General features: G+C 40.9%; 1 protein-coding gene across 3 annotated transcripts; it reads right to left on the reverse strand.

Moving 5' to 3' along the window:
- Positions 1-25,840: 25,840 nt before the first annotated feature.
- mafa (v-maf avian musculoaponeurotic fibrosarcoma oncogene homolog a (paralog a)) lies at positions 25,841-105,241 on the reverse strand. Of its 3 annotated transcripts, XR_007881063.1 has the most exons (4): positions 103,838-105,241; positions 95,740-95,805; positions 74,572-74,673; positions 25,841-35,378 (listed from the first exon to the last, which is right to left on the reverse strand). XR_007881063.1 is itself a non-coding variant. In XM_051380529.1 (3 exons), the coding sequence occupies exons 1-2, from the start codon at positions 104,803-104,805 to the stop codon at positions 95,778-95,780; spliced, it is 996 nt and encodes a 331-aa protein (XP_051236489.1). In that variant the 5' UTR covers positions 104,806-105,241; the 3' UTR covers positions 25,841-35,378; positions 95,740-95,777. The 3 variants fall into 3 exon arrangements, 2 of the variants coding, with proteins under 2 accessions (XP_051236489.1, XP_051236490.1); XM_051380529.1 differs by lacking the exon at positions 74,572-74,673; XM_051380530.1 differs by lacking the exons at positions 25,841-35,378; positions 74,572-74,673 and adding an exon at positions 75,857-75,872.
- Positions 105,242-144,179: the final 38,938 nt, after the last annotated feature.

Below are 144,179 nucleotides of genomic sequence, written 5' to 3' on the forward strand. Positions count from 1 at the left end.
GAAGTCATAAATAGAACAAAACCAAGGAAGAGAGGAGGGAAGAGGAAACAGACTGAAGAGGTGACAGGGACATGCCGAGTGAAAGCGAGAGCGTGAGAGAGTGAGTGAGAACTTTTGACTGATTATTTCAGTCAGTTTTACTGTAGAGAGGTGGCTTTCTCTGCTGCTGTATTCACTGTACTCGCTGTCTGTCTAGCTGCCTTTTTTTCTTTCCTTCCTGTCAGCTGACCTTTGAACTCCTGATGGTGGGTATGCCTCCCTGTGGTTTGTTCTCATAATTGGAGTCAGGATGCAGATGCTGTGGCAGCTTGAGAGCAGTACAGTATACACACCGTCTTTTGGAGATTGAACCAGCGTGGAGGAGGATGAACTGAGAAGTCAGTGTAGGAGGGAAGGTAAAATAAGATATGAAGATTTGAGAGTGGGATCTGCTGTTTTGTTTACACTAGCAGGGATTTTCCCCTCGCGTACATTTTTGAATGCAGTTAGCTTTTCAAGAAATGGTGCTAAAGATCCTTCACCATGACAAAAATATAATAGCCAGTGGCATAAAGACATATTTTGCAAATCAGTTGAGTAAATGTGAGTTGAGATTTTTCATGTGGGTTCAACAGGAAAGAAGTTCACCTTGAACAACCATTTGAAATGGGATAAGCCTGGTAATGATCCCATCTCCAGGCTTACACTTCAGAGAGACAGTTGGCTCCCTAACACCACACTGAAAAGGGGTTTCTCCATCAGATACCCTCTTTATCATAATGATGAAGAGGCTACTGCTCCTATGTGTCCAATAAAGCCATAACTAGGCTACCTATCATCTGTCCCACTCAGGCCCTAATCCAGGGTGGTGTTTAACTGAATAGCTGGTAATCACACACATACACACACAGACTCAATGTATTTGTCCATGTAAGACAGATTTTTGCTGATTTAGGAACTAATGGTTTGTCTAAGTAAACACATGATTCCATGTCGGTGATATATGCAATAATGTACTGCATATCCCATAAAACAGCTGTTATTACCCATTTTGAAACATAGTTTTTCAGCCATGTTTAGATCTGAATAGTTTGTTTTAATATTATGCCATGCAATGCTTCATGTGCAGTATAAAGGAGTATAGCATAGAAAACAAGAAAATGAACACTTCAATTAAAAACACTCTAACCTCTAGCCAAATGCAAAAAAGGTGGAACCCTGCGATTTTCACTATATGCGGAAAAGTTCCCACCACTTTTTTAATGCTGATTTATTTGTGCTTTGAGAGCAGAACCACCTGTGCAAATCAAGACAGAGAGAAACCTCTGGCACACCAACACCTTGCTTATGAATGTGGGAGCCGGTAGGTCACAGTGACCTTTTAATGACCTTTCTGTAATAAACTGCTCTATTCTACACAAGAGGAAACTGCTCTTCCTTTTCTTGTCTTGTTCATTTGCAGATGTTAAGACTGTAGCTTGGATAAAACTGGTGCAGAGACCTGCTCTGGTATTATACAGTGAGCTGAAAGCATGTATGGATTTGTGTGTGCATTGTGCGAATGTCTCTCCAGCATCTTGATTTATTGTTTTTACACTCCAATCAACTGCATTTCCGCCCAAAAACTTTTCAAAGGAGAATACGACTTTAGTAGGCGATAATATTGTCACAGTGATTATTGTAAGATCAAGCTAAATTCATAGACACAAATCTAGTATCCTTTGCAGTATCAAATAGTAGGTAATGTGTTTCATTTATACTGGTAATTATAGGGGGAAGAAGCAGAAAAAGACACTCTTTCTGTAGGTTGTTCTGTGAGCTACTGTTTCTTTGTTGTTTGTGTGTTTCTGTTTTGGTGTGTGTATTTGTGGTGCACAGACAGCCCATACATCACATCCTCTTTACAGTGTTTCCCTGTGAGTCATTTGCATGTCATTACAGCTTTGTTTTATAAGTGAGTGGCTATTAAGGAAGCTGCTCCATAAAACGCCTGTTAAAATGGAGGAAGGCAGCATTACGGATCTTAAAAATCCAAGAGCATTCTCCATTTTCTCACCTTACGTAGTTGATGAAAAGCGTGTGTGTGTGTGTGTGTGTGTGTGTGTGTGTGAGTGTGTGTGTGATAGAGAGAGAGAGAGAGAGAGAGAGAGAGTGAGAAAAAGAGAGAGAAGGCCCAGATGTCTTTCCTTTGGGACTCACACATCTGTTGGCTTTTTTAATGACAGCTAAATTCATGCAATCCCATTTCTCTTCCCAATTTCTCTACCCTCCCTCCTGCTGCAGTCCCTCTGTTCTTCCTCTTTTCACACATCTGGACGTAGCTGTGTGAGCCCTGGTGTGGTCTCCATCTGTGAAGGGCGACACAACTGTTGGAAGGGTTCTTACTAGCTGGGATTGGACAGGGCATTCAGGGAGTCTGTGAAATCCTCCCTAACAATTCTACATTAAGCTGATTGTCCGTCCTTCCTGCACTGAGTATTGCCACAGTTGTTGTGACTGAAACGGTAAAAACCGCAAAAATAAACACACATGCTTGTTGTTGTTTATCTTTATAATTTTTAGAGGTCTTTTTTTTTTCAACAAAAATGCCTTCTTTATGGATGCAAATGTACAGTATAGTATAGTAGAACTTAATCACACAATCACAATGTTGTTGTGCAAGGACTGGATTTTGGATATTGTGTGCAGTGTATAAGAATAGCTTAGATCATTTAAAAATCAAATGCAATAACAGGAGCAAAATCAGTGCTACTACAGATTCATACAGTAACAAAAAAAGAAAAGGATAACAGGACACACAACAATCAATACATAACAATAAATGAAGACAAAAAAACTAAGGAAAACAAAAACAAAGAATGACTACATATTTGCGTGTTTGTTTTCTTGTGAAAGGTGAAACCTGTTTGCTAATGAAACACCACTGACTGGAGTGTGAGACCTGATTCCAATTAAGGGTTAGGTGGTTTGGGGTGTAGTAGGCAGATCTCAACTCGGGATTGGAAGCATGTGGCCCACATCTGGGTCTGGTTACAATGTCAAGGACGGCGCTTTCGTGACAGCCAGGCACGTGGCAACAAAGTAAAACCTTTGCGGAGAAAATGTCCCTGTAACTCACCCGTGAAAGAAATGTTAGTGTGGCAAGCAATTTTGACAAGCTTGGCATTGTATTCAGAACAGACAGAGGAGGAGAGGTTGTGCAAAGTTTAACAACTTTTGGCATGAGGTGGGAGCTCTCAACTGCCAATACAGAGATTTGAGGTGTCATTTTTGATTTCCATAACAGAGTATCTCTCCATCACACCTCCATCCAGCATACTAATTAAAATGATCTTACTCCACAGCTTTGTATATCTTTTGAAATTAATTGCAACAGTGATAGTACATAGTACAAGACTATGGCATGCATGTGCAAATGTTTGCCTGCGGCCCAGTTTATACATTATGTTACGTTATAAACGCACCACTACTGAATCTTGTGAACTATACTTTCTGTTGTTAATACAGTTATTAAGTGTAAATTGGTGTCACTCGAATGTTAGAGTGTTGTTTTTGCTTTAACGAGCCAGTGGACTTTCCTCTTCTTTCTAATTCCTGTCTTGTCAAACAGTTAGTTGGAGAGCTGTGGTCAGAACAACTGGTTCTCATTTGTAACACAAAGCGTGGTCTGTTTGCAAAGGGTGGATTTATAAGATTACATTCCTTTCCATCGTTACATGCATATGGTGTATTAAGAGGTATTTTAAACGGTTAACCCCCCCCCCCACATGCGTTTTTCTCCCTCGATCTTGTGTAGAAACTCTTGTTTTATGTCTGTCAGGCTGATATATAATATTCATATGTCTAGTTTACACTTTGTCCTTTCATGACTGTTCTTCACTAGCACTTTCTCTTTCTCCTTCCTCTCCTTCTAACTCCTCTGTCCTTCTCTCAGTCCACTCTCTCCGAACACTGTTTCTCACAGCTATTTCTCTTCCTCCCCCTCTGCCCCACTCGCTCTCATGGACATGACAGTGCGGGGGGATAAGGGAAGAGTAATTATGGTTCAGTGAGGCTGCCAGGTGTGATAAATGACTAATAAGGGGAGCGGAGCCCTGGGTCCTCTAAGGAGGACTATTACAGTCTTATCAGCACCGGGCTGCAGCTCACAGCCTGGCCTGGGACAGAGGCCCTTGTAGCTGTGCTCGCTCCTCTCCTAACCCCTTCACCTCAGTCATCCTCCGCAGCCAGCATCAGTCCAGCCCACCCCAGAGACAAGCTCCAGCATTAACACCTTAGCTGCTGGTTCTGAAAGTGCACATTCATTCTTTGTCAATGAGTGTTCATTCCATATACATTATAGAACCAGCTGATTTTAAATGAGGAGACACCATCAGTATGGTTTTTGTGCTGATGATCACAATCCAAAGAAAATACAATGATATCTTCTTTTTTTAAAGACAACCTTCAAGCACTTCAAGCTGTGTGTGTGGGAGTGTAGTTACTGTTTTCCAGAAAACCGCAGATAGTACTTCTGATAAATAGTGGGACCACCCTCTGTGGCATAAGCACCTCCAACGAAGCATTGCTAACATTTTTATTGGCCTTTTAAAAGATCACTTTCCTTGCAAATATATAAAGTGGAATCTACAGTACCAAAGACTGTTGCTTATAAGTGACCTAATTTTTCCACTGGGTGGTTATCATGCATCTCTGGCAATTACTGTATGGAATAGCATTCATTTTCCCTCACTTTGGTAAGTTAAATTATATCTCTATTTATAACTGTTGAGAGCTTTGCAACTTCTCGTACCCCTTAAAGGTGATTCATAGGACTATGTTGAATAACAATTCAGTAGACAACATAACCAACTGAGGCAATGGGAAAATATACTTTTCTTACAATACTTACAATGACCTATTCCATGCAGCCAAAGCATGAGATACCTTAACATTCGGCCAAATTGCATAAGCTGATATATTTAAATCACACATTTCCTGTTTATGCCAGTCAAATTGTTATCTCGTTTTATGGTAAATAGCAGAAGAAATTTTATTTTCTCTTGTACCTCTCATATAAGTAAGCCATACAGGTTCACCATGCAAACTGTTCATGAAGGCACTACTGCTCAGAGCACACAATGTGGACATTCTTAGGCAGCTGAATTATATCACGTCTGGTTTAAATTGCCTTCTAGCCAGTTTTATCTGATGGTAGTATGGCTTTCTCTATGCATTACAACAGAAAGATGGTGTTCAAACACGATAAGACCTTGCTAAAAAAAAACTTCAATGCAACCAATTCTGCTGTATACTCATCTATGTCGCCTTCCTGCAATCTGCACAATAGAGAAATTTATATTCTAACCAGGATGTGCTTTTACCACCCGAAAATGGCCTGAGCATTCCTTAATGATGTAATTTCCTCTGTCATCAGCCTTGTGCTACCCCAAAAAATCATGTGTTATTATTGCTTAAGCTGTGGCTCCGCTACAAACAACTACATAAAGCCTGAATTTCTTTGCTTCAAGAAATTCAAACCAAGCAGAGAAGCCCACACATCCTTTCCCTCTACCACATCTTCCAGCTATTGGGAGATCCCAGGGTGAGCTTGAATAATCCCTATCTCCTCTGGGTATGTCCTCAGGTTTACTCCTAGTGGGATGTTCCAAGAATACATCCACAGGGTGTCTTGAAGTCATCCTGATCAGTTATAATCACCTTAACTGTGTCAATTTTGAGTGAAGGAGCAGCATTTTGACTCTGACCTCCTTTGAGTTCCTCCATTTGAGCTTCTGTAGGAGAGAGCCCAGATTTAGAAAACCATTTTTGCCACTTAAGTCTGATTTGCTCTGTCACTATGCAAAGCTTATACTCATGAGCAATACAGAGTCAGCAAGACTACATCAACAGAGACATAAGCATGAGGCCACCAAACTGGACATTCCCTTGCTTAAACCTGACATCCTTATATAGGGCTGGGTACTGAACTTAACTTTTATGGCACTGATTGCTTCGATACTATTGAGTATCAAAAAATGCATTGTCAATTGGTACCACATTTCGTTTCCTAATGAGTAAACCTCATTAGCATCAGTGCTCAAATAGGCACACAGCAGACTGTCTAATGTTACACATTGTAAAGGCATGCAGGAAAAACATTATGTGTACACCCAGAGATGGGTCTCACTGTATATTTATGTAAAGCAACAATGGCCAGCAAGTCAACTGAAAATCTTTGGAAATTGTAAACTACAACCAACTATTTTACTCTCATCTAAGTGTTTATAGATTGATCTGAATCTCAGATTTCATTGCAGCATTAGAAACCCAAAATATTACAACTTCACAACTGGACAATGTCGGTTTGTTGTTTCTCTCTTCCTCATACTTTTCACTGTAAATAAATTACATCATTTTCCTTAGCGTTTGACATTTTCTGCCTAAGTGCCTTGGCCTTGTTTATGTGACAGCTTGACAGCAAACCACTGACAGTTTCAGCTGATTGAGTAGATAAAAACTGACATGAAGCAAATGCACATGATAATATCATTATTTACTTCTGTGGTGTTGAAACATGGATTTTCCCTGCCATGGCAGTGGGCAGTGTTCACAAGTTCACACTTGATCACAAGAGCTAGCTCAAAGTTCAGTTCATACAGATTAAAATCATTATTTCGTCATTTTTCTGTTTTTATAAATGAGCTGCTTTACAAAATGCTGTGAGTTTAACTTTGGTGGAGGAATATTGAGATTATTTCTTGTGATCTTCATTAAGTTAATGAGCCACCGGCTTGTTGTGCTCTCTACAGCAATTCCCCAAACCTACAAAAAAACCTAGGTTCCACCTCGCATTATTTCCTTGTGCTGCTTTTTTTCATGTGTACTCCTTTCTTTTATTTTAGTAGTTTATATTAAGTTGTAACTAGGGATGGGGGTCATTCATTTTTATTGATATTGGTACAATTTTTGAGACTCCTTAACAGAACTGGTATTGCTTTTATTGCTTAATTGCATGGCTGAAGCTATTGGTTAAGTAATAAAGTATCCTATCGATTATTCAATTAATCGAGTAATCGGATAAGAAATACTTTTGCTTTATTAAAGCAGTGGAGGATAGGCTTCTGTTCTACTCCCACTGTACTAGTAGTGGAGTATTTTCAAACTGTGCTACTAGTACTTTTACTTCTGTAAAGGATCGGATCCTTCCTCTACCCACAGCCTAACTGCACTGTGTTGCCAGCCAAGCCTTGCCCTTTAAAAAAGGTAAAGGTACAGGGTTCGATAAACCTGGTGGCGTGACCCAGCCACTATGAGACTGTGTTGAATGTAAACTGTATCAACATTATATCTATCTATAAAAGAGATCTAACACAGATTGAGAAAGGTTTAGGAGCAAGTTTCAAATACTGTTGGTTGTCTGTCCTATCTGATTATCTCCTCTGCCCCAAAAAAGGGTCACCAGTCAGTGCTAATTTTAGCGCAGTTGAACAAGTGGCTGGTGGATTGATGGCTGCTTCATCAACCATCATCCTGTGGACCATGATCCACGGGAGAACAAACTAAATAACCCTAACATTTACCAGAAGAAAGAGTATAATAATCTGTGTAAACTGCGCATGAATGCCCAGGGGAAGTGTAAACTATTTTAGAAAACAGTAAGTGGTGTTTCTGTGCATCTACCCTCAACTATTTCCCTGGTATCAAGTGCCATCAAGTGCCAATGCCTTCTCCTATAACCATAGGCTGGAGAGCATAAAGTTGTTTGTTCATAGCATCCTCTCTAGACTGATGTTTTCAGAAAGAATGAGCGACAAATGAGTTAAACATGCACCCGATCCTTTAACCCCCCATCTAAAACTCACGGCTAATTCATAGCCCCGTTGATTACCCAGGGGAATTCTTTTATCTCCCCCATTTCATTCCTGAAGCGCTCGGCGGACATTTTAATGGCTGCACTTTCATCGTCTGTCAGATATTTAAATGGAGAAGTGTGTGTATGTGTGTGTGTGGTTAGGAGTGAGACAGCGTGGGGGCCTACTCAGATTCTACATGTCAATCTTTAATGCCCAGAGATATGGACGAGCTCTGACCCCTCACTCTGTCATTCTGCCTCTCTCTTGCATAAATTGACCTCCTGATAATCATTTCCTGCTCCTATCTGCTGTAACGAGTGTCCCAGAGTACTTGGCAGTCACATGACCCAAAGAGGGCCATTAGGGTTGAGAGATTGACCCCTCTGCAATGGGTAGGCCATAGAGCATCCCTCTGACATATGGACTACAGTAAGACTGTTATGGCAAGTGAATTTCACTCTGCCTGTTATGACCATGAACATCACAGAATGACATGTACTAGAAGGGGGAACCATTGGTATAATGGAAGTGCATGAGCGAGTCATTCGCCATTATTGCTATCTGTTGGTAGTTAGAGCTAAAGGAATGTGTGGCTGAAGAGACAGAGTGAAAAGGAGTATGAATGGTGTGTGGTTCAAAAGATGTTCTTGAAGTGAAGTTCTTTGTCAAAATTGTGGACATGTTGTTTGTATTGTATTGCTACGGTATTACTCATTGTATTTGCTTGAGTGCCACATGCCTGTTAAGAAATTGTCCTCTGTGCTGCCTTTTGAGCACTGTTGTTTACCTGGTTTAGCATGGGTTTAATGAGGCCCCAGTTTCCCGTGTTTCTCCTTCCCAGGCCACACTTCCACAGCCGTGTGCATATGGCTACACACCTGCTCCACAGCAGTGGCTGTTCACAGATGACCAGACATTTCCAGCAGGGGCCAATAAAGCCAGTATTAGCACTGTATTCATTTTTCATACAACTAATCAAATTATTTAGCTTTTCTCCATAATGTTGTCGGTTTGCATCAACTCATCCACAAGGGTTTCTATATGCTCTGTTTGACGTGTTTGCCTTCCGGCCATGATCCTTTAATTTCATCTGATGTGTCACCTGATGTCATAAGCGTCTTCCTGGCTATTAAGGACCATAATTTAAAAGCGGACAATTTTACTCAGTCTGAATGGTAAGAAAGAAGGATAAAATAAACCTCTCATCTTCTGGATCTCTCCAGTTCTCTAAATGTATACACCCAATTAGCTCCAGATGCAAATTCTGCTTAATTAGTTTACTTAATCCTTTCAAGAGTAATGGCCACACGCCGGTGGTCCTCAAATGAACATTTAATCCTTTTAGGGGCACCTCTAATCTTTTCATATTAAAAGCTAAATAGTCTAATGTGAGTATCGATCTAATTACACATGGATTGCTCTGGAGAGCGCTGAAAATTAAATGTGTTCCGCATGTAGCACCCAGCACATGTTGACATGTCAGGCTTTCAGCAATTGTGTAGTAATGCGTAACACAGAGCCAGACCCCATTGTTAGTAATAATTTAGAATTTGTTTGTGTTATTTGTTTCCTGTTTTAAAAATACTTGCAGCGTAAATTATTACCCAGATTGTTACCCCCTTATTCCCTTACCTGACATCTTGTTCCCTTGTACCTTACTTTGAGATGGTGTTATACACTTATCAACCATAACATTATGACCACTGACAGATGAAGTAAATAACACTGATTATCTGGTTATCATGGCACCTGTCAGTGGTTGGGATATATTAGGCAGCAAGTGAACATTTTGTCCTCAAAGTTAATGTGTTAAAATGTGATCCAAGGAAGGAAAAGTGGTGAATCGGAGACAGGGCCAAGGCTCTTTGATACATGTGGGGAGTGAAGGCTGCATAACATTAGTTATGGCTAATCAGTGTATGTATATATTATACTGAGATATTTGTAAAATGTTGGCCCCCTCATTTTCGTATGTGAGAGATAAGAGCACAATATTAGACATACATAAATAATATTTATTACAAGATTATTAGACTTTATAACAATGTCCAGGGGTTTCTATTTTTTTAGTCAGTTGTTGTAAATTGTGTCATAGAGTCTATACGGCAAAATTTGTGTTTACTGTCTTTGGAACAGTGGCACACTACTGCCAGATGCGCTTATTTTTTGGTGAAATTTGTTCATTTAGTTGAATGCAAACCTCAATTCATATGTCCAAGGACATACAATTGGATCTTTTTTCCCTGAAAAACATTCCGTGCATTGCTAAAGAACACATGTTTTGTGCCCTTGGTAGTAGGCGGTGCACTGGACTGGAATGTAATTGGTTTTGTTTATTTTGTCAGGAAATGCAGTTTTGTGCTTATGTAAGTAAATAATTTTTAGACAAATATGTACCCCAACTTGGCCGGCTCATAGGAATACCACAGCTGTGGTGTTGAAAAATAGATGGTTGATATAATCGCTGAGCAAGAATAATGCGCAGAGGCAAAGCTCAAAATCTTTTTAAACAACTGTGTTTGTTCTGAGCAAGAGGGCCAAGCACATCCATAGATCTAGTAAATGATAGCAGTGTTTTGAAAAACATTTGGTTTTCTAATTCAGTTTCAGATGATGTGATAACTGTTTCCTTTTATGTGACCATGTATAGATATGTGTTCATATGTTTTCTTTTTCTACAATTAATGGTATAGGGGTTTTTTAAAGGTGAAACATAGATTCTGTAGTGTTTATAGTTGTTTTATGAGACAACTACAAATTGTGTGTGTATTATATTTGTTATAAAACTATAATCTTTAACATATAAAAACAGGAAAATCTGGTACAAGGTAAATCATTTGAAACTTTTTTCAAAACAAGCCCAACTGTTTCAAGTCTATATGTCCAGGCACATGCTAATTGGCAGCATTAAAATGACTTTGAATATTGAATTTGCTTTTATGTTTTTACAGGTCATTTTCCAATGTATGATAAAGTTTTAGATTTTTAAATATATTTATCCTTCTGTAGGGATGTCACAAGAACCTATACTTCAATACCAATTTCATGCCATAACTCTGAAAAGTTTTTTCTGAGTTTTTCTACAGTGCCGTAGGTATCTGGGATGCAATTTTTCCAGACCATTGTGCACAGTGCTCTGTCGTAACCTCAGTGAAACACCGTTACGGTTGGTGCTGAGCTCCTGGCGAGACAGAAATGTCACTGGTATTGGTATTGATTACTAAATAGGTGGTATCGTGATATCCCTATCCTTCTGTTCCAGGCATCTATTGGTTTCAATTCAATTCTGTACGGAATAACGATAAATTGGCAAACTCTTGAAACTTGCTTGGGGTTGTGTAATGTATCACAATAATCCTCAAGTCTTAATTTTTCATTGTTACATTTTTGTTGCAAGTTGAAAATACCTCTGACGAAAAAGGAAAGCAATACCTTTTCCTGTGATGCAATACACTAGGGCTGCCCCCGACTAAAGAATTTCGTAGTCGACTAGTAATTGTTAAATAAAGCCAATAGCTGACAAGTTAAAGCATGTTTATGATATTAATTTAATTATTTAAATACATGGATTTTAACTGAATGTGTCAGAGCAACCACCAAGGAGACCCTAAAAAGAATGTTATTAATTTATTTCAACACAGTATAACATCACACAGTCTCATTGTTCAAAACACGGAATAAATAACTTCCAACCTTACAAAAACAAATACTGACGGACTTAATCGATACCATGGAAGATGTATTATGTTATTTAAAATTAACTCACTACACACTCACACCCCCTCTTCCGTTTCATGCCTCTCCTGTCGCTGCCTGAACCCACCATGTCTTCATGCCCAGAATAGTCCTGTTCGGAGTCACTGCAAATCAGCTGGCCTCTGTTGGTCCGCTCCGGTTCTGTCGTACATTCTGGCACCACTCGTTAGCAGCATTCCCTGCTGGGTCCCCCGTTCCTACTAGTAACTCCCCCTGACCTTGGAGCTCCCAGTCTGGGTAGAGTCAGCTAATAGGACCGCTAACTAGCTAGTGGCAGCAGCTAGTACAGTTGGCATATGCAACAGCACACGATAAATGAAAAGTGCGTCGACTAAGACTCTTCTCAGCGACTAACAATTAAATGGACTAATGGGGAGCAGCCCTGCAATACACAACTCGAGAAAGTTTGCAGATGATTTGTCCGTCAGTACAGAAGTGAATGACAACCAATACAGAGGTTTGCAAAATGATTTACTGAGATTTAAGGTATGTGAAATGTAGTAAATGGGCTAAGACATGCAAAAACCACTGGTATGCTCCTTTAAAGAGACCGACCGGGGGATGCTGATGAGGTCTGATAAGAGTTCTTAGAAGTCTGGAGCATTAAACTGTTGATTCCTTCCAGTCTATGAAAGCTCCCAGCCTGTCAGTGTTATCTCCTTCTCCCTGGTGAGAGGAGACATGCTCCCTGGGAAGGGCTATCACCATGGGCTGGTGTGGAATCAGATTCTCCTATCACAGCCCCTGACCTCACTGTTATATGATAGAATGTGAAAGTTAACCTGGATCAGTGCTTGGGGACAGTGTCTGCGTCTGTCGAGGGAATATGATGTTTCACTGTGTTCTAAGACTTCTCTTTCCTCACACTATCGGGCTTGCATGAGCGTGCTCGTACGTACACACGCACACACGCACACACACATATAAAGTCACTGTTTTCCAAAGGTAGAGTAGGTTTCTGAGTCATTGCAGGCCAAATATACTCTTGTTTATATGTTTGATATGAGGGATAAAGAGTAAAGAATAGTAGAGGACAGTGTCTACAGCCACTTGTCTCTATTGACATTTCTTTGCTTACAATAAGGATTCAGCTTTTAAAAGCTTTATAGTGGTTTGCAGACATCTTTTTGAGAAACATATTCTCTCTATAAATTTGTACTGTTTGGCTATTGTTTAGCAGTTGTAGTCTTCACCGAGTGCTGCTTTTTATGTTGTGACAGTAGTGCAAAACATTAAAGCCCTGAATATTATCACAAAGTGGCACCCAAAATGTAGAAAGCAAGAATGTTTATCACCTTAAACTTTTTCACAGTACGGCTGTAACTTTCAGTAAATGCGTGGGAGGACTCACTGCTTATAATCCGCTGGGAGGATCTGTACATGCACTGTTCTGTATAAAGGTTAATGAAATTACGCAGGGGGCTGGTACCACAGCTGCAGGTGTGCTCTTACACACACAGGCACACTTAACAGAGACAGTGGAAAACAGGACAAGCTGAGTTCTTGGGTTGCAAATTATACTCTATACTCTTGCATTTCCAGATTGCAAAATCTGCACATCTAATGGTTTATACTGCACATTTGCCAGACTGAGATACAGAAACTGGTTTTGCTTGTGGACACAATCATGTAAAATCTAGCCTACGACAGCATTGGTCATTGTCTCCTTTTATTTTAGCTTTCCATTCATGTTCCCTTCTTCTGTTCAACTTTTAGATCTTTTCAAGGACAGTGTGTGTGTTCTTGGCTCATCAGTGACATGCCACGTTTCCACTGCTGGAACTTTCCCCAGGGACGAGGAACCTTTGGAGGAACACACTGGGTGCATTTCCACCAAAGGGACCAGAATCTAAATTAAGTACCGGGGACATTATTTTAACCCCACTAAAAGTCCGTACTTAGGGGTAGTACTTCCCGAAAGTACAGTTACTTTTGGGATGGGGCGTGAACATTTCTTATTGGTGGAGTACTCGCAGCATTTTATTTCACCCACCGTTTTTAAAAATTTGCAGCTGCCAACCTGTTTGTTTTTTGTTCATCGTACTTCACACAGTTACAGACAAAAGCATACAACAGACGGATTGTACTAATCTTTGTGGGTTTTTAGACCATGGTGGAAATGTAGAAAACAACGTGCTGGAGAAACCTTGTAGTCACTTGAAAAGTAGTTGCTCAGACTAAAATTTGTGGGTACTTTGAGTGGAAACGCAGCTAAAATACTTGTCGTATAGCCAGTCATACACCAGTCATACGCCCTGTGTATCATTAACAGTTGCACAAATCTGTGGACAGTGTTTGCATTATTTCTGCTTCACACCATATATATATAGGCCATATCCAGGCCATATGTTTCATGGTGTTTTTCTTAATGTCTTGGTTTGCTGCAGCAGGTCAGAGGGCACATAGTGATGCCTACGTCTATGCTCCAGTGGAGAAGAATGAACCAAGGATTATAAGGAGCCAAATACGAAAATGACAGCAGGACAAAGATATTCAGTTTCACTGTCTTCAGTCTGTTCTCTATTCTTAAAGCTGTTTACAACTATGTCTGATCCCAGGGAACAGATGGTAGTCAACCCCCTCTCTGTGTTTTTTTTTTCATATTTATCTTGCTCATGCATGTTCAAACATTCATATGTGTCTGTGTTTTTGTGGTGGTTGTATTGGTAGTCTACCACATATTCACTGTACAGTTTTTTAGCTTTACTTTTCTAGAGATAGAGTTTGCAACAAACTTGTTATAAAAAACGTTTTTTTTTTATATGTATAGTTCATTAGCAGAACAAAGAAAACTATATTTGGCTTCCTTGTAGATTATTTACAATGATTGTCATTTTATCAGGTAGAATTTGGTGGGTAAAAAAATAAAGAGAAATGTTAGATAGCATACAGGTGAGTTGGAAACAAAAACAGGATTCTGACAGCGATGACTTAGCCGGTGATAAAATGACAGACAAAACTGGCATGGCATTTAAAAAGAAAAGAGATTGCAAAAAGCAAAAAATGAATAGACTGAAGGGGAGGACGGTGATACTGGAAACAAATGAGATAGAGTTACATAGAAAGATTGAGTTAGAGACAGGGAGGGCTAGAGGGATACAGGCAGTGTTCTAATGACTTCACACCCCATTAGCCACTTAGTCTGATGCGTCACACCTCATTATGCTGCTGGAGCAGCAGTGCATGAACGCGTGAAACCGTCCACTCAGCCAGACCTGTCCACCCGCTCCAAACGCTCACTCACTTACAGCAATTAGAGTGTATGTGTGTGTGTTTGCGTTTCTGTGTTGCTTGCAAGCGTGCGTAAAGGTAAAGTCCAACTGGCCTGTCTGTTTCTGAAAACAAATGGTTAAAATTGATTGATTAAAGCCCAATGAAGACCTTCTCAACAGAGATGTAGCGGCTCCCACTATGTGGCATTTCAACACAAGTTCACCATGGCTACCCCACAGCTCAAGTGGGAAATGCTGCGAACAGGCCAGAGCAGCGCTTTCTTTGTCAGCCTACATAACGGAGGAGGACCCGGTAGTGTGCTCCAGAGGACTCTCCTTAATCACTGTCCCTTAAAACACGCGAGTGCACATGCATACATTCTTGGACCACAATGAACACACACAGATACGCACACAAACACACACACAAACACACACACAAGGATGAGGAGATGATAGAAAAGAGAGGTCTCCCCATGCCATTCCCCGCACGGGCAGCCCCAGTTGGCAGAGTGTGAAGTGTTCCTCTCCAGGACAAGGCCTGCTAACTCAAATCCCTGGCTAGCAGCCACACTCCTCTCCATTACAAACACTGGGCCCATTTTTCCCAGCATCCCCCCTCTCCAGTCTCACTGCCACCCCAGGGGGAATGCCACATAATGGCTCTGTAGCCACTGTAACTGACATCTCTATGCAGCTAATGTTTATTGTTTTGCTCTGTTTGGTTAGTTGATATTCAACAAAAAATGAACTGCACACAAGAAAAAACAAAATGAGTAGATAATTGTATCGTCGTGCCAAGCTTTGTATAATTCATGGAACCCAGACAAATATTTCATATTTAATCTGAGTACTCTCCTGTCTACAGCCAAGTTAGACTATGTTAATACCCAGAAGATGAAGGAGCCACTCTATTATGCAATTTACCTCTGACTGGCATTACAGTATGAGGTTGAACACTTGGATTATTTTTTTACCTCTGCAGCTGACCTGAAAATGATCTGTTCTTTCCTCTTTTCATTGTCCACCCTGGTATTTTTGCCAAATCTGAGCCATGCTCTCATATGGTTTACTCTTTGGATTTTATTAATGTGCCAATTTGATAATATTTAAGCATTGTTTGCCTGATCCCAGCAGCCTTTGCTTGCTTAGACCGTGCTGGGAACAGGATCCTTCTCTGCAAGGCTCCTCTGAAGGTGACTTTCAGTTGTTTTTGCTAATTCTGTTTTACTCATTCATCCCTTTTTTTTTTTTTTTAAATGGAAGGTTAAGATTTTAGTTGTCCTATGCCTTCATTGTTTCCTAATATTTTTCCTACGTTTTTAAAACAAGACAGTCGTGTAATGTAAAGTAAATTAAAACTCAGAGCACTTTTTAAATAATTTTAATTGAGTCTTTTTGTACCACTGTCTCACAAGGGTTTTGCTTGCTGGCTGGGGGTCTCCCCTGACCTTCAGAAGCACACCAAGAGATAATGTAATCATGGTCAGGGAGTCGCTGCTGTCAAACATGTCTCCTCCCTGTGATGAACGCATGCTGTGTGAGCATGTCAAACATCACACACCTGAACACCTGTCTGTTTCTGTCTCCAACCCCACCTCAGCCCCCATCATACAGGACGAGCAAAAAGAAAGGACAAAACCGGGGGAGGGGTTCTTCACAAATGCAGTGAAAGAGAGGAAATCCTCATGTGCACTTAGAGCCAAGATCTCAGCACACGGTAGATTGCAACTCACAATAATTGCCTTGTTAATTTGCTGAAATGGAGGTTTAATTAAAGAGTCTTTATCAGTGTGTGGTTGACATGGTGGGGTACATATGTAACATAATTTGTCAGTTATCAAACCTGGCTGACTGGCAGCTGTGACAGTGGGCACAGCTTGCACTGTGTTGGCCCCTGCAGTGTCCTGTTACTGGGTCACCGAGGCCTCGCTGTGACGCTGTGCGCTGCAGACAGGGGGTGGCCTTTAGTGTCAGATTCTTCTGTGACCTCCCTTGTACATCCTCCCCTCTCCTCACCATCTTCATCTCTACCTCCCGTCCTTCGGGATAAAACGGGGGTAACCCGTATCAGCCGGAGGAACTGGCATGCCAATCATGTCTCGCATTTCATGCTGGTATAAGAGTTTAGAGTGAGTGGATTGATTGCATAGCGCACACGTGGACGCACGTCTATTGTTGTGCGTGTGTGTGTGTGTTGAATTGTGAGTGTATACAGGGTGAATAAGTGGTATCGCACTCTGTCATCTTCAGAAATCCTCTACACAAGCAGGCTGTGACTTCTCAACCTCTGAACTTAACCCTCGCTGCTGGGAGGAACCAGCATCAACAGACATCTGATGAACATGCCCTTGCCCTGTCCAGATGTACACAGAATAAATATTACACTTGAAGACACAGGTGCGTGGGGGAGGGGTGATAACAGACTATGGTCAAATATTCTCATTATCCCTCTCAGTTCATTATTCCCTCCACTGCCTCATTTCGCCGACCCCAAGCCTGCTCTTTCTCTCTCTCCACCTCTCCTCCTCTCTTCCTCATTCACTCTCTCTTACTCTTTCTCTCTCACACTCCTTCTTCTCTCTTGGACAGAGGTATGGGTGAGATCATAATTATGTTTTGACACATGGTGTTAGCCCCTGGAGTGCTCGAATTTTAACTCAAAGTGGGAGTTGTCAGTGCGACAGCCCTTACTGCTCTTAATTGGAGGGGAGGACCAGGAGGCCCGCCCACAGACCAGGGTGCCAGTTTTAATGAGGTTATGTTTGTACAGGAAGTCAGAGTTGTGACAGGAGGAAACTGTCATTGGCCTGTTAAAGAGAGCGGCTGGCATCTCAAAGCCTACGGTGTTCGTCAGTGAGAGGGGAAAACCTCTCCACTCCTCTCTCTACAGGTGGAAGCAGGCAATTAAAACAGAAATGAGTAACTTAAAAACACCCAGGGCAGCCACACCAACTTGAGTACATCGCCAATAAACACCAATCAGAAGAGGAAAAGCTGCTGATTGAATAATAATTGCTAAATGAAATACTTATTAACCCCCTTGGCCTCACTTCAGCAGGACTCAGTTGAAAAGAGGCAATAATTACCCCAACTAAATGGCAATTAACACAAATCAGCCAGAGAGTTTTGCGTGTTTCTGTTTGTACCTTTATATCCTTTAATATAAAAACTATATTTTTTCCATCTTTGCATACGCATGTTATTATATATCTTTGGGTATATGCAAGCTGTGTGTGAGTGTGCAGTTTAGTGACTTTGCGCTGATGTTTTTCAGCCTGTGCTTCGGTGTCATAAAAGGGGGAGCGAAGGTGTTGAAAGCAAAGCTGCAGACTTCCCTAGCCAGAACACTGGCCTTACTGTTCTCCAGGTGCACCCTGTCGAGAAAGGGTGCTGTTGCCAGAGTTATGTGGCTGTTGGTAGTCTGCCCTAACAAACAGGCAGTGTATAACCTTTGATCTGCACCACCCTCAAAGTGAGAATCCCCCGAGTTCCCACTTCTACGAAAAGTCCATTTACGAAATGTATTTCATTCTCTCTCTTGGTTATAACCAAAGTCAAAATATTGGCCCAACATTTTATTTCAAACAGACATTTATTTGGAATGGGAGCTGTGTTTATTTTCCTAAGTAGTTTTTGAACAGTTTTGAGTTTCACCAATGCTTTTAAGCACGCACACGATGTGTGCCGACATCCAAAAAAAATCATCACAGAGATCGTGGCCATTTCCTCTCGGCGTGTCCCTCCACAGCCCCCTGGATGTTTTAGACATGCCGGTTTGTTTTGAAGACAAGACTAACTTTCCAGGCCAGGAATTTTGTGAGATGTGGAAAAGGGTTTTGACAAAAAAGAAAAGTTTCACACTATTGTTGGTTTGTTTGGTGTAGTTCAATTTGTGAGTGTTTCAAGAAAGAGATAGTTTCCTTCCTGCCTCCCCCCATAGCCATATACGGAGACAGTTGGGATATGTGTGGATAAATTTAAATACATTGTTTATGTTATGTTAATTTATCTGGCACATGTATCTATGGTGCACTCAGGGAGCTGATACCAGCTGGCTTGGTTTTGACACATGCCACAGTCTTTGGTTTGCTTCACCTGCACCTTATATCATGAACCTAATAGACTCTCTTTGTCCACCTTGACAATATGTGGCTTCACACAATTAGAGAGGACCCCTTCCTGCCGTACTATAGATAAGCATCTCCTGCTGGCTGTATAGATTGGAACAGGCCCTCCAAGGTTGTCTGGAGGTCTTTCTGTGTTTAGCTCTGCATTCACACAAACACCACGGAGCTCGCTTCTCTGAGGAGATGGAAAGCAATGTGGGAGGATGTGTCATGACCTTGTGTGGCACGGGTCATGAGGACTAAGATGGGGATGAGGTAGAGAGTGAGGTTCTAGGCAGAAAGGAACAAGGTCACTGTGTTTTTCAATGGGCAGGAGGAGTCTGTTTAGTTAGTTGACAAGGACCACAGTAAATGGGCTTATCGGGAGATGTGGACACCAAGGTGAGAAGGGGCAAAGTCCCATTTAAATCCAATCTGAATTTAATGCTATGGTGAACATGATTCTTTCCCGTGTTGCACATCAAAGCCTTCTGTGAGTGTTTTCTTGTGATCTGATCTGAAAAACAAGAGAGCAAGGTGCCTTTTAATAGCTGCTCCATCAAGACGAAGGATTTCTAAGATCTAACAAATATATTGAGTTGCTGCTACCCTCAGGCATGCAGGCTCCAGTGATATCGTTTTGGTTTCAGCTTGTGACCATTGTTCTGTTTCCCGGCCGAATCTGTGAGAACTGAGAAATGAGGAGATGTGACTTTTGAGGTGAAACTGCAACAGGAGCAAGGAGAGGCGTATGTTACTCGAGCTGGATTGCTTTGGATTGTTAAAATGAATGCATGGCGTGTGTGTGCGTACGTGCGTGTCAAGCTTTGGCTCAGAGCTGAAGTCATCCCACCTACGAGGTATCTGTCAGTGCGCTGTGATCAGGTCTGACTGTAATCTTACCACAACTTGGGCTCACTCTGCTCACATTCACCCCCGGAACATTGTCATGAGTTTCAGTGGAGAACACTATTACCTAACTCTGTGTGAGAGCTGCTAGATCGTGAGAACTGACATGCTAATGCTGTTGCACAGTACTTCCTCCACGTGCTGACGATGGAAACAAATGTGCTAGAAAGATTTACATGCGCGTTTTTCACCAATAATATGCACAGTTCTGAGCACATCATTTATTTAAAAACCTTAATGTCGTGTGACATGATCAGGAAACAGTTTAAAAGGTCATAACTCAGCAGTTGCAGCAGAGACATTAGATTGGACTAAATGTCATGGTTTTGTTTTTGTTTTTTTTCTTATGGTTGAATGATTGCAGATTCATTACGCCGAAGACTTCCATTAAATCCTTCCGTCACACTGTTGTAGAATCATGTTGTACAGTACAGACTTTGTGAGTCTCTGCAGTGATCACATCTGGTTAAACCAAGAATCCGTAATGCTCTAAGGTCCACTTAGCCCGGCTTCACTAACATTAATAATGCAGAACATTTTCCTAATGAAGGAACATATTTTTTCTTTTCCATTTTTCTTTCAACATGTTGGATAACTGTGTTAATCAAGGCTTTACTTTCAGATTTCCTCTCTAATGGCACATCCAGTGGAAGGAAAAGGTCATGGTGGTAATAGACTGATGTGTAGTCCTCAGGGAGATTCTCCCTCTCTCTCTCTCTGCCTCTGTCTCTCTCTTACTCTCTCTCTCTCTCTCTCTCTCTCTCTCTCTCTCTTTTTCTGCTCAATCCCAGACAGACAGTCTCAGCCCCAGACACCCTCATCTGCCTCCCACTGCGATCAGCCCAGCTCGCCAGGATTTCAATCACAGGGCCAAATGAAATTATTAAGAGGTGTTAAACTTATTAATCATTAAATTAGCTAAATGATCCTCCAAGTACAGCCCAGATGAATGACATGCCATTCTCTAATGTAATTTGCCTCTCCAGCAGGTGAAGGTCAGGAGACGGCCCACAGCATGGCAGTTGAAGGCTTCTTTTTCTACATTTTTAAAAAATTCTCAATTCATCTTTCTTTCTTCATGTCCACTCCGAACCTTTCTCTGAGTTATGAAGGAAGACTGAGAATATTTACACCGCACAATATGCTTAGAAAATACAAAATGCAGTACTGAATGTGGCTGCACAAGCAGTGACAGAAACGAGGAATGCAAAAAACAAAATAACTTGATAAAGAAGGAAATACATTTTATGTATACCTGACACTTTCTGTCATCATTTCCCTTTTGATTATAGACATGTACCAAATCAGCTCTCATTTTTCGGTTTCCTTCTTATCTTGATTTGATTGGTGGGAAAGAAGGCAAGCATTATGTGAAACATCCCTCCTACGTAACACCTATGTTCTCTGTGTTGAGTATGCGGTGACCTTCTCTTGATATCATATATATTAACATCCCATGAGAACTAGAATACAGAGACTACTTCAGTAGTTCAGAGTTCATGTCAGCGATCTCCTGATATCTGATTCACTGTTCAGGAGCTCAAAGTGTCAGCATTCACTGATGTAGATTTAAGTGGTTTTAATAGAAATACAAAAAATGTAAATAATTATCATCATGACATGCATTTTTTTTTTTTACCTCTAGTTTGATAGCATCTCCACATTCAGCGCTCTGTTGGTATCGTTTCCTTTAGTCATTTACACAGTGATATTATGAGCGCTTTCTCCTCTCCCCTTTCTGATTTATCTTTAGTGTAACATAGCAGAGCCATACAAAATACGACAAGGCAATCAGTGAAGTTATTACAGAATTTACAGAAGGCTAACAAAGCGTACATCTGGTCCACCAATTACAGCTGCAGTTAAGGTCAGTGCTGTGGATGAGCAGGCTGAGTGGATGGGGGTTGGTTTGAGGAGGGGACGCACAAGGTCAAGTCAGCTAAGTATAAAAGGCTTGGTACTGAGAAGCTCTTCAAAATTGAGAATTTAAATTTCAGCTTCACTTTCACTTCAATGTGTGATTTTTCCCGCTGTTGCTGACATTCAAGACACTGCTATGGACATGTGATCAAAAACCAGGTAGCCCCATAGATGTCCTTGCTTGTTCATACAGGTCACAAAAATGTTTCTGCTTACTTGCATATTATACATCTTCCCACCACCATCCATTCCTATGCAATGTTTGCTGCCATACCTGTATATATGTGTGTGTGTGTGTGTGTGTGTGTGTGTGTGTGTGTGTGTGTGTGTGTGTGTGTGTGTGTGTGTGTGTGAGACATACATGCCAGTAGTGCAGATTACAGTCCCGAGGGATTTAAATATCATTTTAATTAATCTGCTCACCTGAATTTAATGAGACATGTCCAAGGGGCTGTATGCATGTGTGAATATGTGCATGCGTGTGTCCGTATATGAGTACCTCGGAGTGAGAGAAGGTGTGTATGCGCGCATGTGCATCTATATGTTCAAGTGTGCATGCCTGTGACTAATGAAGTTCATTGCTGGACTTTAAATTGCCTCCTTCATTTGGTCTTTGCAAATTTGCATATATTACCTGTACATCAGAAAGACAGCGACAAGATGAAAGTGGGATCAATGACAAGGAGACTGTGTGTGTTTACCTTTGAATGAGAGCTCCTCCACAAGGAAAACTGCACTACTTTATATAACAAATGAGTATCTAAAAATCAATTCCATCTGATATTATTACTATTATAATTATATAATTAGCTGGGGATCAATATGACATTGATTCCAATGCAAACAAGGGATTAGAGCTTTCTCTGTTCTCTGGACAGTTCAGCAGACATGATCTGGACATGTTCGACAGGCTGACCAGCTGGCCTGTACAACCTTGACCAAGTTTACATCAATACGCGATTGAACAGAACACAGAGGTTATGGGAAAATATAGAGTTAGAAGTAACCAAAAGGAAACGTCTTTTAACATCATGTCAATATCACATTCAGACTTTGGCCTAACCGTGTGATTTGTACTGATGGGATGGTTCATGATAGCACAAACTCTGCTGAAAGAGTCATAACAAGTTAAAGAGTAGAAAGTTGCAGTGCGGATCGTGACCTCAGCTAACATGGGATTCTTTATAGTAATTTAAGACTACTGTATTTTTATTGAAAGTTGATTTTATATGCTTTGCAATTTTGAATTTTCTTCAACACTCTTGAAAGATGGATAAACAAGAAAGGAAGGAATGAAGGAAGGGAGAAAAGAAGATGTTTATGAATTGGTAAAATAACAGTGATGATGATTTAAAATATCTATGTAGTATAAAATATGATTATTATTATTTAAAGATATAACTTTTATGCAATTTTGCACCATACAGCTTTATACATATTTATTTATGTATTTTGTTTTCTTATTTCCAAGTCTGCAACATTATAGTCACACATTATAGTGTGTGTGTTTCCGTTTGTGTTGAGTGTGACTGTTGTCAGAAGGTGGTTGTCAGTGTGAAAGACGACAACAAACATGCCTGCACATTGCCAGGCATTACACAATAGGCGTACACAAAACGCTCCCTCCCTCTATCACAATTGCCTGTTTTTCTCTGTTCTGCTTTTGTTTTGTCCAGCCTCATTTGTGATGGTATTTATCTCGGTAAAGGATACAAAAACCTCGCTCTTGTCTGAAAGAAGAGTCATTTACAATCATTTACATTAACAAAAACTGAATTTTACCATTACAATAACGTCAGACAATAGTATATATCCGCCTCGTTCATTTTGAGCAACAAATGAACAGAGGTACACACGCTCCCATTGTTCTGGGTAAAATGTGCCACAGACGTAATCATCTCTCCCTGCACTTTGTGTATTAGATAATGAGAAGATGCTGATAAGTTCCTCAATACAATCTGCTCCCCATTGGCTAATCCACATCATTCAGTATTGTGAGGATCACAATGATGGTTTATTATTGCTCATTCAGAGCTCAACAATGATTTAAACATTTACAATATAGGAACAAACACACTGTCTCAGATCATTCATCCATTTAAGAGGATGCCAGGTCTGCTTAGTGGCAGCTGTGTTGCTTGGAGGGTGTAGATCATTGTTAGTCTCAAAGCTCGACAGTAGGTACCTACCTTTGAAAAGCTGTACCAACTGAATGTTTTGTAAAAAAGAAAATATACCATGGATGCCTGATATATAGTTGGTCTGCCTGTAAAATGAGATACAAGTGAGCTTAATTACATACTTAAACATATATAGGTTTACAGTGAAAACACAGAAAATGAGTCAAGAATGGGACTTCAACATGATGTGGCCGCAGTAAATGTTCCTATTTCCCCAGGATCTTATAAAGAGAGAACATCTTCTGTTTAGCTCATCTATCCATCCTCTGTCGGGCACCTGGGGTATTGAATTTCACTGACACTCAGGCCCTTAATGAGAAGCAGAACGACACCTTCATATTATAGCTTGTGCCCTACCTCTCTCCATTTCTATGACTTGCTTTAATAAATTACTGTCCAATAAGAACTTTTATGATCTTGGCATATGTTGCCTTTTATAGGTGAAAATAATTGCGTTCCCAGATCACCCTGCCCATTCTGAACATGAGAATGAGACTAGCGGAGCCTACAAAATGAGATAGTTTCACAGTGTCTGCACAAGTCCTTCTCATTTGGGTCGTTACGCCTCCCCCTCTTTCTTTCTCAGTGTCCTAGTATACCTTCACAAGCGCCCCCCACCCCCTTTGCCACTCACTCTCAACTCCACTCATGCCTAGAGAGGCCTCTGCTTGCATGCCAACAGGCACTCTTAAACCCACAGCACCATCCCCCAGTCAACTTCTCATGCACACACACACACACACACACACACACACACACACACACACACACACACACACACACACACACACATAGGAAGTCTTGTTTTTGAGTTCCCATTGAAGTGTGACAGAAGCCACTTGACAGGTGACACACACACTTGATGTTATCGGGTCAGGGCCAGAGATTCAGCCTCTTGAGTGATGAGAGACTGTCACTCGCATTGTTTATCTACGCTACAGGAGGGGAGAGAGGGGAATGACAGAGAGAAAGCGAGTGCCTCTTTCTTTCTTTGCCATATATCACTCAAGGGGAAAGGGGAGGGGGCAAAGAAAAAGACAGAACCTTGCTCCCACAAAGGACTGAGTCTGCATGTGCAATATGCGGCCACAATCAGTGACTCAAACAACTTTCGAAAACCGAAGACATAAAAGATTATCATACATGATGATATGGTTCATTATGTGGGTTTCTGATGAAATGCCAGAGCAGACGAGACCTCATGAGGGCCTAGCATAGGAGGGCTCTTCAATCATTTAGAGAAATGTGCTGGAGTCGGCTCACAAATTGATGTGGCTTTGTTATCGGCATTGTCAATTGATTACACCTAGGGCGATAATGAAATAACTAATTGAATGTGTCCTCTTTGTGTTTTTTGTTGAAACCTACAAAACACAAACGGCCACGTCTCGCCTCGCTCTGTGAGTGTGAGTGGATTTTAATTAATTGAAGACTGAGTCTGATAACCTTCACAAAACTATTAGCCGTGCCTTTAGTTGCAGGCAAGGAGTAATCTCGTTGATAAACCACAAAATGCTTCAGCAATATCACAAAAAGTATTGGTATCTGGTAGATAATCTGCAGTGTGCTGTTACATTTGGTGGTTGAACAGCAAAAAGTGAGCTATAAGGCCAAGGTGAAGGGAAACTTAACCTCTCTGCTACATCTTACACAAGTGGGAGCCAGGGGTCGAAGGTCATTGGTTCTGAGACTGAGACTTCTTTGTATTTCATCATGGATATAATGAGTTAAAAGACCCAGCTCTAAAATTCCCATATAGAAGAGAGCACTTTACCAGGACTAATATGCCCCTAAAGCCCTTTTATAACGAAACCCTTTCATTCTCTTCGGTTTCTCTTTGGCCGTCTGTCTTCATTAATTTTATTCTTCACATATGTACAATACCATCATGGGAAAAATGCACCAGTTAAGAGGATAGTTAAGAACATGACACAATATGGTTTCTTGTTACAATAATTATTTATTAAATTTAAAATATCTTTAGCACAGGTTAAAAATTAGACACTTCCATCTACCATGAGCGCCTTGGGGTTTAACATGGTTCTAACATGGTTGAAAATAAACACTCTTAGAAACCAAAAAGATTTCTCCCTACTTCCTCCATCTCTATCTTCATAAAATGTCACATTAGAGTTGCTAGGGCAGAGGCAAATTTGGCATATAGACAATCATTGTTTTCACCGGACATAGTATTAGAAAAAAAACTGTCAAAGTTTTCAAAATCTCTTTCCCTTGCAAATCATGATTTGGAGAATTTGGAATGAGTCAAAATTGCTTGTTATACCAGCTTCATAGGTTGTTTAATGGTTTTGCATTCATTTATCAGACACAAATGTATGCCATTTTAAAATAACAGCACACTTTAAAGCTGGTGATTCGTCTTTTTGGTGTGATAACTCAAATGGCAGCCCAGTTTCTACTGCTTTTAGCAACAGTTTTGCCATGGCATTTTATTGGCTGTGTTAGACACTAAGGATATGTAATTAATTGTTAAGTGTATGCATGTGAACGTGCAGAGGCAATGAAAAAACGACAAAGAGCGTGGTCAGACTGCCATCCTTCCCTTCATGTTATTCTCTAACCCGACTATTCCACAAACCAGGGATTTATGGTCCTTTTTGCCTCAGCCCTACCTTATGAAACATAAAAAAGATAACAAGTAACATGAGCAGAGCACTGTAGTAAATGGCAGGCCAATGCATTAGTTATCAGTAAGAAAACATTAACAGCAAAGACATATATTTTCCAGTTTTGAAGTCGTTTACAAACCATATCCGTGTTCACAATTTGTTATGTTTTTCATGTTTGATTTTTTTTTTGTCATTACATGCCATATGAGAAGTCTGGATTACAAAAGTACCTGAACAAATTGCTTGTATATTAGCATGCATAGCTGTTTGGTATTTACATCATATTTACAGAGTCGAACTAAGAAGAGAAGCATCTACAATACATTTTCTTTCATGTGTTTCATTTACATTTCTAGGATGGAGAACAAAAAGCAGCCTCATACTGATTTGCAGAGTACACAGGACATGCACATAAAATAGAATGTTTGCTTGACTGGACAAAGTGTGTTGTTTTATTCCCTATCGCTGAAAAAGGAATAGCTCAATCCTGTAACAGGCTACGTCTCCGACCGGTGCTACTGCATTGCATAATACAGATCTATTTTTTTTCCCTTTGTCTGTATTTCACACCAGTGTCTGAGCACAGGGGGCCTGGAAAGGTTAATTTACGATGTTAACCGTGCCGTGAAGGGAAAAGCAAATAGGAAAGAGCATGCACAGCACCAGAGAAGGACATTAAGCTGCGGCTACATCTTTCTCTTTCTCACTCCCTCTATCTGTCCAGTGACAACAGTAGGGCCCCCTGATGTGTACAAAGACACAGGGCTATCACCATCCATCATTACAGACATAGTGAAAAGATCTTTCACCAGTGATCAGGCTGTAAGCAGGCACACACTACTGACACCTACGTATTTATTTATTTATTTTGATCTTGGTGTCGCTCATAGCCACAGGAAAATGCCCATATCAACGCAACACATGTGCAAGAGTCCACTAATTGGACAATTTAACAGGACCAATGTAACACAAAGGAGAAAACGGTAATAGTAAAAGTTGTTACCTACAGCTACTAGAATGAATAACTTCAAAATATAATGTTAAAACACATCTATATGCACACTGTACTTCTCTTATGGTTATGGTCATGTCAGTTTTTGTAGAAAGAATGGAAGACATGGATATATTTAGACTGCAGACAATATTTGTAATCCAGGGGCTTGTGACCTACTCATGGGGCGTTGCAGTCGTTAAAGTCAAACGTCAAAATTGCTCATTTAGTGAAAATAACATCAGTATCACATCCCGACTACTGCAGGTCCAGTGTCCACCTCTACCTCATTTACACGCAACCTCTAATATAGGCAATCAGCAGCCCTATACCCTCACTGGGGGTCCATAAACACTTGATTTCACAGAAGTGCCTTTGATAAAGGAGCAGGGTGACTGCAGTAGCATGTTAATGTGCTTTCCCATAAAGCTTATCTCTGACTGGGGTCACAGAGGCCAAGTGGCAAGAGGCTGATCGCCATAGCAATAAGACCCTAGAAGCCGTTACCGAGGCTTACGACCCCTCTGACAATAACAGAGCCAACCAAGGCCTACCTTTGGATAATCAAACCCCTCATCCAGGCCCATGTGGGAAATAATGTGGACATTTACTACAGTACAATTGAAATGAGGGGCGAGCACAAATTAACCTCTGGTAACAGAGAAGGGGCTCATTGTGATAAGAATCATAAATTTTTAATTGCCCACCAGCAGCAGTATTTTAAACGCATGTAAATACAAAATCATGAGCTGACCCACACCACTGGGACATGGCTACTGTTTAAACAAAGTCATTCCAGTAAAAAAAAAAAGTCCCCTCACTTTCAAAGGCAACACATTGCTTAAAACATATTTTTAAGGTATGTAAGTTGAGCTGCATACTTATGTTTCTTCTATTTTTGTCAGGTGTATTTGATGATACTGGATAATTTAGTGGACTAAAGATGGGAGCTTTGAAGAACACTTTGATAGCATATGGTTACCCCCTGCTGTCTCGCACTCTCTGCTCCGTAGGGGGCCCAGAAGGGACGTATTTGTAACTTTCTGGACTCGACAAACTTTTACTTCTCTGAAACTGAAGGATTACACCCTGTTCACAGCAGGGACAACAGCATGTTTCCTAGCATCTCCCTTCGAGCCACTTTAATCTCCCTTCTACACCCTAAAGACAAACCCTAACGCCCCACCCCCTTCCCCCTCAAAACAGACCCAGGCTCAGATGGCAGAATCAGAATAAATCAAATCACCTTCCCCATGTACCTGACCCTAAATGAGTGCGCAGTTTGCATGATCACAATAAGCTTGGGACGGCTACCATATAGTCCATTCTGTGTTTTCTATATACATTAGCTTCATCAATTGTGTTTCAAAGCAGGCAAATTGGAATCTAGTTAAGCTGTTTTTCCTGCCGTTAATTTTCTCTCTTTTCTGGCTCAGGTGCAGGAAACTAAATCAAGCTGTCAGAAACCAGACTGCACAGCTAAACGGTGCAGGCTGAAATGCCACCTGTCCACAGCTTCTGGCGATTTATTATTTCCCTATTTATTTATTTCTATAATGGCAACTGGAGTATTTGTAAAATTCCCTGCTGCTTTGAACAAACTTGTTTGTGTTTTGATACATTCACATACAACCCTTAGGTTGAAGGTTTGGGCTGTTTCGCCACAGCTAATGGTTGCTAAAAGGATGTGTTTTCCTCCATTATCTAATCAGATGCTAAAGATTTGGTTTACAGCATTTATCAATGGTATTACACTGAGGTCAGCCAAGAGCATTTACTCCAATTGAGGCATTTTGGTTAATCTGATTCTCTCCATCTCCCCCCTCCCAAATCTTCTTGGGGGCCCATCTCATCTCAGCAAGGGGCTTGATGGCTAACTGCTCACCCAGAGCACAAGCTTATGCGCGGGCCAGAATGAGGTGGGTGTAGGGGCTTTAAAGGCAATTCATCCCTGTCATTAGCTGTGTGACATAAGGAGGTCTGCTCTGTCTTTTCTTCTGTCTGGCTATTAGAACTACCCTCATCCACTGTATCTCTATAACCAAATCCATGCTGCTTTATAAGCTACATTTCAAGTATTTGAAAGTTCTTTTTCAGTTAAAATAGCCACACAATCCTCACACAGTAATTCTCTGAGTGATGCGACGATGAACACGCAATATGTTGCGCTCATACATGTGAATCATTTTTAAAGAGTCTCGGGTTAGCTTGGAGGTCAGGATTAAAGCAGAGCAGTTGACATGGGTTGCCTCACTGTAATCCTTTCACCTTTGACCCCCCACTCCCACTACCTCAGTGTCTGGCTTTAGGTCACTGTTAATCATGGCACCCTACCAGACACAGGCACACAGAGGAACAGAGTGTGTGTGTATATGTGGGCATGTGTCTGAGTGAGAGAGAGTGGAACAGAGAGCATTGATGTGTGTGCACCCGTACATTTCTACATTATAGAGTTGGTGAGTGGAAGGAGCTGCTTGTTCTGTTGTTTTCTTTTCTGTCTTTTCAAAATTTTCTTTAACAATGTCCTCATATACACACAGGTGTCTGCCGGACGATGTAATACCCCTATGTTAGGTTTTTGCTATGGCTACCAGTTATTACTATAATACATAATATATTATACCATGGTCTGGGTGAATACTCGATTCTGATTGGCTGCTGGGTGTCCATTAATTCCTGATTTAGGACACCTAGTAAGTAGTTTCAGTGAAACTGTCTGTTTACCATTCTAAATGAATGCATTGAATGAAAACAAAATCTGTATGTCTCATAAATATATCACAACATTGAGTGTAGTGATCAAACCCCTACACTGCCCCTCTGAACTTACTGATACTGGGAGGAAGCTATCCTCCCGCATCCCGTCCGCTATTCAGCCCGCTACTTCAGGCCGCAAGTACACATGCCCTATTGTTCGTGAAAGTCTTGATGTTATTTGGGGACAGTGACATGGCTGGATAGCTAGCTGCTTTTGTTGTTGAACATACTGTCAAATTATATTTACCGTTTCTCGACCGTAAGCAGTTTTATTGACTTTGAATGTTGCAAGTATAACGTCTTGTAGCTGTGCCAAAGTGCTCTATGAGCTAGAAATATCTCCTGTTGCCAAATCATATCTATGGTTTGTCATATTTACCGGAGGAGAGAACAACGTTTCCATTGCATTAGAACCTTATGGGATGGTAATAATTTGTACAGGTATTACCTCAGGTGTTACCAGGGAAACAGAAACTTAAAAAAATAAATAATAATAATCTTTTTTTTTTTCTCCTTTGGCAGTGACCATGGTATAAGTTGGATAATGACACACAGGCGGTTGTCTCGACTAATGGACACTAATGGACACCTCGTCGGGCATTATCCCTTACATTATATATTATATTATATTGCTGTTAATCTTTTGGACTGATGATTAAAGCACTACCGTTTCATCTCCATTCAGACATAGAAACACTGAAATTATGGGAGTTTTACCCAGTTCCTTCCTTCCAGTTCCTTCCCTATCCAAAAATGTTTCTCAAAGTCAATCTCAAAGACTGCGTTGTTAAAATTTAATTGCTTGTTCATACAAAAATCTTAAACCACATCTTTATCCAAACGTCCATGAGGCAGAGGGTCTTGGCTATTGCGATCATAATGAAACTGGTCACCTGTGTACCTATTGTTTGTCTTACAGGTTGTTTTTCTCCCCTGTGTTCTGCCTGTGTGTTTACTCTGTCACTTGGCCCCCAGTGTGTATCTGCTTCAGTGGTCCACAGACGAACACAGTGCACACACAAGCTAGCCAGTGATGACACTAATGGAGTGTTTAGTCAGGAGGACATAGACTTATTAACCAGTTGAGAGAATGGGCTAGATGGTAATCAAATAAAGCAGAGATAAGTTAATAAGCTGTATGTGCAATGGAGTAAGCTACACAGGATTTATCTCGACTGGCATGGCACTTGTATTCTGCTACTTGTTGAGACACTCAAGCATGGTGCTTTCAACATGGTTAAGTACAGATAATGGGATGGGTCTGTAGATGTACTGTATAGCTGTTTTATTTATCACATTGTTCATAGAAATATAAACATATGAATATCTCTAAATCGATGCTAAAAAATGCTGTATTTCTGTCCTTGCTCTTTCCACGTTCTTGTTTATGTATTAATCATGGGTGAAGCACCTCAGTGGCCCAATATGATCAGACCCCTCTTTGCTTAATCCTGCTCTCACACTGACCACAGAGATTGATGGACTGCTTTGCCGAAATGGGAAGAGGACGGAGTGAATGAAAAAGGCAGGGGTGAGGTCTTAGAGCGGACAAATGGTAAAGACAGGTAGGAACCTAGTGTCTCTGAAGGGGGAAGGAGCAAGAGTAGAATGAGGAAGGCTGATTAAGTGGGGCCCATACGAGGGAGGTAGAAGAGAGAAAGGCGGCGGACGGGGCCCAATAGGGGGTAAATCTGAATCAGTAGCGCTCTATAGCCTTCGTATCCCTGCCCCCCTCCTCTCTCCCACATATCCATCATGTTAATATACCTACAGCGTGGCCCTCTGGGTAATATATCTTTGACCTGTGATTACGCTAACAGCTTATTGTTTGCACACTGAACAATCCCATTATGTAGACGATCTGTTTACATACAGCCTTGCTGTTTAGATTAGCATGGTGTGTGTGTGCGAGAGAGAGAGAGAGTAAGAGCAAGGATGCGCTTCTATGCATTTTTGTGCACTTTCACACATTCTTTATATGAACATGTGCATCTATGCATGTTTATGTACATGTACTGACCCTGGTCAGGGTCATTGCCAGATAGACTTGCACATGCTGCCTGACTGTCAGGGCAGAACAACACAGTATTTGCATTCAAACGCATAGAAAAACAAATCAGTCTGTCACACATTGCCTGCAGCTGCGCAGAAATGGGGCTTTGTTTGACTTCTAAGAAAGTAGAAAGCGTTGAGGCTCAGAGAAGATCAGCACTTGCTCAATGTCTTGTTTCCTACCACATACAACGTCTCATATTTGAGTGACACCTTCATCCTTCCTGTATTTTAAATCTTCTTTAACTAATCATGGCTAAGTCATAAGTCCTAATTTCTAGTTTGTTTACATGTTGACTGTAAATACCCTCATGTGATTCAGTGTGCTCTGACAGTATTTAAATTAGGAAGATTTCTTCATATAAATTGACTGCACAAATGAAGTCATCTACAGAGCCTGTATTCTAAAATGACAAAATCTTTCTTGGTACAGCATATAGGATTCACTGACAAGAGTTGGATCAGTTTTATTGTTTTCAGTAAAAACACACGAGTTTTAATCTAATTTCTAATTTCTAGTACAGCTGTAGTGGGCAGGCATTGAAGAATCATTGGGATAGAAGGGTTACAAGTATTTAACCACAAAGCTGAACATCTGGTTGAGCTAAGGGCCATGCTCATTAACACAAACTTAACCTCAGACAGGACGTGAGGTCATGACAGCCCAGAGAGCTGTATGACGCTTTAACAGTTTGAAGTTAAGGAGTAATTAAACTCTCCAAGGTGGCTGCTGGACAGAAAATAATATTCTATAGGTGGAAAGACCAGGAGAATACTTAATAAAACGCATAAGCTCAGTACAACCTTAAATTTTTGTCAAAATAGTATTTTTCTCTTTCATACTTTCTCCTGAGCCTCGCTTTCTTTCTTTGCTCTGTTCTCGGACTTCTCTGGCAGTGCGTAGACTCATTGAGATGTGCAAATCCCTTTGACATAGGATGAATGGACAGTTGCTGGCAGGATGCCCCATGCCACTTTGTGCACTGCCACTTAATTGGAGCGCCCCATTTTGCCTTCCCTTCTCTCTTCTCCTATCCGCGCTCACTGTGGCCAGGTTCTGTCTGACATCAAAGGCGAGGTTATGTGTCCCTTCAAAGAGTTTAAAACCTATCAGCACTGCTGTTTGGCCAAAGGGGATCTTTCATAATGGGAACGGGGCGGTAAAACTATTTCTGTCATGTTACGATGCATTTTCTCAAATCAAAGTAAGGAGATGTTAAGCTTGCATTGATTTAGAAAGTCAATCCAGTGACTAGGCCTACCTGCACAACCTCTTCTATGAATAATGATCACGTTCCATCTACAAGTCAAACATGCAAAGTACAGCATCTGAGACTATAAATAGTGGATATACTGTACATATATACAGCAACATATTTGAGTGGTGCTGTGTATGATTGTGCATCTGTATGCATGCGCTTGTATGTGTGAGTTTGTTTGTGTCAAGGTGAACAAGTGTTTGTTTTGTTTTCCCCGTTGCCATGTGCGTCCATCAGTAGCATTCAACGCTGAGTCACACTCTCCTCATGAGGCTCTAGGGACATGCAGCGGACAAGTAGACTGTGGGGACAGTAGAGGGGTCACTGTAAGTCATGATTTTCTGGGTTGCACAACACACACTGAGTATGAGGTAGAGGATGCACGGTGGTGGTGATGAGGTGTTCAACAACCTAGTATTTTCCCTGTTGTCCATGCAAAGGTTTTTCAGTCTTCACCAGTGGATGGGGTAACCTTTGAGGTTGTCTGTTCATTGGCTTGGCATATTATCTGTCAGTCCATTTGGTTATCTTCATAGTCCATAGAAGATGGAGGTCAAAGTTCTCATGTCTACATTGCGATCAGTGAGGTGCTCCCTCATGTGTTGGCTCAGGATCGGAGCGCCGTTTCAAACCATGCAAATAAAAAAAGAGGCCCTCTCAGGCTGACAGCAGCTTTGCTACAGCAGTTACCACCCGCTCATGGGGAGGGAGAGGGCAATTATTGCCATGGGAAAGAATAAATACAGTAGGTAGATATTGGGAGAAAATTGTAAACAATCATATAAAATAAAATATCAAATGCTAAAAATAATATTTATAAGTGCCAAGGTAGGCTCATGGCTTGGGAGTATTGCCTGCTTTTTCTCGGTTTGACCGTTTGTCTCCTGGTTGAACTGATTGATGATATCAAAGAAATTTCTGCCCTCTAATTCTTTTAAGGTAGTCAAATAATAACATTGTCTATAGCTAACGCCTTTATGCATCTATTCAAATACATAGGAAAAGTGTTCAGATACCTGGGACTATGTCTTTAACTACCAGAAAACAAGTTCAAGTATTTTAAACTTTTAAAAAGGTTGTCTGAAATATCCACATATTGAGATTTGTGATCTACTAGGGGAGTGGTAAATATACACTATAGTTGGTTCCATGCTGTTGTCTTCATTCATCATTATTTACATGTACTAATGTGGATATTGGAGAGGAAGACTAGGCCGTTATGTAAAGAGAATAAGAAGAATAGGAAGTACAATTTTTACAGTCCAAGTAACTCCAAAGAGTAGAGAAATGATATTGGAAATGATAATTACATGGTCTCTGAGGAGGTAAGAATACTGAGTCATGGAAAATATTGAACAGTCATGAAGGTTTATGAATTTGGTGAGAGCGACTCGGTATGTTTCCTATATTAGGGATAAGACTAGGGTTGTATGATCTATTTACAGAAGCATGCATCAATGATCTTCCCGCCAAAGAGAAAATAGTCCATCCAGTGTATTTATCTGGCGTTGTCAACCGTCTCATAAGCATGAGTCTGTCTGTTTTGTTTTTTGTTTTTAGTTTTTTTTTTGTTTTTCGTGTTTCGTAGAAAAAAGCTGGAGGTAAAATATCAGGGAGGGAAACAGGAGTAGTAAGAGGCTTTCAAGAATTTCACTGTAGGGATTTTGAGGGATTTCAGCAGGTCTCGTCTGTTCTTCTGTGAAATCATTTTTGAATGTTGTGCTTTGTAGGTGTCTTCGTGCGATTGGTCAGCCGCTCTGACGTCATCACTGCTCAGTCGTTGGGTTATCTGTTAACAGAAAGAGAAAGGTGGGGGGAGAGGAGAGGAGAGGAGAGGAGTGGTTGGACAGGAAAAGAAAAAGAAGTCATTAAAGTGTGACTCAGACCACAATTCACACACATACTTTAGTGTAGTACTTCCATGAATGCACACATACATATAATGTGAGTGAAGTCTACATTGTGACCCTTGTCTTCGCTCTCTCCCCTCATACAGGGTTTATGGTGACACGCAGTGAGTCACAGTCACTGTATTTGGGGGGGTGGGGTGGGCTCTGCTGTCATTGGTGCCAGTGTTAAAACAAAGGCAGAGTGACCACCCTGTGAGTGTACATGGCAAGCCCACTTGGCTGAGATTCAGAGTGACAGTGGCGTCAGCATGGGGGGTGACTCTTTAATCAGCTTCAATTAAGGCCAAGGAGAGATGAGCAAATTCAGTGAGCATGAGGTTACTTCCAACTACATTATTTAATCTCTTCATGTTTTACTCCATTAAAACATAAGAATACTCTTCTTTATGCTGTTTTTGTGTCTTTAAATACAAAAAGTTTGGTGAGACCCCTTAGCAGTTTGTGCTCTGTGTAAGGATGATTCATGTAGCCAGAAGGACCGCTTTGTGGGTGGGCCATTAGACACAGAGACTATAGTGGAATTCAGCTACTATCTACTGGAGATCCAATTACATGACCCTACTGTAAAGGTGCCTAGGCTGCACCCATTATAAATCACCATAAACAAAGCAAGTATTGACACTGCATTGCATACCGTTACAGTTCCACTCACTCCTGTAAAATCTGAAGTTATTATCTCGTACACACCCATTTTTTCCCAAAGATGGTCATAACATGTTTCATTTTTATATTCAACTAATGCGACTTTAGTATTCCCGAAGACACGGATAGAGCCAGAGACAACATGTGCAATGTGTTGATAAAAGATATAGTCAAGACTATCATTTTATTCCCACTGTTATCACAGTAATATGAACAGTTATTTCCCATATTACTGTTATTTTGTGGAATTAACACACACAGATACATAAAGTGGCCCCTCTTCATGTGACATTGTCTCTGTTGGCCTTCCATCGCTGACAGCCCAAATCACTGAAAGCTATACGTCTCTGTTTTGTCCACATTTTACGCAGCAGTGAGCCATGTTCTATGAGCTAATATCCTCACAACTGAGATCACAGCCATTGCCCTGGGGCATGCTACATCCACTCTCGGAGAACAGCAACAGTCAAGAGTCCAGCCCTTCAAAACTGAATGTGGTCCCAGGGTGTGTAATAACAGAGTATGTGATGGGAATGCAGGGCCATTTGGACCTCCAAAGCCAGGTGTTAGCACTTCAGCTCACTGCTTCATCAATAATTGACAGAGACAAACCAATCAGAACAATTTGCTCCCCACAGCGAAGTGCTAGAGCAGCCTAACACCGGTGAATCATTAATGAGGCAATTAGCTGAAATGGTTAGACGGTTAGCCCTCACTGGCAGCGCTCCTGTGACGCTACTGTGACGGGTCTCCCTATACAGGAGCTGCACATGATGGAGTGATGTACAGGCCAACACAAGCTAAGGGGGAGAGAGAGAGTGGAACAACACAACAGTGCTTAGAGCTAGAGCCATGGCTCCTTAAGGTTGGAGTGTAACTTGTGTCAGTGATGCCAGCTCTCCATCTGTTGACCACTGCTCAGAGGGCCAATAATGGGAACAAACCCAATTGGCCATTACCATGGGAGATTGACCTTTATTGGTTGTTGTTACCATTGCACAGACCAACTGAAGCCGTCTCCCGGGTGATTCAAGTGTGGGAGAGCCTTTATGGACATGGATAAAATCGACCTCAGTGACATCACTCAAACATGGAGAAGCAACAACCACAATAACAGCAAAGATGGAGTTTGCCTTTGAAGAACAGGGGTCCTGGATTGTTGTTTGAGAGGAAAATCAAAGCCCCAAGGGAGCTGCTCACAAAGCCTCATCGATTGGCCATATTGGAACCATTTCATAGTTTATCGATGCTCCTCTGCCTGCTCTCTCAGCTCTGGGTCCAGTACAGGCTCAATTAAACCAGCAACTTTGATGTCAGGAATAAACCATGCAAACACTACATGCTGCACGGATTATTCCCAAACACACAACACACTCTCCTGCACACTCCTACCTATAGTAAATATTCTACACACTGTCCATTTTGTTTAGGCCAGATGAGATTAAAATGATATTGCTTACTGTTCCTCATTTATGACTTTTCCATGCAAAAAGGATAGTATTTCCCTTTTAACATTTCAGCTTCCCAATCATCTTAATGCTTTCTCAGTTTCAATATATCTTTGTGATGGAATGATTTGGAATGTGAGTGAAAAGCAAGAGTAATAGGAAGGGAGGGAGCAAGACTGAAAGAGAGGAGGGAGGGAGCAATGCCTACTAAACTCTTCATTGCTGGTTCATTGTTGTAGTATAACCTCATAGCCAGCAGTTGTATGACATGACAGGTCCAAGAGTCTGCAGGTTTTCATTGTATACTATCTTTAGATTTCAGTAAAGTACTGCATATTTTGCATTCAATGCAAGAAATGAAGCAAATCTAATTTTTAATTTCCTATGTATTCCAATAGGACTGCATGGTATGGTAAAAACAAAATATTGCGATTATTTTTACAGATTTTGCAATTAGGATATTATTCGCAATTAGTGTGGGAATATTCATTTTTGCATTACACATTTTATTTTGACTGATCATGAACAGACATGTTTTCTTTAATCAGGAGAACAAGATTTGTAGGCCAGGGCATCTCTGCAGCACTACAGTACTTCTTTCTAATTCTGTTTTGTCACACATTTTACCTTCATCAAAAAATTGCAGCTTCTGCAATTTGCATATTGCACTTTGCTATGTTGCAGCTTCAATAATATGTCAAATAATTGTGCAGCCCTATATTCCAAGCTATGACGTTACACTTCGGTCCACACTAAAAAACAAAGCAATTTTAGTATTCATGCCGGCTTTTTACGTATTTTGTAATTTTTATAGTTTGAACTCACTTCACACTATTACATAATACTACAGTTTGAATTAGTGTACATTAAAGTATGCAATTGGGGAAAAGGGTGATCATGACAGCTTCAAGCAAAGTACAGGAAATCCCTTCATGTGGTTATTTAGTTATTTAACAAAAACTGTTATGAGCTATTTTGGCTTTCTAGGGTGCATGGTTACCTATCCTCTGTTAGAGGTTACATGTAACGCCCCCAAAGACAAACTTTCTCCAGTCACCTATTGTAGCTAATCACTGGATTCAACAGTGTGTCAGTGTATGATCTTTCATTAATACACTGCTGTCAAATTAGTTATGATGACATATTTTAATGCCAGTGGGAGATAAAGCAATTTGCAGAAAGAATAAAATAGCTCCAGTGATCTGCTACATTATTTGGCCCCATTTTAACGCTCTTGGCCTTGATTTCCTGCAAAGTCTGTAACATTCCCTCCGGTGTATTGGTAAGTTACGCTTCACAAAGCAATCAGTTTGGGAAATAATTTAGTGCGGCGATAGCAAGCAGTTCACAAGAGCTATAGAACATAGATAATGGTTATCTAAATTAATGTGATAATCATAAATTTAGATATGTTTTATCCCCCCCCCCAAAAAAAGAAGAGTCCAAGTGCTCTCCTTAGATTGGAGTTTATGAAAGGCAGTCATAACGTTTTCACATAACCTTTGGCCCCCACCGTCTGGAAAGCAATTTAGGCTGCATTAAGACTCCTATTCTTAAACCACCAGTTACAACAAAGAGCATTTGAAAGAGTGAGATGGTCGGGGATTCATATGTAACAGGTCTCCCCATCCTTTGTTGATGAAAATAAGATTGTAGTAGAAATTATATTTATTTCTCTTTGTGTGTGTGAGCCCTGATCATTATTGCTTTTGAAAAAAAAAAAGTAATTGATTTGTCGCTGGGTCAACCTGTATTGCTGATATTGACACTTGTGCAGATATTGTAGACATATAGTCTCTGTTTAATGATTGCCATTCACTTTTATAGCCCTCTCAGGATGCCATCCTCAATAAATATTTGCAAACAGGAAATTTGCACTATGACTTGAGAGAGTCATAACCCTGGCACCTATGTGTTTTGAGATTAACATGTAATTAAAATAGTAAATCAATATTTATTAAGCAGTAGTACAAAACACATGAGCAATGTAATCAGGTAATATAATGAGTCACTGGATGGAGGATGGCCCTTTTAAAGCAGCATTCTGCAATGCAAAAAATTATACCTACAGGCAACTCAGATATCCACAAAATTACTATCCTAATAAAAATCAATAAGACAAACTGTAAATCACTTGGCACACACACACACACACACACACACACACACACACACACACACACACACACTCATACACATACCCATGCACTGCACACACAGAAGCACATTCACACAAAGGCAGGTACAGAAACCTCACCTCACCCTGAGACCCCCTTCCTTTCCAAACCACACTTTTTAAATGTGGAGTCTACACTTTTTCATTTACTCACCACAGCTTTCCCACAGTTATCACTTTAAGACTTTCATGCTTACAGCTATGACTTCCGAAAGAAAACACCTGAAAACACCCCCCACCTCTCACACTGCTGAGCACAAAGAGGGTGAAGCAGGCCCCACGGCCCATACTTTCCCTTTCTACTGGAGTATGAAAAGGAGAAGATGTTAAAAGCTTAATGGACCGCTCCTCTTATTGTTTAAAAATTGCTCGACATATAAATGGCTGAAGAAAACATTGGTTGGCCTCAATTATGCATTGAAAATAAAGTTATGAGCTAGTGGCTGAATTATTGATGCTGGCACCGGGAACAAGAGCATGTTGGCAATGTGTCACTGCTTTTTTGCTGATGCTTCATCTTGTATTGATAATTTTTCATCTAAAAAGCCCATGAAGTCTTGATCTGTGAAAGATGGAAAAACATACCACGAGTATTGGAAATCTAATGCAATATTACAGGAAGAGGAAAACAGATAACATAACATCGAGTAACATAATGGAAAAATAAAAATAATAAAAGGAAATATGTGGCTTTGAGGCGGGACTTAAATACCGCCTGAGCAATAAAATGTTATATTTTCTTCATTTACAGAATTGAGACAATACATCTTCTAACCACCTATGTCCGTATACTATATCTGTGTATATAAAATAGGGCATAAAAGCACAAAGTCTTGGGACTGCCCCGTATGGCTGACACACTTACTGAGATGCAAATGCTTGTGGTTCATCTGCCGATAGCCTCTGTCTATCCTATTTGTCTCTCTAGCTCTGTTTCACTTAACTATGCTCTCTCTCTCACTCACACACACACACACACACACACACACACACACACACACACACACACACACACACACAAAAACACAAGCAGAGCAAGAAAAATAGTGCAAACACTTTTAATATAATATTTTTACCGAGTGAAAGGCCTTAGCTAAAAATTATTGTGAATTTCTTATTTTTGTTTCATAATTTTTGCATACAGCAAATTGCCACTAATATTTTCTATTTTAAAGTGGCTGTGAACACAACCGACAAACAAAATAAAACAAAAATTGTTTTGTATAAAGTCCCATAATTTTTCTGCAAAGTGAACAAAACACTGGTCTCCAGCAAGGTTTGTTGAGTAAATTATGTTTTCACTGAATAAAAGACTGTTGGTGTTGAAGTTCAGTATCTGATGCCAAATAGACGATCAATATTAGTCTGAAGGGATGTATGTTTTTCTTTTTCCATTTTAGATTTCCATTTTTATAAACTGCGGTTTACTGGCGAGCATTTCACACACTCCTCTTCTTGCTCATGGCTTTTGTTTATTCTTTCTTTAGATTACCACTATCCCGGTAATTCACACAGAGATATATACATAAATTCACATACTGTATGTTGTGCTATTAATGTCCTGAACGGACTGAGAGGGGTGGAAAAAGTGTCCTTATTTTGGAGTCAAGTGTGACACTGCAACACTGCATCGAGCAGTGTATTGTAGCTTGCCTGACTGACTCTCTGTTAGTCATCATTCTTTAAGGTCACCATTCTTCCTTTCAGCTCAAAGAGTAGAGCATTGTGGCAGTAACTCTAATCAGACACACCCATACTCGATGCGCACAACCCAAAATTATCACTAATTGTTAGTGAGATAATTGTTACTTATCATGATGGACTTTAGTGGTCCATTTACATAACTGCTGCAGACATTCCCTATTAATATTGGTGCTGTGTCAAGGAGTACTCAGCTCTTATCTCTATGAATATTTTGAGAGTTATTCTGGAGAGCGCTCTCAAATTCATGGGGGTAAATTTACTGTTAAAGAGACCATAGTGGAGACACCGATTACCCAATCAGATCCTGTGTTTATAGACCAAACCACAATGAGAGCGGCACCGCATGCATTAAGTGTTTCACAATCTGCGGCCATTTAACTGTCTCTGCTCAGCCAAACGCTCTGTTAAAGTGAATGTCTTTCAGCAATTGTTGAAGAGCTCAAATGAGGCTAATGTTTTTTTTTTTCCCTCTCTTTGTCCCTTTTTTGGTTGTGCTTTTTTTTTGACTGAGCTGCCATTTCATCATTCTCTACTGATATTTTTATGTAGTACTATAAAAGCTTGTTTAATTAAATTTCACACATATACATACTTCAAACGAGTTATGCAAAAAGGAAATGTAAATGCTTTCAGTCACTTCTTTCTCCTTCTTTCTGGTTCCTTTAAAACATTTTAGCATGATTGTGGAGATGAATATGCTGTTAAAACATTTCAGTTGCATCCAAAGAACATAAAATTACAGTAAGTAGAGTATGTTTTTTCATTTTGTATTGTAAATCATTCTGAATGCTGCCAAAATGGGGATTCGTTAAAATAAACATATCACTCTGTGCTATCTTTCATGAAGATATTTCATTAGAAATAGTTTAAATTTGTTCATGAATTATTTTATAATAGTAATATAATAGTAAAAACTCTAAATGTTAAAGTATTTTCCAAAAACACTTTCTGGAGTTATATGAATACATGGAATACATTTTTTAAATAAAAAAAGTAAAGAGATGTTTCCTTTTTTCAGTACTTTGTATTGATAAAAGTAAAAAGAAAAGAGACAGATGCAACTGTCTGTCGAGCTAGGCAGCTGACATTTTCAGCAGGCATAAAAAAAAAATCTCAATGAATCACCTGTCAACGTTTAAACACAGAAAGGTTGAGAGTGGTTGACAAAGACAGGGAGATCAAAAGAAAAATAAGCGAAACCGAGCTGAAAAACGAGTGCCTGTGATATTTCTCACAAAGCACTATGACTCGCTTCTGCCTGTGGCCGAGTCTAGGACACTGGCAGTGAAACATTCAGAATATCTCCTCGCATGATTCACTGTGCAACTCTCACAGTTAATGCGGGTGCTACAGGGAAAAGTATGTTGTAGTGGATGTTTGAGTCAAACAACCACAGGTCACGTCCACCCCTCACTTCTACATGCCCATACCTCTCCAGCCTACTCATGTATGCCTTTGGATGTGTAGCACAGCCTTAAAAAAACAGCCATGTGGATATATTTTCTGCTCTGTGTCAGTTTCACGCTGCCGTGACTCAACAGCTTCGGTCTTTCATCTCCATAACGGTGACTGCTGAGATACTCTTACTTTTATTTCCGATAAATGACTGATTTTATGTTTAACTGGCAGTCAGAGGCCACTGTTAACCTTTCACGCCTCCGCAATGGTTTTTTACCTCATTTGTGAGGTGTGAGATGTGTATGATGGTAGAGAGCCACCCACTCCCTTCCCTTCCAGGGTCCCATAATGTTAGCCAGTGGGAGAGTCGCCGTGGAGATCAATACCCATCAGACTGCTAAAATAAATACATTTATCACACCCCGATACTCGCCACAGCACACCACTACAGCATGTTACATCTGATTGGAGGCAGAGATACTCAGGCTCACCCACCAGAAACTGTCTGTTTCTGTAAAAAAAAAAAATGGTCACGTAACCCCCCATTTGCCATTTTTAGCAAGAAGATGATAACTTCTATTTTTCTACCGCTCAAAATGAACAATACTTCTGACCGCGTGTTCCGTCTTTTGCCGTGGCTTGAGCAAGCTCTCTGGGTTTTAAAATCTCAACTGAGGAAAATGTTCCTTCTGTCGTCCCTCTGCTGCAGATAAAGAACAGGCGTTTGAGTAATTATGGTGCATTATCGCCAAGGAACGTTTCATTGCTACATTTTAAGCTGTGTAGTGAGCGGTGACAAACGAACGACCATTTTAATTTCTATCAGGAGGAAAAACACATGGCTGGAGCCAATGAAGTCAGCTCTCTCATTCTGCCACTGACTGAGACCATCTGGACCAAATAAAGTTTTTCCCTTTGAATCAACAGCTGTTGGAAATTACACGGGAACACTCCTTCTCTATATATCAGTATTTTGTTTTTGCACTCCCTTTAAAACCAACCATGTTTGTTTTATGGTTTCAGTTTAATGCCGGATTTGATCAGTGCACACAGAACAAAACAAAACGAAGCACGACTTTCTAAATGCACCTGTTTTCCCTAATTTTTCTTCTCTATGCGTGTGTTTCACTCGGCGCCTTTTCTCCCCGCTCTCTCTGTGGTGGTGATCGAAGGGTTGACCATGTCAGTCAATCTGTCAGCCGCTGACAGTTTTACAACACATGCACTACACTGATGGGTACCATCACTCATGTAACGATTGCCCTCCACACTAAAATCAAAAGAGAGTGTGAGAGGTTTGGAGAGGTTTGGAGAGGATTGAAGAAACGGAAGTAAAGGCAGTTGAGTAAAAAAACAACGGTTGGGTGTCTAATGGAGACATACAGTGAGAGGAAAAAAGAGCCAATTTTATCTCAGTTTCATCTATGAAACTGTATAGCCTTTTTTTCAAGATTTTCATAAGGTTTTGAACTCAGAGGTAGATTTTCCCCTCTGTGCTGCAGAGATGGAATCACCGTGGTTTCTTTTTTCCACTGGCCAGAGAAGAATTTGTTCCACTCTGCTGGCAGATACAAATTTTAACACTTTTTGTTCTAGATTATTATCATAAGTCACTAAACATTTTTTGACAATGATTATTTTAAAGTACTGGTTTACTGTGTCACACATGGACAACAAAAGCAAACATGAACTGTGACGCATGACACGATTGTTACCTGCAGCTTTTTGATTTATACTACTGTATGTGCACATATACGCAACTTAATAGTTATTTTGAATGGCATTTTTTCCACCTGCTAGTTGACAGCATTCAGGTCTGACAGGAAACATGAAGAAAAGGTTCCTGTCAGACCTGAATGCTAATAATGTCCTAGACGGCTGGGTCAGCAGGAAGCCACAAGTATGCACATTTGAGCCTGGAGTTTTACTTACATTTCAGCCAAATGATGGGGAAAAGTTTTTTTATTTATTTAATAGAATAAAAAAATGAACATTTAGAGCGCAAACACCATGAAGAGAGACACATAGAAGGTTTGCCGAGTACGACCACTTGCCAACTTATTTAGCAAAACAGGAAAATGGCATGTCTAATATGTAATACAGCTCATGCTTGCTTTATCATATGTGAACACTTTGGCAGTTGACTCATGCAACTTTTTTTCTTGCACTTGGATGCAGGATAAGCTTACATTTTGAGAGAAATGAGTGAACAACTAAGAAGCAAGCATACTGTTCTTTGACTAAACATTTTTTTAATGATTGAAACATTTTGATCAGTGAATGCTTTAATTAAATAAGTTACATTTTGAATCACAGCTACTTTGGTAAATGGGTTTGAGATCTTCTTTCAAGATTGGTTTGACACTTGACAGTGGAATAGATTAATTAAAGAATGCATACTCTAAATTGAAAAGCACAGGCAGTAGTCTCTCCCAAGACCCAGGGGAGGAAAGGCCTAAGTGTTCTCCAGAAAGCAGGAGGCAAAAGCTGCCCAGAGGAGAGAGGCAAACGAGCCAATCTGTTTGTCTGTTTACAGGGGACCGGCAGCAGAAGCATCCTGCCACCCCGCACTGTCATATGGGAGCTAAGCTCCCACAAACACATGCTTAATGACTCGATTTATTCACCCCGTCACCATATCTTCATCTTTGCCTCTCTGTTTTCTCTAATGGTATTGCCCATATGCACTTCCAGTTTTCTGTCCCCATTGCTACATTCAAGGTATGGGCACATGGCCATAACAGCTTAAACGCCTAATTTCTGTGGCGTGTGGGGGGTGTGAATGGTGACATATAATGCACAACTGTGGCCTTTGACAAGTGTGCCACGTCCCACTACAAACTCAGGGCAGGGGTCTCCGGCAGTTCCCAGTGTTGCGGTCACAAAGAGGTTGGTTATGTTTTGAGCATCCGTGTGATGCGTGTCAGTGACATCTGGGCCAACATTGCCAGAGCATCGATCAGACTGTAGCTCTGGAAGGTCTCTCAAAAGCTTTATTCTTAAATCTATGCTGACAGGCGATGACATGATGGAGACGGGGCTGCTGAATTGATTGTGTCCTCTCTCTCCTCTCACTCTCCCACTCACACTCCCTCTTCCCTTGGCCTCTCTCTTCTCCCTCGCCTCTTTTCCCATCATTCTCTGCCTTCTATCCCTCCCTCCCCCCCACCTCCTTTTTTTTTCCTTCTCCCTCCTTCTCTACTCATCGCCTGGATGTGTCGAGCACAAGATGTCAGATTATTTCCCAGCAGACACTGCGCTGTGTGACAGAGGACTGGAGCTGTATATCACTGGATGACACTTCCTCTGCCTCCCCCCTCTCTTCGCAGACAACATCAAATATCGCCGGGCCTTTTTGATCACTTAAAAGGCTTGTATTAGGAGAGGAGCCGGTGCTTAAACAAAAGCAAACAAAGTGTTTCATCTGTCATGTTTGTCAGTGGGCCATATGTGCGGCGTAACAGCTTTTCTATCAGAGAGGTGGTAAACCACACGATATCACACATTATGGGACCCAAAAACAACTCAGCTCAGACACTATGAGATGTCAGCAGAGGCAACATGGCCGTTCAGTAACCTAAATTTCATGTTTCAATCTCCTGTTTTAGTTTTTTTTATATGTTATATGAAGCAGACAAATCTTTTGAAAACTACATTTAAACTTGTAATGATAAAACATATAAAATCCCTTTCAGCGTTCAGATTTTTTTCCTAAAACTGGGCTCTGGTCCATATCTTGTAATTCTAATTGAATGCACTGAGGGCTTTGGCACGGGTGGGGTCGGCCCAGTATCCAGGCCAACCGCTCAGCATATTGTTTCTATGGAACCTGTCCCCCCAGATTAATAACTCCAGGGTCTGTGCTGGCAAAGCATGCATGGATACCAGAAATTACAATACTAATTCAGGACTAGGGATTTATACACCAGCCTCTCTTAGGATTTATGGCAAAGTGAGTAAGAGAGCAGAAGAGAGAGAGAGAGAGAGACCGAGAGAGGGAGGAAGAGAGACTAATAATGCTAAGAAAAGTGATTAGCTCAATGGGAGAAATTGTGCGTTTGTAGTCCTGCGATTATTATTGTGTTTCTCATCACATAATGAGTTTGAACAATGCAGTTAATGGTATTATTGGCGGGCCACCAGAAACGGGGTGTATATAAGCTTGATAGCACTTTTTCATCAATAAATCACTCCAGTGCACATGGCAATATTTAAATCTATGTTATTAAAATTGTTGGAACAACACTATCAGATTTATGTTTTGTTATTTTATTATGGATTGATTATCATCATCACAGGCATATCTGATTTGCGTGGAGGCAGCTGGAGCGTGGTTGGTTTAATCCATTTTGATTGCTCTGCAGAGGAATGCCACTGCTTTGCTTGAATGGACAGCTACTTGCCGTGCACCTTCAATGATTGGCTGAGAGAGAAAATAAACCAAAGTATTTTCTTTCTTTCTTTTGTTCCCCCACATGTGTTACTATTTGTTTCTACCACAAACAGATGTTGACCTGTTGGAAAAATACTTTGAATATCTCCATCGTCTTTCCTAGTATTGTCCCAAAAGAAAATAAATTACAATGAATAACATATCACTGAAAAAAGTACCCTTGCTATTATTACCGCCTCTTTTACAATACTGTAGGTCATTTATCTTGGTAGGGCTTGAGACATAGGGAGTCTTTTTAATCATTATTAGTTTGATGAAAGCATTATGAATAACTTTTAAAATTGTATTCAGTGGAATAAGACAAATAAAAAAGAGCTGTATAAAAGGCACGAATTGTCCAAGTTATTTCAGTTGCATTAAAACAGCAACAGAGGGAAGGAAATGTGTTAAACCAGAGAAACACAAAAACGAAAATGAAAGAGCAGGAGTGTGACCACTATGTAGACACATATTGTGCTCTCTGTTTACAAAGTAGCCTGATGTGAATCTAATTATAATTTGTTTATTCTGTTTGGTGATGAATGTATAAATTTAGATTTAGTCCGGACAATGAGAGAAGAGATCAGTCTCAGCACGGAGAGGCATTCAAGTACATCCGCTCACTGATACGGCAGCAGAATTACCGGCTCTCAGAACTGTGACAGGCCTGAAATTACAATTGAGTTTCACTCTTTCCCGCTTTCACACCTACCTCCTTCTCCCTTCCTTGTTCTCCCAACCCTCTCCAATGCTCTCTTTCTCATTCTCGCTCTCTCTCTCTCTGACGGCTCAATAACAGGTGCCATGCTAAGAGAGCTGTTACAGCCGTCCCTGAGTGGTTGTGTCAGCAGCAATGTTAGGGTTGAGCCTTCCAACCTGCTCACCATGCAGGAAAAAGGAAAGAGAGAAGGAGGAAAAAAAGTCTCTCTGGTCCCCAAATGATGCCCGCTGGGAGCCATCGTGCGCTAAATTTCGCCGGGTGGTTCTCCCCTGTTTTCTGTCTTGTGGCCCCCGGACTCCGATTTACAGACAGAGCCATATTGGGCTTTTCTGCATGGTGGGGCCCAAGCAGCTGTGTTCAGCAGAAAAAAAATGACAACAACAAAATAAAGAAATAAATAAACAAATCAACAAACACATAACAAAAGCTTATTTCTTTGCAAATGCTCGAATAAGGACTTTTTGTGTGCAATCTGCAGAAAATATACCGTATAGTCGGACCTTGATTGGAGTTTGGCCTGACTATTCAAAAAAGCCCTAACTGTTGTGGTAAATCCACTAAAGTGTTGGAAATCCTCCCATCTGCATCAAAACAAATTCATAAAAGTTTTTGTGTGCCTGCTTTGACTTGAAGAGCCAATTTACTGCATGCGACTCAGCTGATAGTCATATTGCCTGCCTTTAACACAAACAAGGCGATCTGTCGTTATGATTGCTCATCTTTAACTCGTCTTTAAGCGCACTCCTTAAGATTTGAGAGGTTCTTGGCAAAATCTATGCAAATGAAGCTGCTTTGTGAAAAGACGCATCACTGTGCATGAAGCCTGAAGCGGGCAATAATCACAGACGGATTGTGTGCAAACAAGAGATGCTAAGCACCTCAAACCTCTGCAAGCGACAGAAACACACAGAGAGAAACACACCACCGGGTGAAAGAGATAAGTCAAACAGTCAGGTGATTGCTTAATTTTTATTTTTTTTTGCTGATGAGTAACAAAGCAACATTCCACATTATGTTAAAGTTTAAAACTTTCCGATTCTGTGCATTTGATTTTGGAAGAAATGTGAACACTTAGACACACTGCGACAAACGTTATGGCATTGGGGACAAAAGAAGAAGACAAAGTCAAATGATCAGGCTTTTGATATTACCTGTCATAAGCACATAAACGTATGGATGCGGCATCTGAGCATAATTCATAAACCTTTTTTTTTTCCTCTCTGAGGGGAGGAGGGGTAGAGATATGTTAGCATATAGGTAATCTAAATTTAGCTTCCATACCATCATGGGGAGTTTCATTTTACGCACACAAAAAAAAATGATAAATTTCAAAGGTGACCTGATGGGTTTCATTACAGCTGATTGATCGGCTTATGTGAGGGTGTCACAAAATGGACAGAGGAGACATAGTACACCTTCAGGATCCTACACAGGACATATAGGCCATCTAACCACAGCACCTATATACAATAAGCTAGTGATGTACATCTGAATTATATGTAAGTTTCTAGATACTTGGTCTTCTGAAATATTTGATATCGAACATTTTACAGTTAGAATTGATTAAATGTAATTGCTTGTACTTAATACCCAAACTTCAAACTAAAAATTAGATCAGAAAAAACTTCATTGTCAATCACAAGCCAGTGGCAATTTGTCCTTGATGTGGCTCACAAGTAAAAACACACAGAGTAAAGACATTTATACCAGAGCTTTTAAAACACACTCAAATGTTAATATGCTTTACTTTCATGACAGCAATTATAATTATTTGAATTTTTTTTCAAAAACAGACATCTGAATTATTTGAACAAAACCATAGTGTACTAGCTTTAGAAATAAGGTTCATGCAGTATGTACCTAAGTAAATGAACTGATATGTTGATTAGGTTTTTATAAATTCAAAAAACGTCAAAATGTTATTTATAGATCTTATATATTAGATAGTTCAATAATTAGAGGTTATTTAGAGCAGATTTAGCATTTCTAACTAACCTTCCAGTTGATGGTATAAATGAGCTCAGAGAAAAACATTTCTTTTACAATTAGGAATGACGTTGAAAGTTCCAGAGCAGTTATTTTTATGGATGTCTCTGCACTCTTTGCGAGTGTTTGGGAACAAAGCAGGGATCTGTGAATCTCTCCTATGAACTAGTAAATAACCCTCGCAATTCATCATAACAACAAGAAGGAAATGTCAAGGGCACAGGAGTCCCTTTTTTTGTCGAGGTCACACACAAAACATAAACAGTAACACGCATGCAAAAACATACTGCTGCATTGTGGCCACACTGCGCTACATAGAAGTTGAGGCATTGACAAATCACTGAGACCTGAAAGTGGGGCCGAGGTGGGACTAATTGAAATGAACTTTAGAAAAGGGGGGACACCTAATTAAACATGAACTTTCTATCCTGTGTTTGTGTTGACATCATGGGGCCTAAATTTAAGCTCATCTTTGTTTGGCCAAACCTGGCGATGCAGGCAAAAGAATACTGCATATGAACACGGAGAAGGAATAAGGTCATCGCTTTTCCTCAGTGAGAACATATTTTTCCTTGTCTCAAGTCACTTGCGACACTTTTCTGGAGTGTGTGAGGGGCCCATTCATTATCTACCGCTTTTCCTCAGAGAGACTGTAGCGCATATGGCATCTTGTGTTGTGTGTGTGTTTTCCTGTTTATCTGTGCCGGTTTGAGACAGCTATCGTGAGCGCCGAGCTTATTGGCATACATACAGCACGTCCTTATGCACCTGTGTACATGTGGGTGTGGGTGGTGGATAGATGAGTGTGTGCGTTTGTTTGTTGCTGTTTATTGCCTGTTCTATTTTCTGTATTACTTAGTCGGGGACACGGCCCAGTGCAGGAGCTGTGAAGTTTCCCAGTAACAGGCTAATTCCTCAGTGGCTGTTTAGAGTGTCTCCAGCAGTGCTAAGTGTTCTCCTCTCTGTGCCTGATCAGAAAACAGGACCACTTTAGTCAGTTTGTTTAAGGTCCCCCGAGAAGGCTCTCATATCCTCCCTCTACTCACCCCTTTCTTTTCCCTGCTCTCTCTCTCTCTCTCTCTCTCTCTCTCACACACACACACACACACACACACACACACACACACACACACACACACACACACAAACACAAAACAATTGCTCCCTAACTTATGTGGCATATTAGATAGGTAGAACTTGACATGTGTTGATGGCTCAATTAAAGTTTCTGTATATTTTATCATTATCCTTTTTTTGGATTAAATTATTATGTTAAAGTTTGATAGATATAAGTATAGTGATGAAGAAGAGTTTTTAATGTTTGCAGTTGTTACTGAAGCTTGGTTTCCTTCCGAAGTAACCATACAGTATATAGGGAGCTATGCAGATGGTGCTGCAGCAACAGAGGAATATTCAGATGTGCAATATGCATCCTCAAAAAGCAACTATTTGGCACTGCATTTGATACAAATCTTTGAGTAAGCACTATGTGTTTATGAATATAAGAAATCTAAGTATGAGGTTATGTTTTGAACAGACTGCAGCTAAAATTTATGCTGAGGATAAATGTTTATGTGGGGTACATTAAACAATACAACAATACATAAAACAATGCATAAACCCTTTTTTACTCAGTAAATTATTCTCAACAGGTGTTTCCTTTCCATAAATTAACAATCAAAACTACTAACTGTGGACAAATTCTGGTAATTTCTTGTCTGTTTTCCTGCTTTTGCTTTGGAGCCCGATCACTGCAGAATTTCATAAAGAAACAATAACATTAAGCTGGAGAATATCTGGCAGGTATGATCCCACAACCTGTGCGTGGACCTGACTCAGGAATGCACAAGGATTATTAATGAAAAACAGTTTGTATCAAGGCATAATGAATTTCATCAAGGTGGGGAAGGAGCTGTTTAAGAAATAGTACTATCGCCACCTTACAATTTAATAAGATGCCACCTGACTCATTGTGTGAGACGGGTGTGAATATGTATATGATAACTTCACCCTATTTCACCCGTCTCTATATAGCGAGGTGATATATAGTGCCCTCATTACAGCTCCCCAAACACAGCTCCCAAAACACATTCACGCTCTTGCACATATGCACACAAACGTTCTCACCCACAAGATAATTGCAGGTGATTTAGACACACAATTCTAGAATCCTTTTTTATTTCATTAATCTATGATACTTGCATTGCATACTGTGTATTAATCAAAATACATTTAAGGATCGGCAACTAAACCTGTATGTTGTGTAAACTGTAGTATTTGCACTGCACTCTTTCAGTGGAATTGAAAGTGGGATATATTTGCAAGGGAAATTCTTTGCGTAGAGAATTTATCCCACAACATGAAGACGTATTCTCTCTGTTTCCTATAGCCAGGCCTGTTCTGCTATCCTTGTGTAAAGGTGAAGTTTCCTCACAGGAGCTGACAAGTGTGAAATTACGATAGGAAGTGCTTCATACCCTGCCATTTACCTTCATTCATTACCACACCGTACACACACACACACACACACACACACACACACACATACTACACACTCCCTACAGTCCACAGCTGACTGGATGATATGGCAGTCATTTCTTTAACCAGAAGTCCAGGAAAATACCAAACATATTATGCATGACAGTTTTGCCTTCAGAATCTCTCAAACTTTGGTGGAGTCCTCAAAGGCATCCGCTTGCCTTTGGAGTGGTATTGAATGTAGAGGAACAAAGGTACAAAGGTATTGGAAAAGGGGTTGGAAGTAGAGATAAACCTACATGGATTATAGCTCATCTATACCACTAGTCTCCAGCCCAGGAACTAGATCCATATGACGTTCAAAAAAGCGCTGGACCGCAGAGATTTTCTACCAAGAGTTGAGGTAGGTCACGGGGCATGACATTGTTCTCTGAGGCAACTTTCTCTCATCCTCCCTCTTTCAATTATTTAATTGTAAAAGGCACAAAATTTACATTTTAAACTTTGAATTTACAAGCTCTCAAAATATGGAAGAAAGTTCCTCAGGATCAGAGAATAAACAGCAATTTTTGTTCTGTGTCTTCCTCCTCCCTAGTTAGTGTGTGTTCTCTTAAGGTTATCCAGCTGACTCTGTGGCCAGAGGAACTGAGGAGACGCTGGGCGGTCATAAGTCTTTGTCTTTGAAGACTGCACGCTGTGTCCGTATCGCTGTTGCAGCGTAATTGATACAGGCTCACGCTGTTGAGCTTAACGGAGCTCCATCATGGCCTTACACTCAGATCTCTCACAGCTGCAGGGCTCAGAGTACTGAGCTCTCACAAAATCACACAAGCGTGTGCAGGCACACAAACTCGCGCACACACACATAACACCCAGCTGGCTTCTGGCGAGATCACAGCTAAAGAGATCCAGAGCGGAGCTGGTTAGACTAACACTAATGGAGATGAGCTGCCTGGTTAACTCAATGGAAAATTGAGCAGAGTTGATGCTTATTTCATCACAGCAGTGGTCCCGTTCCCCAGGGAATACAGAGTCAACTTACACTAATTTTAAATCTTTCTGAAATTAAGAAATAAAAACATTTTGTTGTTTTGTGAGGAAGCTGGTTGGCCCACTACAGAGAATGCTTTATAATCTGAAGTGTGATGTATGATTTTCTTCTGAGTAGCATGCACAAAGGATACAGTTGTGAGGGAATGCTGTGCTCCGTCAGAGTTCTTCCACTGACAAGGAGCTCTTCTCACTTGGCTCCTTAGTAGTAAATGCATTAAATCATGTCACCAGCTGGTCTGGTGAAATCTGGGCCACACCTGAGTGCATATGCCCTGCCCGGCAGCACTGTAGTGTAGTAAAAACTACCGAGGATCACTGGCAAGCAGGAGGAGGTCCTCTGCTTTTATCCCTCCGCCTGACATTCTGTGACATTTAAGAAGTCGTTAAAGGTGTGAGCATGTGGAGTGGGAGAGCGTAGCTCCTGAGGCAGAGAAAGACCCTCAGCGCTGTCACCAAATAAAACCTTGTTGGATGAACTGATTATGCTGTCAGAAAAATCATAGCATTACATTACGCTGACCTCGAAAGATGTATTTACTGTGTTGACAAATCATGTATGTCGGCATGCGCAATAAAGACGCGCGTGGTGGTGTAGTATTACAATTCAGCCCTATGGCCCATGTAGATAGGACGATGCACTGCAATTATCAGACTCGTCTGTCTCTGGCCTGGACTGGTTGTGTTTCATTGTGGTCAGTCTTGGCTGTGACACAAACACACAGGGTCCACAGAAGATAAGAGTCTCCTCTTTTATGAGCCTCTTCCTCTCCACCAACAAACGGCTGTTAAAGTGCGGCCAGATCTGGCTCCTGCTGGTGCTGCTGACAGCTAATGTCCTGCTATTTGTCCATCTCTGGCATCCGTCTCCATAAAGGCCTTGCTGTAAAAAGCCCCGCTGACCTACATCGTTAGGGGCCGACCCTGTCTTTACAGCAGTCAATGTTTGTTTAGGGGCAGTCCCCTGTTCTGAAGTAGCGATTAGCCTTTGGTAGAGAGAGGAGCCCTCAGGTTCAAAGCCCTTCCTCCACTGACAAGTTGTCAGCTCCAATACTAACAGAAAACACAGACAGAGAAATGCAGAGGCAGAGACAGGACAGTGATTACAAAGCCTCAGCTCTCTGCTCTGGGCCCTGTACTGCTTCTCTGGAGAAGACACTACCCTCCTCAACCCAATGAACTGACAACTAGATGTGTCTAGGCACTGTAGTGGGGAAGTGGAAAGTGGAAATTCTTCTGCCAGAAAAGGTAGGTTAACATGGTTTATCCAGGAGGCACACCACAATACACAATCCCTTAGCAGGCCTTATGCATGGGATGAGTGTGCTGTTAAATATTCAGAATAATCTCTACTAAAAAGTAATCACAAAATCACAAATGTGACATCTCTCAGCAATCTCTCCATTTTCATGTCCCTTTGTAAAGCACTGAGCATTACATCCTTCCTTGATAATTAACAGTATCACAATAAATCAAATCTCCAATTTTTAATGCTAGTGTTTGAATTCTAGTGGTACAAATTTTCACCATACTGCACGGTCTTACCCAACTCCAAAAGTGATCTATCTTCGCACCACTGTTGGGTGTGGTGGAATAAAACACGCTTTTGACTAGTCAGAAGTGAAATTGAGTTGAAACTTGATATCAGAAATCATCAGTGCAACAATACTGCTCTGCCATAAAGGATTGAGGCTCATTCATGTCAAGGCATGTGTGTACAATCACACACCACTTTTACAATCCTCTTACTTTCCATCACACAATTTATTGTCAAACTACACCATTTTGCGTCTTCTCTTCTTTACGTAATATCTACACTTTAAGACATGGTGCCCGAGAAATTTCTGGAGCCTTAAATCATTCATTTAAGCGTTTCGCTTTTACAACTTGTATCCAGAGACCTCCCTCTCCTCTGCCATAAAGCACAAAAGCCTCATGCCTGTACCATGTAAATCTGTCCATGTAGAAAGAGTGAAAGTCAGCCAGGTCACAGTTAGACCTCTGCCCATCAATCTGAGACACACGCTCTCCACTCCACTCTCCACACAGGGGGGTCCTGACATTCCCACTATACACGCAGAGGTAATGGAGTCCCAAAGATGCCTGAGGGGACATAAGTCACAGAGAAAAGAGACGATGACGGAGTGACAAAAGCTTGCTACAGTTGGGTGCCTCCAGCCTCAGGTACAACCCGTAGAGGTAGATCCAGTCCCAAATCCTTTGTGATAACCAGCTCAGGTCTGTCCTCAGCCTCATCGCTCATGGCATGGAGAGGACAGGAGGGCTTTATGATGGATGTTACAAAGTTGACAACTGGAGGTTTGGGGTTTTAAATAGGGGGCACGTCTGTAATATCCTGTGTGGCCTCTCAACTACTACAGTATACATTTAAAATCTCTCTCGCTGTCTCTCCCCCGTCTCCAGAATGACAGCCACAGGCCTACATGCTGCTCCGGTGAGCAGGTAGAGATCAGTCTTAGCTGCTTCTTTCTCATAAGACAGATACGTAACACAGAAACCAGAGGAGGTTCTTCATCTGCACACGACTGTACATTGTGCAACCACAACATGTAGACGTAGTGGCAACATCAATGGGCCCTTATCGGCTTGCAGAGAATAGTGTACTTTCACATTATGCATTTAGGCAGGCATCAACAAACCAATGCAGTGATGTATTTTACAATAAATACATTTAGTCACTATAGTAAAGAACATAAAAAAAAATGGAATACGGCCATATTGAGAGCTCCCTTGGTTTTATAGCCACTTTTGATTAATAATTCAAGTAGAACTTTAAATAATTAACATAAGGGTTATAGTGTAATGTTATGAAAAAAACTAGCTTGACTGTTAGTGTGGCACTATTCTTGAAGTTATGGGGTGATTTCTCTAACCCTCCGTGATAACATATGCTGTACTACATGCTCTAGCTGTTGTTATGATATGGTTTTCATTACTGTAACTATCAGCACCTGCGAACAACCTGGTTTGTATTAGAAAGAGATACACAATTTTCAGGAACACAAATTCTGTTTTTTTCTGTGAGCTCACCCCCAGCCGCCGGTCTGACCCGAACCTGTCTGGGCTAAAGCCAAAACTAAACACACAGACATCTGGTCCCTGTAATCCTCTTACAACTGCCCCCCACATATAGTCTGCAATGGTGAGTCCGTGCTGTATGTGACATTGTGACATGGCAATTAACTTATGTCCATTGATTATCCAAAAGCAGCTTACCCTAGCAAGGGTCAAGGGACAGACTTAGACTCTAAGTATTGAACAAGACAGGAGAAGACGGGTCAAGGGGCAGTCATACCCATCTGACCATGAGTGTGTGAGTCTGTGTTGTATGTGCAGTACATACATGACTCCACACATACACTGATATTGAGGTTTTTTTCCCCACTCAAATATTTATATACACGTTTCAAGTGAAGAGCTTAATTTCTTCAGAGTGACACATTGGAGTATATATGAATATTTGTATGAATTCTCAACAAAACAAATTTAAATATAGTTATTTATAACTGCCCAAATATGGTAACAAGCTTTTAAAAAATATAAATCAATCAATATACACCTCAAACAGACCAATAAAAAAGATTGTATCATCATGCTATCCTGAATTATAATAGAACTTTAAGATGATTACTAAAATAACACAATCTATAATCTCTTTATGATTCCTTTTTCTGTCTGTCCGTTAGACATGTGTCAAGCTGGATATGGGAAAAGCGAGCAAGACAAGAGAGTGACATGGATCTTTTTCTCTTTCACTTTCTCTCTGTCCTTCTTCATATCTAATAACATATTTAAATGATTGATCAAAACTTAAAAACTTCCAGTGATGGAAAAATGCAAGCATTAAATCTGTGTTTTGTCTGATGGACAGAAAGTTAATTTTGTTAATATAATTGATGCAATAATTTGTTGTGTGAAGCTTTTGAACTGGAACATTGACAGGTACGGGTTGTAAATTTGTTTTAGCATTTTGTGGACACACATGCACAAAAATTCAAGCTTCTAAACTGTTGGGCTCATACACCCATCAGTGTTTTTCACTGACTGAGCCAGTCGACTGTTCATGCACGCAAATTACATTAAAATATGTTTTGGGCTCTTGGTGGCTTTTAAATTTATATTGGACTTGGCTCAAATTTGAAGAATTTTTTTTATGTGTTTGATGCTCAAGTGATTTGTGATCAGTGGTTAATGCAAGGCATTTGTTTTATATTTTGTTCAGAGATTATGTTACCTTATTATGTTAGTAGAGTTTCAAGAGTGAAACACTCACCCCAATAATGCACGTATATTCTCTCAGTGTCTGTAAAGCAAAAGCAAAGTTGTTGCCAATGAAGAGAAGAGAAGAGAAAGAAGAACTTTGAGAGCAGGAACAGGAAAGCTCAAGTGAGGGCCCTGAGATAACAAAGAGGAAACTGCAGTGTCCCTGCTACGGTACACAGCCCTGCTGTCATCACTCACAGGAGCATCCTCCATCATCCAAGTTTGCATCTCGTTGTTTTTAATTTATTACATGTTTCACATGTTAAGTGTGCAAACCTCCAGGGTGCAATTTTTAGTAGCAATACACTACCAACAAATCTTTGTTTCTCCCCTGGCAGAGCGCTTAGTAGAAGCGATAAAAGCTTTCTGAGAGAAACAGACTGGAACAATGGTGGGGACTATACTCTAAACGGCTTCCTGTTGCGCTGCAGCGCAAGATTGAGCACTGCTTCAGAAGAACAGAGAGAGAGAGAGAGAAAAGCGTTTCATATCATGGGCACAGAGCTAAGCAAGGGATACACAGAGTGAGTGAAAGTGAGAGAGACACTTAAAACAAACAGTTTATTGACTCTACCGGGGAGAGCTTGTGTGTGAAGTAAGAGCAGTGCAAAGATGCATGTGTGTTTACAGAGGCATGTCTTTAGTCTTCTACACAAGCCTCTCCCAGTCCTCTCAGCCACTTAGCACCCTGCCCGAGGAAACTCAAGTGGCTGTTGTTGCTATGTCTCAGGGGTAAAAAAACTAAAGAGCTAGAGGCTTTGTTTTAGATGTTTTTGTATCCTTAAATTATAAGGACAATGCATATTTTTCTGCACTGTTTGGTGAGTCTGCACTAATAAGTGCAGAGTCATTTCACATATTCATAAAGGTTAAGACTTGCTGAGACTCAGTTCTCAGATGAAAAGATTAGAGGCAGAATCAGCTGTAAAGAGCTGCTTAGAAGATATGCAAACACTGCATCCAAGGACCAAGGAACTGTCTGCTCTTTGCATCCTGTTTTTCAGTCAGGCTTTAATGTTTTGAAATCTCAAAAGTAACTCAGGATTCACACTGGACCTGAGAGATTACACATCTCTTTGCTTGATGTGCTGATTTGCATCCCTGTCTCTCAAAAGTTATGTTCATATTCAAATGATTTACATTAGCACATAACTTTTTGTAGGAAATTGAACCCTTGCTGGATTTTGTATTTATCAATAAAACAAAATGTTCTCTGTAAGTCAGTGTTTCAATTTTCAGTTTTTGTAGCATGTTTATAAAAAACAACATTTCTAAAGAGTTGGTTTCAGTAAAAACCACACGACTGAAAAGATGAAAAATGGCGGCAGACAATAAAACAAAACAGATTTGTGTGGATAGATGAAGAACTATAACATTTCCCAAACTAATATGTGAAACAAACATAAAACCCATATTTTTGTCATGCTTTCCACATGCTTTTGTAATTTGAGGATTCATTTTCTTTTGCCAAATTTCTGGAAATTGGGTTAAAATTTGTGCTACATTTAGATGGAAAGTTAATATATTTCAATATATTGTTTTCCTTAAATGATTTACTACAAGCAACTAAGGCATGATTTGCATTTTTTTATATATGATCAGGGAAGTCAGAAATCTTGGTTGAGGTTAAAGAAAGATCGCAGCCTTTATTAAATTTAAAGAAAATTCAATGCTAACAAAATGGGAAATGTTTGCGTTTTCAATATTTAAGCAAAACTACTTGATAAAGTCTTTTATTGGCTTAAACCTAACATCCTGTGGCGCACAGGATGTGAATTCCAGTCTCAGGTGTGGCTTGTATGCCCAGTCATCCTCCCCAACCTCCTTCCTACAGTTTTAATGTAGTATAAGGATATTAAACTTCCCGAACAGTAAGAATTTTGCAGTAAACTAAATCCAAGCCAAGTTTTCTCCAAAACTAGTAAAATGCAAACCTATTTTGTAAAAGACATGCTTGAGATTTGACATTTATAGTATGAAGATATGCCATGGAGCTATGACCGACTTTAGCAATCTAGACCCATGTAGCTACACAGTCCCTTCCTAATTATAGATAGAAACACTTAATGACTGACGGAATGATATATTCTAACCCCCATCTCTCATCCCAAACTGGCAGTGTCCCCATGTAGGCGTCCATAGCCTTGAAGCAGAATCCTTGACAGGGCCTCACCCAGCTTAAATACGGGGTGTTCCTTATTAGCGCAGTGCCCAAGATAGGACCGGGAAGGCTGGGTAGGTGAGAACTCCCTCAGGGGAAATAGGAAGGATAGATGACACTTTGGCTTTGACTCAGACCTATATGGATTTAGTAGCACTTTGTCACTGTCTTGAATTGCAGATATAAAAATGGATCTGCCACGAAGTCTTCGCCCTACACATCTGGTTAAAGAGAAAGAACATGCATACACAGACTCAAAAAAGAAGAAAAGAAAATATCAATGTAACTTTAATCACATCCAGACCTATAAATATAACTCTGAGCTGTAGTAATGGTAATCAGAAACAGAGTGGTCCCGTCAGGAGCCAATCCGCTCTCTGTTTTTCATTAAAATGCTGGCCACTACTTCTCACATCTCTGTGTGCATTTAAATAGTTAATGGACTGCCCATCCGCTTGGCTACTGTAAGTTGGGGGGCTGGAGGAGGCGGGGTGGAGCTCTTCAAAAGTTTCTCTTTCAGATCAGAAAGAGTGACTTTACAATCTTGCAATATTCATGATGTGTTTAGGAACTCTATACCCTTTCCTGGCTTTGAAGTTAAAGCAATACCAGATTTCATCCGTCTCTCGAAAACCCTTAGTCCCAGTGACTGATCAGTAATTGGGCACCAACATAAATACATACAGTACATATATTTTTTTATTTCAATACATTTTTCTTCAAGCTTTCAGAGAAGGAGTGGACTTCATGTACTAATGCCAGACTTTTTTCTCTCAATCTGAGGAGCCATGAATTGTGAAAAATCTGCTTGTCGGTACACTCATCATGCAAATTGAACTAGAAATTTTCAATATGCTTTTGACTGTTTTCCTTCTTCTAACCCTGCTGAAAATATGTCTGATCATACGTTCACTGGCTGTGTTTACAGGGAACACTGTTTATGGGTTCAGGTGCAGTGCGCAGTCACTGTTCTGTAGAGATAAAGTGTGTGAGGAAGAAGATCGGCAAGGGAAGTAGAGAAGGGTAACTCTATACAGGTCCAGGATACCAGGTAGGAAGTCTGAATTCTTGCACTGAACCCATACAGAGACTTAGTACGGGCAGCAGGACCTCTTTGAAGGAAACTATAAAATATTAAGGGGAAGTGGATACCTCACTTGGCTTAATGCAGACATGAGTCAGGCCACACATAGGCTCATAAGATAAATTCTCATTTTCTCTCTTTTTATCTCTCTCTTGCTCTCTCTGGGTCTCTTGCTCAGTCTGCGTGGTAAGAAAAGGGTCATGGAGCTTTGAGCTACACAGACTTCAAGCGTGTCTGTCTGCTGTTGGCAGCCTTCCCACAGGCAGGGGGTCAAGTTCCTCAGCCACTCCACACCACAAATACCAGCTCCACCTCTACGTATTTCTCTTCATCTTATTCTTCATCTCAGAGTAACCAAATTAAGCTTTGTTCTGTTTGCGTAAGTACAGTGTATATGATAAATAAGAACCTGATTCTGATCAAAAAATATTTTTTAACTTCTATTGCAGCAAATCAAGTCATTTTTTTCATTCTTTTCATCCCTCTGCAATGAAAACTGTTAATAATTAAAAAGGTATTGCTAATGCTATACTCTTAGGTAATAATACTGCATAGAGCTTAAACCATCAGTTGGTTAATTCAATTTAAATGAGTTAAAATAAAAAAAAGGATTTCCTAAATTTTTGTGTCTGTAATTTTCAAAGCAATAAATGCCCAAACTTTACTGGTTCCAGCTTCTGACATGTGGAAATTTGCTGGTTTTCTCAGTAGTAGTAGTAGTAGTAGTCGTAGTGGTGGTATTAGAACTAGTAATAGTAGTAAAGTAATAAACTGAATACCTTACAACAACAAAACAAGCAATATGTTGTCACTTTGCGCTCTGGGAAACTGCAAAGGGCCTTTTTCAGAGTTTTTGTACATTTTATCAACAATTAATCGAGAAAATAATTGGAAGATCAGTTGATGAGGATTGTCTCAATAGTGTGCCAGTTTCAAAACTGACTGAGTTTACTTTCGCAGCCACAGAGCAAAGGAGAAAGATAGAATGAGAGAGAGGGAGAGAAAGAGAAAGAGAAGCACTATACAGAATACATCCATCAATTCGGTGCCACTGAGCTCTGGCTGCTTTTAACCCTACAGCTATCTACCCCTCTGTCTCCATCCATCCATCTCCCCTCCTCCTTTCTTTTGCAGCACTGCTCAAAGTTACTGATACACAGTATGCCAAGCCAGATGGTCAGCCACACGGTCGAAGCATGTACCATTCGGTTTCAACACCCCTCTAACAAACCCTCCTCCCAACTCCAGATGGCATGCCGTGCCTGGTTCTAGTGCCACAGGGGGACTGCGATGGTATCAGTGTGACTCAAGTCCCTTGGGGCATGGTCTGTGTGCATGTGTGTTTGGGTATGCTTATGTGAGCCTGTGTGCTCGTCCCTTAAGTGTTCTTGTTTGGTTGTGTGTTTTCGAAAATCCCAACAATCAAATGCCTGTGTCTCGTGGGCTGCTGATTTCTCCCCTTTGGCCAAATTTGGCTGCTGTGGTTCAATATGGAGTTCCTTCACTAATAATCCTCCCCACTGAGCCTCGCTGTTTAAGTAAGTGGTCTCAAAGGGGAAAATAAGGCCTGTAAAAACTTGTCATGGATTTCCAAAAACATTTCATTTACGGCTTTAATGTAGGCAGTCATATTTATACTAGCGTAGTGTTGGCCTCAGTTATAATACAGTTCCCACTGTTACCCTTCTGATTTATTCAAGCCAACACCGCTTTGCAGGTGGAGCTCTTTCCGCCACCCCAACCTGCTCCTTCTTATGTTTTAGAGAAATTTGGTACTCTTGACTTTGCTACTACTCTCAGTAGAAAAAAATCATTGCTGTTCAGATACTTTGACATGTAACAGCCTAACCATTTCCAATAAATGGTAAATTCTCAACCAGAAGTATTTCTGTTTGGGGAAGTTGGCCAATGCAATTTATTTGGGATCCCTGCATTAGTATCAAATATTTGATCTGCAAAGGAGCAAATATGAGATTAGGGCCACCTTTCTTCTTGATACTGTATTTATGTGGAACATATGTCAAAAACTGTCCAAAATCTATGTGATATTTTAACAACCACAAACCAATTTACCAAAGGTGAGAGAAGAGCATAGTTAAGCATAGGCTACTGCTTGATTCTGGGCCCCAGGGTAAAATATAATTTGGTGGGCATTATATCTCAACCTAGTGTTTAATTCAGCTCTGCAGTACACATATTGTGCAGAATCACAGGCTCTTCAGCATTAAATGAAAATGAAACACACCCAAGGAGCTGAACTGTTTATTGTTGAAATAACAGAGATGGCTCTCTTCTGCTGTGTATCCTCCTGCTTCACCCTACAAATGTCAAGGGGCTTTGAAAAGCAGTGAAAGGGGAAACCAGAGGAGGAACTTTGCCTCTGATCTGGGGAATATTTCTACTGATCACACTTCTAAATTAAAAAGCAGTTATGACTAATCCTCGCTCGAGACTCTACTTAAATTAATGCCTCAATTAGATTGGGAACATTAAAGGTAGTAATGATTCCACTCCTCTGTATTGTAATTTAAGGCCTGCTTGCTCTTCCCTTGGAACGCAGCTCTTTGCAGTGAATGTATTAGAGTAGATTAATGAGGGGAGGATATGGAGGTGACTAGCAGCGAGAGCCAGGCCACTCTGCATCCTCTCTTCTCACACACCCTTAATGGCGTGGAAAAAGGAGGTTTATCAATCATGCGGTCTTTGTCAATCAGAGGTTGCAGTATACTTTTGCAGAAACTTTTGTGCGTAACTCTTAAATATAACTTTACATAAACTGCCCTGAGTGCTTACTGGGCCAAATAATTTCCTATTATATTATATTTAAGCTGCTGTCTAGGCAAGGGCACAATACAGTCAAGACCATCACCTCTCTGTGCTGGTGTGACTCACTCCATGGCTCCACCTGAGCGTTAGGGTGGGGTTGTAACGATTGCTGCGTGTAAGTGATCCATCCCTAATCGATCCCGGCTGTCAGCATGGACTAGACATTCACCTCTGCCTGTTATCTCTATCTGTAAGGAAGCCTGCCACAGTCAGGGCACTGACCACAGCCTAACCTAGTTGGTCAGCTCCAGTCACAACCCTCTATAGCGGAGATGAGTCACCCATGGCTTCTTGCCAGGTTTGTGTGGGTTCAGATCTGGGTCTAAAGTCAGGTTTAACTTTGGTGAAATTAACAGCAGACGGATGTCGGCTGGCTTATATTGCATTAATAGGTTAAATCTATGGTGACCTTATTTTTGGTGAAGCAGTGTGATAATTGGAAGTCCTGCACAACATTGGGGATTACCATGTTTATCCTCCCATAATCCCCATAAACATTAAGACACAACAAGCTACATGCTGATTAGCTTCAGGCTGGAGCAATCAATCAGCGAGAGATAAATAGCCCCCTGGCTTTCTATCCACATGAAAGACAGGTAAGTAAACAGCTAATATCTCACTGCTCAGGACTTTTCGTGGCTTTACCACCTCTACATACACCATGTGAAATGAATAAATACCTCCTCACTAGTTAACGTCCACAACAGAGCCAAATCATTCTCACGACAATACATTTCTATAATCTGACATTTTTCAGTAACATTTTGGATGAAGTTTGTAACTTTAAATTAAAGTGGATTTTTTTTATACGTCTAATTCAGATAAATAGTCAATTCTCTCCATAACTCCTAGTTGACAATCAAAAGTGTAAACATTTATCACATGCCCCAGGCCTGTGGGTAGGATGGCTCCTTTGGCAGACAGGAGGCCATTTTGCCATGCTGCATATTTGCCTATTCAGACAGGGAATGGGCAGAACCCCTCAAGCAGAACATATTCAGGGGTGCGTTTTGAGGACTTCATGTTTGCAAATGACTTGCAGGTACACACATAAAACCCCCTACCTGCTCTCGATAAAGAGACTTGTTGAAACCCAGACAAGCACGGCTGCTCAGCGACTCTAACCAGATGCAGGATGGAGGAGACAGGTTGTGTGGGGAGATGGAAGAAGGAAGGGGGGGCTGGGGGGCGGCAGGCATACGCTCTCTCCTTGTCCGTGCGACGCCATGATAAGGAGACACTAGAGCTTGTTTACATGCGGCAATGGGAAAACAAATTGAAAATTCCTGCCGGGACGCAGATGCATATCAAAACAGGATTATTTTAGAAATAATCGCCCATGCCACAAACTGTCACCAGCTAATCTCCACTTTGTTAGAATTCAAATTACTTTCCCATGTTTACATTGCCATTACTGCAAGGGCAGGGACTAGGGACTCTATGGGGGCCTATTTGCACAAGAGTAGCAATAAAAAAACAGATAAAATAAACTTTCCATAAATATTCCAGACCAGAGAGAATGCTCAGGTCCTGTTGGTGCAATAGGAATATTGAATAGGAGAAGCTTTTGGAATAATGGAGACTGAAAGGCCCAGCATTAAACAGGGGCAGCAGACAGATTGAAATTTTGGTGGTCTGTCACACTGGGAATGAGATAAACTGGAAAAGGAAGATGCATTCAGAAGTGGTCAAAAAACTGCTAAACAGCCTCTGCTGACCTCCACCTGGCCAAGCCATGTCAGGCTCCGCGGGGTTGAGCCAAGCAAATCTGGATTTGGCTAAGAAGAATAGAAGTGCATTAAGTTTGAACTCTGTCGGAGGCAGAGGCGTCTCTCGTCTCTGGATCAGATTGCCAGTGTTTATCACTTCTAGCTGTGCTGGCACTGAGGGCAGACACACTATCCCTTATCCAGGGATGTCAGTCAGCGGGCCGAGCCGTCTCACACACAGCAGCCCGGAGCATCAGCCTGCTTCAGCACTGGGGGGAGCCATGGAAAAACACACAAGGCTTATTGCTCCATATTCAACCGATCAATGGGGCTTGTCCCTAAGTGAGAACGGAAGTGCAAACCTGTGCAAAGCAGTTCTCATGTGTCAGAAACCCTGCCAAGTCATTACAATGTTAATTCTGAATATGCAGGTAAAAAAAAATAAAAAATACACATTTACACTTCCCAAATTTAATTAAATTAATTGACAAATGTCCTGCTAATGCTCAAACTGTGCATTGTGACTATCGTAAATCTGATTTCAAGAGGCAAGCTTCTGTGCATGCAGAGTAAAGTGGTCCTTCCTTAAGCAGCATTAACAATACAGTTAGCCTGCTTCTCCAAAACTCCCTTTCTCGCGGTCAGAGTCTCTGCGCTAGCCTATTTGTTGCTTTGCCGTGCTGTCATAGAGGTTGGCCTTATGGTTCCCAGAAGGATAGGGGATGTGTCTTGTGGTGAAAACCACACTGTGTGACAGACACAGAGGAGACATGAGGAAGGCAGTTCTCATCCATGTTCACTGCAGCAGTGGTCACATCAAAGACTATTAACTTGTTTTCCCTTTTGTTCTCCAAAGGCTCCAACATTCTTATTCTAAAATTCTGGACAAATTCACAGACAAATTAAACATTCACAATATACATGGGAAAGAAAAAAATAGTGGAGGCCTTTGAGGCCTAAATATTGCAATGGGTGACCAAACACATATTGATGGAGTTAACCCGGAGTGTTCAGTTCACAATATGGGCCCATTCCTGTGAAGCATGCCGTCTGAGAGGAGACACTGTGGTGGTGACTCGAATCTACGCCTCTGCTGTGACTTTGCTCTCATGTTCCCAGCCCTTGCCTGAGGCGGCAAACGGCTTTGCTCACTAAGGGAGAGAGGAGGAGGGGGGTTTGCGTTGTGGGATGGGAGGGGAGAGCAGACAGAGGTAGGTTAGATTAGGTTTGACAGGGTAATGCTTTGAAAAGGGGCCTGTTAGATGATTTATTCTCAAACACCTCTCCATAATGGGCTGGTGCGTGTTTCTATTAAGGCTGATGGAGACGGCGCTATGCTCACTTTCTTAGACACTCAGTGGTCTGCCGTGCTGTCTGTCCCTCCTTCATACCTTCGGCCTCTTCATCTTTTTTTCTCATATCTAAACTACTCTCCCTTATGCACTCCCACAGAGATGCACACATGCAAGTTCTTGCCACTCCTCATCCTCCTCTTTACTTTCTTTAACATTACTCACTCATCAAAGATTCCCAACAGATATTTTGTCAGTTCATTCAACTTTGGATCTGTAACAGCAGTAACAGACACGCAACATCATAACTCAGGAGACAAAGCTTTGCTGGAGCCTCACATCTTCTGTCCTCAGACTCAGCGTGAGACTTAGCACCTACTAGCTGTGTGTGACTGCTGCTGTAATTAAGCCTACAGAGGCCTGTCTTTTTAAATGTTTTACTTGTCGTCTCACCCTTCAGCTGCTGGGCTGCAGCGCTCCGTGTGGGAGTATAGCGGTTTAGAGTACACCAGAAATGGAGGAGGACGGAGGAGACAGTCAAATAGAAAACATCTCTGAAGGGGTGAATGAAAGATGATGTTATACCGCAGATAGACTGAAGCGATCGAAACCATAAGCTGTTTGTTTAATCTAAATGGGAAGAGGACTGCAATACAATGCATATAAACCCATACTGCACAACATAAATTATATATAGCCCAGTGAAACATCAATGTGTCTTCTAATATCACTCCTTTTTATTGTTCTGTTTTTATTTTTACTTAAGTGTGCAAGCCTCCTCCATTAAAAGTATTTACAAAGTGTCTCTGTTACAGTGTTCTTGCTCTGTCTTTTTACTTTTCACTCTTTTCACCTGCTTTTGTAACCATCTCTGAGGCCATGAGTTTATAGCATGACTTCCTGTCACTGGAGTGAACCAGGCTGATAGCAGTGGTTTCAGTTAAGCAGGGTCAAAGTTGACATAGGGACATTTAGAGCAGCCAGTAAGAGAGAACTGGCACTGGTTGGACAAACCAAACAGGAAGCACCATTCACTCTGTGAGGCTGACAGAGATATGGGTCTAGAGAGAACTACGATGGGGTTATGGTAAGATATGGATGCCTGCTCTAAGCCATGGCAGGAAGGAACAGAAATAGATACCATTCTTTCCGCAATGCTGGGAAGGTGCAGCTCATATCGGACAATCACGTTACAGAGGAAAACAAACACAACTGTAAGACAAGAAATTAGACATTCGATGGTATATTCTAGACTCTCAGTGAGTAAGTAATCGTAATACTTCTTTAAAAAAAGAACTAGATATAAGTACACTTCTGTTAAAGGTAATTACAGATTTCCTTTTGTCTGCAACCTACAACAGATCAAGTCCACCAGCAGAGACTGAAGACAGTATTGACCATCTGCTGTAATCTGAGGATTAAAGAAACAGCAGAGCATGTGGTCATACTTTATTTTGGTAATAAAAGTAGTTTTTTTTAGGTGAGTTTATGTTCTGTTTTTCAGCCACTTGGCCAGTCTCTACTGTATAGATTGTTTCTTCTCATTTCTGCTTTAATTTACACACTCTTGTGCACCCTCTAATCTTACACACACACTCTTACAAAGACTGACTTAAGTGCACTCCCTGCTAAAACGAACAGGATGCTTTATTTTCATTTGTACACCGTACAGGGGGAGTGGTTTGTTCTCTTACTACGTGTGTTCTGACAGCGTTAGTGTAGATGCTGCCAAAACAGCCTACGATGTTTAGCCCACAAATACTACACTCCATTCTAATTCTCATGTATCAACATTTGTTTATGGACCTGAAAACAGTACCTCCAAGGCAATTCAATACACCCATTTCACAAATAATACATTTTTAGAAATGTCAAACAACATAACTATAAATAAAACACCCACAACACACACAAATGCACATGACAACAAAGGAAGCAAACCTACACAACTGGCTGCATTAGTGTTTTGTCTCTAACAGCAGAAAGCCTGGGTCACTATGTACTATTGCAATAAATCCTGTTAATTCATTGTCAAGACAGTTTGCTGAAAACCAACATTCATTATGTAAGCTCGCTCAGCGGAACATGTCAGCGGGCATTTTAGATGTTCGGAGTCTGTTAGTATTTTCGTTTGCACAGCAGCAGCAGTAGCTGCAGTCTCGCATTCCGGTGACTTTTCAGGTGGTGAGAAATGATATGGTATCTGTGGCAACAGAAACTTCACTACCTACCTCTCTCTCTCCCTTTTCTTGGCCCCCCACGGATGTAGGTTTGCGCTTGCAGGTGCGCGCAAGACACATACACAAACACAATCCAGCACTCACAGACATTTGTGAACCTCAGTATGACCACCTTTACCACAGGTTTTCCTTGGAGCCCCCCCCCACGGCCACAGGAGCTGTTAGAAACAGGCAGAGGAGCTGTGGTTGCTGTGTGTATATGTGTGTATAGACATTTCAAAACTGTTATACTACTCCACATGGTGATTTGATTAATGAACTGCTGTTTTAGGGGACACCTTCTTAAATATATGTTTTTGTCTTTTAAAGAGGAGACCTGATCACAGACTGTATAAATTCTAATTTGCAGAGAAGCCTACTGTAAATTGTAATTAAACCTGGAAAATGTCAGGAACTCTGAAGCAAAATGGTAATAATAAAAACTAAATACTACTCAACAATGAAAACAGATAAATTAACTTTTAAATACACACAAAGATACGTCTTTCTTCAACCGTTCTGAGCAGAGAGCATGAGGAGCGTGACAGAGAAACGGGGAGGGTGGAGCGGTCACAACCCCCAAACTGGAGGCAGAGTGTGATGATGATGATGATGATGAAACAACTGATGAGTCACACTTTACTGTCAGAGGTTGTAAAGGGAATGCTCGCTCACCCGCCTTGAAAATCAGCATGCGATTGTACCATCATGGCTGGCATTGACTCATATCTCCTCCACCGTGTTGCTCAGCCAGTCGCATTTCATCACAACAACGGGGGATACACAGCATCGTTGTGTTTAGATTAACATTGCTGCAAGATGTCCCTAAAACCAAAAGTCTTTCAATGCCCATTCCTCTTTGTTTTTCTGGGTTTTAATCTGCATTTAAACTAAGTGACTTTGTATATCTACTGCAGGTATAGGTGTGTGTGTCTCTGCGCACCTGCAAGTGTGTGTGTGTGTATCCAGTTGCAGATGGTGAGGTCTCTGTTCTCCATCAGTGGGATCTCAGTAAAAACAGATGCCCATGCAGGACTGTGCATGTGTTCCCATTGTGTCTAAACCTGTCTGTGCTCCTCGCCTTGTCTCTGTCTCCTCCTCAACCTGGTCCCATTAACTCTTTACCACGAGGAGGTTGGGACAATGAGGATTACTCTATAAAACACTGTTAAAGTTCCTGCCAAGTGGGCCACCTCCAGTTACAATGCAAGCTTGGAAAACAAGGGCAAACACACACAGTAAAAAAAAAATCATTGGCCATGTTAAAACGGTCCTCTGCCTAATGGTATTTGATAGCGATGAAATGTGCAGGGTTTACCACCGGTCCATGCAATGAGTCTTAATTAGCCCTGGAAATTAGTTTCATTTGTTACTTATACTAACTGAAATGTTCTTGACACAGTAAAACTAACCATTTGGTACCTCAAGGAAGGTAAATATTCTCAAATGATTTGGCATTACTAATTGACTGCAACATCAGATTTTTTATTTATTTTTCTGGCCTTTGCCCATTGCTAGTCTATGAGCAGTGTCCTGAGCGCCTGAGGATAGCCCTCTTTCAGGCCCTGTAGTATCTGTCTAAACACTGATACAGCTCTCCCAGTGCTTCCTCCTGTCATCCAAAGACCTGGCTGCTAAAACAAACACTGACCCATCCATCTGTCAGTGACATGCCACAGGTATGTGAAAAGCAGGAAATCATCTCTTCTGCCAGTGCGCTCATGCAGGCCTTGGTGCACACATAAAACCACTTGCTTCTATTTGCCTATTTATGTGACTTTGTAGAGGTACAGTTTACATTTATTCGGATAAAGAGGGAGGCTTGTAGTATGTGTAACTATCACTGCATTCATGAATCCAAGCTTTAGTTGGTTATAGAAGTAACCCACTTTCACTCATGCTACTGTGAATGGGAAGACACACTCAGATAAGAATGAACTCTGACCAAACAGGCATCCTGTCTCTGTCCCCCCATGCTTTTCTAACCCTAACCCAGGGAGCAACCGAGGCCCTGAAAGCCTGTGTCTTTATGGTCCCCCTGGGCTCATAAAGCTGCCAGGCCCAGGATGCAGCATACACTCACTCCACCATCCATGTCACTGCCAGCATCCCTTCACATCAGTAGAGTCTCCTCATGTCAAGTGCGGAGCTGGATGTTTGATGGTTGTCTCTTGCATGCCACTGGGTGTTAAGATAACAAAACCAGATAGTTTCCCGGCCCCCTCACTTTGAGGCTGGACTTCTAGGAAGCTATTTACTATTAGTCATTTCTGTGAGGGAGGGAGGGAGGAGTGGGTAAGGTGGCAGAGTAAACAGGATCATAAAAAGTTTTAAAAGTAGGCAGACAACAAAAGGGGAATGTCCTTCTTAAATGTCTTTCAGTTTCTCATATGTAAGTCCTCCAGTGCACACCTTCTACTTGCCATATACTCCCATTTCCTTTAAGCCTGTCTTGGCGACCTGACCGTCTGATTATCTGAGTTTTGCTTTCTCAAGGGGGAAACAGGAGAAACTCTGGTCTTCTTAGGGGACTATCTCAGTTAGAAAGGAGTGTGTTAGCCATGCGAAACACTCAAAAACCCTCCTCAGATGAAGTGCTGAATGCTTAAAGGCCGTGAGAGTAGAGCCAAGAGCCCAGAACAGACTCCCATGGACCAGGTTAAGTTACAGCACAACTGCGGACAGGCCTATACACTTTCCACACACACACACACACACGCACACACACACGCGCACGCACGCACACACGCACACACACACATAAATACATGCAGTGATGAATCGCACGCAAGCCTTGTGACCGCAAACCAAATACTTGGGTTTGGTTTTAATGAGTGTACCAGGTTCAAGCTTAAGCTGGAATGCTGTTGACTGACCAATTGAGTGGAGGATCATATTGATAGAGACCTGGGTTGGGTTGCTCTCTAATTAGCAAGCAAGCGGGCATGATCTTACACAGGTACTGTGTGTGTCCTGACTCTTGCCAGGTTATCAAATATAAGATTGATTCACTGATCCATTCAACATAACAACGATGTATTTCACTAGTGTTTATTTATCTGGGTATCTGTGTGACTCAGAGAGAGAGCGACACCACAAAGCAGGCACGAGCCAGAGGGTCATGTGCGGGTTAGTGATTAGTGTTCTTATATTATATGTAGTGGGGATATTTATTTTGTGTGTTAATCTAATTAAAAAAGGCAGAGATTCAACACATGGGGATTGTTTGTGCACTGAAAATACAATATAGGACACTGTAATTGCATGTTTGGCAAGCTTGCACACCCAAAACTACATGTATAAGCCACTATCTAAAACTTTATCAGGATATGATTTCACCCTCTAAAGCAACACGTGACAACATACCACAGTCAAAAAGGAAGTTTCTGAAAGGAATTCAATATCAAGGTAAAAGACATGAAGGAAGACAAGCTGTGGTAAGGAAAGTAGATGAAGAGAGAAAGACTGCAATTCAGGAAAAGCCTGTATTCTGAGCCTGTGCTTGGCAGCCTGAGTGATCAATATAAATAGCACCAAATGGGCTGTTATAAAATTGTTGAGAGTTGTAAATGATCCCCAAAGACAAAAGTGGAACATAAAACAGCACAAACTCTTATGCACAAGCACAGACATGCAGCCAAAAAATACATTTCCAGTATGTGCATGCATCCAGTATATAACGCCTCCCACCACCACCACCACCACCACCACCACCTTCGTACTCAAACATACACACGCAGCTGTTTTGATTGGCTGAGCAATCAGAAATACTATTACTGACTTCTGTGTGAAAAAAAGAAAGAGAAAGTAAACTCAACAAATATGCGTTTCTTAGGCAAATTACTTTTTTTTTTTCAAGCAAAAAGGTACTTGGCAGGCACACACCCAAGTGAACATGTATTTTTAAGAATGCATGCATGCACACACACACCACTGCTTAAAGCTGACCCAAGGCAATACTTTCCCTTCAATAATGCAAACAAACATCTTTATTGCTTTGTTTGGTGGATGGCATGATTTATGAGAAAAACTTCCCATCAGCAGTATTTCAGTTGCCGTATACCAGGGGACAGTGAAAGGGCCTGACTGTAGGGGAGAGGAGAAGGAGACACTGCTGGTACCTGAGACACACATCCTGTACATACTGCCCCTTGTGGCCATAAGTAGCATAATCAGTTGTTAAACTCATTAAACATAGTGATATTTTACGTTATGTTATTTTATGATTCATTTGAACTTTGCGACATTTTGTTTTCTCTCTCTCTCTCTCTCTCTCTCTCTCTCTCTCTCTCTCTTCCCCATACCTCCCTGTTTAAACCCATTCATTTATCCCAGGTGAGTAGAGAGAAGGAGATCTAATGATTATAGGGACTTATTGTATTATAACTCAGCCAAAGATTAAAGTGAGAAATGGGGGTGGAAGGATGAGGGAAGGCTAAAGTGCTGCGCTGGCATTTTATACACACAAAGACTTTTTAATGCATATGCATCCCCCAATTCTTCTTCACAAATGGGTGCACCTTGAGCGAATATTCCAAGATATCTTTCCAACTAACTTTTGAGGTAAAACAAAAAAGGAAAGAAAAAAAAAGAAGCCAGAGTTGGATTCCGGCTGACAACAGAGGAGCGTGTGTATAACCACTGGATGCACTCACTTTGCCAGAGTGCTCCCGGTGACGGTCGCTAACGGTAGCCGTGATTCGGCGGATATCACACAGACTGGCTAATGAGCATTAGCATTATAGCTAAGAGACGCACAGGTAAAAAACACAGAGGAAGGAACCTCCTGAGGATATGTCTAACTTTTTAAATCCCCTTTTTTTCCTCTCCTTTATTTTCCCCCTACAGACCATTAGCCAGTAGAACCCTCCCACCTCCCCACTCCTCCTCCCTCCCTTTTTTCTTTCTTTCAGTGCAGTGCAATTAGCGCTCTCATTGAATATTGAAGGTATGAAGAAGAATGGGGCTTTTTAGCCGTTTCTCTTCCGCTAGGACCATATCTCCGCTGAGGGATGGCTGAAGGCTTCGACTAAATCAGGATGCTGAGCTACAGCAACAGCACTTAGAGCCAAACAATCACTGATCATTTATTTAGTCAGCCTTATTTATTCATCCCCATTTGCTGTTGCTCAGAGCTGTTATTATTTCACTTACGATTATTCTCATGTGATTCTCGTTTCTTGAAGCAGACAACTGGTCTGAGATCCTCAAATTAATGAGAATCCTTAAGCTTAAGCTTGCCAATTCAGATGATTTTATCACATATGATTGTTCTAGGTGGAAAAATCAGAAACGTCAATTAAGGGAACATTTTTTTGCAATCATAATATTGATCTCCTTTGTATTTTGCATCATATTATGATCTTATTTGCGTGTGTTGCTCTTGTGTTACAGGGTGCTTGCAGCCTCATTTCTCTGCTTTGTGTAAATCAGAACAGAGAGAATAGCCCCACTGTACTCACTTGTGTTGCATGGAAGGTTGCCTGAGGGCTGTATGGCAGGTTACTGGCAGAGGGGCCAGTGCAGATCTGCCAGTTGACTTTCTCAGGACCCAACACACCAGTCTGCCAGCACAAAACACAAGCATTGTCTATAAACCCTCCATGCCCTATGGCCACATAATCAGACATGATCCCGATTAACACAAGCTTGCTGCAGCCATGTATAAACATCCACACATGCACACTGTGCACACTGCATGAACACACACACACACACACACACACACACATAAAAACACATAGTGCTTTCTCAAAGATCTTGCACATTCACATGCACAAACACCAGACATCGATTCTCACAAATGCTAGAATACAACGTCTCATTCTCTCACAGTCTAATACCCGTACCCAGTTCACATTGCACTCTATAAATACGTTTACAGTTTTAACAGGACTCAGTATCAGGTCTGGTATGCTGCTAAACTCCACCACTTGTTGGTTGTGGGGCAGAACTCCCAGGTCAATGCTATGTGGGGTTATGGATGGGTGAGGTGGGATCGAGGCAACTAAATCCCTCTACGTTTTTGGCCTCACTATGAGCTGTTCTGCTGGCAACGGAACAAATTTAACATTAATAATACTCTGTCTTGTGTGCTAATTAAGCCAACATTTCTTTACAGTTTGAGAAAATGAATTAGTAGCAAGGTGTAAAGATCATGCTTCGATGTTATGCAACAGTACTAGAACACATGTACAAGGACACACACCCCACACACACACACACACACACACACACACACACTCTCTGATAAAGGAAGCATTACCGTCTTGTTTCTCCTACCACTTCCTTTCATATAGCCGTGCTCTGTGGTAAGAGTCATAATGCATAACATAAATGCACCACACATAGACAGCGACGCAAATACAGGAATCAAATACACACACAAAGTCATTTCCAGGAAGTCATGCTCACTGCTGTGCAAGTGGCCACAGGCAGCAGCAGACACTTATCACTCTCATTTCTTGAGATTTGATGTGTCTCCTTATACTGAGCAGCACTTGCTGCAGACAGCTTCATTCGACCACATTCAAATAACCACAGCAGTAGCAAAGATATAAATCGTGAAAGGAGGGAAAGAAATTGAAAGGAGACAGGTTGCAGCCAGAGAAGAGACTTGCTATAGGCAAGGGCCAGACCACAGTAGGAGACAGGCTCCAGCCTTCCCTTACAGCTCCATCAATGTTTAATGCAGTGGGGCAGAGAAGGGGCCAAGCCAGGGCTGCCACCCTCATACAGGAGGTCAGCACTGGAGTTGTCAGGGCTGGAAAGAGAGCACCATGATGTTAGAGGAGTGAGGCAGGAGACAATGGTCTGTCACACAAGGCGTCTAATGGTAGACACTCCATCTTAGAGGTCACACACTTTTGTTGAGCTTCAGCTTTACCCTATGTCCCAAAAAGTATTTTCATAACTAATTAGCATTGGGAAAAGTGAGTTGTTAAGGTCATTTAATGCCACAAGGAATACAGAACAAATCTGCAAAATGTTGACTGCCAATGCAAAATGTTTACAGTGAACGTATCTACAGAACTGTCACTGTCAATGTATTCCGTTCACATTTTCCCAACAATATTGACACCTGGCAACTATCATGTGAGTAATGTTTTTATGGTTTCAGCAACTCAAACCACTTGTAAACGATAAGTTCACTTTTCTTCAAGTCTATCTTAATACAATACTCACATGCTTATATGGACATTGAAGGTGTTATTGGTTGGTTCTTCTTCCTGTCCACACTGGCCCACAAAGAAGTCTCTCTCTAAAGGAATTTTATTATGATGGAGGACAAAATCCACAGTCCTTGTTCTGTGCAAAAAATGCATTCACAGTCTGAGTGAGACAAATCATGGAGTTATCTGTGTTGTGTACAAAATTTCAACTCTGTGCTACCACATATTTTGTTTGTTTGCTGAGACACAACAGAGTGACAATAACACAAAGTGGTGACCAATAATGCTTTCACTGTACATACAGGCATGTGGGTACTGCTTTAAGACAGACTCAAAAAGTATGAATGTATCGATTAAGGTTATGAAATATTATGGTCCTGGTTGGACTACCTTTTTTTTAATACGACTTAAAAAACACTTCTGTGTCAAAACTCGACTGCGCATAGGATAATACTTTGTTGGTTAATGTAAGGCTCACAAAGTTTGAACCTGTTTGTGAGAGGACATCCTGCAATGATAAACACAGCACAAGTCTGTGGCTGTCCAGACACCTACTCTGTGATCAGAGCAGGAAAAGACCTGCTTTCTTCAGGTCCACTCCAACTCAGCGGGATGCACTTCATAGTTATCTCCTCTCACAGTATGAAAAGCAAACACACACGCACGGAGGAAGCCTCCCTACACACATTTTAGAGCACAGACACCTACAAGTTGTGATTACCTGGACTAGAGTCTACCTTCCCTGTGATTGGGGCCATCGGCTGAAGGAGGGTCGTTGTATGTTTTTGCTAGAGGAGGAGCGACGTAAACACAGTTACATAGTGACCTTCATCTGCTCTGCCTGTGGAGTGGGCTGTGGCTGTGGGTTGGGACGGATACAAAGGACAGAAGAAGACAATGACAGACAAGATCGCAGGTATAGATGGAAGAATAAGCAGCCAGGATCAGACAGTAAAACACACTAAGAAAGGGACAGATTGGCAGAGAGTTTGGTGTGAAACATGATTTTTCATTTTAACTATATTTATTAAATAGTTTTTTTGCAGCAGCAGTTTGGATTTATCCGTCAAACTGGCTGCGGCAACGCCACGCCCAAATTGTCTGTCAACACACACAAACATCCAGCAATGTACATATTAGCTCAGGCATGTGTCCTGAAGGGATGTCAAACCTGCGGCATCTGTGGTTGGCAGGCAGGGAGGGAGGGATGGAGAAAGGGAAAAGGAGAGGGGAACGCGGGAAGAGGGAGGGAAAGTGCTGACTCTGACACCGTCTCTGTGTGCCGCTAACACAGGAACCAATTAGCTAGGAGCCAGCTTCCGTTGCCTGCGCTGTTATAGGACCTCCTCTCTGAGTCCCCAGGGCTGACTGCAGCTTCAGGGCTGTGGTGGCACATATACTGTATACAGTAGACAAGCTATAGGAGAGACACAGATACTCGGCAGACATGCTACGGACGGGGATGTGGTGTGGCCTTCCAGACAGAAAGGGACAAACAGAGAGAGCAGACAGATGCAGCAGGTCAGAGGTAAAGGGCACTATGTAAAGTGTCTGGAGTTATAACACAAATTAAAACAATACAATGTAAATTCAACGACACACTCTTACTGACCCATCCTTATATCAAATACTGTAGCACATCTAAAAACACCTCGCAACCTCACATACCACACTTTCTGCATCTCATTTCCTCGTACGGAATAAACATATGTCACAATTTCCACAGACTCTGACACTGTCTTTAAAATAAACCACTAGCACTTCTTGTCAACTCACACCTCATCTTATAGCAACCGATTCGAACACATTATATGATGCACGCTCACACAACTGCTCCTTTGATGTGATATCGCACTCGTGCACACAAACAACCAACATATTCACTCTTCTAAATACAGCCAAAAATTCACACTTGCGTATGTACTGTACACATATACATACACCTCCCTAACCTACACTCACCACCTCACTGTCCTGCTCAAAGAGGGCAACCGGGTGACGCAGTCTTTTTATGACAATTATTGATCCTCTGGAGCGCAGTAAAAACTATCCCCAGACAGACAACAAAAATAACTGTAACCATATAACAGCTTCCTGCCAGGGGAACAGATCCCACAGAGCGGCCACGTGACTGGACTATTCCTGGAGCATACTGTAGACCCCTAGCAGGCCCAGGGCACTGACCAGGCATACACTCACATACAGGACGAGGAGAGGAGAGGAGAGGAGAGTAGAAGGTTATGGAAAAGTGTATGTTCAGACTTTGTCAGTTCTTCTGGCTGAAAAATGAGCATTTCATGTGTTTCTGTTCACTGAGAGGCTTTCAATTTGATTGTTTTTGTGCAGCTCCTCTCCCTCACCATATGGTGCTGCTCACTTTTAATTATGATAATATCAAAGTCTTTGTCTTGCATAGTCCATTTATGTAATACCATTTTCTCAATGCAGTACTCACGACATACCCCCCCCCCTTTCATATCCACATGCAGGCACTTTGCACATTTCCTCCAGTAGAGACATGGCTTTTCAAATCTATCCTTTTCCAAAGCCTAAATAATACCATTACACTGACAAAACACAAAAGGAGAAGAAGCTGAATACAATTCTTATTTCAAATGTGCTATTGTATTCATTGCTCTGTGGTTGAATTTGTACCGCAGGAACAATGGACAAGATAAGTCAATATTTCTCCCTCAGAGCAATTTGGCTGTCAGTAGGGAGGAATTACTGTTATAAAGCTGTCTTTGATTCTGCCACCCTGTCATTAATAGAGCCAGCTAAAACACAGCTCCTGGACGGACGGTGACTACCTGAGATGAATGAGATGAGGACAGAGGTACAGACAGAGAAAGTAGGAGCCCAAGAGAGGGATGTTTGACTGTTACTGTAATTACTGTACACTGTAGGCTGTGGCAGAGGTTCCCATTCTTTGTCTTTGATGTAATCCCAGAGCCCTATCAGATGGGCTGGACTGCTCCATCGTAGCCCATTCATAGATGTTGGAAGGGATGGCCTTGTGTAGTTTAAAATGTATACATACAAGACATAGTGGTCCAGGAAATGTCAGTGTTAAGTTGTGGCCTCCTATATTGTTTCTTATTTTCTTAAGGTGCTGAAGCTGACTCAGGTTGGTGGGAAACGAAGACATTTTCTGTCATAGCTGGAGAGTAAATTTACTAAAGACCAGTAGCACACAAAAAAATAAAAAGTATGTGGATATATTTTATTTATTTTAAAATGAGTTGTGCTAATTCACAATCTTTCCTCACAGGAATGTCCCCTGGGGTACATGTATGGGAATCACTGGACTATAGGTATAAGGGGGATGTAGAAAGAAAGAGGGTGGGATGACAACAACAGAAGAATAAGCAATGGAGGACAGATCTGTGAGAAAAAATATGGATGAATGGCCTTGTAAGACTTTGTATAATAGTCTAAACATGTCTGACTAACTGATCATGACCTCGAGTTGAGGAGAAGAGAAAAATTCAAACTGCATAAAAAAAGGGGGGAAAAAATCATGGAAGCAGAAGGGGTCTGGATATGATCTGGTCTCAGATACAGAGCAGTAAGCTGGCTGTCAGACAAACAGCGTTCAGTCTTGTCAAACTCGTAACACTCCACAGTCCACATTAGGTTCTGGCTCCCAGCCAGCTCAGTGACAGAAACCTCTCATCAATGCTATTCCTCATCTGTCCTCAGAGTCCCATTGTCTGCCGTGTTTGGACCACTTCAGCTCTGATCTCAGCTCAGACTAGCATATAATATATCCACTGAAGTACTAAAATCACATTTTCTATTTACATACTGTACAATTTATTCTGACTGATGCCGTTAAATACTACACAGCAGCACATAACACACAGCGAGAGCAAAGAAAAGTGGCATAACTGATCTTTTTTTCCTACTTACTTATTGTCTGTCCGTGTTATCACCTCGTTAGCGGTTGCGGGGGGGTGCCTCCAGTAAATGAAACATACACTGAGCAGTGCTTTGCAGCCCTCCTACCCCTTGAGGGTAGCTTTTGACTGGGGAAGGTCTGTTTGATCTCAACACTTATCTGCTTAATTTCTGTTCTCTTATGTGGTACTCGCCAGCCATCACTTTGATTTGTGGTCAGTCTCAACTCAAGTGCATTAACCACGTACAAACTCAGAGGTGTACATTTAGATGCATAAACACACACCCAAATACACACACCGTAAAAAAGAAATGGTGTTTGCAAACCTCAGGTGGAGTGAGATGAATGTGCTCGCTTGCAGTGTGTTTGATACAATTTCAGAAACAGTTTAGACTGTTTTCATGTACAGCTGAAGAAAATACCAGCATACTTTCAGTGCTGTGTTATTTATTTCAACAGATCTAGAGCCCAATAGTTTTTTTCTTCTGTTAAAGTGACTCATTTACTCTGAGACAAATCTGTAAATTGCTCCTTTTCTTGCATCCAGATGTCCAGTCCCATAATTATTCCCAATTAGGGTAAAGTTCTATACTAAAACCGAATGATTCGCAACTTAACTTAACGACTCTTGAAGATTTACAAATGAAACACTTTTACCCAAACAGAGAACAGAAGCTGTAATCTGCATCAAAAGCAATGATTACAGTAAGAGTTGCTCTTTTAACTATGCATTGGACACGCTTTTTATGTCAGTCTGTACAATGTTTATCCTTTCATGTTCAAATTAACTTTGTGCTTAAGAGCTGCCTCCATAGCCTTGCACATTTAAAATACTGACCATGTCACAATTAGTCCCGCGACGATGTAAGAAGCTGCTTCTGGATGATGCTGCATTCACGCAATCTCGGCAGGACGGGATGGAAAAGAAAACCACCCTTTATTCTAACTCGGAGTGTTTACAATGGTTACCTCTGCTGCTAGCCTTGCAGCCACACCATGCAAGCAACCTAAAGTGGCTGCTTTTGTTGTGTTATGTGTTTGTAGTGTCTCTAGTAAAACCAGATTTGAATAAACAGTTTTTTAAGTTAGCTGAATCAATTTAAGTATTATTTGGGATTTTATTTAGATGTACAGTAACTGACAGTGACTCAGGCTTTGCGTTGCCATTTGGACCAAGTAGGAGAAATTGTAGCTTTCAGAAATTCCTATTTCTACAAATTGGGTGACTGACATGAACGGTGTTTGCAATTTGGCTGCTAGTTATTCTGGTCTGAACAATATGACATTAATGTGGCATAAATTAAGGCATTATTGTATTTTACAAATCAGGAGGACACACAGGCAAAACTATCTAAAGTAATCACATAAAAAGAAAAACATTTACCTATCTTCAAGCTTTAAAAAAAAGTGTTTTATCACTGGCCCCTGTGTTCAGACAGTGAAGAACACTCAAATAAATAGAATAAGACTGCGGATAACCAAAGCAAAATACAAAAGAGGGTCAGTGAAATTGAAAACACACTATTTCCCTGCTCTATAGCCTATTCCTGTACGCCAGCCCTGTGCATCTGTATGTGAAATAGATTCCTATGCCATCTAGAGTCCTTCACGCTGCTTGGTAGTGACATCCCTAAATATAAGGAAGGTAAGTATGCATGTAGATTAGGTCGAGCGCTGGAGACGCACCCCTAGAACGAGTTGGCCTGTTTTAGTGGGGAAAAGTATTTTCTGTTGGAGAAAGAGAAGTACTGCAGGGTACGCTTTTCTGCTGTGTCTGCAATAAGAGTGTTAATTTCTGGAGGTGTCTCCTTTCGATGGGGATTGTTGTGAAAGACTGGGAGGCAAGAGGAGGAGTCAGGAGGTTCTGGTGATGCTGGGGGCTTCTAGTACCAGGTTATCTGTTTAAATAAAGCCCCGCAAAGCTGTGTGATCGGGGAGGAAAAACACACTTGCAAAAAAAATTTTTTTTTAAAGGAATTTGTGCAGACACAGTCACACATGCATAAAAGGCAAAAAATTGCAGAAGTTAACGCGGATGAGGTCACATGCAAAGTAAACACCACCGGTATGTCTCTGCCTTTTCGAAAGCATTATGACTTATTGTTTCCACCCTTTAGAGATGCTGTGTTCGTTGGTCAGTTGTGTGTAAAACATGTTTTATAAAGTCGAACAATATAGTAAAGGAAAAGGTGTCTGTGACAGCTGCAGTGGGAAACGCCAGATTTCTTTCTGCGGTTTTGATTCTGGATTTCAATTAGGGCAATAACCAAGACTTTATCATCACAAATGAAACAGTCATACAAGACAAAATACTAATTTCATATAGGCTGCAAAAAAAAGATTAAGAGCCTCTGCTGCCTGTTTGATTTCTGTGTGTTTGTGTGAGGCCACTAAATAAATGTGTTTGTGTTTTTCTGTGCTCACTATCTTTATGTCTGCAAAAAACCCAGCAAGAACAAGAACGAGAGATAGCGGGGGAGAGAAAGAGAGGAAGAGACACTGACAGACACCCACAGAATGAGTGTGTAAGTACTGTAGATAAAAAGTGGAGATTTCAGATATAGCCGTTAGCAGTTCAGGCATGATGGTGGCTGAACACAGCTGTCAGACCCAGATGGTGAGGTGCTAATAACATTCAGAGTTTTGCAGCGCACCGTTTATTTTCTAATAATAAAACTGTTAGCGCTTGCTAATAGCATAGCCACTGCCTGCCAAGCACACGTTCCGGCTGACACTCACACCACTCTGCTGCCATTTATGTGCCGCATTGCTGAGCCGAATGGGTCTATAGTAGGCCCTAACACAGCAAGACAGACAGACACACACACACACACACACACTGACCAGCAAGCTGTTATGTGTAACCAAGCAGAGCAGAATGACCTACGGTAATGCACAAGTGGATGTGAGTGATATAAACATGAATAAATATACATGTGGAGGTGAATGTAAACACACATAAACCACACTCATACTCACACACACATCATAATGAAAACATCTGAGAAAACGTGTAGGATGTGATGTTTAAAAGTAAGTGATTTTCAGTAACTTGTTCAAAACATAATGAAATGGCCTCTGGCTCTGGGATAATATCAAAGGAATAGCCATTGCATATTAGTGATACATAATATATCAGTCAATTCAAATTGACTAGTAAGGCAATTAGGCCAGTGATCAGATGGTTTAATGTTCAAATCCTCTGTGATTTCCTGTGAAAAGTGAAAGAGTTCACTTTCAAACCTTTCTACTGCTGAGGAGCCCCCGAGTGAAGCAGCCACATCCACTTCTACAGATATGGTATCAGTCACCAGCACTGACTGTACGTGATATTTTTTACACTGAAGATCATAGTTTGAAAGCTGTTATCGCATGTGCATCTTATAGGTGCCTGTTTGAAAATGAAGCAGTGATCTCAGTCGGTGCACATTGAATGAGAACCCTTTTACATTATCAGAATATCTATAAAAAAAATTAGTCAAATTATGGAACAAGTAACAAATGAACAACAAAAAAAATCTAATTCATGAATGGGTTGTGTCTGGACACTAGTTCTGGGCAGAACACCCAGATTCCCAGGGACAAAAACAAAAGGTGCTATTCTTTGAAAGTGCTGACTCATCAGAGTGTGTCCTACAATAGAGAGCTACTGTGGCGTGACACAGTATGTCACTGACCCTAAAAGACTGCTGTTTCCTTTTATAGACTTTCCCATTTTAGGTTAGATCAATAGCCTTCACCCATACTTAATTTAATTCAATTTTTTTTTACACAAAAATGATACAATCTGTAATGTTTTTCTTTTATTCAATAGCTGACCGGGGGCTGTAATATGGAGAGAGAAAGAGGAGGGTGACATGCAACAAAGGTACACAGCTGGAATCAAAAGTGTGACATCATGTTTACATACGATCCATCTTAGCGTTACACCGCTCACCCTTTTCTCACTCCTTATATCTGAGCACTTAATTTAAATTAAAGGGGGCTGTTTTTGCTTGTGTGTGTGTGTGTGTGTGTGTGTGTGTGTGTGTGAAAGAAAAAAAAAAAACAGAAAGAACAAGCTATGTTTGTCAGTATCATACAAGGTTGTTTCACAACTTATTTATTAAATATTTCAACAGGAGCCAATTTCCTGTTAAGTGTCATTACAGTGTTTCTGCATACACGTACGTCTGCAAAGTGCCACAATTAATTGGACTTCATTTCCGGGAGATAATTTCCGACTGTTAGGCAGGCCGTAAAAGCACATCACCATGCACATAATTACATAGGAAGGCAGGAGCAGCCTGCAGAATTTATCTTCCACCCCAAATATGAGAGGCTGGTGAGTGGGACTACAGCCTTTGAAGAGGCGTTTATGTCTGTATGCTAACAGTCTCTAAATGAGCTAGCACTGTCACATCACTGAGATGCAGCTTCATTTAGGTATAAACTCACATAGTCAGGGCTTAAGTATTTCAGAGTCCCTGAAAATATTTAGTTAAAAGAATAAATGACGAAGATGCTGTATTAAAAGTACATCACCCTTGTGGACAAATAAAATAAAATAAAATAAAAATACAGAACGGTATGGAAACAATAAACCAGAATAACACAAAAAACCTAACATGAATTAACTCTAAATTAACTCTGCATGCTGCGCCAGGTCTCCAGCTGTCTCGTGTAGCTGAAAGCAGAAACCTGTGTCTTGGGTAATTGAGCTCCCCTCTGCCAGAGTTATCATTTTGCTTATTATGCAGGGATATGTAACACAGCAAAGCAGCTAGATTCTCTCTAGTTGGCTTAGAAGTGAAATCGCCCCATGCGCTGCGAGGTTTGAAATGTGCAATACTAAAGACAAGATTTGGAGGAGAGGAGTGCTGGGGGGCTCGCCAGGTGACACAACAGGGGGCTTTTGTTAAAGGTATTTCCAGTCAGAGTTTGTGGAAAACTGGAATAGAACAGAGGGATGAGAGACAGTGTGTTGACTTAAAAAAGGAAATTAAATGATTCGTGGAAGTCTATGAGGTGGATGAAGCACTGGTAGGTTGTTAACATGGAAAAATCTGGTCTGTCTGTGTGTATGCCTGCATGTCTGTGTGTGCACATTCACGTGCGTGTATGTGTGTGTGACAGAAGGTTCCGGGGCTGCTGTGTGCAGTACCGGCTGGCAGGGTGGCTGTCAGAATGGCCCTGTTTCCTGTGTCAGCTCTAAAATAGGTCCAAACACAGCAGAGATGCACAACACACTCTGGCTATTTACAGCACTCACACAGTGTGTGCGCAGGTTTCTGCCAAGTGTATGGAACCAGACGCACTCGTTGTACTGTATCTGCTCACAGACTGCAAAAAAGATGTATTCACTTAGAAAAACATACATTATGATGGAAAATAAATAGTCTTATAATTACACAGGCGGTCAGCATCCTTTTGTGGACTATTTTAAGCATCAAAATAAAAGGCGCATGTTTGAGTCAGTGTGTGCATGCCCTTGACCCCTCCATATGTATGTGTTGTGAGAGTATCGTGTACAGTAAGGGCACTGTGCCCTGCTTATGTCACTGCACCCACCTCCTGTTCACTGGAACGTTGCCCTCTGTGTGTCCGTGACAACCAGCAAACCTCCCAAATGACGCAGACATGCTGCCACCTTGCCGCCTCGCACTAGGCATGCCCAATAAAGCTTTCCATGTGCACCACAGATAAATAGAAGAGCAAGTTACTCCATAAATTTCTGATCACACCAAATGTCATCTCATTCAAGCACATTAGTCTTGGAAAGCGCTTGTTCTCCATATAATTTTCTCTCTTTCTTTTTTTTCTTATCCTTGCTCAATCTCTTTCACAAATACAAACACATGCTTATGGTGGCAGTTTGGAGCCATGTGTGAAAAACAGTAGTGGACCACAAGTTCACACACAAAATGCTCTGAAACCAGGCAACCTGCACCTTTTGTCATCACCCAACACACACACACACACACACACACACACACACACACACACACACACACACACACACACATATACACGCACATCTGTAACTGTCACTGACCATTTTCCTGCCACAATTGTTTATGTAAAGCAGCAGAAAGTCTGTAGTCAGTTGTCACATCACGCCAACTACCAGGAACAGTGTTAACAGTTTGACCTCAACAATTCCACTATAGACAGTACATGAGGAACTGGGCAATTATCTCAAGTGACATTTGTGTATCTCAAGGGGTATACTTGAAATGTCTGTTAAACCATGACTATAATGTTGGAATCTATAACTACTGCTTCCCCAAACACCTACCTTGTCTGGGGAGACATGAGTTAATGCGCAAGACTGACTCAAGTTAGGTTTGACGTAGGCTCCATCCAAATAGTAATACGATAAACGTTTGACAGTGCCTTGTTGCCGCTCTGTTTTGAGAAGGTCCGCCCTCGCTGTTCCCACGCAGCGCACTAATGACATTATCAAGTCCCATCCACATCAAACACATTTAAATATTTGCAAGATGCCTCACCTATTGTCTCTCTCCAATCAATGAAATTTTAGCTGTGTTTGTTATTGCATACATGCCCACCACCTGAGTGGTGGGCTGCTATTTTTAGCAAGCAAGTAACCCCGTAAATAGAGACAACATAACTAACATAACATAATTGGGTTTCAGTCACTGTTTCGGTTTGCTTTGCTGCTCGCCCACACTTTCTCCAGTGTGCAGCCCCTCTCTTTTTCATCATGTTTTTTTAATCAAAATTTCCATCCCTAGTTTCAATTAGGAAGCCAAACACTTAACGAACTTTCTCGGGTGAGGTGAGGTGAGAAATGGAGAGATGACAGATGACACCCAAAAACAAATACATACTGTACAGGATTAAAAAAAAGAAAAGGCATGTTAAAACTGAAAACTAGATGCATGCACAACTAGACAGGTACTTTTATGAAAATACATTGGGAAACAGACAAGAAAGGTGACCAGCTTACAGTTGAGCCAGTGCCCAGTTTTAGATGTGGCTACTGCTCTTTCCGAATCTTGGTAATGGCTATCGGCTGACCTGTTTGTGCGTGTGTGAGAAAGTGAGAGAGAGCATGCATCTGTGAGTGTTTGTGCAGGACCGAGAGCCGCAAGAGGAAGGAGTTGAGTGGAGAGGAGGCGGCCATATGGTAGTCACTATCAGTGTGCGCTGTGTCAGTTTTCAGTCATGAGGGCCTTGCATGCATTCTGGTTGTGGAAGAGGAGAAGGGGAGGAGGAGGAGGAGGAGGAGACTTATCTGGAAACTGATAAGACGGCTCAGGCCTTTCTCAAATTATACCGAAATGATTTTAATTGCTAGTGAGAGCAGTGGAGCTTTGAATTTTATCTCCCTGTTTCTCTTTGCCTGCATCAATTTCTTTGTCTCTCACTATCCCGCCCCATATAGCTCGCCTTCTCCTCCCTCCTGACTCGTTTCACCTCATTCTCTATCACGTTTTCTCCAAAATATCTTTTTATACACATGCAACTGTCAGCCTCCATCTGGAGCTGCTGGTAAGTGTGTGTGAGTGCTTATTTCTGTCAGTGTTACATGTGCGTCTGTGTATTGGTGTGTGTTAATACACTGAGGTCAGAGGGCCAATGTTTAACACCCAGGCACCGCATGACCAAGCTTTGAACCAGAAAAGTGAACCAAGAAATCTTGCCTTAGTTGATTTGTGTGTGTATGTGTGTGTGTGTATGCGTGTGCATTCCTATGTGTGGGCACGCATGTCTTGTGTGCACTTGTGCTCCATGAACCAGAGAGCTCGGGTCAGATGCCTCCAGTGTTGGGCTTAAAGCTGCTTTGAATGGGCCAGGCTGTGCTCATCTTCTGTCTAATCTTCCTGCTCTGGTGAGTGTAGGGAGGAGGAGAAAAAATCCATAGTCTTTTCATCCTCCTGTGACCACTGTGCCTGTGAGACAGCAGCCGTGGGAATGGAGATGGATACAGGCAGCCCTGCCTCTGACCTCCCTCTACTCCAACACAAGGGTGGAGATAAACAGGGCCACAAGGATCGCTAACATCTTTCTTTCTCAGGCACACACAGTCGCATGCACACACACTCATACCGACACACACACAACCTCGCAGACATCTCATTAAAGCAATAGTAGGTGAATGTTGCAACAGCAGTGTGCCACTGGGAGAGAGGTCTATTAGGGATACTATCAAGAGACGGGGGAAGGAAATGAGAGTCGGTGTGCTCGTCCTGCGTGCATCTAATTCTGGTATGGCATATGTGTTTGACGAATGTCTAATTTTGACCTGGGCCAAGGAGCCAAGTATTAATACTCATTGGCTGAATCATTATGATAATGTAGTGACTATAGAGTTAATAAAAGAATTGCTACAATAAATATCTATTACCCGTAGCATGAGTGTGTGTCAGAGAGACTTGTTGACATGCGATTCTGTATGTGTGTGTGTGTCTCTAAAAGTGAGAAAGACAACAGAAACAGCAGGCAGGCGGTTCATCCTAAATTACTCTTCCCTCCTCTCCGTTTCCTGGGGATTTTGGAGTGATACTCCCCTCTTGCTCCCTCGCTCCCTCAGCTGTCACAACCCGTCACCACAACTATTCCACTTCAGCCGCAGGGACGGAGAGAAAGCTTTGTCCCTCTCCATCACCCTCCTTTCACATCCCTCTCTCTAATGGTAGTTGTGGCGTAACGGGTTGTATATTGAGAATGCATTTACTTTTATCCTTTTTTTCCCCCTACAGTGGCCTATCAGTTTAAGGACACAACAGGAAACTAATGATGTTTTAGTTTTTGCTAACAAGAGTCTCATACTGCCGAATGTCAAACTGGAAAGTAAACACAGAGCCATTCCTTTGGTCATGGCTAGTGTCCAAAGAGATGCATGCGTCTTATTATGGTTTGTCAGGGGTCATTAGTGTAATCCAAGCAGACAGAAGTTTATACTGAGAGAAGTGCGCCATAGTATTCTCTTTCTGTTTGTGTCTTTTTTTTTTTTTTTAGTATCTATATGCAGCCGCTTCCGATAATGTCATCCTACACTGCTCTCCGCTCCTCGCAACCAGAGACTATCAGCTGTGAACTCATCGCTCTCCTTTAATGGCCAGGTCGCAGAGAAGAAGAAAAACCTAAGAGCTATTGCAAAGCAGTGAAGATGTGTATGTTCAATAGATAGGCTGCACAAGTGTGTGTGTGTGCGTGTGTGTGTGTGTGTGTGTGTGTGTGTGTGTGTGTGTGTGTGTCTGTGTGTGTGTGAGAAGGATAGAGGAAAGAAAAGACAGTTTCCTTAGTTCTGAGAAAGAGGCGAACCAGGACTGTGGGTCTTTCTTAATTCCTGTTTTTGTCTTTACAACAACATTCTTTCCCAGGGGTCACACACACACACACACCCTCCCAAGCCAAGAAATAGATGACAGAGAAGTGACCAACTGAGTTCACAGCTTGGTCTGGCCCGGCGTGCCTGTGTGACACTTCAGAGAGTAACCTCACGACATGTGGCCATTAACTGAACATGCCTCTTCAGTACAGTAGTGACATGCAGAAGTGTGCCGCTCCTCCGCCTCCACACTTTAAGGCCCAGTCACTACACTGTGTTTGCAGTAAGCCCTCCTCTGCCAGGTCTCCGAGGCCATGTACTCTCCAAGGGTGACACTACCCAAACTCTGTAATTATAAAATGAGCAAAGAGCATTCCTCAGCCTGGTTAGCCAAAACTATGAGAGGGAGGGACAAATATTTACTCCCCCCCCATCCCCATCCCTCTGTTCCTCCTCCTTTAACGCACCCCCACCCCAATAATTTAACAGTAAGAGCAACTCAGCCTTGTAAACACAATAGTTATGTCTGCGCTCACAGAGCCATGAAGCAGACATACAGGCTCCACTACCCCTGCAGCTACTACTAATACAGGCTTCTCTCCTCTCCTCTCCTCTCCTCTCCTCTCCTCTCCTCACCCACTCCATAAAGCAAAAGTCTGGATGTCTTGAAATTTAGCTTTCAGAATATTTTATTTATCTATAGATTAAATGAGAAATGACAGAAACTCTATTTGATATTTTCAGCAGTGGGCATTTTGGCATCCGTGTTGGATTTTCAGTTTTCTTTGTAACTGGACACATTTTCTTTCATAAGGTCTGGAAAAGGGAAAAATAAGGAGAATAAAAACGAAAAAACTTTACAGCTAACTAAAACTAAAACTTTGTTTTTATCTTTCTTCCCTATCAATATTTATTATCACAGTCTATGTAGGCTGCAGCAGACACTCTGCGAATCCATTACCTGCCAAATTTGTCAAACCACAACACTTTGCACATATAATACTTAGAGATACTGAAATAAAGTAAAGTGCAGTACTGAAGTCGGTTTAAAAAATACAATTAAACAAACTTCATCTTGGGTCCTTCACATTTTTATGTCTTTCCTTCTTGTCTGCATAAACCAAAGATCCGGACATTTTTAAATGTAAAGGTCAAAGGGTAATGCTTTTCCTTGCACACTTCATCCAGTGTGAGGAGCAACAGACTGCAAATCACCTACATTTAATTTCTTATACCATAACTGTTTTACAGAAGCATATTCATGATGTGATTCAGTAGGACAGTCCCACAAAGCTGAAATCAATAAACTGACCTTAGTGTTGGCCTTAATAAAATCTGTATATTTATTAGGATGATAGCAAATATTGTTTTAATTGTCCAAGCCAAGGGAAACATAAGCCATGTCGCTGCAGAGCACAGCCCACACAACCGAGGACATGTGTATGTGTCAGACATGTATTAATAGGACACTCCACCAGTTTGTCTTAACACTTTGTAAACAGCGTGATGATATCTTGGGCTTTAATTTCTGTGTCTGTGCATGCATTATGGTTGATTCTGTTTTGATTAAATACCCTTACTCATTTTAATTAAATACATAATATAGAGAATAACAACTTTTGGTGCAAGCGTTTCTGTCTGACAGCAAGAAAGCGAGAGAATCATATTGTCTCAGAGGCTATTTGCTTTTGATGTTAACGCGCAAGCACAATGCATTAAGCTTGGAATGTAAGTAATGTGCACTTAGACATAGAGCCCCAGCCACACTGTGTGGACAGCGAGTGTTTAATGTGCAGCAATAACTCTGTTAGGCTGCTGCTTCTCATTGCCTCTCTTTCACCCTGCATCTTCCCCTATCTCTCTTCCCATTGTCACTCTCTCTGTATACATTTCTTAAATGGTGCACTAGTATGAAAGATGAAAGATGAGAGAGGACACTGCGGGTCTCTTCAGAGCTATTTACTTTGTGCCACCCTGTCTCCCTCTGGTCCTTTTTGTCTGAGTGAAGCGAGATACTGACAATACTCCAGAAACATTTGATAGGGTACAATGGTACTGGAAGACTTTTATTCTTGCTTTAAAAAAAAAAAAAAAAATACTGAAACGTTCCATGATCTAAGAGGGGGGGTGAACTCTATCAGTATAAATGCAGGCCTGGCCTCCACAGAGGACCTGCATCCTGGGTGAATGACTGTGAGAGCCGCTGTATGGCAGGATGAAGTGTGTTCATTTCCTTATTTATTGACTCACTTGCTTTTCTCTGAGTGTTTGAAATTAATAACAGCCAGCAGAAATCAGACAGAGGGATGAAAATCAGCACTTTCCCCGCAGTGAAGCCATTCATCAAGCTAACGAGGGGGAGAATAGGAGTGGAGGAGTGGAGGGGAGGGGAAAAGTGACGTTTGGAGAGGGAGCGGAGAGCAGGAGGGAAGCAGGTGCAGTGTGAGGCAGAGGGGGAGGACGGAGGGAGAGAAAGTGACGTTGGGAACAGAGGCGAGGGGAAGGAAGCTAAGTTTGTTTGGGAGGAGGAGGAGAGTCATTTGGAGGATAGCAGGGCAGACAGAAGAGGAGGAGCTGTGTGTCACTCTAAAAAGAGGGGTAGAGATAGAAAGAAAGACAAGTTTGACATTGGAGTATAAATAGAGAGGGAGGAGAGAAACAGAGAACGCAGACAGCTTCTTCTGGACTGAATGACTGAGGGATTGGCACTGAGATCAAGGCAGTATAGAAACTAAAGATGATGTGAATAAGTTTTTATACCCATGCCTTTGCTAATTGCTAATGAGTGGCTGCGGCTATAGACTCTTATAACAGCTATGTCCACAATGACTGGGCTCTTCAGGCCAAGTGACATCCGGTCTCCACAAAAAGTCGCCTCAAACAGCGATGTTGCCTCATGGCGATGAGGACCGAGGCAATTACAAAACACAGCTCTTGTTCACAACAGTAGTATTTTACTCCCCTTCCTTTCACTGATGGGTGATGATTGGCCTCCCCTCTCCCCTCCAAGCCTTCGCCCTTACGATGGCTTGGTCCCATGCTGCTCTCCCTCCCCGACAGTCCACCAGAGACCCAACAGTATCTCTCACACCCAGAGTACGGCTGACTAAGCACTTACCGCTGAGCCTCTCTTCTCAGAGCGAGAGAGGAGCGCCATGCTGAGAACTCTGCCACAGGAAAATAATTAGCAAAGTGGAGCTCTGCCCAAACACACTGGGCTAAATCTAGTACCACTTCACAGACAAATGCAGTCATAAATCTCTTTCTTTCTTTCTTTATTTCTTTCTTTCTTTCTTTCTTTCTTTCTTTCTTCCTCTCTCTCTTTGCTAGGAAAGTATCATTCTCACAATCAGGAGTACCATTTTTTTTCTTCTTGTGTCATGTTTATGCTTACACATATACATTGAATCCTCTGTAGTACTGATGCAGGATAAATGTAGAATAACTCCAGTGAATGTGATTAAGTATACACAATCTTTTGCTGAAAGAGCGCCCAGTGAAAGCTACAAGCTGCTTTGCACTCCTTCCTCAGTCTGAGTCATTTCAAGCTGACAAACTTGTGCTTGGTGCCCTGTAGTGACGCAAACTGTGCCCATCTCACTGTACATGGATATCTATATTTTTAACTTTAAAGTTAGACCGCAGTGTCTATGGTCACTAAGGCTAAATATAGTCAGCTCCTCCTGAGCAGTCTCCAGTTTCTCACTCCTTTCCGAGAGGCAGGTGGAACGGAAAGGAGGGAGCAGGGGATAACACCCAGTCTTGAATAAATCATCCCTCGACTTTTGACCCATATGGAGCAGAAGGTTGTTTTTGTACTTCTGCTCTGCCCCCTCTCTCTATGGCCTCTGCATCCCTCCTCTGTCTCATTCATTTTCTCCTCCACATGACAGGTCAATCTGGATCGATTTCATCTGCCCTCGATGACTGAGACCAACATCCTGGCACCCAGAAATAGAGCTCTCTGTGATAGCAGAGCCACCGACAAACTGTTACTGTTAGCACGCAGCTCTGAGAAGGGTTGAGCGAGAGAGGATGGGTGTACAACACCATTTTTTTTTAGATAAAACAAATTTAAAATATTAACAATGTAATAGTGTAATTTCCTAGACACATAAACCACACTGATATAAGGAAGCAGAAGACACTTGTGAAGATGGGAAGTGGATCCTTGTGAATAGATGTGGTGTGTGGGTGACACTTTTCAGCAGATTTCACACAAAACCACCATACAACGGCCACACAGTTGGTGGCCTTGCCTACCTGTTACAGTATGCTTATGTGATCACACACACACACACACACACACACACACACACACACACACACACACACACACACACACACACACAAACACACACACACTAGCCTGCTTCCCCAATCTATATTTGCACTCAGCTCTCTTTCTCACAGCCTCTTTCACAGACTTACAGTACATATGCACACACCTGGTGTTTAATCTTTGTCAGCATATTCTGGGTCCTTCAACTCCCTGCTGGGCTCTGAACTCCAGTGTGTCTTTGCATGGCGTACCCCTGAGGTGTGCCTGTCTTCATAACACGCACACACACACACACACACACACACCAGTCGCAGGTGAGACACACTGGCAGTCTCATCCCAGCGTTAACCTCTCTTTATCTCCTCGCCAACTCAACATCTCATAGTGTAAATACATTTGTGCCTAGAAATATCTTTCTCTCTCGCATTGGTGGGGTAGAGGCGCAGTGACACATTGTCCTGGTGTTAAGGCAGTCCTGGCCGGAGTCAGGACACTCTTTCCCCAGGCAAGGACACCGAGACCTGGCTCTCCGTCTCCATCACTCAGCCTGTCCTCCTGGAGCTACGTGGCCAGACTGCTCATCGCCCTCCCCCCCTCCTCATATGCATGGATTTGCATAAAACAAAGACATGGCTCTGCCTGCAACGTCTGCCATAGTTGAAACCGCTAAGAACAGGATCGACCAGACCACACTGCACACAGCCCCTCTAAGCTTGGCTGGCAGGTTGTCAGAGCGCAACATCAGTATAGCGCAACGGCATGGCAAGGGAACTGAGATTTACGAGGCTGACTAAGATAGACACCCTCATGGTTTTCCACTTTCATTCGTTTAACATCCGTTCCCTTGGCATTGTTTATATTCCCCACCCCGTAGCAGTGAGCAGAGGGCACCTAATTCACAGTGATGACGTGGGAGGAGAATCAGAGCACTTAAAACACTTCATCTAAAGATGATTTGTCCTTGTCTTCTTTGATGGCTTTTGTCCTGCTTCCCCTCCTGAAGTTAAGTAGAGCTGGAGAAAGGCCAGCTACTGATCCCACGCCCCACTTAGACATAATCAAGTAAATAACATGGCATACAAATACATGTACAACCAAACAGACGCATGCACAATCGACTTCATCAAGGTGGGAAGTCATGAATGCAAGCTCAAGCCTTTTCTCATCTTTGTGTCATTACCAAGCACATCACAGGGGTTCGCTATGGAACAATCAGTGAAACCATTACAGGAACAATTGGGTTTGCAATATACATTTGCCCAGGTTCCTCAGTATCTCTTTGAATTGATTTAAGGACTAGAAGCTTATTCTTCACTCTGCCTCTGTCCTGGTGTCCGAGACTTTCTGCCTTTTTCTCTCTGCCTTTTTTCACACAAAGTCTGAACATGTAATTTACATTTGAATGAGTGGCTATAATCTGCTGGTTGTGCTGTTGATCCAGGACGACTGAAAACGTCATATCTGGGTTTTTCTTCTTCTACGTGGATTTAAATGAGGTTGGGAAATGTGTTCAGTGCTCGGCAAAGTTATGGCATTAGGGAGAAGGAGAAAGATGTGATCGAGAGAGATACTGTCAACATAAAGAAGCGGTGTGCTCTTTAGCATATGAATAGGTATTGACAAACCATGGTACATTATGTTTCGATTGTGGAAGCCTTACAGACACCTGCAATATGCTATAAAACACCCAATACTATATGTGGTGATTGTATCCACTCACTATTTAATATGATAGTCTAATATTAATGAATAATTAATATGTATTTCATTGTGTAGGCATATAATAAAATAGAAACAACATGACAAGTAGTAATACTGTGTGTTACAACATTTTTTTATATCATTTGTATAGCTGTGATAATTTTTTAAAAGGGCTAGTATTTCATGGACTTCGAAATGTGTGAAATCGAACTTCACTCACTGTATCGTGAAGTCAAAATCACAGGAGAAACAAAAGCAAAAAAGCTGACAGAGATCAATTACAAAGTGTTTTACCTCAGAGAGCCAAGGGCACGGAGGAATGGGGCTTGAAATCACAGATGGAGGAATTTTCTCGATGACCTAAAGGAGCAGATAAGATTGGAAAACATATAAGAATAGATAAATGAATATCAAGACAAATACACATGACGTCTTCTCTACCTCCTCTGTTTCTTCTACCGTGTGTGTCACTTTCTGCTACCCTGTCAGACACACATGCATACAGACACGCACAAACAATCACAAAGAAACAAGTAGATCCATTCTGAGCGAGATTCACTCTCACCTTGTCTGTCTGATGAAAACACAGTACATGTATCATAGTAAGCGTTTGATGCGGAGGGAAATGTAAAAATTTGCATGCAAATAGATTCCACAGGCAGAACCCATGCATCAAAACACTGTTAACCACAAGAGACAAAACTAAAATATCTAAGCATACAATGTGCTGTCGCACAGAAAAGGCTAAATAGTTTTTTGTCAAGGCCTTTACTTCTGCTCGTTTCATTAAATTACAAAATTAATTGTTCTAAAAGGGTTAATCATACAGACAAATAAAACAGTGAAGGATGGTAATATCTGCCTTCCCTTCTACTTCATGATAAACCATGATAGCACCCCCCTCAAAAACACACACAAGTAAGCATGTTACTCCAGGCTGGTCCAAATAGAGTTATTCATATTCCCAATAAATGTTGCTACTAAGAGCTAAGCTAGTGAAAACATTAGCTTAGCTCTTAGCTGCCTGTACACTGATGCCAGGCACGGCCCTTTTAAAACGCTGTGGAAAAATGACAGTTGTGGAAACACTTTGCACATACACTGCAGTGAAGGAAATTTTAAATCATTGGATTTTCAAATAAATGCCACATAACTCAGTTCTCCAGAGTATATAGAATCTGTAGGAAAACAGCGGTGATGCAGCATGATGATATTAGTGCCCCTGCAGAAGAAAATTGCCTTTGCCTCTAAATCACAAACTGTAAACTGCAAGAACTTCTGTTGAAAAAACCGAAAGACCTCTACATTAAGAAATACTAAAGAGTGGAATCAATATTATAGTGGACATGTTGGTACATATCAACAGTTACAAATGTCTTATGTTGTACGGTATGCTTTATGTCTCCGGGCGTTGTTGTCATTCTCTACTGTATCGATATACAGTTGAGTACACTGTAAGTGCTAAGGAGAGAAACGCAAGGAAAAAATACTCTCCATATGCAACAACTTTGCTGAATATTGATCATTGTTCTTCTCTGTAAATGACTGAATCGTCAGTGGATGTGTTTCTCATGTGCATTGCTCTGCTGCAGCTCTACATTCAATAAAAAAAACATGCTTTAAAATTAACTTAAAATGCCAATAAAACCTTACATTTATAGATTTTGGTCTATAGGCCTAGGTTTTTTATCTGTAGAAATGTTAAAACCGTATGCCACTTTAATACCACTTAAATTTTTTTTTCTGTCACCTTTTGTGCAATGGGATTGCTGAGAGATGGTGTTGCATTTATTTAAGTCACAGGCTCTTGGTTTGGGTCCATTTACAGACATATAAAATTACCCCAGCAAGACCCGACCACCTCATTACCAACATAACCTGCAGCCAGTCTTTCAAGGACAACTCTCTAATGACACCATACGTATCCGCTTAATGTCTATTTGAAGCATGCTGGGACTTTCTTCCACAAAGAAAGAAACAAATGTATAGAAAGAGCAAAACGGACTGTGATAAAATAAGCATTTTAATTGATCCCTGATGTCTTTAATTCTAAAAGAGTGAGTATTTCTGTACTGTACCTCTCGAATACACTGTAAAGTGAGATGATTTTTTCCCCTCTCTATCTGCTATAAATCTGGACAGATTTGCAGATGTGGCTGCCACCTGGTTGTGCTGAGACACCTGACTACTGTTACTGTTAACTCCCTGGACATCCAGTATCCTCTATCTGCATGGCTTGACTCAAAACCAGACTCATAAGTTAAATCCTAACTTTATGAAATACATACACTGAAATTCATTACTTGATTATTTCAGTGTGTTTTTATTTAAGTAGCAACAGTGGCCCTGCGATGTGCTTGCAATATGTCCAGTAATATGACCAGTGTATGTATGTTTGGAGAGGCTTCACCTTCAACCCCAGCAACCATTAAAATGATAGAAAGAAAAGAAGAAAGAAAAGCAAAAATTATGCAAAGGTTTTCGTTTCATCATAAATGCACACTACCCTCATAATTGCAAAGTTATACTAAAACTTAAATCTTTCAGATGTTTAAAATGACATCATGAAACCTTATTTCTTTGCCAACTTCTTTTTTTAAGTAGAAGAACAATTATTTTGAATTTGTCGCACTACGAGAGAGGACAAACAACACCCTCAAAAAGCTTGGTATTTTTCATTTGTTTTTTAACCTTAATTAAAGTGTAAACTCCTGACTAAGTTTAGCACACCCATTCTGACTCAGTGGATATCACATAGGAGGAACAATTCATTTTGCTTAAGTACCATAGGTTATTGAATGATGTGTGGGTGTGAGAATAAAATGAGTTGCTGTCTGTGATCGTCATGAATGTCATGAACACTATACCAAAGTAGTTAAGTACAGAGACTGCCTTATTTAAATCATCCTTATTTCCACTTGACAGTGACTCAGTGGCTTTTTTCTGTCCAGTAACATATGATGAAAAACTAAAAATATTAGGCAGCATGAAACAAAACCTACCAGACATCTGACAAGTACACATTTTTAGGTAACTCAATACCTAATAATATAGTTCTTACACATGCACAAAAAACAAGAAACATTTCGACTGAAAGTTGTTTTTCAATAAAGTAATTTGATTGTTTTCAAATCCTGAGAAACATACTCTAAAACAGTGATGAAATGCAGGAAATGAATATAAGAAAATGGCAGTGAGTTGTCTTGAATTTACTGTGTACTGTACCATGTCGGATATGCATGTACATTTTATTCAGTGGGTTCTGGGCAGCGGAAATGAGCACGAGCTCCCCAGGGCAGGGATTACTCTAATGACTTTGAGAGCAGCCTTGTGCACTGTAACTTTTGACCTCTGCTCATCCTTCTCCAAAAGCCGACAAGAGAAAGACACAAACACACACACACACACACACACACACACACACACACACACACACACACACACACACAGAAACGCATGCACAGACACATACCCGCGCATTTACATTTACACGTATGAGCACACGCATTGTCCACACAGGCCTCGACCTCGTACACAGGCCAACGTGACTGAAGAGATGCAGAATCACACACAAACAACAAAACAACAAATCCTCTCCAGCTCTTCCTCTGGCACCATCTAAAGCCTGTAAGAATACAGACCCCCAACCAGCACTTATTTTTGGGCCTGTCAACTGGCGCGCTGCTACTTGAGTGAACATCGTGCTGCATCTTATGCTGTCAGCCTGCATAGCGCCAACGTTCCATATGAGTGCATCATTGGAAAATCGATAGATTTATCACTTACATAACCATTGTGCACTGGTGCCACAGATATAACAGGAAACATATTTTGCAAATCAGATCTGTCTTCACGCAAATGTCATTTAGCTTGGAGACCGAAGTATTTGAGTCATATAAATGTCAGAACACAGAGAAACACAAGGAATATCATGCTGTGAAATAAAAGGCTGGGGCAAATCTATGCAGGGCCGTTTATTGTTTGTGCATTTGTGTTTGTGCTGGTGCGCATAGGCTGGTGTGTGCGTTTTCATTTCTAGAGCATGGACATTAGAGGTCTAACTGATCTATCCCAATAAGGAAACAATCAAAATAAACAAGCTAAAGAGTCTAACAAGGCAGCCTTAAACAGAAACCACATTTTCATTTTTTACATGCCACTCTAAACACATCAAAAAAACCCACCACACCAATGCACGGCCTGTAGAGAAGCAAATCCTAGCTCCTAAATAAAGAAAAAAATGTTTTCTTATTTAAATGGCAAGTACAGAACCATGTTCCTTAAAGAGGGGGAAAAGCAAACAATTATCCACCCTGGAGTCATTCAATACATTGTTGTGGCTAATATGAAATATCAAAATATAGCAGCGCTACTGCTTAGATCAAATAGATGTAATTAGATAAATTGAGGAAGAAGGAGAGCGGCTTGGCTGTAAATTGCGTGGTGTGTGCATGCTAAGACCCAACACTGGCACAGCTGCACGGAGCTGCACTCACGATTTATCATCTCTACATCGCAGGAGCCAGTGGCCCACACCACTATTAATCATCAGCAAAATCATTTAATTCAGCCCAAGCCCGACTATTGTCTCAGTCTCTCCACTCACTCTGGGCAAATCAGCCACCACAGCAGCAGCAAGCACCTCAGAGGAAATCACACACAACAGAGTGGGATACAAGTGTGAGGTTAAAAACTGTTTCGTTTTTTGTTTTGTTTTTTTGACAAGCTGTGTAGCACATCGTCACTGGCAGATGGTGCAGAAGATGCATTTTTTTGTAAATTTAGTAAGGTATGGGATTTATAACTGCAAAGCTGTTCGTAGTATAGAATAACAATTGATCACTTTGTTAACACACTAACAGTGTGGATAATTTTTATGAATGGTGCCCTTTGTGCTACAAAGTGGGACTGAGCTACAAAAAGCTGACAAACCCAGACTGGATCTGTCCTTAGAAACCTTAGTGTTTCTTCAAAGTATATTTTGGCACATTGGTCTTCCTGTTTCAACAAACAAATTGTTCTGGAACAGTGAAACAAGATGCCCACAAGGCTATTCCTTGTCCCAGAACTTGCAAAAGAAGTTTTCCTCTTGTGTTTCAGAAAAGTGGCCTTTTCAGTTTTCAAAGATTCTGTTGAAAGAAGTCGGAGATGTCTAAACACCAACTGAAATGCAAGATTGGGTACAGCAGCGCCGAGCCTCTGCTGCCCACCGCAGCGGCTGACTTACATTGGCACCTTTTCCAGCGCCCCCTCACATGCCTGACATGACTGTGCCCTCACCGCACCTCCTCCCTGAGAGCATATCTGTACCAGGCTAACCTCCAGGCCCTTTGGCAAACAGGATAATGTGGGGTGAAACGGGGAAAAGCCAGATGATGACAGGCCAATGACAGTGAGCACACAGTGTCAGAAAAACGCACACAGTGTCAGAAAAACACAGACAGTGGACACACTGCACATACAGACGTCAAGGAGCAAGAAATATGAAAAGGGGCAAATGGAGGGTGCAAATATAGAGCATGCAGTCAGAAGAAATTCAAATGGAGATAGTCATCCTTACGAACTGTGATTCAAGGAAACACACATGGGTATTATTCTCACATACTTGAGTTAACAGACATGCACACACCCATACACACAAGAACACAGGCACAGAAAGAGAGAGAGAGAGAGCGAGAGAAAGACTCACACACCCACACACTAATCACAGGTCACATTTTACAACAAGATTAACAGGATGTAATTATAATATATAAATAATAACCAATCCATAATCACAAATGAGAATGTTATTAATGATATTTTTCAAATATAATATGTAAAAACAATCTTGATAATATTATAATCATTTGATTGTGAAAGGGGGATTCAGGAAATGGAGTGGAAACAAAAATGGCAGAAAATATGATTTCAGTTTAAATCTCCGTTTTGGGATCATTGTGAGAAGGATTTCTCATTCACAGTTAATTTGGTGATTTTTCGGAGAAGAAATGTGAAACCTGTATCAGACAATAGCTTCTGAGAACAAAATGACATTCAAATGTAGGACACTGCATGTCTTTATCTGTTTTGTTTGTTTGTGGTATCATCAACTTATCTGTAACACCGGACTTCTATCTCCACATTGTGAACTGCAGCACTGTAAGCGTCAGAATGGAAAAAGCGTCTAAAGTTGAATAGCTTTCTAGTTTTTGCTTCATCGGTTTGAGTAAATTTGACTCGTAAATGATAAGGCTTCTGATTCGTTCAGGGTGGCCCCCTCTTAAATTAGCGTTGGAAGAAAACACATTAAAAAGGGCGACAACAGCAAATATAAACTGTGTTAAAATGTAGTGCAGTGATCTCCATCATGTTCTGATTCTATGCTTTCATTATGTTTCTATCCCAAAAGCAAAAAAATATCAGGACAAGTCAAAAGAAAAGAAAAGTGAGAAACTTATTGAGGACAATTACATACATTTATTGCATATCATTTAATTATATGAAATGAAAAAACGAGCACATATGAACATCACATATGGTTAGTGAGTGAAATAATTTTGCACAGCAAAATATATATATACTATATATAAGATGAAAGATTAATTAACATATTTTCAAGATGTATTGGCGAATGGTACTCCCTCATTTTGTACAAGCAGGGTGTCAATCCCTGACAATCTAACAATGTCCAGACATTATTGATTATAATAATTGTTATTGCTTTGCAAATATTGAGTTCGTTTAAGACAAAACAACAGTCTCTCCTGAACTGATAATAAAGTATCAAAATGTTACGATTGGGTCGTAACAGAAAGTCAAACTTCGTCTTCTTGAGATGTGGAGAATACTTTTTCTTTTAACTTCCACATGATTGACCTTTTAGTGCATTTAAGTCCAAAACAAGTCAGTTGGTTGAAGACACACATTTTCCAAAAGTCTGGCATTTGACTTTGACTTCGCCTGTGAGAGTGATATTCTCCAACAATACTTTAGTTTTATTTTTCATCTGAAATGCAATAATGAAATGTGTGGCGGAGACCAATGGAGCCCTTAACACTTCAGTTTGAAGCACATGCTGCAAAAGCGCTGTTTATGCACTGCACAATACTGCTCATTGTATAAATTGGAGCCGTGCCAATTCCTCTAAACCGATGTTAAAAAATACTTTTGTGCAGCAGTATTCTTATTCATTATCCCAGTAATCTATATGCTTCAACCTGTAGCACGTTATCTCTTGCAACTTGCATTATAAAACTTTGTAGGCTACTTAAATTACGCTTTAAAAATTACTCAATGTCGTCAAATGCAGAATGGAATATCTTTAAATAACAATATAGGCTTTAAGCAACAGACTAAACTTCCAGGGAAGGGATTGGTGATCTTAATAGTGAAGTCTTTTCTTTTTCCCCCCTCTCACCAGGATCCCCGCCGATCAACTTCCACCAGGAATGCATAGCGCATTCGCTGCAGCCTAATGACAGCCGATGGTGGTGCACTTCAACACAGCTGAAATGCACTTAGATTACAAGGGGTGGGGAAGTCCTGTCACTTTTTTGTTGCTGTCCCAAAAAAGTGAGGAGGCCATAAATGAAGTATGAATGCCATGCTGGAGTCATCCGACAAAAGGGACATCTTCAAGCACAGAAAGGAGAAAAAAACCCCCAAAAAAACCGTACATGTCCAGCATGCAGGGCAGTTCAATAACACATCTTTTTTTAAAAACATGAAAAGTTTGTAATGGATATAGTCTTTTGTTGCTCAACACAATAACAAGCAAACGCATGAGATGAGGTGGCGTCAAACGGCAGGCTCGCAATCCTCCATGTTCGGCAGACAAAAAAAAAGAAAAGGTAAAAAAAGACAAAAAAAAAAAAAAAACATTGTCGATGGATGCAGGTTTAAATATGAATCTGTACACTGAATTACAAGTAAAATGATGAAAAAAGGGCAAGTTGATGAACTTCCGAGGAATATACTCAGTGCTTGCATGCACACTTCGTATACTGCGGCATAAAGTTGGATCAACTCTCAAAAATCATATTTTACTCAAACACTGCAAATCTAATGAACAACGATGAAAAAAATCTTGACAAACAGGCTATGCATAATATACTGAGTATGATAGCAAAAAGTGGATGAAAGTTTTTTTTTTTGAATGCCTTTCCAAAATTAAAAACACGGATGACAAAGCCCTCAAAATCTAAAAACAGTCGCAGACTTGAGCAAACGTTTTGTTTTAAAAAAAAATATAAAATCAAAAAAATCAAAAAGTTGACAAATTAGTTCTTGGTCTAGTAGGCTTTGCGCCAAATGAACAAAAAAAATGTTTCATAATGAAAACTTTTGTAAGCGGGGGTGAGTAACTCATCTGATATTCTTTTTTTTTTTTCACGATAATGTCGACACTCACATGAAAAACTCCGGGGATGAAGGGTTGTTGTCGCTGCTCGATCCATTTTCTCTGAAGCCGTTGCTGATGAGCTTCTCATACTTTTCTTTGTACGCGTCCCTCTCCCGGACCAGCCTGGAGATCTCCTGCTTTAGGTGATCGACCTGCTGCATAAGTTGCGTCTTCTCTCCCTCCAGGACGTGCCGCTGCTGGACCCGCTTGTACCGGCAGGACTGAGCGTAGCCTCTGTTCTTTAGGGTCCTCCTCTTCTGTTTCAATCGGATCACTTCTTCCTTGCTGACCCCCCGTAGCTGCCGGTTGAGCTCCCGCACTGACATGCTGACCAGCTGGTCGTCCGAAAACCGATCCTCCAAGCGCATGTGTGGGTGAATTGAACCAGAAGTGCCGTTGGACTGGACGCCGGGTGCCTGGTGGTGGCTGCTGCTGTGGTGGTGATGGTGGTGGTGGTGGTGCTGCCCTCCGTTCTGAGCGGCTGCCGCAGCGATAACTGCCGACACCACCGCCGCGGCGGACCCCATCTCCTCCCCGGCCATGGTGCCTCCTGCTCCGGCTGCGCCAGCAAACTGCTGGCCCCTGGCATAGCCATCGAAGGACTGGAGCTGGTGACTGCTGTTGATCAGCGCCTCGACTGCGTCTTCGGGGCTGAAGCCCAACGCCTCTGGATTCAACTGCTGTTGATAACCGGACATCCAGTAGAAATCCTCTATGTGTGTCTTCTGCTCGCTCCCCGAGCCCGGACTGGGTGCCGAGAAGCTTGGGGAAGGGGGCACCGAGCTGCACGGCGTGCTCATCGGGGTGGAAGACAAGGATCCCCCGGCGATAAGGCGACTGCACTGGCTGATGTTGCGATCGGGCTCCACCGGCTCCTTTTTCACTTCAAACTTCATCAGATCGAAGTCATTAACATATTCCATGGCCAGGGGACTGGTGGGCAGGTCGGAGTTGCTCATTGCCAGCTCTGATGCCATCCTCTTGCTGCTGACAGTCCTCCAAACGGGGTGAAGCGCAGCTGTCAAACTGGGTTGGTTGGGAAAAACGTGAGCCAGTTTTGATTTTTAAACGTTTGTCTTGAAACTGAAAAATGAGGTTTTCAGCGTCCTTTTTTGCAGCCACGGACTTGCAGGCGTGTGAGAGTAGTTTTTCTTTGCAGAGTCTATTGCACAGACACACCAGTGCCGCGCGCACGAGTAGCGGAGTCCTTTTTCAGCATGTGAAATTCGGCGGTTTTGTATTTCAAACATTTAACACTTTACGGTTTCCTCATGAATACATTGCGCAAGCGGAGAGGGAGAAAAGCCGAAAGTAAAGGGAGTGAATGTAGCCACGCACGTTATAAGCCGCTGACTGGTGGGGCGATTTTTTAGAGGGATCACACAGCAGATGAGTTTAAGAGCATTGTAGCTGCCCTGACGTCAGGCTGGAAATGGGAAATTGACTCGGACGAAGAGCCAATAGGGTCGCACACTCCGAGAGCTAATTAACATATTAGTAGCCCACAGAAACAAAACTTTTCGAAACTGTCAAAGGCCATCAGCTGACTGTCAGCTGGGCACAGACTCTTAACTCTTTGGCCACTGTGGTTGTTATTTGAATCTTCGCTTTTAGATGAAGCAACTATTTAATCTAGTTTTTATGTATTTTGATTTCGGTGGAAGTGAAGCGTGCGTGCTGTAAATTCCTTGACATGGAAGTCCTGATGCAGAACATTAAGAGAAAAAAGAGAACATAGATAGATAGATAGATAGATAGATAGATAGATAGATAGATAGATAGATAGATAGATAGGTAGATAGATAGATAGATAGATAGGTAGATATAAATACGATAAAATATAACAGTTTTTAATAACATTTTAATAAACAGAGAACATGTATTTAACTCATTTAGACACACTTTTAACAGGTGGAAGCGCAACTATTTGCTTTTGCAGGCAACTTCATTTCATATTTTACAATATGTTTGCGGTTTTAGTAAATTATATTTTTGTTTGTCTCTCCCAGAAAAAAAAAAAAATACTTCAACTTATTAATGACAGTATGTAATATTGCTGTTATTTTATATCACAAATAACTGTATAACACACAAGTGGCACATACGGACGACGTTGAGTGGTAATTTTAGAGACAATTGACAGAAAATATGAGTGGTGGATTGAAGAGATTTGTCATGCCTCTGCGCACCATTCTAAAACTCAACACTGCCACCTTTTGGACATGCCCATGCATGGGATTCCCCTTTCAATCACTAAAATAGTCTTCACACATTCAAAGAAAGAATAAAATATGTCACAAATGGATGAAAAACATGCTGTTTGCACAACACATACATACAAACAAATTCATCTTTATTTTCTTTATTCCATCAAAAAAAATGACACAGATACTCCTTCTGTATTCCAGAAGAGTTACGTAAGAAAGTCAAACCTGTGTAGAAGAAGTCATGTCAGTGGATGAAGTGAATGCCAGTGAACCCAGTGTTCTATCCAAACTGATATTATGTCCCACAGCCATAAAATTCGCTTTATCTAAGCATTGGCCCAGGCGTTGCTGTGGAGTCATATAAACCACTCTCATGCATCGCACTTTATCTCAGTTCATAGGTCTCCTACTTTTAATTGACTCATGTACAACAGTAACATAAGGCAACATAAGGGTATTTTCTCTAGTGTTCCCACTGTGTGTCCTGGATAGCTGGAGGGTACAGAAGAGACAACTGAGTTCACTGCTGGTGTGAAGTGATACTGACACATTTAGTTTAAGCAGACTGGCTGTTGAGTGTAACCTATAATGGAGTTCCTGACATAGAACCACCCAATGCAAATGTATTCCTCTTGATTCCTATGTATTAGCACAAATGTATCAACTAGGATGATATTGCTTTAGTTTGAGTCCCCAGTTTTATCTACATTAATGGCTAAATGCAATTCACTGATGACACATCGCAGTTTACTCATTCAATAATAATGCAATTTGTTTGGGGAAAAGAGTGATGTGAGCTATACTAAGGCTTGGTCTCTCTGGCCAGTCAGAGTGTTGATTTCTTTTGTGGCCTCTCTTGACATGGTGCTGACAAATAACCATTTCTTTCCTGTGACAAAAGCCTATAATCATAGTGTGTCAGTCTCTCTCTCTCTCCCTCTCTCTCTCTCTCTCTCTCTCTCTTTCTCCAAGTGTATGATCTCATCATTGCAACAATTTGTATTTTTAGATTCCTGGGTGCACACTATTTAATGATAGGCCAAATCAGTCACGTCCCTGCTGCCAAAAGCTGCGGAAGATGATCCTGCCAATCAACTAGATATTTTCATAACCATAAGGAGTTCAACACTTCGCTACGGTAGTCCAAAACTGTAGCTAAGGTAGCGTGTTTTAGTTTTCTCTGTTTTAAATGTAGTGGAGTCTGTCTTTTTGTGTTTTTCTCTTTTATATTCAAGCTTTTCTGCGGCTGTTATTTGTTAGAAGAAAGGTTAGCAGACTGTTTATGAAAGACACAAGAATGAAGTTAACCAAAAACACAAGTATCATTGCCAGTTACTGTACAAAGTTATGTCCTAGCGAAGGGGTAAATGGATGCATCTGCTTGCAAGTTAATACAACACTGTGTGTGTGGCTCAAAAACAACTCAAATAGAACCCTATTGTTTCTGTTTCCATTCGGTTGCCTTGTCATCTGTTTGGGCTTACCTGTTCATGGGAAGGCACAGCAGTGGCCCGTTCCCTGGGGTACGGCCACAGCAGAGCGAGACTAATACACAAACGAAGGGAGAGCTCATTAGTCATGACAGAAGAAAGTGGCGGACCTAATTTAGCTGCTTTTGTGCCTTTGAAGTTATTGATGATGCAGAGCTGAGAGAGATCTACGTGGAGAGGATCGGGCCGCTGTGAAGAGAACTTATCAAACCAGGAAGGAAGAAGTGATGAGGTGGAAGAGCAACTCAGGATGTCTTACAAAGATGTGAAACATTGCAATATCATTTGAAAGGGTCAATCCCATTTTCAGACTTTTTAGTAATTTGTAAAACTGGAGGATTGAAACCACATGAAAGAGTGTGGGTGTTAGAGCCCTGTAGAAAAAAACGCCGTTCTCGCCACTAATGCTGATTAAGTTTGGTGGCCTCACTGTTGCAAATTTCAGAATTACTCATTCGAAGTTAACACAAGCTTTTGACAATGTGATACATTACTTGACTAATGATGAAATATAAAGTATTATCCACCATATATATACTCCACCATCTCTCTCTCCCTGTTGCATGTCCACAAGTGTGAAGTGTGTATTTCAGCCTGTGTGTGTGTGTGTGTATAAAAAAGAGTGAAAAGAACAGTTTCCCCAATAGGGGATTAATAAAGTATATCTTCTTCTTCTTCTTCTTCTATTATCATCTGGCGTTATATTTAGATTTGCAAATACTACATCTGGAGAACATCCTCAAGAATTTCCTTGAGACACCTTATTTTTTATCAAAGCCTCTTTTAAATATGCCATTTACCCCTTGGTTAATGTATTTTTAAAAAGACAAAAACATATTATAAAGAGTTCAGAATGCATTATATGGATTTCCTTACAGTGCGATGTTGCTTTGATACTATAAGATGACTTATGGGTTTGTTTTGGAATGATGTTGGGTCAGTCTAAGGTGTCCTAGATTCAAACCACTTTTTCACCAGCCTCTTGTCAGTTTATTGACATAAATAGTATACTGTTTGTAGAGATTAAGTATTAAGTCCCCCTTTATGCACTTACAAACCCTGACATGCGCTCATGATAAGTCTGTGCAGGCTCAGGGCTGTCCCACAGTGAAATTGACAAGCTTTTAACTCTTCATGCACACTTCAGTCTGGAGACTTTGCTTAAGTGAACCCACAATGCAGAGCGTTAACACATTAAAATAGCAGATATTGGACTTGTTCATCATTTGCACTCTTTCTGTAATGTTACAGGTGAGAGTTCGGGCTTGAACCCATGTTTTTGTCTACAATGATTTGCCAGCACACAGACTGTGATGGGAATAATTTCTTATCAACAAACCAGGCAAATAGTTTTAAACCAACTTTGTTAGACATAAACATCAGGGTCTGAGAAATATCCTCTCTCCTGGGTGAAATAATCTTACACAGGAATTATATGATGTAAAATTTACAAAACAATTCAACACACAACTTCCATTTTACTGACTGCTTTTTTTTAAGTTAGTATGTCAATAGCATGCACTAAAATAGTTTGAAATGTAAACAAATGCAACCAATTAACCTAAACTCAGCAATAACACGAAGAGTGTCATTTAGATTAGAGTATTAGCAGTGGTGTCAGAACTTGTCTCATTCTGGTGAGCGATAGAGGTGACTGAGTGGAAAGAGCAGAGGTCAGTGAGTTGTTTGCTGTATGTCTGTTAGACTGTGTGTGTGTGTGTGTGTGTGGGGGGGGGGGGTCCAGACAGGGCTGGTTAAGGCCATCTAATCAGCCTCTTTACATTCCAACACTTTTGTAAGCCGCTCCTAACCTAAGCCTTTGACTGTATCTGCATTGCTGAATACCTGAATACCTGAAATCTGATAGCTAATGCACAAGCATATGAAAAACACACTTTGGAGAGCTGCTTTTAACTTTAAAATGAAGAAGGCAGAAACATTACCCGTGCTTTATATCTCTACTAACGTGAAGAGCTGGTATTGCTCTGGGGCAATACAATTTCATCAACAGTTTAGTGAGAACAACAAAGCTGGAATATCAATTTTCACCCCACCAACAGAATGTGGGCACAGCCATGTCATAATTACCTTAATCCATTAGTCAGAAGGAGGGTGAGGCTGAGAAGGGTGCGACAGAGGACAGAGCAGACAAAACAAGGTCAGGAGGAGAGCAGATCTTTAGTCTGAGGTGGATTTTGTATGGCCTCTCTGACTCTAGTGGAAACTATTTGGTAGCCTACAGCTAGTGGGCTTTGTGTGACCGGAGAACTCTTGCGTATGACCCCGAGCTCGTATCAGTTCTGTGGCTTGATGGTGAGGGACCAGCAGTAAACCAGTGAATGTGTTACAGTGCTGTGAACAGCAAGAGTCACGCATGTTTTATAGACTGTGTCAGTGTCACATGACCAGGGGTGACATAGAGTTGTAAGGTTTAATCTCTCATTTTTATTCCCCTTCCACCTGAATAGTTGTCAAGTTAAATAACATGGTTGCTAATTAATACTGTGCAGCCTATACATGTAGGCTAGTCTGTGTAGGGTAATCTAAGTTGACTGGTCAATATTGCACAAGAGTTGGCAGAGTGGGTTGCATATTAGCCATAATTACATTCACATGAACATAATGTATTGGTTTACTGTCATGTGTAAGGTTAATGTGTATAGCAATTTAATGGTATATTAACTGTTGGATAGCTTTCCAAGCTTATCTTTTTTAGATATCCTGCTTTCACACAAGTTAGACTTTCATCTCTTACTGTGTGTGTGTGTGTGTGTGTGTGTGTGTGTGTGTGTGTGTGTGTGTGTGTGTGTGTGTGTGTGTGTGTGTGTGTGTTTGTTTGTGCATGGTGCTTGAGCATGGCTGTTTACCTGTGTATCCCTGTGTGTGTGCCACTGTTTGTGTGTTGGTGTATGTGTGTGTTTGTTATTTAATTTTGATATGACAAATATGCAATGACACATTTTCTACCAAACTAAACAAAGTAATACTTGATAACAAATGTAAGCAAATGAGAAACCAAAGCAATTCTTTGAGCTGTATTTTTAAGGGGGAACCATGAGAAATGTTACTTTTAATTGCATCATTGTTTTTGCATGATGAATTCAAAGGAAAGGAGCGAAATATCTTTTGTACTCAAATCAACATAAATACTGCTAAATATGGACCTGACCTTTACCATAAAGTTACCAACACTCCTCCCTGATGCTAGCTAAATAGTAGAGTATAGTTCCAGTATTAAGTAGAGTAAATATCAGGCATATTGTATTGGATTAGATTGTATATGCATTGATAATATCGTGTCCACCTCATTGATGTTACTGTATCTATACAGGACCAATAGGAATTGCATGTGAACTGCAATGTATGCAGGAGTTGTTGCCATCTACACGAGTCTCTAGCCTCCACCCGCCCAGCTGCTCCTGTGCCCTTCAGCTACTGTATCCTGGAACTGACATGAACAATAAAGTATAATTTTCACAATTACAGAGTTAGCAAGCTAAATAGAGCAGAGCTCCAATAGAAATATCAGAGAACAATCTTCCCGAGCTGAAATGTCTTGTAAAACTCACTGCCCTGTCATCTATTGTTGAGAAGGTGAACATGTGAAGAAAAAGGAAAAAAAGAAGCGTGTGGTGAGTGTGTGTGTGTGTGTGTGTGTGTGTGTGTGTGTGTGTGGGGGGGGGGGAATATTAACTCGTGGATATTATCTGGTTTTCTCCGATTCATTCCTTTTCTCTTACATGGTCCTTATGCTGAACTTAATGAGACCATCTCTACATTGTGTTCAACATAGTGTTTGTCAAATATGCCAATACAGGCCATTGACTTAGTGAAGACAGACAGGAGCAATGTCTGCCAAAACCACAGTTTGATAAAAGCCACAGGATTCCAGAAGGGTTACCAAACACAACCTGTCAGGGGGCTCAAGTCGTAGTATCAGAATTTTTATTTTGTCAGACAGATGCTGTTGATGCCCCTCTTGTTTTGTGTTCTTCTGATATCACTGATATCTCCAATCAAAGTACACGTCACGCCTACTCCAAGAAGTAAATAGAAACACACAAGCAGACACAATGACACAAACCTACTCCCAAATGCATGCATGGTTACACCAATGCTCATAGAAGGACACACATGCGCATGCTCAATGCCTAATGAGAGATTTTCTGACCTTTCTTCATGTACCCCTGGAGAATATTGATGAATCCTCTTTTAAAAATAACTCTCGCCTTGTAGGGGCATTTAATGATTTACAGTTATTTCACCAACACATAATTATTACATTTATTATGTTGGACTATACAGGGTTGGGCCATTGTGGTAGGAAGCTGGACCTCCTAACACACAATAGAGGCTATTAAAAGTTTATTTTACGTGAATTCACTGTACTTATGTTCCACTCAGAAGTTAAGATCAGAAGAAAAGAGTTTACAGCTTTTAGAGCGGTGCATTAGTCACTATGAAACTAAACCTGTAGCATTTATGGGTGCATTGTCTAATTAGCGAAAGAAAACCTATTAGAGGAGAAGGAGAGAACACAAAGTTACAGTGTGTGTTCTGGCTAATTATACTTAACTTTCCCATAATATCCTGCAACTTTAAAACTCTGGTCCTTAATTTCAGCCATTTCTAATTGTAAGATTTGAAGTGACATTTAAGTCTTTTATTGTCATACAGTCTAAACCTTTATGAGGAAAACCTTTGTTAGAATGAAACGTGAGTGGATGAATTTTATCCCCTCTCAGATCATTCCTATTACCCGTGTCAAATCAGACATAATCTAACATAGTGAGCTAAGTAATCACAGGTAATGTCACATTTGGTCTTATGGCAAAACGACTAATCGCCACGTTGAAATTGCAAGGTTATGGAATTATCTTAATCAGAACCATCTCTGACCTGCAAATGCGCATCACTTGCTCGCACTGTGCTACCAGTATCATTACCCATGTTATTAAGGCCTTTGTGTGTTTGAATCCTGCGGTCTGAATCTGTTCCTAATAATATCTTCTCAATTGTTACGCCGCTAAGCTGGTTAAAATGTCATCTGACTGTGATTGTGAGCATGGCCCTTCAAACACTCCCAGCGGGTGAGGCGCTTAATGTTCATTTGAGCCCTGCGTTGAGCACCCGGCATTAAAAAACCCAACTGAAGCCCAAATGAAGATGATTTAAATGAACTCGTTTGTGGAACATTTAATTACCATTGGAGCGTAATTGAATGTTTCTCTGAAGTGCTGAGTGACTCCTAATGAAATGAGAAAGACTGGGGAGGTACTGACGAGGCTGTGCACATATGCTGATAGTCAGGCCCGTTCTCAGCCTACAGGACAGATACAATCAGAGAACCATCTAGTGGATAAATAAATCTATCACTGTTAAATTGTGGTCAGAAATGCAAGGAAAAACAAAGTCTACTGATTTTCCAACAGTAGTTCATTTTTAAGTTGTATTTTAACGATTTGCTCCACACAATTCAGTGTTAAGTTAATGAATTCTAAAACTTAAGTAGCTGTTTAGTTTAAACAGAGAGGTAAGTGTAGAGATTGATGAGTGGGGTGGAGTCACATATAACAGAGGAAGAGGTGAGTAAGGTGTGAGACAGTATTTACAGGGCAGGTGTGCTGCTTCGCCAGTAAAAGCCCCTTCCTCTGGACATATGTTGTTAAGCCGAGGCTACTATTGGCCCTACCATTATAGCCTGCTTATTTCACGGACTTTGGAAAGTCCCACATTGCAGCATCCTCACACCTGCACCATCCATTACAGGGAATCTCATTTTCCCCCTGCTCTCTAAGTGTGTATTTGTGCATGTGTTTGAGAGGAAGAGAGAGACACTGAGTGCCTCCACATGTGTATGCAAGTAAATATGTGTCATTCTTTACGAGTGGCAGAAGCAGCAGCTGCTCCCCCTGTGGCCCTCTCAATGTCTGGAAGCCTAAAGGCCTCAAGGCAGAATATGCCAAACAAATCTACCTTTTAGCTACTTGTAGGCTTAAAGCAAACTGTCAAAACAAAGATTCAGATAGAATATTGAAAAAACAAAAAAACACTCCTGATGTGCTGTTACTTCCCAACTTTCTGTCTCATCCCTTGTCTCTGTTGAGCTTTTCTGAGAGAGCCTAGCTAGTCGACGTTTGTCAAAGTCTATTTTGTGTTTGTAACGGGGCTTCAACATAAAGCAAGCGGAAGCTGGTTGGTTAGATGCTGGTGACGCTATTATAAGGTTAAATCTAGAGTATACAAGTCTGCAGTCTGTATGGTGAGAGCATTTCCTGCAGAACAATGAGTCTCCAAGCTTGTCTGAAAGAGACAGACACACAGAGGGGGATAGGGGGAGAGAGAGTGAGTGGGAGAGAAATTGAAAAAGAGAGCAAGATTATCTTTGTACAATGTGAGCATTTGCATATATACTTCCTGACAACCTGATATAGTTCAAATTTCTTTAATTTGCAACATAACATATGATAATGATTCTGAGTCAGTGTGATTAGTATTTCAGAACATCTTGATATCCTTTGCATCCTGGCAACACGGCTGTACATACACACCCACTGTGCATTGACACTTTTACTTGCTACCCAAACTCATATCGTAATAAAAGAGGCCTGTCATTATTATTTAGCTCTAATGGTAACTTTCATGAATGTAACCACAACTCATCAACTCAGACTGGTTAACAAGCTCAAGCTCTGCAGTGCCTGGCCTCTGCTTCACTTGGAATACATTAATGCAAAGGGGATGCCTCTAAATGGAAATTCATCAACCCACTAATGTACATTTGCATGTCAACCTCAAGAAAAAAAAAAGATCACAAACCTTACCTTACCGTAGCAAATTCTGATGCTTTCCCAAGCTTCGTATTATAGCTAAGAAAACCCTGTTGCAGAAAGGTTCAAATGTTTGTGTAAAGCCAATAAACAACCATTTGTTCTGTTTGATCCCAGAAGCAATTATGAAAACACTGTCTTTGTTTTGCACAATTACAGTAGGTAAATAGGTAATTTAAGTAATGTATTTATTATGATTGTAAATCAGTGTGGTATAATTTAAAGATTAAAAGGGTTATCCCAGTTCCATCAAAACTAATAATTTGAAGCACTTAAGGGTGAAACTATCAATTTGTCCATGGCTTGTTTTACCTTTCCAAAATAAAATGGTGCCCTAGGGTGGTGCTGAATCTTGTGTGTCTCACAAATATTTATTTCTTTTGTTTTCATTTTTTTCTTTTTCTAATTGTGTTTATCCATATAGGAGCATTCTGATATCCTCAACACTGCATATCAGGATTTCTGTCCCTTAAACAGGTCAATCTGAGACAATCACAGTCTTCAAAATGTTTATTATTGGGTAGCTCAATCTAATATTATGTAAAATACATAATATATTGAATTGTGTCCACTATATGTGCATTCAGATAAAAAGACCAGTGGTAATACAGAACATTGCTGAACATGATCTGAAACTACAGCTATTTTACATGTTAATCTAAAGCTATCCCAACCGCTTGGACTCTTGCCAACCATTAAATTACGGAACCCTACCTTACGCCTTTCAGAATAAAGGACAAAATCATACACAGTTATAGCAATATATAATGTAATAAAGTTTTTTTCATACCAAGGTTTTATTTACCTTTGTAAATATGAGTATTGTAGCAATCGTTTTGAGTGAACAATAAACTCAAGGACATTTAACTCCACAGTTTATTTGCTAGAGGTTAAAAGGCAGACAACTTACCAACATTATTGACTTTACATTATTACATATTCTGCTGTACCTGTAAGGAAGACATCTCAAAGGCTCCATCACATGTGACAGGCCTGGCTGGGATATTCAACTTCTTGTCACCACACACATGCATCCATGCCCTCACCCTATCCACCCACATATACATGCACACACACATAAAAAATGGGTTAACACTTAGACACAAGTATACTATGCATGTATACTATGAGAATTAGCTTAATTCCCAAGATAGACATCACATGGTTGTTGTACGTTCAGACCACTCAGACCAGTCAAATGACTCTCTGTGCTGGATGCACTTCCCATGGAGACATAGGGACTAAATTGACTAATAAAAACTCATAATCTTAATTGTGGTTCGTGACTCCAGAGTTCTGCCGTTGGCGTGCACATGAACAATGACATCCAGTTGTCACAGCACATCCTCTAACCAGGCTGACATTCCAAACAGCAATTACAGCACCGGGCCCACCAATCCAGCCTAAAACACCTACTCACAAAAACAATGGGCATCACTGTTTGCACACAAGGGCAACCCTCTTTGGACCCTCTTCATTCCTCTGTCCCGGTCTCCCCCTCTGCTCCTGGTCCAATCTTGTTATTAATCTTAACTCATTCATTAGATGAATTCTCAGTCATTGCATGTTGTTACATTAATGTAAAGGCCATGACAACAGGTCAGGTCCTGGCACTGTGTTTGCTGTCAGGAAAGACTCTTTCTTCGTGTTGATTAGTTTCCTAACAGAGATAACAGAAGGCATATCTATCAAGTCACATTAACATTTGTTAAAGGTCCTACGTCTATATCAAATATCAAAGTATCTGATATAAAAATGCGAGGGGGAATGTAAAGTTATGTGAAGGAGACATAACATTGTGTGCCAGCTCATATGTACACTGGCTACCTTTCCTAACAATTCCCAGACATATTCCGTTAATTTTCTCAGTTTCTTTAAGGCACATAAAACTAAAAAAGTCAATGCTGTCCAAACACTTGTATTTCATACACACAGCCATTATTCACACCACGTAATTATGTGTTAATGGCCTGCGCCACAATTTTGTGAGCAAAATCTGGTTTGTAATTCAGTGTGAGATGAAATATCCCAGATGTAATGGAAATAGCATTAGTCCTATTGAAGTCTCTACAAATGTCTTTATACCTTTTCTCTGAAAACATTGCATGTTGACCAGACACAGTGCTGCTAGCAGCCATTTCTTATAGCCACTAATTACACAGGGCGTAGATTTATTCCAAATGAATATAAATAACATTTAAAGCCCTCAGAGAATGTAACAACGGCTCTTACTATTGAGTTTAGGGTGATGATGTTGAAATAATGAGACTGATTTGTTCACTATTAACAAGACTATGTCGAAGCTGCTCTGATCAATATCGATCAAAGAGTAAAATGATTTGGCAAGTGCTCGGCCACAAACAAAGTGAAAAATGCAATAAATCAAACATGTCTATCTTCAAGTTGCATTGCATCACAAATTGATGGAAGAAGTCATGTTTGCCACAAGCGTGTTTGCTGGTGGCTGCTTTTCAAACCATCTGCAGCAAAGCTAGCTCACTGCTGGGCCGTGCAAGAACCAAGTCTTGTGCAACGCTCCTTCAAAAGAACATTTGTTCACCATCTGTGACTGTAGCTCCCACTCCGTGCAGAGTTGAAGCAAAGATGTAGTGCCGCTCACTTTCTTACAATGCTGAATATGTTGCCACTGGATTTTTTAACCTTCTCCCTCCCACAAAAAAATATAAAATGAAAACTATAAATCAACTCTATCTATGACAGTGAATCGCCAGCCTTCTCTGGGATCATGAAAACATAATCACTGCATAAATTAAACCCCTTTTTTTTATTTAAGACCCCTGGCCAGTAGAGTGTGTTTTGATGACAGCTATGTGTTTCCTGTTGCGCCCCATTCAGGCTGCAGCTGGCTGTTAAAGGCATTAGTCCAGGCTGGAAATATTGCAAGGGTGCCAGGTAGACTCACATGTCCACACACAGACTCAGAGCAAAACCTCAACTACAGAACGTCAGGAAAATGGATCTATTAGAGACCGCTACATTTTATTTGATATAAGTGTTTGTGTTTTAATGTCCAGTGGAGTACAATATTTATTTTGCATGCTTACCTGCATGTGTTTGCAACCTTGAGCACAAAAGGGCAAACTATGTTTTTACTCACTAGATATTATATATTTTAGCCTTTTATATATACCACCCCATTGTCCTCGTAATACTGAAAAAAGGGCACAGTCAAGGCGAGTTAGACATTAGTAAAGAAAAACTGACATTATACCACTGTGAATACTGGTAGTTAGTCAGAACTCTAGTAAGTAGATGTGATTGTGACTCAGACTTGTATGACGTTGCAACGACATCAACACTACGAGCTAATGCAGGCATGCCTCTTCTCTGTTAGCTTTCTCTCTTTCAGCACACTCACATTCAAACATGTCGAATCTACACTGTGTCATTGTCCAGCGCTGTGGGATCTCTCAGCGAGTTTCTTTCTCTCCTCTTTTGTTTGGTTAAGCGGGGGCCAGAGGTTTGGCTTTGTCTATGTAGGTGGAGTTTTGGAAATCCGACTGGTTTAAACTGCCTAGTGACAGTTTGCTGTACACCAATTGGAGGCTGAACTGGGACTGAACACACAACTTAGCCTGTTGGACAGTATACTGTATATGATAGAAGGTGTAATAATCCTTCTGAAAATTATGATCATCTGTTAGCAATAAACTATTTGGAATACCAACAGGGGATTACATGTATCCTATATTATGTTTTGTGCATTGGATTATACAAGCATTGGATTTTTTGATCACAAATAATAACATTCAATAATGTTCAGCCATACTTCAATGTATTGATTCTTAGATACTGTGAGTTTAGTTACATATAATAATTATGATTTTTATTATTATATTAAGACGATAGAAGATTTATTTTATTAATCCCAAATGGGGAAATAATTTTTTGTTTTCACACAATGTTTTACACATATAGGCCAGAGATACAATCATGCAACCACAGGGTTTATAGACATGCAAATGTGGAGAGATGGTGGAGTGTTGGGCTACTACATAGCAGAGCTCCGGGAGCAGTTAGGGGTTAGGTGCCTTGCTCAAGGGCACTGCCCAGGAGGTGGAACTGACACCACTCCAGAAACCAGTCCACACTCCATATTGTGGTCCATGTTGGACTTCTCTACAGACTGAGCTTCTGCTGTCCCAAAATTGACAATTGTCTTCATTTGCTGTTATAAACTTTGTTGTGTGAATGTCTGCCCGCCGCATGACAAACCCTCTTTGCTCCTGTAGACGTGTTGACATGTCTGAGTTTCCTCAGTCAAAGAAATCTTTCCCTTCTCATTACCCATAATTCCTCTTCATTACTCAGCCGGTGGATAATGAGCTCAATTACCCATGGCTGAAGCTAAATCACCCTGTGTCAATCAGAATTTGCTAAAAGAGGAATTTCTGATGCTAAAGGGAAGGCTGTGCTGTGCGTTTCATTGTCAGGACTAGAGGTCTTCACAGGTCCAGAAATGTTGACTGATATGAAACAGTCCAGTGAAAAATTAACCTACACCCAACATCCACAAAAAGAATCCGAATCTGAATAGATTTAGGGATAATTAGACCTGATTCAAAATGCAGTCAATCAGAACAAACCCAAATAGAGAATGCCAACACTGGCAGAAGCGTGATGCATCACCAATGAATGAATGCTTAAATAGCCCTCTGTCTCACGAGCTGATAGTAAGACATATTGACACATAACCAAGACTGGTGGTAATAGAAACAGACCCTACCTAAAACAACTAGACTGAATATTGTTAGGTCTCAGGACTTGGGTCCCAGTTCAGGTCTTGGACAGTAGGAATTGAGCAGATCTTTAGTCTATGTCCCACTCTGCATGGACTATTATATCCATACAGTCATCAAGCTCTAGTTGCATTTTACTATCAAAAAGAGATATGTGCTGGTATAAAACAGTGCAATAACATCATTTTATGGCATTTAAATAATCCACATTAAAATGCCATATACTCAGAAACATAAACACCATGAGTACTGACTGACATGTACTGTACTGTATATACTGTTTCAAGGAGTTTTGCTCAAGGGCAGGGTTACAGTCAAAGGCAGTAAAGTCTGAAATTTGGGCCACAGGAGCACAGCTAGGAAAGTAAACCCAAGCCGGTTTAATGAGAGGTCAAGGGTCATTCTGGGTCAGATACCCTGCCTGGGGACTACATGTTAAACACACTCCCCAGGGAAAAAGGGGACAGCACAGTGTCTGACAAGATCAACAACGCTGGCCTAATTAGAACAAACACAGATGCCGGGGAACAACCATATCGCTGAAGAACAAAAGGAACAAAGAGAGATCTCCTTGTGTGTGGTTATTGTTTTGAAATAAACTTATTTCCTTGAATTATTCTTTCCTTTCCAGTTAGTTCAGTAGTCTTCACCACCAACAAGGATTTACCGTCTGGAGTGTAATTTGGAGAGCCTCCTTTAGGAAACAGCCTCCTCAGGGGGAAAGACAATTAGTCCTTCAACAAACAGCACGGATCAGTCGCTTTAATTAAACACCCTCCCCCATCATTGCCTCATCCCTCTTCCCTTCCATTCCCTCCCCTCCCTTTCTTCTCTACTTTTTCTCCTTTTTTTATGCGAAGGAGTCTGGATTTTAATCCTAGGCCAGATGACACCCTAATAATTTGTTGTGTGGCTTGGTGAGCTCCTAACCAGTGGATTAGATGGATATTGGTCGGTGGGGTAGTTTGTGGAGTTAGCGCTAACAGGATTTACCATCTACTGAGTATATCAAAGGCAGAGTCCTGCGTTAAGCACTAAGCACTTCACCAAATTAAAAAGTGACCCACAGGTGGGCTCTCTGCACTGTTTGTGCCGATGGGCCATGACGCTAATTGCTTTCTAACTCTGTTACGAGTGCCATCAAATTACACTCGTCAATTGGAGTGAAGAGGGGTGTATGGTAGCTGTGAGAGCTTATTGCATTGATCACTGCCGTGTGCTTTACTTCTGTCATTATTGCACACTGGGCATTGAGTCAGATACAGACAGACTGATCGCTCTCTCTCTCTGGATTAAGGTTTGCATTATTCTATTTCTCATTCATTTTTGCATTATCCTTTTAAATGTGTTTTAGCGTTATTTACTTGATTTGTCATCTTTTTAATTACAATGTAGGCCAATGAGGGACAGCTGTGCTCAGCAATCTTTCAACTTTTAGGTCATGGTCTACCTTATTCACATTGTACTCTAGATGATCAGAATGAGGTTAAGCTGCAAACAAGGCAGCAAAGAAAAATGCCTAGAAAGTAGGTGAAGTACAGTAGCAGAGAAATCAAAACTGAAACACCACAGGAAACTACTCAACTCATCTTTTGTGTGGGAATGTGCTCAAGCATTTTTTGTGTGTCTAAGTGTGTGTTAAAAATTTTTCAATGTGATGTGGTAAAGCAATAAGAGGAAGGCAGGATGTGATGAAGCGGGTTCATATATAACATCCTGTGATGCTGGGGAACCCCACTGTTGTATTTCACCTGTACATTGCGTTAAAACACTACAACATTTCCTGTGCTGGTGGTAATACAATAATTTGTGGGCAAAAAAAAAAAAGTTCTGAGAGCATTCAGCATTTACTCTTCTGAAGTGCCCAGAAGTGAGACATTGAAGCTCATTGTTCCAGCTCCAGGGCTGCTGCCATGCTGCCTTACTGTGCAATCCCATGGAGTTGCTAAGAGGTAAAATGAAAAGATGATTTTCCAAAATCAAAAATCACCTTTTTTCCAATTAGTGTTTTTTTGTGTTTGTGACTAAGTAATTGCTTTAATAGTGATTGTCTGGTTTGGCGCGTTTGCTGTATCTTCTTCGTTTTTGCTGATCTGACAAAGACTTTCAGGGAAGTTTTTTTTGTAGCTCGGTGAACCCATAACCTCAGTTTAGTGAGTGACATGAGCTGGGTTGAGGGATGGGGGTGTGACATCTGTACATGAAGCCTTACTGGCAGTGCAAGGCGTACCTTTCCTGGAAGAGTAACAAAATAATGGGGGAAGAGAACAAAGAGAGAACTGACACTCAGACAACCAAATCAGACAACACTACAGGTGTGTGTGCAGGAGATGAGCGAGTCGAGTGGCATGGTCAGGGTAGTAATTCCACCTGTACTCTACCCCCTGTGGGCACAAATGGACTCCGACTGCTTTCAGCAGATGAGGCAACTTTGAAATACATACCGTAATTTCCAGACTATAAGCCGCTACTTTTTCCACACGCTGTGAACCCTGCGGCTTAAACAATGATGCGGCTAATCTATAGACTTTTACGGGCTAACGTCCTCCAGGGGGCGCTCTAGCAGGAAGCGCAAGAGCGAGACAGACGTGGAAGAGATAATGTGTTTTGATTCATTCAGTTTGAATTCATTCAATTCATTCAGTCATTTTGCGCATCATGCACACACCCTCATCATGGAAAACACAAGAAGAAATGCACATGATGCAGCTTTTAAGTTAAAGGCAATCGATCTGGCTGTCGAAGAAGAGCTGCTGCACGTAAGCTTGGCATCAATGAATCAATGGTGAGACGTTGGAGACGGCAGCATTTATTTAATTAAAAATTAAAAAAATCTTTCTGTGTAAATATCTCATGTATCAACGTGGACACCTGCGGCTTATAGACACATTTTTTAAATTTAGTTGGTGCAGCTTATATTCAGGTGCGCTCAATAGTCCGGAAATTACGGTAGATATATCCTAGATGGGATGACAGTTTTCACAGGCTGCAAACAATAATGCAGTTGAATTAAATCCTTCATATTGATATTCTCAAATTTACTGTGTAGGCCATGGAACTACCCCCTCTCAGTTTTCTCAGTTTCACTCCACCAAGGCGTATGCACAACAGCTGTTTCTCTCTGCTGCTTTCAAGTACTATGATTTTCATTTGCTCGACTGCTTCAGGGCACCGCACCTTTAGTGTGGCATACCGCACGTCTGGCATAGCGGGTCTTAAATAAACAAAGGGCCCCTGTTATACACCCTGTTATACACCATGCAACACATCGTTCACATTTGGGAAGTGGAAGAGATTACTCAAACTAATCATTCCATCGTCACTTTTTTAAATAAAAGTTATCAATTTAAGTATTAACATTATTTTTTACCAGTGCTGTAGAGTTGACTTGTGCAGGTTATAACAAAGCATTTACTATCAATTAACTCCTACAGTGCATAATACACTGGCATGGCATTGCACTCACAGAGATGGTAGATGCAAGGGTCCTGGTGGACAGTGTTTGTGCCAGTAATGCGATTTCTTTTTTCAGTAGTGCTTCAGTGGAGATTACAATTTAAAATTCAGTAATAATATCAGTTACAGTTACTAATCCCAATAGTGGAGAGACTAGTTCAGAGGACGGTCAGACCCAACCGGAATAGTGAGGAGACTATTAGCTTGGTGCAGTGGCTGGAGCTGTGGGGAGTCAGCTAGCCTCTACCAAAAAAGGGAAAATATTCTTTGATTACACTTTTGAAAAGTCCTGCTCAACACTGCTGGTGTATGTCAACATTAACTTTTGATCCTGAAATAAAAACAGTAAACCCAGGTATTGAAGAGAATATAATACTTTCTGAGAGAAAAATACTAATGGGAATAAGTACTTTACTAAAACACATGTGGTCTTTAGACGTGCAATTATGAGATCATAATTTGAAGAAGATTGCAGTACAAACAGGTTGTTAACTTGGCCAGTTAAATCCATCATCTAAAAAAAGACAACACTACATCACCTTATTTTCTAATTTCTTGACATTTAGAGTAGCTTTTAGAGTAGCTTCTAAAATCTCTAGTTTCACATGACTTGCCAGTTTGCACAGTGAAAGGTTGAGAGTTCTTGCATCAGATTTGATATAAATAGATGTGTCATGCTGTTATCTTATCTTGAAATATGAGAAAAGGCAAGCAAGAAAGAGAATATGTGAGGGTGTTCTTGCACATACAGTATTGCAAACTGTGTATATGTGTGTTAGTGTGTGTGTGTGTGTGTGTGTGTGTGTGTGTGTGTGTGTGTGTGTGTGTCTGTCTGTGGGTGTGTGTGTGTGTGTGTCACAATGCTGCTACACAGATGTTTCAAAGTCTGCACCTCTACGTGCAGAGGCATGTCCTAGTCTGGGATTGCTGCCAAGACAGGAAGTCTCTGTCTTAACCCCTTGTGTTCATGAGGCAGTAAGGGGAGAGATACATCCACTAACTCTTCAGTGAGGAAGGGTCAGGAGAATGATATTTCCAGTGGGAATGGGAAGGGTTAATTTTCCAGTTACTACTGCATCCACTGAGCTGTTTCTTTGCTTTCTGCAGCTGGTGGCAAGAACCTGCCCCCACTTAAGTATGCAAGAAGACAATGAGGGCTTCATGCATGTTGCACATGAAAATATACAGTGGATGTGATAGTCTGGAGTTTGACAGCTGTATAATTTACTAAAAGTAGTTCAACAAAAGTAGCATAACACTCGTGGAAATAAGAAAACACTGACTATGTTGTACATACAACATAGTCTGTACATACAAAAATGAACAGCATTGTCTATCATATTGACCACACTCCAGTTAAAGACTTTCTATAAACTAGTTGAGGTGTTAACATTAAGTGTGAATATTCTTTGTTGGTATTTAAGTAACTAACTAAAATCAGGTCACATTTTCTATGGCAACATGGTGAGCAAAGTAGCTTGATTGTCCAGCGACACCTGGTCTACCAAGGGGATCATTTTAATCCTCTGTGAATCCTTTGTTCACTGCAGATCATTGTATTAATTAATAAAGGGAGGCCTTGTAACAATACTGATCCAGGCATTCTCTAGATATTTTACAGTATGTGCCTTGATATTCTGTTTATAAATATCACACTGTTATCGGAGTCAAGTGTCCACCTTAAATGTGCTTCACACTGTTTGAAAAATATACCTTCAACATTGAAGAGAAGAGACATTCCAGGACAGAGATTGTCCAACCTTTATGATTTGGCACAGAGGATTTTGGCCATGGGGATCCACTGTTTCCCCTTCCCCTCTTTGCATACTTTAAATTCGTCTATGCCTGCTTTCAGAAGTGCATGTCCATCAGATTTAATATATAAAAAGTTTCTTGAAGTGCTCCATTGGCTTTCTGGCCACGGCCTCTTTCTTTACCATGCTCTGAACAACTTTGGTGATGTTCTACCTTCCCTTGTTGAGTCACCAAATGCTCAAAAAGTCATCATCAAAACCTTCCCAAACTCATTCTGCTTTCATATTGAACTCAGTGGCAGTTTCTCTGTCCTTCAGATACCCATCTGCTAAGTTTTAAACATATCAGGCCTAAAAGGTTTTCTTCTCCTGCTTAACAGCCTCCAAATGCCACCATAACAAGTACAATTGTGTTCTGCCCACAGGCCCTTTGACACAAGCTGGAGTGGAGCTATTGTAACTGTAAATGTAACTATTCATCTTATTTAAACTAGCTTACTTTAGCTTAGCTTATTTAGCGCATTATATGACCCGATCTGTTGCATGGTTTAATGTGAGAGAGGATGTCCGATACCCATAAAACCTTTGATTGGTTGGCTCATAGTTGGAGATGCATTCAAACAGTAAATGTTAATGTGCCAAACTATGAATGGGTGAATAGAAAAATGAAGGGATGACCAGATAAATGCCTGTCTCAATGTATATATGTCTGTGAGATGATTTAGGATCTCACATATTGATTTTTCTAGGTTGGTAGTAAAGGGAAGCCATGGGATATTTTTCGGTATCTGGAGTCTCAAATTTTCCTCCGTTCTACAAACCATAGCAGAATTTCAATTTTTCAGAAGAAGAGGAATCTGGTGCTAATTAACACTCCATAATTATTAAACAAATAAGACTGAAATAAAAAAAAACAAGGAAGTCCAAAGCATACAAAAAAGTCAATGCTGTATGGCTCTTTATGCAGCTGTAATCCTTTTGGCAGATGGACAAGTGATTTCATTTGCACCTTCATTGCAAGAAAAACATGTCCAGAGAAATGAAAACATTATACAGAGGCAGTGGATGTGAACTGGAAGTTAGACAAGGGAAAGTTCTGATTTACAAGATATGCATTAAATTTGCAACCAGTCGTGCTATACACTACTGGGACAGATTCCTCTCCCACCTATACCTGCTGCCAGGCAGAAACAGGAAAACAGAAAAAGGGGGAGGACAGAAATATTGCACAGAAAAGGTAATTGTGAGAGGATATCTGATTTTAAACAGTCATATCGATCATGAGTTGGCAGAACATGTTTGTTCATTTGAAATCAAGCTCAAAATTTTCTTTTTGCCTTTAAGAGTCCAAAACATGGAACAGTAACCGTCATAAACACTACTCTTCTAACCACACACACACAACAGTAAAACAGTTAAGCCTGCTAATTTCAAAACCTCCACACTTCAAATAACACATTTCCCAAAAAGGTTCACTGTGGTAAGAAATAATCCATAGTCAAAGTTGAATAGACACCTTGTCTGTCTTAAAGAAACCCCACTCCATGTAGCACCATGTTCTGCCTAACCAGAGAGAAGTGTGTCTAATTGAAGAAGACATGAAGTTTGTCCTCACAATTTGGGCCAGGGCCAAATGTTGAGCATCAGGGGGCAGGGCCCCTCCAGGCCATGGAGGCTCTAAGATTACCTCCCTCTGTTAGCTTACATCTTCACTAGCTTTGCAGCCATCCCCCTACCTCCCCTCTTTTTTCTTTCTCTACATGAGGCCAATTTGTTGTGGCAGGCGTGCGTCTCAAGGTCCAGATCTTGTTACACAAATTTAAGTTTTGCTGGAGGATTTTGGACCTGGTCCAGGCCAGATAGAGGAGGCAGCGTGTATCTCCAAGGAGCGTGAGGCAGAGAAGACATGATATGGGCTGTTATGTTTGATGAGATTTAATAGGGCGGCCTTGTGTGGTGTACAAACAGCATAATCTGTAGACTATAATGTTACAAATCACTGACTAAGTGCCATCTGAAGCACATTATTCCACTGTGTTCCACTTCATAGATCAAATAACCAAAAAGGGCTCTGATAATTGTAAAAGAAAAAACATTGAAAATTATCAGTCTAAATGAATAGTTATTCGTGTTGTCATTTCAGCTGCTGTTCATTTCAGCTTGTCGCATGGTGCTCCTTTGCCACATAGTCAGGGTCGTCCCACCAAGACCACAGAACTAGGATTAGTTTAGAGAATACTCATCCTTTCCTGGATGAAATCCTGCTGCAATCTCTCACACGGGAAGCAGTGTCCATGGGTTTTGTGCTCAGGGGGAAGAGAGGCTTCTGTGGTTTACACAGCGCTGCTTTTATCTCCCCTATTGTTATTTTAGGGATTGGTTGCTTGATGGGGGTGAACTGGGGTTGAAGTGTTGAACAGGGATGTCCGGCAGGGATAACCATCTCTGGGCAGTATATTGCAAGTTTGATGATGGTACCGAGGTCATCACAGATGACATAACACCATAACAGTGTAACAATATAAGTAAAAGTTTAAAGAATCTAATTACATTATGAAGGCCTACACAAAGCTTTAATGCTGCTTTAAGGTAAAGCTCTAATTTGGGGGCATAACTTATATTGGACAGATAGTATTTGATGTTCACAAATTTAAAGAAATATGTTCTTTTAGGTTTCAACAAAGACTAAATCAGATTTATATTTAATTTTTTAAAGTTGTCACATAATCAGTTTATGCATTTAGAATATTTTGAAGGAAATTCAAACAATATAAATAAAAACTACGTGAAAAACAGTGAATATTGAGACAGTGTTTACCTATATGTCTTTTCCTGCTACATCAGTGCCATAATGTACAGATACACCTACATATATATTATGTTTTTCATGTTGTTATTGAGGAGGCTTATCTCTAGAGTGCTCAAGGAGACCTGGACATTGTGCTTCCCTCATTTATCTGTATCTTACACCATAGGCCTCAGTGTCAACAGGAAGCCCAGCAGCAACTACAGCCTCCATTCCTCTCCTACAGCACCGTGGGCAGCTAGGCTGAGAACAGAGGGCAGAGAAAGCCCTTTAGAAAGTAAACAGACACAGAATTGAAGAAACAAGGAAGAAGGAGGCATCTGAAACATGTGGGCATATGGGAATGTCAGATTTGTATGGACAAAGGCTATCTGTGATGGCTGGAAAGTATGGAATTGTCCCTCCGTGTTTGGAAAAGATTACATGATTATGACCCAAGTCATTTTCCCACAGACCTTAGGTAAAGCATTGTGAGCCCATTTCACGAACAGACCTTTCAATGTACGGACGAAGAGTGTGAAGACATGTTGATAAACTGGGCGTTCATTGTGAATGAACTTGCTGTCTGAATAGTAATCAGTTCACAGTGACAGAAAGACTTTTTCTTTCACTTCTTGGGCTTCTTCGGGCCATATCAAATTCTTTCATGTCACTGCAGTCTTTGGCCTGACATAACCATTCACGCAGCGTCATGTAAGCTGTACTCCAAACAGCTGAAGACTGCACTTGGATGCAGAGTAAAAGAAGCATGAAAGTCTGCTGAAAACGTGACATATTACTGTCATTAACGGCATTATCATGCTGGACTATAGTTATAATGCTGTTACACTGGCTGACAAGCAGAGGATTTAAAGAGCGCTGTATTTCTCTGCCAGACTCTTAAACATCTCATTTTCCATTAACATGAGACCTAGAGCAGCGTGTGTCACAGAAGGACATAAATCTCCTGTTTCCCTTCCCCCTCCCTGGCCCCCGCACAGTGTGGAGGAACAGAATAGAATCCAGCCGGAGCAGCTCTCTGCCTAACCCTGCAGTCTGCTGCTAAACAAGAAAGTAGCAGTCACTAAAACCTAAAGATCTCATCAGTCATCACATACTTTCTCAACTTTTTTTACTTGTGCCCCCTCTGTTTCAAAACACTTTGCATTTAGCGCTAGTTCCAATCACACAATCAAAATCATGTCGAGTCCCCAAATCTCAGTCTGTACCTCGAGAGAAGGCCCAGACATACCCCAGTGCTCCATCTTCAGCTTTAGCAAAGCAGTCATTAGCCGCTCATCCCCTTTGCGAAAGGGCTTCACAAAAGCAGTGATGGATGACTCCTCTCAGTCGTCTCTCCTGTGGCAGAAGGGAGCATGCTGCTCCACCAAAGACCCTGCTGCCTGCTGTCTAATCTGCTCCAGAGATGACATGCAATCAGCTAGGAAAGAGCCCATTTAAAGCACTATCCTGTGCTTTTAAAGGGGTATCGGAGACTGGCAAATGGTCGTCCTGGGCCTTTTTAATGGGTGTCTACTTCTATGCTCTCATGGGGACACTGAGCACACTAAAGGGTAAGAGAAGGAGATTCCTGGTGGTCTATTTAAGTTCTGATCAAAGACTGACTTCCATGTTTCCAATTTTAAACAGAGGAGATTCTCTGGGGATGCGATAAAGATTGTGGGGTGATAAAGAGGGAGACTAAGATCAGAGAGCGATATTCTGTACCCCACTATCCCCTCTCTCCCTCACACACACACACACACACACACACACGTTTCAGTTCACTTCACTACCATTTGTGTTTTGAATCTGCCATAAGGTAAATATTTCATAGGTTTTCTTTATTATTTGTGCACACAAGTCTATCTTACTGCCTCTCTGTGCAGCCCTGTGGACTATGGATTGGGCTTGTAGCAGCCACAAAACATTTCAAACTAAACTTCCTTATCTGTAACATTTTGGTGCTTCCCATACCAGACTTAGTGTGCTGTTCTCAAGATAATATGGCTATATGTTCATTCATATGTATAACTGATTTTGCAACAAGAAATGAGCTTATGCTTATTTTCTACCACCTTGTCTTGTTAATCATAAACAAGCCTGGAAGCAATACTAGTATGGTACCACAGATAATTTCTCTTGACTCTTTACCATGGACATTATTAGTAAATAGTTTTCAAGTTTTGTTAAAGGTCAGGTGTGTAACATTTATTAAAAGCATCTACTAACAGAAGTTGACTAGAATATTCACAGGTATGTTTTTATTAGTGTATAATCTGACCCTGACCCCTGTTGTGTTTAAGTTACTTTAGAATTAGCCGTTTTTACCTACAGACGCCGTCTGTTGCCTCCCCTGGAGGCTGCCATGTTAAAACGTTGTGTTTCCTTGCTGAAACATCTATGCAAATTATTCAAGGCTTTGTTTGGTCCATATAACTATATACAGTGGTACAGCGCACTCTGTTTTCCCCGGATGATTATTACTATCGCACAATGTGCTTTGGAGAGAGAAAAAAGCAAGTAGTGAAGAGAAGAGAGAGAGCAGAGAAATTAAAGTGTCCAATTTGGGATCATTTCATGCAGAAAATTCCGTACATTGTGTCTGTTGTAAAACTGAACTAGCCTAGCACTATAACACAACATTTAATGTCTTTAACCTGATTCGTGTCAGCTATATAACTAACTAGCTGTCCACACTCTGGGTCAACTAAGCTTTGAACAGTACATAGACATTTTTATTTATTTTCTATGGCAGGAAACACACAACCTGAACTTAACTACACACTTTATGGCTGATTAAAGTAACGTTACTATCCCTTACACACTCGGAAAGACTCACAACAAACTGGCACAGGTTACCCACAAGCCCACCTTTCTTAAAGGGGAAGGCTTGGCTGGTGACACACTAATACTGTAAAACTTAAAATAAAATCAGGGTCCCATATAGACGTAGGTCTCCTTTACTAGCCTGGTGTGGCTACACGTTTTGACAAAGACATTTTCCATTAGAGTCTGGTCTGGATTGTAAAGAAATTCTTTCTATGTACAAAATATCTTAAAGCCCACTGGGTCGCCTGCTTGAGCGAGTTTTAAGCTGCTTGGATCGCTTAAACAATATAAATGTTTGAACTTTATCAATATGGACATGCTACACGTTGTTAAATCCACAATTCAATTGTATGGTTCATTTTACAGAAACTATGAGCACCAAAGTATAATTCATTCAGATTTAATGGCGTGGTAAACACGAGAGGTTTCATTAAAATGAATCCAAGTGGTGAATATATTGAAGACTGCTGTTCACTGTCTCTCTGCTGGCTGGCGTATATCTTCAGCTGCCATAAAACAATGTTCACGTTATGTGTTGTGGTACCGGCACTGAGAAAAAAGTACGTCCTGGAATTCAAGATGTTAGTTGTCAAATTTGCTGAACAAAACGCAGGAGAAGCCTAGAGGAAACTCTTAAACTAATGTAAAAGGCCGGCCTTATTTTGTTTTTGCATATTAACCATTGCTCTATTTCTATTATTAAGTCTTTCTTATCTGATCACTCGATTAATCGTTTGAATAATCAATAGAATACTACATTAATTAATCGATAGCTTCAGCCCTAAGCTTGAGAGATTAGAGTCTTGACATTTAAATCAAATCAATCACGCACAAATCAATTGTCTAATAAAGTTATTTTTTTGCCATTTGCAAATATGCAATTAAAGCAAAACCAGTTATGTTAAGAATGTATTATTGCATCGTCTTTCCACCAAATTAATAGAAAAGTATTGATAGTGGTATGGATAAAGACTTGGATCGTTAAGCAGTCTTGAAAATGGTATCAATATTAATAAAAATGAACGATCACCATCCCAGTCTGTTCCCTTCCGGGGCCAAACTCTCGCCTCCCATCTTAAAGTCATGCAGCTTGTTGTTCATCCACACCGATCGGCAAAGGATGGCATAACTATGTCAAGCTACTTCTGCCTTTGCATCTGAAAGAGAGCTGGCACAAGCTATGCCTTATCACAGAAACATGGGGGTCCCATGAGTAATTTTAATTGTAATATGTTAAAGCCTATGAATGCATTCTAAGCCATCCTAAAAGTCCTGTTAGAACACATGTTAGGATATTATTGCTATTTGCAGTTGTCAAAGGGTCTTACAAATGTGCAACCCTTGGAACAAGACCACAACGTGTGTTTGTTCAGTGTTATATTTTGAAATGTTTTTCCCATTTAACAACCTTTGGATGTAACAGTACATGCACAACAACAAAACATTGTTACTCAGTCTTCCCATTCTTCTGAACTCATTAATTCCCATCATTGTGAAGAAGGAGCTAATGCTAATGCTAATCATGCTAACGGGGAACTTTATTTGATAAAACCACAGTTGCAGGTGCTAGATCAGTTTTTGCCCCGATTTTAGTTACCAGCAATACTTCATGCTTTTCAAAAGCTGCTTTTTACATATTTTCTTTTATGTTTATTTTGCTCAGGTGGGTTCTTGTCCATTTCAAGCTTACATGTGTCTCCTGCCTTACTGACACACTGACCTACGAATGCAGACACACACACGTATTATTTGGTCATTAAGCGTATTCTCATTAGTGGTGAATGGGTCTTGATTAGGGCCAAGTTCACACAATCCATCTGATGGCCATCCACAGGGACTGGGGGAGGATAGAGGGAGGCAGAAGAGCACCAGCCAGTCAATTAGATAGCCTTTAGAGTTGGATGGTTCTGCTGAGGGGGTCACATTTGGACACTTCTGCCTCCCATTGCAGATTTCTTCCCTCCCACAGGCGCACATATCCTTCACTCTCAGAGCATAAGCACCTACACTTCAACAATCCTCTGTGGCACATTCCGTACTGTGGCATAAAACACACAGTGTACAAGGTCAGAGAAGTCAGGCGTCATTAGCTGGCTTTGACACTTGCATGTTCCTGTAATGTTTACTTACACAGGTACTACTGGAATGTATTGTAATATTACAGACAACACACTGAGCCTCAAATGTTGTGCTCGTCTTTGGCTTCAGGCTTGCTCTGATATGCAACAGTCAGAATAAACAAACCTATAAAAAGTGTAAAAAAAAAAAAAAAAAGTTTTTCTTTGGAACAACATGACAGTGGGATTCAGTGTGAAAGAAATTGCCCTAAAATACACAACCTCTGCTCTCTCAGTGATAACACTATGTAGTGTGTTTTTATAACTCTAATTCTTAGGTACTTCTGTATTTTTCCTATATGACTAAGAAACAAAACACAAAAAATAAGTGGGAAAACCTTTTTTTATAACATATAAAATAAACACAGTAAAATCTACTGTAAATGAAACTTATATGAGGTGTTGGTTAAATGGAAACAAGACAGCGATGTACCAATATAGTTGAAAGCAGAACGAAAGGTTTGGGAAATGTGCAGCCGACTCCAGCTTATCCTGAGGTGACACCAGACTCAAATGGCATTCTCATATGTCTGGACTGGACGTGAGGCTTGGGGCCCGGCCAGTACCCATCACCAGACACTGCTGGGCATGGAACTGCAGGCTCCACTCTGAACTCGGAGCCTCACAGACTGTCACAAGCAGGCTAGTTTTGGTGTCTGCCAACTTAGCCTGTCCAGTAAAATGACTGGCGTGGAATGGATGAAGGAAAAACGGAGTGGTTAGTCGGGGCACAGGTAGGTCTTAGGAAACATAATCACATCAATAGGTGAACTGTAGTAGTAGTAGTAGTAGTAGTTGTATTCAGACTTTTGCTGGCATGAATGAGTGGTATGCAAGACACCCTACAGGTATGCTAACTGTATTCTACCATAAATAAGTAAAGGGAAAGCAATACCTGATATGGAATAAGCAGAACACGAGAAAAAAAAAGACAGAGTGGGTGAGTGCATTGAAAAATAGACATAGACATAGCAGAGAAAAAGAGGCCGAGAACGACAGGGCGCTGGCTAGGCCGTGTCCCACTGAGAAATCTCCAAACCGCTGCGTCTCCAGAGGAAAATGTTTTCACCATCCTCTAAGTGCCCATTAACTGTCTATTCCCATTCCAGCCGCGTTCTACACCGTACTCCGGCACAGTGGGAGATGTGGCTGGAGCCGCCCACGGTATTCCAGGGAGGCCAGGCCGAGCTGAGAGCTGAGGGAAGCAGAGAAGGGTAGAAAGCTGTGCAGGCTTCCTGGTGCGTGAAGACATGTAGGTCGTCCTTATGCACACAATGCAAAGAGAGAAACTGGGAGATCTAATAAACAGATGGTGTACCCTGGCTAATATTCCCCTCTGCTCTTTTGGTTTTAAATTAGGATGTTAATGCATTCATCATCGGTTTGTTAAACGTTTATATTCTTTCTTTCTCCTTCTATAAAAGATAGAGGAATAAAACGTAGTGAGTGTTGTTATGGATGACAGGGCAAGTTGCCAGAACTATTTACAAGTATTAGTAGCATATTTACTTTCTGCCATTTCCATCGTAGATTTGAACATCGGAGGGTGAGAGAGATTGCACCCTAATTAGGGTCTGATATCTAATCAATAACTGCATATTCGGTGAGCAGGAAGTAAACGATTACGCCCCTGGGAAAAGCAGTTCAAATTACACTGTTGTCAATGTTGAGAGCGGAGAGAGGTAGACAGAGGAAGTGAGCGCGGGGATAGGAAGAGCACAGAGATACAAACAAAGGATTATAGAGTACTGAAGATTTCCTGTATTACTGGTATTAGTCTGCTTCTTTTTTTATAGAAAATGTGCCACTACTTTGACTACTCCATCAAAAATAAAGGAAAGAAGGACAAGTAATGGAAGAGTGGAGGAAATGAGTAGTAACGTCTTGTACAGTAGTTTGCTGTAGGGGGTGATCTGTACCTCCCAGGCTGAACTATGTGGTGCGCACTGGTAGAAGGAGGCTGTTCTTACAACAGCCAGCACAGCCAGAAGCAGACCACAGACAAGGACACCACAAGTGGAAACAGGATGAACCACTGCAACCCCTCCAACCCCATGCCTTTATTTATGTATTTATTGTACCACGCTAAAACCACAAATATGAAGGAAAATATGTAAAACGATGCCAGTATAAGTCTATTTTTAAGTGCTATCCTTTAACATTAGTGTTGTGCTTTCTAAAATGTATTAATATCTTTATATTTTCAGCACTCAGAACCATTTTAATTGGCATCTAATTTGATAAATTCTCTTAGGGCTTGATTAACTTTAGCCTATACACAAAAAAGTTCAGATTTATATTTAAACATATTTCTATTGAAATAAAAGCAAATTCTGATATTCCAATGAGAATGGCTCTTTGCACCAACAAGAATTAAAACCCATGAGATATTCACATTCCTAAAGCTTTCCTTTAAAGTATTATATGTAGTAATCCCTCGATTTTATCTCTCTCTTTTGTCTTTTTTCTTCTGCTGTTGAATGTCATCTCCAAGCCAATCAATAGTTTAAGGAATCATTCAAAGCCATTCCTTATCAAAGCATGGTGCTCTGGAGCATGGTCCGGGCCATCCTCTATGTGCGGATAGATTAGTACTGTCTTTTTCTGCTCTCAATCAAGCTGGTGAGACGGGGCCAGTCCAGTGTCAAACTGAGTGGATCAAAGGGGAACATTTCAAAGAAGAATGGTGAAAAAAAAAAAAAAATGTGTGGATTAGCATTTGAAAAGACATTTGTTTTGTACAGTGATCACGGTTGTGATGCTATGCTTAATCAACAGTTGTATTGTGTTGTCAGTTTTGAATATGATGAGGCTGATAATTACATTGTAGTGTACTGTTACAATATGTTGTCATGTTTGAGTAAATGTCAAGTAACATTTATAAAATATATTTGAATATTTTAGCAACTTTAATTGTAATGAGAAAGTAAGACGAATTTTAAGTTTTACTTTTTGTAGAAGAACTAAGATTAAAAAAAAAAGGAAAAAAGAAATCGATTGATTACAGTCTTTATCCTTTGATGCAACCTAATCCAAGTCTTAGCGTGGGGATGTTGGGAGTAAAGCATCTGCATATCGAAAAGTTTTGGCCTCTAGGTGCTGCTTTTTGCTATTAGTGATGCGTTGCATTAATCTCTTTTGCTGTCAGAGTTAATGAAATAGGGGGATAGATGTGTGTCAGATCTTGGACGTACTTGTGTGTGTGTGTGCCCTTAAACCTCTGGCTCAGTCTCATGGTGGGTTTGTGTGACGCCTCTGGAGGAACTCGGTGAAAAGGAGCATTGTGCTAAGGGAGTGTTCTCCTGGTGGGTAAAGCTTGTAAGCCCCTCTCCTCCACATGGGGCCTGCAGTCAAGGCTCTGAGCTGTGGTCTGGATGGCACCAGAGACTGCTCCCTCTCTGAGACAATACCAGTAATAGTCATGCTTGTTGCCCAGGGAGAAGGTGAGGTGCATAGAAAGTATGTGATTCAAATATGATGAGAAAAGAGGAACAATGAAGACAGAGAGAGACAAAAACGCAATATGCATGTGTAAGAAAAAGGGTGGGGTAGCAGATTTTTTAATGTATTTTTTTTTATTTTTATCATTGCATAGCTGGAGTTTGTGTTAAACCAGAGAAAACACTTTCCTCTCAAATGTATGTTACCAGTTATGGCACAGTAAAAAGTGCTCATTTATAATTTTTTTTATAAAAGCCAGCGCTGTTAAATAACCAGTTAGAGCAAAGGTCAGGTCATGTAAGGTCATGTTGTTTCTTCCGAAGTCTAAAACAGAGTGTTGGTCCTTGCAATGTCACAGGGTCAGTGAGAGGGCATCTGTATGTAAGCTCCTATGGTGCGGATGCTTTTTATATGTAGTTGAACAACTATATCTGGACACACTCTTATCTAGTCATACATCACCTTGTCACATCAGCAATCTAAATTTTATCCTCTCTCTAATCGCAAGTCTCCTGTAGATAGCAACAGGACTGTCAGGGATGAGTTGAGGGAGGTAATCATTGATATGACTCTCTGCTAAGGTCAGATATAGTACACATGAATGAGTGTGTATTTGTTTGTACCTGTGCAAAAGTTTATTTCACGTAACAACACCGCATCCCAGTCTTTGCCACGTCTGTGGCTTGTATGATGATAAATTCAGTGCAGGTGTCAACCTGGTTACGGTAGGTGAGGATTGATGGTCTTCAGAGGCCGGCGATCCATCACCATCGCATCGGGATTTCAGGAATCTGTTCCTGATCACACCCCACGGCAGGGCCATGTGGTAACGACCCCTCTCAGTGCGACACCACAGGAAATCGATACCAGGCACTCAAGGTCAATGTACTGTTGGAAAACTACTTAAGCCCTGACTGATGGAGGGCCCGCCTGCAAATGAGACAAGCTATTGACAGCTACTCCTCCTCCCATACTCAAAAAAATACATGCACATGCAGACATACATAAATTGTGTGTCCTTTAAGGTAAGAGGTTTCTTTGACCGTCTTCCTCTAGCTATCTCTGTTTCTTTCGAATCTGAATTAATCTGTTTAAGGTACCGAATAATGTCGGCCAACCAATGAGATACGATGTGATATTCAACGTGACTTTCAAAGTGGATGTAGATAATAAAGTCAGTTGCCCTATTAGACCTCTAACCAAAGGATTGTGGAAGCTTTTCTGAAGCTATTTTATGTGGACACAACTTGGTTGCTAGTGTACAAAGACAATAAGCTACTTCCTGTTTCCTCACTGCCTGAAGAGCCTGCAATCCTTAAAATAAAATAAAAAAATACTCTGAAAGAGCCAAGAAACTACATAAGTATCTAAGCTTTATTCATTTAGTTAATTTCTTAACAAGTAACAGATTTCAGGGTAGAACATACTTCAAAACATGATGTCAGTTTTAAAAAAAAAAGATTGAGAAAGCTCCAAGATGGTGCTTTTGAATGACACATATCAAATTCTTATGCAGAAGTCAAAAGCCTAAGGACATTAAAGCTTGTTTTTGTTACATCTGTCTTAGTTTTTTTCCCTCATATGTAAAAGTCATATTAAGAGTTACACATTCAATCAGATAAATCCCACTTTTAACTCCTACAAGAATGTTAGTCTGCTCTGTAACGATTGTATAAGAGAATCTGCTATTACTTCCCCGTTTCTTGACATATATGCCTATGTACATGTGTAAATTTCTTTTAGTTTGCTATGTTTGTTACAGCTATCTGTTATAGATACCATGAATTAACAGACTCAAATGTGGGTGAATTACTGGGTTTGTCTCAGCTTTGGCAACTACCATTTAGCCACAAACCCAGAAGTGGTGTAGCTATCCTTTCTTTTTCCAACCTCTGCTTTAGGTTGCCCTCTTTTGCGTCACGTTTGCATTAGATTTCCAGCCACTGGCGTAACACAACTCCATCATTGAGCTATTCTGTACCAGCAAAGACAATGAGAAACCCATGCGCTCTTGAGTACAGCTACATATTCCATGTCCAGCTGAATTTCCAACATGTTTTGAACCACAAATTATTATCTCTCAATAGTTGTTTGTCATTAACAAAAACAACATCAAATAGCCAGGTGTAATTCTTGGGGGGTGTCCCTCCATACGTGTAACAAGGTGGCCTTGTGAGTACGGAGGCCAACTTTTACGTTTTACACTGCGTCAGAAGGCACCTGCCTCAAACAAGTGTCCTTGAGCATTCCCTGATACAGTTTTTTTCCAGCTCCCCTACATGATTGGTTTTCAGAACCAACCCAACAAGTCCCTGTATTTTTAACACCTGATTATTTGTAGATTTGGCATTAATTTGCAGAGCATACAGTGTATTGCTGACACCACAACTGATAAACATTGAAAACCTGTCTCTCACTTCATTTACTGAGCTTGAAGAAATAGCACCCAAACTATTTGATATGTAGCAACACAAGAATGAAGACGATCTCAAGTATTTTTGTCTTCTCTTCATTCACTCACTGACAGACATACATTCCACAAGGCCACAAGGTATTTTCGCTGAGATGTAAGTTGTACGAGAATATAGCAAAGATACATCCTGTATAGCAGTAACAACAGTCTTTCATTAGAAGACCTCAAAAAAAAGTCCGGGTTCATTGACAAGCTGAGAACTGGTTTGTGTTCCTTACACAGGAAAACCACAAAGAGGTGTTTCCAGTAAGAGATAAAGGGTTTTTCATTTTTTTTCCTTCCTAAAGTTGTGAAGTGTGTGTACTGGATATGTTCAATACACATACAATTGCTTTGATGCCTTTTATGATGATGAAATTCTATACATGGTTAATAGGAACATTATAGCGGCAGATCACTGTTATACAAAATATACTGCTGACCATGTCTTTTTGACGGAACTCTGACAAGATACTGCTTCTAGTGGGAAGTATTGCATCAGCATGATAAAGCAGATTTGCCAGTGATAAATTCATTGTCATTGTGAGTTGTCTTCATTCCCTTGATTTGTGTTACCACACGTGAGCTCATTTAAACCTGTAAGGGAGGAAATACCATCATGGATAATCATAAATATGAAGTCTTCACTCAGCTCCTTTGGCAAACAAATTTTAGTCAATTAATGACTTTTGCACACGTTTGTTAATTGTGTTTTTCCTTGTCCTCCCACAGCAGATAAAAGTACATTTTTTCACCTATATTATTTATATTTGGGTGGCGAACTAAGTTTGCAGGCTACACACAAGAACATCACAAAATGGTGCAAATGTGATCACTCATAATCATTAAGATAGCAGTAAATAACATTTTCTTGGGCAACAAGAGATACCTGGTATAATGTATATACAGTAGGAGCGGCAATCCTTCATTGTGGATTTATGTTACAACTTCTGTTATTTTCACAATACACTGCACACACACACACACACACACACACACACACACACACACACACACACACACACACACAAAGGAAATGAATCTTGACAGTTGTGAACTTCCCAAGAACACACACAACCCACAGTGAATATTGCCTTCATCTACATAATGGATTATGTGGGTCACCATGGAGGTGGTCTATTTTTCTTACTCCAGCTCATCTGTGCGCCTTATTCTTTTTATACCTACAAATAATTAGTGTATCTAGACAGCACAACACATTTGTGTTAGCTGCACTCTTCTCACTAACCTATTTAAAGTCTGAAGTCACCCACACCTAGTGTAGGCAATTCTGAATTTAGCAAACAATCAGGATGCTCTGCCTTCCAAAACCATATTTCCCTTTCTTTGCCATACTGCACTGAGAAGGCTAATACATTTAGGATGTTTATCTTTCTGCCTGCTGGAAGCACGATTTGCGTGCAGTTTGTTGGAGCAAAACCACACAGAATCAAGCCAACAGTAGCGTCACCAGGCTGGAAGGATAATAATAACATAATAAGAACTCAAGCAATAGGCTCTGCAGGGAGCTCAGGTCAGAGGAAAATGTAAATAAACTCCCATTGGTGAACTAGACGGAACAGGCCAGGATCCAGAGTAACAGTCCTGGGTGTCAGATTACATGGACAAGGGTAAACTGACCGCAAGAAAAGAGAGCAGGAGGGGAAATTATGTGGATTCCCCTCTATGCAAAAATAAATGAGCTTCCACTGCTTCAGAGCTTTTTAAGAGGTCAGAGGTCAGAACAGACCTAAAAACAAATTACATTGTGTCACCCAAACACGTTCACTGACACACACAAAACCACTTGCGTAATTTCAACTGATAAAGGCACTGCTTTGTCTAAATTAACACATTCAAGATAAGATCACATATCATGACCCCACAGTTGACAAATGCATAATAATATTTGTTGTTTAACTTCTCGAAGAACTACTGGTAGGCTCATAATACTACTTTGCATCAGGAATGTGTTTGGAAAATGTGTTTGACACTTTTATGTGATTTGGTAAAACTGTTTCACATTTTGTGGTATAGATTGTGTAAAAGAGATCAGAGGCTCAGGTTGCCATGTTTTATGACCCCTGGAGGGTACTGACAAACCTTACATTAGCCATAGTCTGGGCCTAGGAGTCAGCCGCCTGTTTGAACATGAAAAATTAACCAGGCCCTCAGACACTGGTCATTATGTGGTCACCACTCGGCTTTTCCACCATAGCTGGGCCAAATGGGACGTGGTGCCGGGCCAAAGAGCCGATCTTCAAGGCCGGCTATTCATGGTAGAACCTCCCTAGGGAATGGTAACGGGACACAGGGAATCGTGCAATTAATGGAAGGGAGCTTGGAGGTGAGGGACATTTGAGAAGATTGAAATGAGGAATGAAATGGAGAAGGAGGACAGATAAAGACTAATGATGTAAAAACAAAAAGAAGATGTGGAACAGAAGGAAGAGGGATGGAGCAAGTTGCTGTCTGAAAGCCAGCTCAGTGTCTGGTGTGAAGGCCAGCTTAGTGTCTCGCTCTTGGATCCACTGGCATGAGACAAGTAGAAGCCATAAAAGTGCTAACCAGTATTACCTTTGAGCAGTTAAAATATATTTAATGAATAAGTAGAACATTTAATTACAATACAACTTAATATTTTCCATCCATACTAGCCCTGATAGAATAAAACTTCTAATGCGTACATCTTCATTTATGGTGTGATGATGAAATAAATGCTTTTATGTAAATTGTGGGCTGGCAAGGAAAAAGGCTTCCACAGCAAAAAGGACATGACAGCGCACAGTTTGTAGTAAATTGAAAGAAATGTGCTTATCCAATATCAACATTTTCTCACTGCACTTATTCGAGCTAAGGTAGTAAATCATCTTCAGATTAATTCACGAGGTACTGTTAAATAACTTAATAGAATAGTGTTGATGGTCTTGTGCTATCAAAAGCATGCTACTATATGTCTGTGTGGGTGTGTGTGTGTGTGTGCGCACGCATGCAGCACACAAATAAGTTGATACTTTGGCCACTACATGTGTGCATGCACTTGCACACATGGACACAAACACACACACATAACACAAATTGGTTTTAGCCTACTTTAAAGCGTTTTTCCTTCAGTCTGATAAAATTAGTACTTACACTGAGGTTACCTAGGGGGAGCTGACCTGCTTTTAAAGGAAGAAATAAAAGAAATGTGCAGTTAATGTAATGTCAGTGTAACTGCAGAGGCTTGTATGAGGCCATTGTTTCCAAGCTACAATAACAGACAGCCTTGTCATAGTTGTTTTGTGTAAAGCTCATCTTTCACCTCAACCTCACATGGCCTCTGATGATAATGTTCAGACTACCCAGAGCCTCAAGGGCTTCAGTGGGTGTTTCAGAGGAAGGAGACACCAAAAGACAAGAGAGACAGGGGAAGGAAAGAATATTAAGTGAGTAAGAGAACATATAATGGGAAAAACAATAAGGAGAATTGGATGGGGAGGAATGGAGACCGAGGGGCGTTGTTTGTGGCCTACTCTTGTTACTGTAACCACGATGCTAAAATTCCTCGTCATTGTGGCTTCCCTGTCATGACAGTGGTCAGAGGACATGGAAATGATGCCAGAGGAGACCTCCTACTCCATAGTGTCCATGCCAACGTTGGCCCACGCACTGTGAACAACAATACAACACACAGGCATCCATAAACATGTACATAGAGACAACCACACACAGGCACAAATAGACATACATACACACACAACATATCTCAATCATACCCTGTGGGTTTCTTGATGATGACAAAATAACAATGCAATATAATAATATAATATGTCACAAAAACATTTTTACACAATAAAAAGTTAGGTTTATTTTAACATAGAAATCCAGTAATTATCAACAATGTGATTCTTGATAATCATTTGGACAGGGTAAAACATTAAGCTCCCCTTCTCTGGAGCTAACAGTGCTCACCCACATTGTAATTTTTGTAGCTTAAGGCAGTAAGAGCTGGCAGAACACCACAGCACAGAAGCTCCTTCCTTATAGCTGTACGACCCCACAGCGTCACACACCAGGGCAAATTTTATATCATTAAATAAAGCCCTTTAAAGCCATCTTTTACAACCCCACGTGACATCACTTCATGAAGGATCTCCTTTGTTTTTGTGTCTAATCGCAGCCTTTTAAAGTTTTAATGGCATCCAGTAAAATATCGATAACTAATATCAGCTGGAGGCTGGGCTGTGTTTTTTGGCAGGTAGTGGAAGGCCCCCTTCTGGGCTGTGTCCGCCCTAACTGGCACGACTCCAGGAGTTTGAGGGCGTACAGATGTGGACCCAAATACTCTGCCTCACATAGAAGAGATAGTGAGTGATGGCATTGAGTAACACATGTAAAAAGTATCTTGTGCATGTTGGAGTTCTTTTTTTGTTTGAGACTATGTAATGTCACACGTTTTTTGACTGACAGGTGAGGTAAACAGAAGTAAAGTCCATAGATCAGCAGTCTGCTACTTTCCCCTGCAGGGTCAGTTACCTGACAAAGACACTATGCTGATTCTGAAGGCCCTGAGGCAGTATCTACCTCCATACGGTGTACACTACACTGGCATGACAGGCAAACACAGCATATTTGCTGGCATTTAGCCCAAAGGCACACAAACACAGGTCAGTACTCAGTTAGAGTTACTCTCATTAAATGTCAAAACTGCAATGAGTTGCAAAATGCAGCCATGATTGAATTATTAAAAAAGAATTAGCATGGCTGCAAATATGTAAAAACTGTCTAGTCAATATTTGCGTGTCCATTTCTGCACCGCAAAACAAAACCCAGCAAACTGACACACAAGTTAACTATCAAAAGCAGTTCAGCAACAAGAGAGGATGGGAATGGGGATGGTTGTGACATCAAAATGTGTTAAACCGTTTCAAAACGAAGAGACCTTGTATGGTGAAAAGAAAAGATAAAAAGACTATGTTTACTCTCTTTGTAGATTCCGGGGAGATTTCTCATTTATCTCTCTCTTTAAACACAGTGGTTCACCCTGCTGCTAAAAGCCCACCTCAGCACTTTCTCTCCCTCTCCTTACCCTTTAATATTGATGATTCTCACAGGATAAAATAAGTTAAGTGGAGATATGGTAATCCCTCCTCTGCTTGCTGAACTCGTTTGTTTACTCTGGGGTGACTCCGGTGATGTAGCTACGCCTTTCTAGTCGCATATAATTTCACGTTTAGCAAATGCTCCCCTCTTTAATGTGCCCACTATCAAGGTCATGAATAGCTAAATTTTTTCAGCCTCTGGAATTAATTATTCACAGATAAAAAGCAAACGAGGGTTCTCTCTGAAACTGTTGGTGGTGCTTACCTCTTTGTCCAGAATATATTTTAGCACTTTCAAATGCCTCATGTTTTGGTTACATACATTTATTTTGCGTTTAGGATTCAATTTACTTTTATTTTTTCCTCTCTTTGTAGAGAGTGATTAAAAATATATATGTCTAGCATGCGGGGGACATGGTGGAATCCTATAAGAGTAAACTGAGGTGATGGAATTTATCACTTTCACAAGGTTTTGGTTATGGCTGTGTGGATGGGAAGATCTGTAAAAAGCTTACTTGGCACAGAAGTTTGAAATCCAATATTCTTCTACAGCCTGCTGTTCAAAGAACTGAATATTTAGTCTCTGACACCGTCAGACTAAAGAACAAACTAATTCAACATGTTCATGTTAGAGAAGTCTTCACCTGAGCATGAAATAAGTATAGACCAGATTTATTTCTTGGTAATAAGAGCAATTACTCTGCATGGAATAGCTGGATTCCTACTCAAGGTTATAGCAGTGATAGGCCAGGACACCCCTGTGGATCCACTCTGTCCAAACATTGGAAATGGACTGTGAATTCTGCTAGATTACGGCCTAGCTTCATTGTATAGTCTGTTTGATAAGGGATTAAAGTCAGTAAATCCGTTACTTCATATGGGACTCCGTGTTTGAGTTATCCTCTGCATTTTAGAGCTGTTATACTCCACTTTCTCACTTTTCTCCTATTTTAGTTTTGGCAGAGAACTGGTGTAAATATGTTTTTATTTTAATATTGCCCTTGGCAGCAAGATATTGTACTGCATACCAGAATTGACAGAAAATATCACATTTATTATCATTTTCATCTGTTTATTAGTACCAATCCAAGCAGAAATAAATTCTTAAACGCATCCAGTTTTTCATAGGAAGAATATTGAGAA

This window comes from Dicentrarchus labrax, unplaced genomic scaffold (assembly GCF_905237075.1).
Source record: "Dicentrarchus labrax unplaced genomic scaffold, dlabrax2021, whole genome shotgun sequence".
Lineage (NCBI taxonomy): Eukaryota > Metazoa > Chordata > Actinopteri > Moronidae > Dicentrarchus > Dicentrarchus labrax.

Coding starts and splice junctions, on each gene's coding strand:
- mafa (XM_051380529.1), bottom strand. CDS start 104,805: ATGGCATCAGAGCTGGCAATGAGCAACTCCGACCTGCCCACCAGTCCC. Junction 95,806..103,837: donor TCATCCCCGGAGTTTTTCAT/GTGAGTGTCGAC, acceptor CTGCTCCTTTAG/GTCATCGAGAAAATTCCTCC.